Source organism: Dendrobates tinctorius, unplaced genomic scaffold (genome assembly GCF_039654945.1).
Source record: "Dendrobates tinctorius isolate UK_male_01 unplaced genomic scaffold, ASM3965494v1 ptg000126l, whole genome shotgun sequence".
Taxonomy (NCBI): domain Eukaryota; kingdom Metazoa; phylum Chordata; class Amphibia; order Anura; family Dendrobatidae; genus Dendrobates; species Dendrobates tinctorius.
The window spans coordinates 10980165-11124343 of record NW_027361794.1 but is presented as its reverse complement, the minus strand read 5'-3'; the positions used below and the strand labels follow the sequence as shown (position 1 = coordinate 11124343).

General features: G+C 45.1%; 2 protein-coding genes and 1 pseudogene across 3 annotated transcripts; all 3 read right to left on the bottom strand.

Moving 5' to 3' along the window:
* Positions 1 to 40941: 40941 nt before the first annotated feature.
* LOC141047279 (uncharacterized) lies at positions 40942 to 85520 on the bottom strand. Its single transcript, XM_073542307.1, has 8 exons — positions 85363 to 85520; positions 85038 to 85110; positions 61457 to 61606; positions 61148 to 61327; positions 60940 to 61063; positions 60763 to 60860; positions 60476 to 60566; positions 40942 to 42919 (listed from the first exon to the last, which is right to left on the bottom strand). The coding sequence occupies exons 3-8, from the start codon at positions 61535 to 61537 to the stop codon at positions 41142 to 41144; spliced, it is 2352 nt and encodes a 783-aa protein (XP_073398408.1). The 5' UTR covers positions 61538 to 61606; positions 85038 to 85110; positions 85363 to 85520; the 3' UTR covers positions 40942 to 41141.
* LOC141047331 (uncharacterized) lies at positions 49559 to 60469 on the bottom strand. Of its 2 annotated transcripts, XM_073542393.1 has the most exons (6): positions 57866 to 60469; positions 57705 to 57791; positions 51927 to 52122; positions 51277 to 51438; positions 51059 to 51157; positions 49559 to 50661 (listed from the first exon to the last, which is right to left on the bottom strand). In XM_073542393.1, exons 4-6 carry the CDS (start codon positions 51387 to 51389, stop codon positions 49674 to 49676), a joined length of 1200 nt encoding a protein of 399 aa, XP_073398494.1. In that variant the 5' UTR covers positions 51390 to 51438; positions 51927 to 52122; positions 57705 to 57791; positions 57866 to 60469; the 3' UTR covers positions 49559 to 49673. The 2 variants fall into 2 exon arrangements, with proteins under 2 accessions (XP_073398494.1, XP_073398495.1); XM_073542394.1 differs by lacking the exons at positions 51927 to 52122; positions 57705 to 57791; positions 57866 to 60469 and having other exon boundaries at positions 51277 to 51914.
* A 19668-nt stretch (positions 85521 to 105188) lies between the features above and the next one.
* Positions 105189 to 105720, bottom strand: LOC141047163 (dehydrodolichyl diphosphate synthase complex subunit Nus1-like; annotated as a pseudogene).
* Between the last annotated feature and the right edge of the window lie 38459 nt (positions 105721 to 144179).

Below are 144179 nucleotides of genomic sequence, written 5' to 3'. Positions count from 1 at the left end.
CCTGTACACCGACACTTTATACAGAGCTCCTGTGTATAATGTCACCAGTGATCACTGTATTACCTGTACACTGACAGTAAATACAGAGTTCCTGTATACAATGGCACTTAGTATTGTGGTTTTTTTTATTAATGATCAGTATTGTAATATTCAGTCACTATGTGGTGGTAATATGTGGTCTGGTTATGGTGTGGCGCTATTTGTTCCTTGTATGTGGCATTATTTGGTCACTATGTGGTGGTAATATGTGGTCTGGCCAAGGTGTGGCGGTATTTGCTCCTTCTATGTGGTATTAGTCCCTATGTGGTGGTAATATGTAGTCTGGCCATGGTGCGGCAGTATTTGTTCCTTGTATGTGGTATTATTCAGTCACTATTTTGTGGTAATATGTGGTCTGGCCATGGTGCGGTGGTATTTGTTCCTTGTATATGGTATTATTCGGTCACTATGTGGTGGTAATATGTGGTCTGGCCAAGGTGTGGCGGTATTTGTTCTTTGTATGTGATATTATTCGGTCACTATCTGCTGGTAATATGTGGTCTGGTCATTGATGTGACGATATTTGTCCCTTGTATGTGGTATTAATGGTTGTTTAAACAAAATGTAAACATATGTGACTCATTCCATTAAAGAAAAATACATAAATATATATATTTTTTTAATAGTTTAGAGTAGGGCCCAGCCGAAAGAGTCTACCGTGTCGTGGTATCAGCTTAAAAATTATTTTGGCCAGAACAGAAGCTGCTGGTTATGAATGTGATCTGGTGTTTGATGGGAACTGTTAATATCTGATCGGTGAGGATGTGGTGGAGAAGTTGAGTTATTCCAAGAGTGGGCGGTGGGATGGTGGAGGCGGAGCTGGTGTGGAACCTGGGCAAAGTCTCAAGGGAACTCAAAAATGTTGCCAGTATGGGACCCCGAAATTCCTAGTGGAAGCCCTGGTCTGTCTCATAAGCTGCAGACCGCAGCTTCCTGAGACTTCAGTGTGCTCATGCAGGCAGCGTGATTACATTATTGTCTCATGCCGCTCTGCGAACCGGAAGAGAACATGGAGGCTGCAGTGTTGGGAATCAGGACGAGGTGAGTATAAACTTCTTTATTTTTAATATGGAGAACTGGGGCCATCCTTCTATATATATGGGAGAACTGGGGTCTATTATACTATATATATGGGGATAACTGGGGCCGTCTTACTATAATATATATATAGGGAGAACTGGGACCGTCATACTATATATATGTGAGGAGAACTGGGACCATCATACTAGATATGTGGGGGGAACTAGGGCCATCATACTATATATATGGGCAACTGGGGCCATCGCACTATATTTATAGTGGGAACTGGGACCAGTAAAACTCTGTTCTGCTCCCATATTTCTGGAGTAAGCTCCATTCTGATCCATATCTTTGGAGTAAGCTCTGTTCTGCTCCCAAATCTTTGGAGTAAGCTCTGTTCTGTTCCCATATCTCTGGAGTAAGCAATGTTCTGCTCCCATATCTCTGGAGTAAGCTCGGTTCTGCTCCCATAGCTCTGGAGTAAGCTCGTTTCTGCTCCCGTATCTCTGGAGTAAGCTCTGTTCAGCTCCCATATCTCTGGAGTAAGCTCCGTTCTGCTCCCAAATGTTTGGAGTAAGCTCTGTTCTGCTCCCATATCTCTGGAGTAAGCTCTGTTCTGCTCCCATATCTCTGGAGTAAGCTCGGTTCTGCTCCCATATCTCTGGAGTAAGATCGTTTCTGCTCCCGTATCTCTGGAGTAAGCTCTGTTCTGCTCCCATATCTCTGGAGTAAGCTTGGTTCTGCTCCCATATCTCTGGAGTAAGCTTGGTTCTACTCCCATATCTATGGAGTAAGCTCCGTTCTGCTCCCATATCTCTGGAGTAAGCTCCGTTCTGCTCCCATATCTCTGGAGTAAGCTCCGTTCTGTTCCCATATCTCTGGAGTAAGCTCTGTTCTGCTCCTATATCTCTGGAGTAAGCTCTGTTCTGCTCCCATATTTCTGTAGTAAGCTCGGTTCTGCTCCCATATCTATGCAGCTAGCTCCGATCTGTTCCCATAGCTACATACCAGCCAGCCTATTTTTAAAGCCTGTTATCTCTGCTGCTTTAATTGAATGGCCAGAGATAAGCAGGGAAAAAGAGGGCCACCGCAACTCAAGGGCCACTGCCTTGTGATTGCCCCCCAGGCTGAAACGTGCCAGCCAGCCCCTGGATATTGCCCCCCAACATAAAAATAAAAGCCCTCACCTATTGGATGCACCAATTCTGGCACTTTGCCTGGCTCTTCCCACTTGTTCTGTCGTGGTTGCAAGTGGGGTTCACATTTGTGGGGTTGATATCTCCTTTATATTGTCAGATGACATGAAGCCCACGGCTTTGTAATTGAGAGGCTTCTAAAAGACACCTATCCATCAAGGGTAACAGTAGAAAATGGACCCCAAAATTTGTTGTGCATTTTCTCCTGAATATGAAGGAACAGTATATACTCGTGTATAAGCCGACCACCCTAAATTTGCCACAAAAAACTGGGAAAACTTATTGACTTGCGTATAAGCCTAGGGTGTAAAATGCAGCAGCTACTGGTAAATTTCAAAAATAAAAATAGATACCAATAAAAGTAAAATTAATTGAGACATCAGTAGGTTAAATGATTTTGAATATCCATATTGAACCAGGAGCCCCATATAATGCCCCATACTGTCCAAGATGGCCCCATAAGATGCTCCATACAAAATACACCCCATATAATGCTGCACAAAGGTTAATAATGCCCCATATGCTGCCCCATAAAGGTTATGACCCCATAAGATATTCCATATATTATGCTCCCATAAAATGCTCCATAGATTATGCCCCCATAAAATGCTCCATAGATTATGGCCCATATGCTGCTCCATAAAATGCTCCATAGATTATGCCCCCATAAGATGCTCCATAGTTTATGCCCCCATATGCTGCTCCATAGATTATGCCCCCATATGCTGCTCTATAGATTGCACCCCCATATGCTGCTCCATATATTATGCCCCCATATGCTGCTCCATATTTATGCCCCCATATGCTGCTCCGTAGACTATGCCCCATATGCTGCTCCATAGATTATTCCCTCATATGCTGCTCCATAGATTACGCCCCATATGCTACTCCATAGATTACGCCCCATATGCTGCTCCATAGATTATGCCCCCATATGCTGCTCCATAGGTTATGCCCCCATATGCTGTTCCATAGATTATGCCCCCATATGCTGCTCCATAGATTATGCCCCCATATGCTGTTCCATAGATTACACCCCCATATGCTGCTCCATAATTATGCCCCATATGCTGCTCCATAATTATGCCCCCATATGCTGCTCCATAGATTATTCCCCATATGCTGCTCCATAGTTTACGCGCCCATATGCTGCTCCATAATTATGCCCCAATATGCTGCTCCATAGATTGTGCCCCCATATGCTGCTCCATAGATTATGCCCCCATATGCTGCTCCGTAGACTACGCCCCATATGCTGCTCCATAGATTACACCCCATATGCTACTCCATAGATTACGCCCCATATGCTGCTCAATAGATTATGCCCCCATATGCTGTTCCATAGATTACGTCCCCATATTCTGCTCCATAATTATGCCCCATATGCTGCTCCATAATTATGCCCCATATGCTGCTCCATAATTATGCCCCCATATGCTGCTCCATAGATTATTCCCCATATGCTGCTCCATAGTTTAAGCGCCCATGTGCTGCTCCATAATTATGCCCCCATATGCTGCTCCATAATTATGCCCCCATATGCTGCTCCATAGATTATGCCCCCATATGCTGCTCCGTAGACTACGCCCCATATGCTGCTCCATAGATTACACCCCATATGCTACTCCATAGATTACGCCCCATATGCTGCTCAATAGATTATGCCCCCATATGCTGTTCCATAGATTACGTCCCCATATTCTGCTCCATAATTATGCCCCATATGCTGCTCCATAATTATGTCCCATATGCTGCTCCATAATTATGCCCCCATATGCTGCTCCATAGATTATTCCCCATATGCTGCTCCATAGTTTAAGCGCCCATGTGCTGCTCCATAATTATGCCCCCATATGCTGCTCCATAATTATGCCCCCATATGCTGCTCCATAGATTATGCCCCCATATGCTGCTCCATAGATTGCACCCCCATATGCTGCTCCATAGATTATGCCCCCATATGCTGTTCCATATATTACGCCCCCATATGCTGCTCCATAATTATGCCCCATATGCTGCTCCATAATTATGCCCCCATATGCTGCACCATAGATTATTCCCCATATGCTGCTCCATAGTTTACGCACCCATATGCTGCTCCATAATTATGCCCCCATATGCTTCTCCATAATTATGCCCCCATATGCTGCTCCATAGATTGCACCCCCATATGCTGCTCCATAGATTATGCCCCCATATGCTGTTCCATATATTACGCCCCCATATGCTGCTCCATAATTATGCCCCATATGCTGCTCCATAATTATGCCCCATATGCTGCACCATAGATTATTCCCCATATGCTGCTCCATAGTTTACGCACCCATATGCTGCTCCATAATTATTCCCCCATATGCTGCTCCATAATTATGCCCCCATATGCTGCTCCATAGATTATGCCCCATATGCTGCTCCATAGATTGCACCCCCATATGCTGCTCCATAATTATGCCCCCATATGCTGCTCCATAGATTACGCCCCCATATGCTGCTCCACAGTTATGCCCCCATATATTGCTGCTCCATAATTATGGCCCCACATATTGCTGCTGCTGTAAATAAAATAAAAAAAGACATACCTCTTGTCGCTGGGGGCCCGGTGCCGGTGTCCTGAGCAGGCGGTGACAGATTCTGATGTCACCGCTGTCTCAGGACCCTGGCACTGGCGATATTTATCGATCCCCGCTCCATGGCTGAGCGTCGCTCTGTCCTCTCCTCCGCATCCTGTCAGTGACGTTCAGGCTGAGGGCGCGGCGCGCACTAACTACGTCACCGCGCCCTCTGACATGAACATCACAGACAGAGGACGTGGAGAGGACAGAGCAGCGCGCAGCGATGGACCCGGGACAGGTGAATATGGCTATGCTAACCCACCTCCTGGCGCGGTCTCTGCAGCCCCTCTTCTCTCAGTCTCAGGCTTCTTCCTTCAGTGGTCACGTGGTACAGCTCATTAAAGTCATAAATATGCGCATATTCATGACTTTAATGAGCGGTACCATGTGACCGCTGAAGGAAGGAGCCTGAGACTGGGAGAAGCAGGGGGGCTGCAGAGACTGCTCCAGGAGGGGGTAAGTATGACCTGACACCCCCGCCGCCGCCGACCCCCTGGTATATGAATCGCGTATAAGCCGAGAGGGGGACTTTCAGCAAGTATATACGGTACCTTATTTGGGGGGGATATCTATTGTTTGAATGCATGGCAGGGCTCAGAAGGGAAGGAATACCATTTGACTTTTTGAATGGAAAATTTTATGGCATAATTAGTGGATGTCATGTTGCATTTAGAGAGCCCCCAATGTGCCTAAACAGTGGAAACCCTCCACAAATAACCCCATTTTGGAAATCTCAACCCTCAAGGATTATATCCAGGGGTATAGTGAACATTTTGAACCTGTCACTAACCGCTACGCCAATCAAAAAGATCTAACAGCGGGATATTTCCCGCGCATGCACACTAAAGAAGGTCAGACGCTCGTCGGCGCCATGTTTAGTGTGGCATATTCCATTAATGTTATTGTACATGTGTAGCATCCAGCTACTGCATTTATGCATAGCTGGAACTTTGTTACCATAGCATCTGGCAATGTTAATATGAGGGCACTCAAAATACAAGTAGATAAGCGCTCATTTAGGAAAGAGTTTTTACAAAAAAGCATGTTATGCTACAAGTTAAGTGCCATATTACTTTATTTGCCAAAGCCAGATTATATTTGGGCATTATAAGTAGGGGGTGGTGGTCATCTCACCATTACCCTGGTAATACGGACAGACCCCATTCAAGTGGTTACTTCCGATGACCATAGGTCTCAACGAGGGACAAGAACACCACTCTGGGTATTTCTGCCCTTACCTCAGAGGCCATATAGGTAATATAAGGTTATAAAACGCCCATCTTCACTCCAATCAAGCCCTTCGCCATGATTCCAGCAATATATAGCTCTGGGAAAAATTAAGAGACCACCACATCAAATCCCTGTCAGGGGCAGCCCATTCTCCAGACCTGAACCCCATTGAAAACCTCTGGAATGTAATAAAGAGGAAGATTTATAGTCACAAGGCATCAAACAAAGAAGAACTGCTTAAATTTTTGCGTCAGAAGCAGCATGAAAGACTGGTGGAAAGCAGGCCAAGACGCATGAAAGCTGTGATTAAAGGGAACCTGTCACCCCTCCTGGCGTTTTTAACTAAAAGAGCCACCTTGTGCATCACTAATGCTGTATTCTGTCAAGGTGGCTCTTCTATTTGGCGTCCTTTCCACCCCTGAAAGAATCGTTTTTATAATTTGTCTGTCATACCTGTAGCTTGTCCGGGGTGCAGGGCTTTCCCCTCGAACACAGACGCCTCACATCCATCAGTCATTTCCTCCTTTCTTGTGGGCACCGCCTCCTCAGCATTAATTTATTTTCCTGGCGCCTGCGCTGTAATCTTTTTTCGTGGGCATGCGCAGTTAACGCTGCCCATCCACTGACATCAAATGATGTCTTCCTTATCGCGCCTGCGTGGACGCGCGGCCCGAGATCCCGCCCCGCAGTCTCTTCTTATTTATTCACACTGCGGGGCTGGGAATCTTGGGCATGCGCAGTAGTTCTCTGCGGTTCTCCCTCAAATTCCACAGCAATTAGTGATGAGCTGAAGATTCCTATGATGCTGCACAGTAGGAAAGAGGCGGAGGGATTTGAGAGAGAGCTGTAGAGAACTACTGCACATGCCCAAGATTCCCAGCCCCGCAGTGTGAATAAATCAGAGGAGACTGCGGGGCGGGATCTCGAGACGCGCGTCCATGCAGGCGCGATAAGGAAGACATCATGTGATGTCAGTGGACGGGCAGCGCTAACTGCACATGCCCAAGAAAAAAGATTACAGCGCAGGCGCCAGGAAAATAAATTAATGCTGAGGAGGTGGGGGTGACAGGTTCCCTTTAAAAATTATGGTTGTTCCACAAAATATTGATTTCTGAACTCTTCCTGAGTTAAAACATTAGTATTGTTGTTTCTAAATGATTATGAACTTGTTTTCTTTGTATTACACAAAACCGAAAAAACCTAAGGTCATTAAGGGGATAAGCTGTACTGACATACAATAATGTTTAAAAAAAAAATACTAAAAAGAAAGAAAAGATACACACTCTTGCTTGGGAGGTGCAGACTGAACGTGGAATAAATCCACTGACCGTGATCCAGAGGATAAACAGTCGCACTCAGAGTCTTATATGATATGCAGAAGAGGGTTTATTTAAATAAAAAAATAAAGAAAATCGTTTCAACGCAGTGGAAAATTGCAAGATATTCCATAAGGTAACGTTTCGACCATATCCCAGGTCTTTGTCAAACCTTATTGGAGAAAATGAAAATGTATAAATAAAACATAACAAAAATATTTGCAAGAAGAAATAATATACAGTGGGGAAAAAAAGTATTTAGTCAGTCAGCAATAGTGCAAGTTCCACCACTTAAAAAGATGAGAGGCGTCTGTAATTTACATCATAGGTAGACCTCAACTATGGGAGACAAACTGAGAAAAAAAAATCCAGAAAATCACATTGTCTGTTTTTTTTTTCATTTTATTAGCATATTATGGTGGAAAATAAGTATTTGGTCAGAAACAAAATTTCATCTCAATACTTTGTGATATATCCTTTGTTGGCAATGACAGAGGTCAAACGTTTTCTGTAAGTCTTCACAAGGTTGCCACACACTGTTGTTGGTATGTTGGCCCATTCCTCCATGCAGATCTCCTCTAGAGCAGTGATGTTTTTGGCTTTTCGCTTGGCAACACGGACTTTCAACTCCCTCCAAAGGTTTTCTATAGGGTTGAGATCTGGAGACTGGCTAGGTCACTCCAGGACCTTGAAATGCTTCTTACGAAGCCACTCCTTCGTTGCCCTGGCGGTGTGCTTTGGATCATTGTCATGTTGAAAGACCCAGCCACGTTTCATCTTCAATGCCCTTGCTGATGGAAGGAGGTTTGCACTCAAAATCTCACGATACATGGCCCCATTCATTCTTTCATGTACCCGGATCAGTCGTCCTGGCCCCTTTGCAGAGAAACAGCCCCAAAGCATGATGTTTCCACCACCATGCTTTACAGTAGGTATGGTGTTTGATGGATGCAACTCAGTATTCTTTTTCCTCCAAACACGACAAGTTGTGTTTCTACCAAACAGTTCCAGTTTGGTTTCATCAGACCATAGGACATTCTCCCAAACCTCCTCTGGATCATCCAAATGCTCTCTAGCAAACTTCAGACGGGCCCGGACATGTACAGGCTTAAGCAGTGGGACACGTCTGGCACTGCAGGATCTGAGTCCAAGGTGGCGTAGTGTGTTACTTATGGTAGGCCTTGTTACATTGGTCCCAGCTCTCTGCAGTTCATTCACTAGGTCCCCCCGTGTGGTTATGGGATTTTTGCTCACCGTTCTTGTGATCATTCTGACCCCACGGGGTGGGATTTTGCGTGGAGCACCAGATCGAGGGAGATTATCAGTGGTCTTGTATGTCTTCCATTTTCTAATTATTGCTCCCACAGTTGATTTCTTCACTCCAAGCTGGTTGGCTATTGCAGATTCAGTCTTCCCAGCCTGGTGCAGGGCTACAATTTTGTTTCTGGTGTCCTTTGACAGCTCTTTGGTCTTCACCATAGTGGAGTTTGGAGTCAGACTGTTTGAGGGTGTGCACAGGTGTCTTTTTATACTGATAACAAGTTTAAACAGGTGGCATTACTACAGGTAATGAGTGGAGGAAAGAGGAGACTCTTAAAGAAGAAGTTACAGGTCTGTGAGAGCCAGAAATCTTGATTGCTTGTTTCTGACCAAATACTTATTTTCCACCATAATATGCAAATAAAATGAAAAAAAAACAGACAATGTGATTTTCTGGATTTTTTTTTCTGTTTGTCTCCCATAGTTGAGGTCTACCTATGATGTAAATTACAGACGCCTCTCATCTTTTTAAGTGGTGGAACTTGCACTATTGCTGACTGACTAAATACTTTTTTTCCCCACTGTACAAGAAAATATCAAAAGAATATATATATGCAGTATATATATATATATATATATAAACATACAGTATATACACACATACACCTATATACAAATTATACAGACTTGGTAAGCACAATGAGGATCCCATATAGATAAATACATTGACTCAAGGCAATTTTTTGTAGTATGTAAAGAATTCATGACATTATGGCAACAAATGGGATGGAGAGTGTATTGAGACATAAGTGAGACCAGTGTCCCAAAAGGTACCGGTAAAGGGGTGGTGGAACAGCATTGAGGGCAAAAGTGAGCGAACACAAAAAAGCGGCAAGTACTCACCTTATATTAGAGATTCAAGGAAGGGTAGGTAAGTGTAGAATTGGTAGATACTGAAATCCCATTGTGGGCTGCAAGGAAGTAAAGTCATAACCTGGTTAGAGAGCAGTTAAATGATATAAAAGGTGGAGAGCGCTTGGTGTACTAACCTTATTTAGTGCTACATCAGGTAGTCCAGTCAAAATACGAAAAAAAAATCTTTTACCCTGAACAAATTCCAAGAAAGCGTTTTATTGTTTTTTTTTGTAGTATTACATGTAGGGAAAAACATACTAAAAGTTTACCAAGATAGGGTTACCACAAAGGGTCCAAATGTGACGTCAAAGAATATGGCCGCCAAAGCTGTAAAATGTTAAATGCGACTCGCCTTTCAGTGTCTATCATATTTCTTTTACAATTACTACTATTATATTTATTTTTTAACGATTTATTTATCTTCTTTTACAGAGCTGAGAATGATGGAAAGTCAAGAAACTTGCCCCCTATGCAGCCATGAAGTAGAAGATGACGGAGAAAGAGTGGTGATTGGTGCGAAAGGAGCTGAAGGGATCAATAAAGCCAGTATTGAGAGGGGCGTTAGCACTGTGGTAGCTGCTGGAGCAGTGGTGCACAAGAGATGTCGTATGAACTGCATAAACAAGAAGCAAATAGACTTGCATAAGAAAGCTACTTCCGTTCATCGTTCACCTACCAAGAGAGGTACACGGGTGTCTAATGGATCCTATGATAGCACGACGCAGTGTTTGTTCTGTGGACATGAAGTGGTGAAGACAAGATCTAGTAATGATTTCGATGACTATAGCTTTGTTAAAACGGATGGATTTGTAAGGTCCATCTTGTCACATTGCAAACAGCGTAATGATGACTGGGCAATCACCATTCAAGGGAGAATCGCGTACTTTGGGAAGTACTTACATGCTGCAGACTGTCTGTATCATCGTTCATGTGACATTAACTTTCGGACAAATTACGGAATTCCTATGCGTCATGGTGGTGGATTTACTACAAAGAAACCATGGAAGGTGGGGAGGCCGATGAACATGGACCAAGAACAAGCGTTCTTGAGAATGTGTGCATTTCTCGAGGACAACGATGAAGAGCAACTGACTGTCACAGATCTTGCAAAGAAAATGACGGAGTATCTTGTAGAAGGAGACAGTGCTGCCTATAGTAATAAATGGCTGAGGTATAGGCTGGAGGAGAGGTATGGCAATTCGCTATTCATAGCAGAGTGTGAAGGGTTGCCTAACATTGTAACGTTCCGTGAAAAGACAAGAATAATCCTGAGCGACTATTTCTGTAGTCAGGAAACGGATGAAGAAGCCCAGAAGAGAGCCAGCATAGAGACTGCGGCCAAACTAATCAAGAGCGATATCAAGTCTAAGATCCCATCTTCAACCGATGAATATCCGCAGACTTCTTCGCTTGAATGTTAGTCTGCCTTAGATTATCTCCCCAGAATTTGCTTTGCTTGCTTGAAACCCTCTTCGTTGGAAAGGACATTCACAGGAAGGTCGCAAGCATTGGACAATCAGTTGTTCAGGCTGTACGTCCCAGGGCTGTAGTAGCTCCATTGCAGCTTGGGTTAGCAGTCCAGCTCCATCATCATTTCTGGTCTCGATTTCTTGTAGACAGTCTCTCAGCCATGGGATATTGTTCATCATATTCGGAAGTTCAGAGATTCGAGGAAAACGCTGCCGCTTCTGTTGGCCAGGATGTACTCGGTGGTTCCATAGACAGCTTGGATACGGCACTGCTGTTCGCTGCGGACAACGTCGATCATAATATCATCACATTAGATGGGAAGGGGACTTTCCACGGCATGAGGATGGTAGCTACTGTGACTCCAGGAAAGAAGGTCAGTCGCACTGTTCTCAGACGGAAGACTGCGGACTTGGAGATAGTTGAACAAAGCAGAGTTGATGTAAGGGAATACAGTTTCGCAAAACACACTCGCCGAAGCATAAAATTCAAGCCCTTGCCATTTCTCGATGCCATTGACCATCGTGTTGATGTATTGTCGGAGATGTCTTTACGCTTCAAACAACCTGCACCGAGCTGGAATGGAATGATGAACATGCTACATAAAGACTGTGATCATCCGGGGTCGTCTTCGGTAATCTTCCTGCCCATCATTGACATGTATTCCGGAGACAAGTCATGTATCTTCTCTACTCTTGAGTATCTGCGCAACCTTGCTGATAAACACCGATCCGCTGCAGTTGTTACATTCGATCAGCCACTCTACTGGAAAGCATCAGAAATCAAACACGAGGTGCCTGAAGACAGCCCAGTTCGAGATGTTTTAGTGCTCGGGAGCTTCCACACATTGATGAATCTTATGGGTGCCATAGGAATGTTGATGGATGGGAGTGGAATCAAAGAGATCTTGGGAACAATTTACGGTGACAATGCTGTGCAACACATCATGACTGGAAAGGCAGTTCAGCGTGCAGTTCGTGGCCATCTCCTCCTTGATCAGTGTTTTACTCAGCAAGTTGCAGACAAAGTACTTTGCAACCATCCCGGTTTTGCAGACCTGTTGCAAGAACTTGAGCAGTTGTATGCTCGGACACTGACGGGCGAGTGACTTGAATTCGGTCATCACTTCTACCTGCCTTAGTGAAATTGTCCACCTCTTGTCCAGCAAAAGAAACGGATTATCCGCTCACTCTCGCACCAGTAAACTATGGCTGAATTACCAACAGATGGTTGGAATTGCAAAGGAGCTTATCAAGGCCGATCATACAGGATCCTGGCTGATGCACCTTCATGCTGTAGCCGAAAGTTTGCCCATTCTTGCAGCTGCTGGGCATGGGAACTATGTGAAGGCTGCTTACCTTTACCTCCAGTCTATGACCACTCTGGAAGATGATATGCCATCAGTCTTCCATAGATTTATGAATGGCTTGCATGTTGTAAGGCGGACTGATCAGTACTGGCAGGCCTGGGTTGCGACCTAGTCATCGAGCAAGCTCTGATGCGCTCCCTAAAAACTGCAGGAGGACTCACCAGAGGAAGTGGAATGTCCGAAAATCAGAGGGCCTTGTGGACTCTGTCTGTGCCAGTGTCCTCTTCCTACAGTGATGCAATGCAGGGTTTCACTCGCCAGAGCTTTGTCACCAGTGAACAACACAAGTAGGCAAGAACGTCAAGGACGAGAAGAGATCGTGAAGACCTGGAGAAAATTGCAGATAAACTTGAGACCTTTTCACCTTTCTCTGATGAAGTGTCTCTTCGCAACATTATCACCGGTGTCAATACAAATAAGGATGTGAATGTCTATAACCTGTTCACCATTGGCAGAGAAATAGTGTCAACAATGGAGGGTCAATCACTGTTTTCAGTTAAGTACAAGCAGTCAATGAAAGCCAAGACCCTGGCATCCAGTGAGGCTATTGACATTGCTAAGGACAAAACAATAGACCCTGCTCTTTTGTTCCAAAGGTTTCTTGTGGTGTCTCAAACTACTGATCTTTCCCTTGATGAGGTGATGGCCTATGAACTTTCACAATACCCACCATCCCTCTTTGAGGCAAAACAACTATTACGCAAACCAAACAAAGCACAACTGATGGCTGCTATAAAAGAACAGAGTTCAGATAACGCAGTACTCAAGGATGTACCAGAAGTGGAACATAATGTTCTTGACGAAGGTTCTCTTCTCCATCGACTGAAGGGGTCAGAAGGAAAGACATATTGTTCAATCGCTGAAGACTATGCATCTTTCACACTAAAGCACTATGGTAAGGCTACGATAGTATTTGATGGTTACATTGGAGGACCAAACACTAAGCACATTACCCATCAGCGACGGCGCAAAAAACGAACAAGTAACAAAGTGAACATTGCTGAAGGAACGAAATTTGTCGGGAAAAAGGAGGACTTCCTTTCGAACAGTCTCTTATCAATCTCGTTTCACAGCGCATGAATGACAGAGGTTGCCACGTAATACAATCAGAGGGGGATGCAGATGTGGAGATTGTTAAGGCAGCAGTGTCAATGTCATCCAACAAAAGTACTAGTCTCATTGGCGAAGATACAGATCTTTTGGTGTTGTTACTTCATCACGCGTCAACCAGCGATGGCAACAAGCTTTATTTCTACTCGGATAAAGGGAGTCCTGCAACAGTATACGACATTAAGGTTATGAAGAAGTTCCTGGGAAACCATGTCTGCAGCAGTCTTCTGCTCCTTCATGTATTCACAGGTTGCGATACCACTTCCGCGGTTTTAGGAATCGGAAAAAAACTCGGTCTACACAAGGTTTTGAAGGGAGACTCGGTCTTAAATAGCTGTGCTAAAATCTTTTCCACACCTAACAAAAACAGAGCTGAGATTGAAGACGCTGGGTGTAAAGCCATGGTGGCATTGTTCGGGGGCAAACCTGGAGACAATCTGTCTGCAATGAGGTATTCTACTCTCTGCAAAAAAGTTGGTTCAGCCAAAATCTTTGTTACACCTGAACAACTGCCACCGACCTCCTCTGCAATGAAGTATCATGCCCTTCGGAGTTACCTCCAAGTAATGCTTTGGATGGACAGTGGTGAGGCCATGGACACTACTGAATGGGGATGGGAATTGCAGAACAACAGACTAGTTCCAGTGATGATGGATACTTCACCCACGCCAGAAACACTTCTGAAAATAATTCACTGCAATTGCTCTTGTGGTTGTAGTACACTTCGGTGCACTTGAAAAAGACACAGACTTACCTGTTCACGGGTATGCGGACCATGTCAAGAAGGGCATTGTGACAATATGAGTGAGGAAGCAGTGTCTGATGATGAAAATAGTGACTATTGACCTGACACGCTTATTCAGTGATGAAGTAGGTCTTAAAATGCACTGTGTATTAATTCTATAATTTCTAGAAATGTACATATATGTCATGACGTCATTGATGACGTCATGACCTCGCCTGTCCATGTAGTTAGTATAAAACTTTGTATAAAAATTGTTATATGAAAATATATAGTATACAAAATGCAAACTCTTCTGTAACCTAAAGCTACAGCTTTGAAATAGGGAAATATTCATTATTTTTAGTGCGATCATATGACATCATAGTTAGGACCTTTGTGGTGATCAATGTTTGGAAAACTTTTAATATGTTGTTCCCCACATATAATAGTAATAAAAAAAATCATAAAACGCTTTCTTGGAATTTGTTCCGGGTCAAACCGTATTTTGACTGGACTAAGGGGACCGCGGTGAGCTGAAGACTCTCACCAAGGTGCCTTTATATACATATGTGGGCCGGAAATGAGGGGAATCAGAGGGAGGCTTGGATGTCAGTGCGCTGGGTGCGCATGCGCAGTGGTAACTAAGCGGGGAAGAGGTCAGACGCCTAGCATTTAGGGAAGAATGGCACCTGCACAGTATGTGACAACTGTTATAACAGGGAGAGCATTAAGATGAGCGCTGTCATTGGCGCTAATGTGAAAAGCGGTCTTCAAGTGAAAGAGCTGTGTGAGAGAAAGTGTAACTAAGTGGAGGTTATAAGAGTGAACTGTATGGAGTGTATCTTAGATAAAAAATAGGAAGCAGAATAACTGGAGATGGAGATAGGATATGATAGCCAGATTATGGTAAAGAAAAATTTTGTTGAAAAATGATGGAAAATGGAAATGAATGAAATAAAATGATGATAATGAGATGAAAAATGAAATAAAATTAAAATAAAAATGAAAATAAGCCAAGTACTAAAGAATGAGATGATGAAGGGGGGCCTGGCAGCTGAAGGAGCTGGATGTGTCCTACAGAGCTCTGCATCCCAGAGATTCAAATCCCTGCAATCCACTGTTTTTTTGGGAGCCATCCAGTATAAATTCCACCTCAGAGTACTGCACTAAGAAGGAGAGGATTCTTCTAAGCCATTTAGGACACTAAAAGAGACTTTATACAGCTTTCTCTGGATGAGGCCTACTCAAGGCCTAAAGCCTCGTTCTTGCCTGTGAGGCCATTGGAGGGGTCTGGAGCCTCTCCACCAGGGATCAATCGTTCCTGTAATCAGGACCCACCAATGACGTCCCTGCGGTGCGGTAGGGGGTGCTGGGGCGGCTGGCTGCAGCCTGAGGCGACCAGGAAACACAGATCCAAGGTAATGCGGCTGCGGGGAGCCCTGGGGATGGATCAGGGCTGAATGGAGAGCTGCCTAGCATTTCCCCGGGTGCACCACTGCCCTATGGAGTGCAGGATAGTCGGCGCGGATTGGCGGAGAGCTCCAGTGTGCTCAAAGCTCCTGTGACCAACATGAGTGTCTATAAGGGGTGTGGTGTAATGACCACTGTGTCCACTAGGGGGCACTGTGTGGGTGTCCCAGGACAGGCGTATAAGCATTTCCAGTGTCCTGATAGGAGTAGGATGCTGAATGATCGCAATGTATCTCAAAGTGGGTGGCCTTGGGATGAAGGCTTGATTATGTGCTGATCAGCAGAGCTGATCTTACGTGCCAATGTGTTAGGGAGAGCTACCTAAAAATCCACCCAGGGGTGTGTCTAGAATGCCACAGTAAAGAATGTATGAATGTTTGTAGGACCTGTGATGAGGTCATAGCCATGTGACCCGGTGGGTGTGGCTATGGACCATATAAGGTGGCCAGGGTAGGTTACATGAGTGAATGCTTGGACCCGGTTGGTCCATATGGAAGGTCTCGCCAGACTGACTGTGCTAGGAAGATCAGTCTGCCTTCCTGCCTGACAGCATGTGTGTGAAGTGTCTGTGAGTAATGGCGACGTGTGCCTGATAGTTCCCTGGAGGGAATGAACGTCTGCACTGAGAAGCAGCCATGAGGTAAACCCAGACAGGGGATATAACTCTGAGGCTAGAGAGCCTGTGTACTGGACATTGCACAACCTGTGTGACCACAGGATAAGCAGAGTAAAGCTCTGTCATGGACGCTATGCTGTTTATATGATCTTTCTGTTGCTGTTCCTGGTTTATGATGCCTAATAAACTGCATGGACTGTTGGAGTTATGTTAAGAAACCTGTGCCGGATGTGATTTATTGGCTGCCAAGCGAGTATCCCCTACCTGAATGACAGCGCTACCTTACAGGGGACAAAGTGATAATTGTAAGGATCAAAGTTCCTAATCTGTGATGATAATACCAGCAACCGGCTTTGGAAAATGATATTCCCCTCCCTCCAGTAGAGGAAAGTGCACTACATTAAAGAGCTTATATTTCTCTGCTGCCTTAGCATTGTATGAGACTTTGCTGCTTTTCAACAGATGTCTGTCCCCCTCTTGTGGCCAGCAAGAATATCTACAACCTCACAAATCTAATTCCTACAAAGGTTCGTTTCTGCCTAACGGAACTGTAAACAGACCACTCTAATTATGTGGCTTCTGGGTTGTGCCCCGACCATGTGAGCATTTCTTAGATGGTGTCATTGGCCCTTTGTTAACTTCATGTAAATATCTACATCTTACTCTACTTGCAAATATGATCTGTGACCTGCTTAAAATTGAAAACGTCTAATATTTGGCATTTAAAATGTTTTTTATAAGGACCGATACCTTTTACGCAGCGGGCAGAAACAGCGCCAGCCCTCGGGAGGTCCCGCCAATACGATCTCTTCTGAAATGACATCACTCGGGGACGTTGCGATGCCTTCACCTGGCAACTCAGACTTGCAAATAAATATTTCCTGTATAGTTTAAAAGCATTATAGTTAAAATTTTGTCAGAAATCAAATCTACTATTGAAGATTCATTGAACTCAGCCTTAAAGGGATTGCAAGACAAACAAGATGAACAATCCGAAAGTATCTCTGAAATGGAAAAAAGACTGTCGATTCTCGAAGATGATACCAATAGTGACCAAAATAAGCTCATGGTGCTTGCTAAAGAAAACACCCTGCTTTGGGATAGAGTTGATGATCTGGAAAATCGTTCACGACGAAATAATCTGCGCCTGGTGGGATTGTCAGAATCTTTCCTACCTAAAGATTTACAGTCTATCTGCGAAATTGATCTTCCCAAGGCCCTCCATCTTTCTACGGGACGAAGGGTGGAGAGGGCCCACAGGGTAGGACCTATGACACCCTCGACTACAACTGAGGGAAAAGCACCGTAACGCCCACGTCAGACAGTCATGAGCTTTTTGGATTATAATGACAAGATTGAAATATTGCAAGCTTACCAGAGGCACAACCAACCTTTAATGATCCATGGTCACAGGACTCTCTTCTTTGATGATTTTTCAGCTGAAGTCACAAGGAGACACAAGGCTTTTAGCCATATCTGCACGAAACTGTATCAGGAAGGCATCAGATTTCAGCTTAAATACCCTGCAACCTTGTTGATCAGAGAAGGCTCAGGAGTATCTCATACCTTTGTTTCTCCTGTTAAAGCAGAAACTTTCACTAGATAACTTCTCAAGTCGAAAAACACCCCCGAGAACAACCATTCTCCGAGCGACTCCGAAGCTCGACGGTCACTATGGACCTCGGAGGACAACAGAGCAAGTGGAGCTCCGTGACTATGCAATTTTCATTTCCTAATTGATATGATTCTCTTGATTCTAGTTAACCCTATTATGATATAGCAGAGGGCAAGAGGGACCGTTGTCTCACAGGGTCAGGTAGAAGTGAGGTGTTGAATGTTTTCCATTTCTCCAGGGGGTGAGTGCTACTTTTTCCCTCGCCGCTTGGAAGAAATGCTGGTGGTGAGACTGTATTCTATTTTCACACGACGATTGATTACGATCTTTTATTTAATGTCTTTGCCACTGCAGTTAATGTTGTTGCTTGTTGAAATTCACTCTGTTGTTCATTTAATTCCCACTGTCCCTTCCCTTTCCTTGCCTCTACTTTCTCCGGCCTCAATCTGTGTAAGTTACAGGCTTGATTCACAGACCTATATATCATATTTTTATTATGAGAATAATCTGTTGGAATGTTAAATGCCTGCGCTCCCCGCAAAAACGGATTATGGTCCTGAGACATCTAAAACGACTTAAGCCTGATATATCTCTCTTACAGGAAACACACTTGGCTGAGACTGACTTTATTAGGATGCGTAGGCTGTGGGTAGGGAGTGTATATGGGTCCTCATTCATCGATCTGTAAGAAGGTTGGAGTGTTGACTCTTATGAGTAAAGACTTTACTCATCACCTCATCTCTCACCAAACTGACGAGGAGGGAAGATTATCGCATTTGACTTTGTCGAAGCAAATGGGTGACGTTTCGATTTTTAATGTATATAGCCCAAATGACAGTAATAAAGCCTTCTTTAACTATTTGGAGAATACAATTAATACAGACCAGAATCTTAACAAAATAATCGGGGGCGACTTTAATTCGGTGTTATCTACCTTAGAAGACAGAAAGCATGTGACTCCAACTAGAAGCTCGGAGACATCACGGGATAGGGTTTTGGCCCCTCTCTTGATGCAGTGTTCTCTAAAAGACGCATGGAGGTTCTTACATCCGAATGGCAGCGAGTACACTTTCTTTGATCACGATAAAAACTCATGGTCCGAGATCGATTACTTCCTAATTTCTCTCCCTCTGATTCCCAAATGAATAGACGCAACAATAGGGGACTTGATTATTTCGAACCACTCCCCTGTTCTGCTAGAACTGAGAGAAACCTATCAGAAAGGCACTGACTTCCTCTGGAGATTCCCCAATTTCTTATATGCAGACGACTCGTTTGCCTTTTCCCTTAACCCCTTACTGCCATGTGACGTACTATCCCGTCCATGTGCCCTGGGACTTAATTCCAAGGGACGGGATAGTTCGTTACAGCGATCAGCAGCGCCCACGTGGTGAGCGCCGCTGATTGTGGCCGGGTGTCAGCTGGTTATCACAGCTGACACCCGGCACAATGTGTCAGGGGTGGTCACGGACCGCCCCCGACACGTTATCCCCTTGCACACCGCGATCAAACACGATCGCGGTGTACCGGGGGTTAAAGGGAAGCATCGGCAGGGAGGGGGCTCCCTCTGTGCTTCCCTGAGCCCCCCACAGCAGCGCAAAGTGCAGCACTGCTGCGGGGGGCTCCATACCTGCAGGTACCCGAATCCAAGATGGCGACGGGGACCTTCGGGGGCCTGCAGGGAGCTGGCTTCCTCATGCCTGCAAAGCGCAGGCAAGGAGGAAGCCTGTGAAGTGCCTGTGACAGATCGCTGATCTGTCACAGTGATCTGTGATGTGACAGATCAGCGATCTGTCACAGGACAGTGATGTCCCCCCTGGGACAATGTAATAAAGTTAAAAAAAAAAGTGTAAATATAATTTTAAAAAAATCGCTAAATAAATTTAAAAAAAATCCCTAATAAATTCATTTTTTGGAAATAAAAAAAAAACAATAAAAGTACACATATTTGGTATCGCCACGTCCGTAACGACGTCCGTAACGACCCGCCCTATAAAACTGTCCCATTAGTTAACCGCTTTAGCGAACCCCTTAAAAAATAAAAATAAAAAACGAAGCAAAAAATGATTTATTATCATACCGCCGAACAAAAAGTGCAATAACGCGCGATCAAAAAGACGCATATAAATATCCATGGTACCGCTGAAAACGTCATCTTGTCCCGCAAAAAACGAGCCACCATTCAGCATCATCAGCGAAAAAGTATAAAAGTTATAGCTCGCAGAATAAAGCGATGCAGAAATAATTATTTTTTATATAAAATTGTTTTCATTGCATAAAAGCACCAAAGCATAAAAAAAGGCATAAATGAGGTATCGCTGTAACCGTACTGACCCGAAGAATAAAACCGCTTTATCAATTTTACCGCAGGCGGAACGGTGTAAACGCACCCCCCAAAAGAAATTCATGAAACGCTGGTTTTTGTTCATTCTGCATCCCAAAAATCGGAATAAAAAGCGATCAAAAAATGTCACGTACCCGAAAATGGTAACAATAAAAAATAAGACCTCACATGACTCAGTGGGTCAAAATATGGAAAAATTATAGCTCTCAATATGTGGTGATGCAAAAACTATTTTTACAATAAAAAGCGTCTTTTAGCGTATGACAGCTGCCAAAAATAAAAACTGCCATAAATAGTAAATCAAACCCCCTGTTATCACCCCCTTAGTTAGGGAAAAATAATAAAATTAATAGAAAATGTATTTATTTCCATTTTCCCGTTAGGGTTAGGGCTAGGGTTAGGGCTGAGATTAGGGTTAGGGGTGTGTTGGGGTTTGGGTTGGAGTTAGAATTGGGGGTTTCCACTGTTTGGGCACATCAGGTGCTCTCCAAATGCAACATGGCGTCTCATCTCAATTCCAGCCAATTCTGCGTTGAAAAAATGGTGCTCCTTCCCTTCCAAGCTCTGCCAAGCGCCTAAACAGTGTTTTACCCCCACATATAGGGTATCAGCCTACTCAGGACAAATTGAAAAACAACTTTTGGGGTCCAATTTCTCCTGTTACCCTTAGAAAAATAAAAAATTGGGGGCAAAAATTTGATTTTTGTGGACAAAAATGTTTTTTTTATTTTCACGCCCAGGCGTTATACACTTCTGTGAAGCACTTGGGGGTTCAAAGTGCTCACCACACATCTAGATAAGTTCCGTGGGGGGGTCTAGTTTCCAAAATGGGGTCACTTGTGGGGAGTTTCTATAGTTTAGGTACATCAGGGGCTCTCCAAATGCACATGACACCCGCAAACCATTCCATCAAAGTCTGCATACCAAAACGTCACTACTTCCCTTCCGAGCCCCGACATGTGCCCATACAGTAGTTTTCTCCCACATATAGGGTATCAGCGTACTAAGGACAAATTGGACAACAACTTTTGGGGTCCAATTTCTCCTGTTACCCTTGGGAAAATAAAAAAATTGGGGACTAAATGATCATGTTTGTGGAAAAAATACGATTTTTTTATTTTCATGCCCGGACATTATAAACTTCTGTGAAGCCCTTGGGGGTTCAAAGTGCTCTCCACACATCTAGATAAGATCCTTAGGGGGTCTAGTTTCCAAATTGGTGTCATTTGTGGGGGTTTCCACTGTTTAGGTACATCAGGGGCTCTCCAAAGGCAACATGACACCCGCAGACCATTCCATCAAAGTCTGCATTCCAAAACGTCACTACTTCCCTTCCGAACCCTGACGTGTGTCCATACAGTAGTTTTCTTCCACACATGGGGTATCAGCGTACTCAGGACAAATTGGACAACAACTCTTGGGGTCCAATTTCTCCTGGTACCCTTGGGAAAATAAAAAAATTGGTGACTAAAAGATCATGTTTGTGGGAAAAAATAAGATTTTTTTATTTTCACGCCCGGGCGTTATAAACTTCTGTGAAGCACGGGGGGGTTCAAAGTGCTCATCACACATCTAGATAAGTTCCTTGGGGGGTCTAGTTTCCAAAATGGTGTCATTTGTTGGGGGTTTTCACTGTTTTGGTACGTCAGGGGCTTTCCAAACGCGACATGGTGTCCGATCTCAATTCCAGCCAAAAACGTCAAATGGCGCTGCTTCCCTTCCGAGCTCTACCATGCGCCCGAATAGTGGTTTACCGCCACATGTGGGGTATCAGCGTACTCAGGACAAATTGCACAATAACTTTTAGGGTCCTGTTACCCTTTGAAAAATAAGAATTGAGGGTGAAAAGATCATTTTTGTGGAAAAAATGATTTTTTAATTGTACGGCTGTACGTTATAAACTTCTGTGAAGCCCTTCTGGGTTCAAAGTTCTCACCACATATCTAGATAAGTTCCTTGGGGGGGTCTAGTTTCCAAAATGGGGTCACTTGTGGGGGGTTTCAACTGTTTAGGTACATCAGGGGCTCTCCAAACGTGACATGGCGTCCAATCTGAATTCCAGCCAATTTTGCATTGAAAAAGTCAAACAATGCTCCTTACCTTCTGAGCTCTGCCATGCGCCGAAACAGTGGTTACCCCCACATATCAGGTATCAGCATACTCAGGACAAATTGCACAATAACTTTTGCAGTCCAATTTCTCCTGTTACCCTTGGTAAAATAAAAAAAATTGAACCTGAAGTATTTTTTTTGTGAAAAAAAGTTAAATGTTCATTTTTTTTTTTTAAATATTCAAAAAATTCCTGTGGCGCTCCTGAATAGTTAATACACTTCTTGAATGTGGTTTTGAGCACCTTAAGGGGTGCAGTTTTTATAATGGTGTCACTTTTGGGTATTTTCTATCATATAGACCCCTCAAAGTGGCTTTAAATGTGATGTGGTCCGTAAAAATGGTGTTGCAAAAATGAGAAATTGCTGGTCAACTTTTAACCCTTATAACTTCCTAACAAAAAAAATGTTGGTTCCAAAATTGTGCTGATGTAAAGTAAACATGTGGGAAATATTACTTATTAAGTTTTTTGTGTGCTGTATCTCTGTGATTTAAGGGCATAAAAATTCAAAGTTGGATAATTGCGAAATTTTAAAAATTTTCGCCAAATTTCCGTTTTCACCAATAAAAGCAATTTATTTGAATGAAATTTTACCACTATCATGAAGTACAATATGTCTCGAGAAAACAATGTCAGAATCACCAGGATCCATGGAAGCGTTTCAGAGTTATTACCTCATAAAGGGACAGTGGTCAGAATAGTAAAAATTGGCCCGATCATGAACGTGCAAACCACCCTTGGGGGTTAAGGGGTTAAGATGTGGTGGCAGGAATTTTTAACTGATAATGCACTGCATCAAAATGACCCCTCACTCCTGTGGAAAACAGAGGGAAAATTATGGCTTATGTGATCTCTCTGAAAACAAGCACTATACAGAGTAATGGGGAGTTGACAGAGGAATTCAGAAAGGCCTACACTTACTTCCCTACAGATTCCTCCCCTGCTAACAAAGAATGCTGGCTGCAAAAACAGGCAGATTTTAACCTCCAGGCACAAAGGAGAAGTTGTTTTTGACACAGAGGGAGGTATATTTATTTAGATACGGGAACAAGGCTGGCAGAATCCTGGCTAACCTGGCAAGGGGTGTCAGACCTCAGCAAGGGATTTATCAACTTAGGGACCCCTCGGGATTAATTTTGTCAGATCCCCTGACAATAAACAAAATCTTGGTAACATATTATGGGGGACTATACAATTAACCTACCACCCCGAGAATGACCCACCAGACCTTACTAGATGAGACGATCATGCTAACATTCACAGAAGAACATAACTCTTTTTTAAAGAAACCAATTACTAAGGAAGAGATACTTTCGGCCATAAAAAATTCCAGGCGGGTACTCTGCTGAGTTTTTTAAACTTTTGTCCCCTGAAGTTACACCAATACTGACACAGCTAGCCAATAGAGGTCTTGAGGGGGACCCCTTATTTCCTTCAGCTAATAGGGCTTATATCAAGTTGATCTTAAAGCCAGTAAAGGACCCCACTTTGCCATCCTCTTATAGACCTATATCGTTAATTAATACGGATATCAAGTTAATTTCCAAAATAATGGTGGACAGATTGGCCATGATCCTTCCAGACATTATCTCTCAGTCCCAGGCAGGATTTGTAAAAGGTAGATCGGCAACTTTAAATGTACGCAAGGTCCTACTTGCACAAGGTATATTCTAGCAAGACCTGTCCTGATGGAAACGACGCTCCGGCACTGGTTACCATAGACGCGGAAAATGAGTTTGATAACGTAAAGTGGGAATGATTGTTTAAAGTCTGGAACAAAATGTTTTTATCAGGTCCCTTCCTCGATTATTGACGCACTTTATATCACTCCCCTAGTGCACAGGTTTATACCCCAGGCTTTCTCTCAGGCCCCTTCTCTCTAAAAAAAAGGCACCAGACAAGGATGTCCGCTTTCCCCACTTTTGTGTAATATAGCAATCGAGCCATTGGTCCACACCCTATCTAAGCCGTCTATTTTTGAGGGTATACGGATCAATAAAAAGGTGTTACAGTCAGCCTTTTTTGCGGACGATGTTATTCTGTTTATGGCTAATCCTAAGGATCATTTATCAAAAGTATTGACCTTGCTGGGGGAATTTGGTGTATACTCGGGTTTTAAGATCAATATAGACAAATGCGAGCTCCTGCCGCTAACTAAGAAGGGGGAAAATGTGTTACGGAGAATCCCTTTGGGAGGCATTTCTGTTACTTCATCTTATATCACCTATCTAGGTATCAAAATTAGTAGAACTCCTTCGTCTTTATACGATCTAAATTATCCTCCCCTACTAACCAAAATTTCAAACCAATTGAAAGCGAGGCAAAATCTTCCAATTTCATTTATGGGAAGGGCTCATCTTAAGATGATCAGTATGGCTGAACTGATGTACCCTCTCCAAACATTGCCCCTCTTGCTCAAACACTCTGTTAGCTTTCTAAATAGCCGATTTAGTCAGTTTATATGGAATCACAAACGTCCCAGAATTGGTATTTTGAAATTGATGGCCTCAAAAGAGGATGGAGGAATAAACTTCCCTAGTATTAGGAATTATAACTTAGCTTGTTATATGTGATACATTATTGACTGGCGGCGCAACAGACATTCATATACAGACACTTCACTAGCATGCTGATTTTGCCCACCCCCTAAATTTGTTGGCTATTTTACATGCGCGCCTCACCTCCCTACCCCATTGTTTAAGACAATCAGTTTTATTCCGGGGTACTATCTCAACCTGGAAAGCGGTGAGGAAAAAGTATAGCCTCTCTTTTAGAATATTCAAGTATTTACCTTTGTGGGCAAATCCCGAATTCCCTCAGGGTATAGAAAATAAATTGTTTATTGCCTGGCGACAAAAGGAGATTGTTAACGTCTCACATCTTCTCCACCCAACGGAAGCTAGATGGTTAACATGCTCTGAAGTGCTTGAGAAGTATCATCTGCCGCTGTCTCACTCCCTTCAGTATGAGCAAATCAAACTTTCAGTTATGTCTAATCTGCAAGATGTTACATTCGAATCGAGCCACAATATGCTTGATGATCTGCTCCACTACCCTACTGGGACCCTCTCTATCTCCACAATATACTACATAGTGAAACCACATTTATTAGATGCTCATCCAGATACTTTTTATAAATATTGGAGACAATAACTGAAGGATGTTGAAACTCCCTCCTTGATTAGAAAAGGATGGTCTCTTTTCCAGAAACACATAATTAATGAGAATTGGAGATACAGGAAAGATGTATATCTTTGTACCGTGTTAGCCAGTAGATAGAAAAATATTCAGGATTGAGAGTCCTCAGTAGTTGATACCTTTTAATGGCTAACTGAAAAGATGGTAACACATTGCAAGCTTTCGAGACTACTCAGGTCTTTTCATCAGGCTAGACTTAGAGTTGAGCGACTTTTGGTTTTTTAGGGTCGCGTTTCGTTTCGTGAAACCCGACTTTTCCAAAAGTCGGGTCGAGCAAGATCGTCCGATTATAGGGAAAAGTCGGGGTCGTCCCGAAACACGAAACCCAATGTAGGTCAATGGGGAATAAAAGTCGGCAGTGAGAGGAGGACAGGAAACACACCAACAGTGCCCATTTGAATGCCAAAAGCATCAATTCTTCTTACTTAAGCTTGTCAACCTTAATTAACTTCATAATACAAGTTATGCACTGAAAAATGGGGGTTATTTGGCTACAGACTGTGGGGGGGAGGGCTGGCTCCAGGTTTTCATGTGCCCTGGGCGAAAGAGCGCCCCTTTAACACATACCACAACTCATCATGCTCCGATACGGCAGAGAAATAGCGGTATAGTACAATGAAAAATACCTCACTTTTTACATCTCATGACGAGGCCCATCTATTTCTCCATACAGAATCATTGGTCCCATATAATGTTTGAAACAGTATATGATGAGCTCCACATAATGCTACAGTATATGTTGGTCCCCATGGATGAAGCTCTACTGTCTTATGGGCCCAAATAATGCTCCAAACATAATGGGCCCCATTTCTAATGCTCTAGTGTATAATGGGCCCTGTAAATGCTGCTCCAGTGTCTGATGTCCACCTTTGGAATGTTCCAGTGTATGGTGGGCCCCATCTATCATTCTCAGACGGTGTTAGGCCCAGTATGGATTGCACGTGATTGCACAAAGGTTAGAAAGGGTACCGTATCCCCAGATAACATGTATGGATAGCGTACACATTCAAAATATATGTCTCAGGAGGCAGGCTCAGACGGTGTTAGGCCCAGTATGGATTGCACGTGATTGCACAAAGGTTAGAAAGGGTACCGTATCCCCGGATAACATGTATGGATAGCGTACACATTCAAAATATATGTCTCAGGAGGCAGGCTCAGACGGTGTTAGGCCCAGTATGGATTGCACGTGATTGCACAAAGGTTAGAAAGGGTACCATATCCACAGATAACATGTATGGATAGCGTACACATTCAAAATATATGTCTCAGGAGGCAGGCTCAGACGGTGTTAGGCCCAGTATGGATTGCACGTGATTGCACAAAGGTTAGAAAGGGTACCGTATCCCCGGATAACATGTATGGATAGCGTACACATTCAAAATATATGTCTCAGGAGGCAGGCTCAGACGGTGTTAGGCCTAGTATGGATTGCACGTGATTGCACAAAGGTTAGAAAGGGTACCGTATCCCCGGATAACATGTATGGATAGCGTACACATTCAAAATATATGTCTCAGGAGGCAGGCTCAGACGGTGTTAGGCCCAGTATGGATTGCACGTGATTGCACAAAGGTTAGAAAGGGTACCGTATCCCCAGATAACATGTATGGATAGCGTACACATTCAAAATATATGTCTATACATCAGGAGGCAGGCTCAGTCAGTGTTAGGCCCAGTATGGATTGCACGTGATTGCACAAAGGTTAGAAAGGGTACCGTATCCCCGGATAACATGTATGGATAGCGTACACATTCAAAATATATGTCTCAGGAGGCAGGCTCAGACGGTGTTAGGCCCAGTATGGATTGCACGTGATTGCACAAAGGTTAGAAAGGGTACCGTATCCCCAGATAACATGTATGGATAGCGTACACATTCAAAATATATGTCTCAGGAGGCAGGCTCAGACGGTGTTAGGCCCAGTATGGATTGCACGTGATTGCACAAAGGTTAGAAAGGGTACCGTATCCCCGGATAACATGTATGGATAGCGTACACATTCAAAATATATGTCTCAGGAGGCAGGCTCAGACGGTGTTAGGCCCAGTATGGATTGCACGTGATTGCACAAAGGTTAGAAAGGGTACCGTTTCCCCGGATAACATGTATGGATAGCGTACACATTCAAAATATATGTCTCAGGAGGCAGGCTCAGACGGTGTTAGGCCCAGTATGGATTGCACGTGATTGCACAAAGGTTAGAAAGGGTACCGTATCCCCGGATAACATGTATGGATAGCGTACACATTCAAAATATATGTCTCAGGAGGCAGGCTCAGATGGTGTTAGGCCCAGTATGGATTGCACGTGATTGCACAAAGGTTAGAAAGGGTACCGTATCCCCGGATAACATGTATGGATAGCGTACACATTCAAAATATATGTCTATACATCAGGAGGCAGGCTCAGACGGTGTCAGGCACAGTATGGATTTGACGGCCCAGATTACACAGCGGAGGAGCAGGGAGAGGTAAAGATTGCAAATGCTGGGGCCCTGCCCAAGCAAGGGGGGCCCACTCGTGGGCGTCGGTACTGGCACTGGGCCCCTCATAGTACAGCGGTGTGTCTGACGGCGGGTGTGCACCACCACCGTCAGAGACACTTGATTGCACTATGAGGGACCCTGTGCCAGTGCCCGCGCTCAAGAGTCGGCCTACCCACCTGTCCAGGGCAACGGCACTCGCACGGTGTCGTGCGCTAGGTGGTGACCCCGGCCATGGGGGGGCAGGCAGCACAGTTAGGGAGTTTTAGAAAGTGGCATATGTTGATGTTGGACATTCAGCTGATGCAAAAGGCGAAATAGGTGAAGTACCAGGAAGAGGTGGACCAAAGCAAGCCATTTTTCTGTCACCCTATGTGTCATCAGGGGAAGGTGGGACAAAATCCTTGGAAACCCATGCGTGGTTCATTTTAATGAAGGTTAGATCATCCACATTTTGGGTTGACAGACGGGTCCTTTTTTCTGTCAGGATTGATCCAGCTGCACTGAAGACTCTTTCCGATAGCACACTTGCAGCTGGGCAAGCGAGCTCCTGTAAGGCATATTGGGCCAATTCAGGCCAGGTGTCCAGTTTAGCGGCCCAATAGTCAAAGGGGAATGACCTGTGTGGGAGAACATCGATATGGGAGGAAAAGTAGTTTGTAACTATAGTTGACAACTGCTGTCTCCTGTCACTTTCCATCGATGCAGTATTACCAGTTGTGTGAGCGGTATTTGAAAAATCAGTCCACAACATTGTCATGAAACCCCTGTCTCCAACGCCACTTCTGCTGTGTGCACCACGAACACCTCTGCCAAGCTGCCCCCGGCCCGTACGGCTCATGTGAGAACCATCACCGCTGCTGTGTGCTGGGAATGCCTCAAGCAACCGATTTACCAGAGTTGCTTGTTTATTAGCCAATATTAGGTCAAGGTTCTCCTGTGGCATGATGTTTTGTAATTTGCCTTTATAGCGTGGATCCAGGATGCTGGCCAACCAGTAGTCGTCATCGTTCATCATTTTGGCAATGCGGGGGTCCCATTTTAGGATCCGCAAGGCATAATCTGACATGTGGGCCAATGTTCCCGGTGTCAATGATGCACTGCGAGTGCTGGGTGGAGGAGCACTTTCTGGCAAATCCACATCCCTCCAGTCACGCACAAACCCTGTACCAGACCTTGCCACGCCAACATTTTCACTTGCCCCACGAGATGCATCCTCCTCCCCTAAGTAATCATCCCCATCATCATCCTCCTCCTCCTCTTCTTCCTCCACCTCGTCCAGGAGAGTTCCCTGAGCAGACAATGGCTGAATGTCATCAAGGATTCCCTCCTCCTCTTCCTCCTCATCAACATTGGCTGCAGACGTCTGCTCCTTAAGGTGCGTCAAAGTTTGCATGAGCAGACGCATAAGTGGGATGCTCATGCTTAGGATGGCGTCGTCTGCGCTTACCAGCCGTGTGCATTCCTCAAAACACTGAAGGACTTTACAAAGGTCTTTCAGCTTCGACCACTGCACACCTGTCAACTCCATGTCTGCTCTCAAAGTGCCTGGCCGTGTATCCTCCCACAAATGCATTATGGCCTGCCTCTGCTCGCACAGCCGCTCCACCATGTGCAGGGTGGAGTTCCACCTTGTTGCAATGTCGATAATGAGGCGGTGGGTGGGAAGGTGGAGCAATCGCTGCAGCTTCTGCATACGAACGGAGTGTACAGGCGACCGGCGGATGTGCGCGCACAGTCTTCGCACCTTCTGGAGCAGGGCTGTTAACTCCGGATAATTTTTGAGGAAGCACTGCACCACCAGGTTCAAGGTGTGAGCCAAGCAAGGTATGTGGCTGAGTTTTGAAAGGGCTATGGCTGCCACAAAATTACGGCCGTTATCACTAACTACCTTGCCTGCCTCAAGATGTACACTGCCCAGCCATGACTCAGTTTGTCGCTTCAAGTACTAGGCCAGCACCTCGGCGGTGTGTCTGTCGCCCAAACACATCATCTGCAACACAGCCTTCTGACGCTTTCCACTAGCTGCTCGATAGGGGGACACATCGTGTGCAACAGTGGCAGCTGCAGATGGAGTGCTCGTACGACTGCGCTCTGTGGACGAGCTTTCGCTTCTGGAGGAGGAGGAGGGTCGAACGCCTACAGCCAACTGTTTCCTATACCGTGGGCTAGGCAGCACTGTCCCCTGTGGACCCTGCATCCACCACATTAACCCAGTGCGCAGTGATGGACACGTAACGGCCCTGGCCATGCCGACTGGACCATGCATCAGTTGTGAGGTGCACCTTTCCGCTCACTGACTGCTTGAGTGCATGGACAATGCGGTCTTTCACATGATGGTGGAGGGCTGGGATGGCTTTGCGAGAGAAGAAGTGGCGACTAGGTAGGTCATAGCGTGGTACTGCATAGGCCATGAGTTCGCGGAAAGCTGTGCTTTCCACCAACCGAAAGGGCATCATCTCAAACGAGATTAGTTTGGCAATGTGGGCGTTCAAACCCAGTGTATGCGGATGAGAGACTGAGTACTTTCTTGACCTACTCATAGTGTCTGGGAGGGTGAGCTGGACTTGAGAGCTGCATATGGTGGAAGTAGCGGTGGACAGGGCCGACTGAGAGAGGGTTGATGATGGTGATGGAGTTGGTGTTCTTTCTGATGGCCTAGAATCAGTCTTTCGTTGATATAACAGTGGGATTCCCTGACTGCTGTGGTCTTGCAACGACACCTCAACATTTGCTGCTGTGCTAACCGGTGGGCTTACAGTGGGGGAAACAATGTAGCGTTGCTGACTACCTTCGTTGTGATCAGTTGCACATGTGGCACTTGAGGTTTGGTGTTGTGTCCACGCTTGCAAGTGCATGCTGGTTAAATGTCTAAGCATGCAACTGGTATTCAAATTTTTCAGATTTTTCCCTCGGCTAAAGGTCTTTGCGCACTTCTTACAGATAACCTTGGCCTGATCATGAGGATTTTGTTCAAAAAAGTGCCACACTGCACTCTTCCTACTTTGGCAGACATTTTGCGGCCTAGCACGCTGTGATCTTTTGACCCTCTGGACAAGCTGTCCAGCAACTCTTTTGATGTTTGGAACCTGTCTTTGGAGTGCTCTGGGCCTGCCAGATAACAGCTATTGCGATGTCGATGTCTGCTGTGGATGCTCCTCATCTGAGCTATTGGAAGCAGCACCCTCTTCCCCCAATGGATGCCAATCTGGGTCAACAACTGGGTCATCCATCACCTCCTCTTCTATGTCATGTGCACCTTCCTCTGTGTCACCGTGTATGGTGGTATAGTGTGCGGGAAGGGGCACCTGAGTCTCATCAGGGTCAGAATCTGGCTCTGTACACTGCGAGGACAATGTAGTGCTCTGAGTGAATGTACCAGCAGAATCATCCATCAGCGGCTGTGCATCAGTGCACTCCATATCAGATTCATCTTGGCCTGGGTAATTCACCATTTCACTTGATAATCCAGGCATGGTATGTGAAAACAGCTCCATGGAGTAATCAGTAGTATGGCCTGCATCATCCTTCAATCTTGGTTGGGGTGAAGGACACAAGGAAAGGTGTGGTTCATTAACATGAGCCTCCAATGACGACTCAGTGCTTTTACTTTTTACAACTGAAGAAGAGGAGGCGATAGAGCTGGAGGCTGAGTCAGCAATGTAAGACAAAACTTTTTCCTGATGCTCTGGCTTTAAAAGCGGTTTGCCAACTCCTAGAAAACTAAGCGTTCGAGGCCTTATGTAGCCAGACGATGACGCAGGGTCAGCACCTCCTGCATTCGGTCCTATTTTGCTCTTGCCACTACCATCAGATCCACCACCAACACCATCATTACCAGCTGCCAACCCCCGCCCAATTCCACGGCCTCTTCCACCAGCCTTCCTCATTTTTGGTAGAAATGTAGACAAAATCCAACAAACTATATAGTAATGTAAAACAAGGTACAAGGTGTCTGTAGGACAGGGGAGATTTTGAATTTCTGCACACACTTGTGGACACTGGACACTTATGGATTGTGTGAGGCCCACTGATATCTGAGCGCTATGTGACAGGCTCGATGGCACAGCTGTGACCAAAGTGACTAGAGGATAAGGGAGATTTTGAATCTCTGCACACACTTTTGGACACTGGATGGACACTTTTGGATTGTGTGAGGCCCACTGATATGAGCGCTATGTGACAGGCTCGATGGCACAGCTGTGACCAAAGTGACTAGAGGATAAGGGAGATTTTGAATCTCTGCACACACTTTTGGACACTGGACACTTTTGGATTGTGTGAGGCCCACTGATATCTGAGCGCTATGTGACAGGCTCGATGGCACAGCTGTGACCAAAGTGACTAGAGGATAAGGGAGATTTTGAATCTCTGCACACACTTTTGGACACTGGACACTTTTGGATTGTGTGAGGCCCAATGAATATCTGAGCGCTATGTGACAGGCTCGATGGCACAGCTGTGACAAAAGTGACTAGAGGATAAGGGAGATTTTGAATCTCTGCACATACTTTTGGACACTGGATGGACACTTTTGGATTGTGTGAGGCCCACTGATATCTGAGCGCTATGTGACAGGCTCGATGGCACAGCTGTGACCAAAGTGACTAGAGGATAAGGGAGATTTTGAATCTCTGCACACACTTTTGGACACTGGACACTTTTGGATTGTGTGAGGCCCACTGATATCTGAGCGCTATGTGACAGGCTCGATGGCACAGCTGTGACCAAAGTGACTAGAGGATAAGGGAGATTTTGAATCTCTGCACACACTTTTGGACACTGGATGGACACTTTTGGATTGTGTGAGGCCCACTGATATCTGAGCGCTATGTGACAGGCTCGATGGCACAGCTGTGACCAAAGTGACTAGAGGATAAGGGAGATTTTGAATCTCTGCACACACTTTTGGACACTGGATGGACACTTTTGGATTGTGTGAGGCCCACTGATATCTGAGCGCTATGTGACAGGCTCGATGGCACAGCTGTGACCAAAGTGACTAGAGGATAAGGGAGATTTTGAATCTCTGCACACACTTTTGGACACTGGATGGACACTTTTGGATTGTGTGTGGCCCACTGATATCTGAGCGCTATGTGACAGGCTTGATGGCACAGCTGTGACCAAAGTGACTAGAGGATAAGGGAGATTTTGAATCTCTGCACACACTTTTGGACACTGGATGGACACTTTTGGATTGTGTGAGGCCCACTGATATCTGAGCGCTATGTTACAGGCTCGATGGCACAGCTGTGACCAAAGTGACTAGAGGATAAGGGAGATTTTGAATCTCTGCACACACTTTTGGACACTGGATGGACACTTTTGGATTGTGTGAGGCCCACTGATATCTGAGCGCTATGTGACAGGCTCGATGGCACAGCTGTGACCAAAGTGACTAGAGGATAAGGGAGATTTTGAATCTCTGCACACACTTTTGGACACTGGACACTTTTGGATTGTGTGAGGCCCAATGAATATCTGAGCACTATGTGACAGGCTCGATGGCACAGCTGTGACAAAAGTGACTAGAGGATAAGGGAGATTGGATTGCTTTTAAAAAAGCAGTTTGCGGAGCAGTGGGTAAACAGCAATGCAGGAATGTCAGGAAGCCTTAGAAGGCAGCCCAACAACCAACACCACTGATACACCACTATATAGCCTCCCCTTGCACTGCACACACAGTGACTGGTGTGTTGTGCAGGCCAAATTGCTAGCAGCAGAAGCAGTTTTTTTATCTTCTCAGCAGGACAAAAAAAAAAATTGGGATTGCTTTTAAAAAGGCAGTTTGCGGAGCAGTGGGTAAACAGCAATGCAGGAATGTCAGGAAGCCTTAGAAGGCAACCCAACAGCCAACACCACTGATACACCACTATATAGCCTCCCCTTGCACTGCACACACAGTGACTGGTGTGTTGTGCAGGCCAAATCGCTAGCAGCAGAAGCAGTTTTTTTGTCTTCTTCCCTGCCTAACGCTCTCCCTACAGAATCAGCAGCAACCTCTCCCTATACTAAGATCGGCAGAAGTAAGATGGCGGTCGGCGTGCACGCCCTTTTATACCCCCTGTGACGCCCACCAAAGCAAGCCAATCACTTGCATGCCCTTCTGAAAGATGGTGGTGACCCGTGCCTATGTCATCACGTTGCCCACAGTGTCCGTGGATCCTGATTGGCTGAAAAAGAGCGCAAAACAAACTTTTGAAACGCGACTTTGGCGCGTAAGTCGCCGACCTCGTGGCCGACCTCATCCTAGGGTCGGGTTTCGTTTCATGAAACTCGACTTTGCCAAAAGTCGGCGACTTTCGAATTTTTTCGACTCGTTTCGCTCAACTCTAGCTAGACTAATACAAAATCTGAAGTCACATATTTATGCACAATACAGCCTAGAAAAAATGCAATAGATAAGACAAGTGACGTGAAGCAGAACTATCAATATGGGAGAGGGATAAACATAAATATAAACATTGGACCAGTTCATAGATAAGGAGTCCGGATGTTTTATGGTCCTCTGATTGGGGTCTAGTTCTGTGTTGTGATGCCCCCACGAGGTTTTAAAAGGAAATTCCTTAGTTGATGTAAAAAGACATAAATCCATGCGACACATTCATTCCAGCACTGAGAGTGTCAAAGTTCGTCATAAATTTGTAATTGGAGAGAAACTAAATTTAAAATCATGCTCAGAGCAATTTACGATTTTAACATCCATAAACCAGAAGCTAGACCTGACAGACTTACAGCCTGCCCTAGATGTCAGGGACCTAGCTCTGATATATTGCATGGACTGTGGTCCTGTAGTAACATAGTCCCATTTTGGGACTTAGTTTCTGGATTGCTCGGCAACTTATGGAGCGACGTAAAGACACTGTCTCTGTCAATGGCGATTTTACATATTTGTGGGAATTTGGGAGAGGAGGGTCAATACTAATACACACTATACTGATTTTAGCTAAAAGGTTGATTCTTAAGCACTGGCTCGATCCATCTACCCCACAGTTGTCAGAATTGGTAGCCCAATTACATCATTACATGGCGGTTGAACAAGGAGATGCACTTACAAATAAAGAGGCACAAGCAGGCAAAATTCTCAAGAAATGGAGTCAGTTTATTGGAAAATTTTGTAGCAATGATAAGAGGCGGAAAATAATCAATCCTTTTTCCTCCACTAGATGGTATCTAATGGAAAAACTGAAGAATAATCTAGGTCCACTTCAGTTACCAGAGGAATGTTCTTGATGTGATTGGGGTTGAATGTTTTACTGATTGGAGGAGAGCCAAGTTAGACCGCCGGTTTGGACGTGTGAGGCGACCTGATAGAGAGAGGATCCCCTTTTCTTTTTTTCGCTTTCCTGTCCCCTTCCTTATAGTAACATAGTAAGGCCGAAAAAAGACATTAGTCCATCCAGTTCAGCCTATAAAATTCTGTCAGAATAAATCCCCAGATCTACGTCCTTCTAAAGAACCTAACAATAACTGTAAGATACAATACTGTTACGCTCCAGGAAGACATCCAGGCCTCTCTTGAACCCTACGACTGAGTTCGCCATCACCATCTCCTCAGGCAAGGAATTCCAGATTCTCACTGCCCTAACTGTAAAGAATCCTCTTCCATGTTGGTGGAAAAACCTTTTCTCCTCCAGACGCAGAGAATGTCCCCTTGTGACCATCACCTTCCTTGGTATAAACAGATCCTCGGAGAGATATTTGTATTGTCCCCTTATATACTTATACATGGTTATTAGATCGCCCCTCAGTCGTCTTTTTTCTTATCCTCTTTGTTTTGTTGTTTGCTTTTGTATTATCGATAGTATTGTTAGCTATCTAACATTATCAAAGTTATCTTCGCTACTTCTGGAAAGTAGCATTCTCAGTCTAAGACTTCCACCTACATGTGCTGTGATAGTAATAGTTATGATGTCTATTTGTCATGATTGATGCTACCTATGCTAATATTTTGTTATTTTTGAAAACTTTCAATAAAAATTTATATATTAAAAAAAGAATGAGATGATTAAATGATAAGAAAAGTTTGAGGGCTTAGTTGTCTGCCTCTTTGATTATACACATGTGTGGAGTCCCTCTGCTGATTAGGAATGTTTATAATCATTTTGTGAACTGTTTTGTTTCATGTCTCTGAGGAAGAACCTGGTGTAAGGTTCGAAACGCGTCAGGCGTGGGGGGTCTGTTTTCCCCTTTATGGTTTTATCATGAAATTATGTGAATAAAACTTATCGTGGATTTTATCAAGTCTCCAGTGCCGGATCTTCCTTCTCTCTTCATGATTGATGCTACCTATGCTAATAATTTGTTATTTTTGAAAACTTTCAATAAAAATTTATATATTAAAAAAAGAATGAGATGATTAAATGATAAGAAAAAAGTAAATGAAATAAAACAAAAGTAAATGAAAAAATATACAGAAAATTTTGAAGAAAAGTAAATGAAAAAAATGAAAACATTGAAAAAAAATTTATATAGAGAATAAATGAATAATGAAAAAAATAGAAAAATGAGAAAATAAAAGAAAAAGAAACCCAGCAAAATAAAAATAAAAAATATAAGACAATAACAAATAAAATAAAAAATTAATTACATTAATGGAACACTAAACACGGCGTTGCCGAGCATCTGACCTTCTTTAGTGCGCATGTGTGGGAAATATCTTTTAGATCTGTTAGATCTTTTTGATTGGCTTAGCGACTAGTGACAGGAAGATTATGCGCAGTACATGCTCCGTCATATCCCAAACACGCCGACTATGATGTGTATTCAAAGAAAATAGCGATTATGGCAATGCACACCTGGATGAGTGATATTAATGCGATGCACATGATATCGGTTTTGCAGTCACTTTGCACTTTATAGCACAGGCACTTTTGTGATATAGACAGCATGTATGATATGAAAATATTTATTTGTAAAATGATCTTTTATGATTACTACGTTAATTGTACCTCATTACCATGCACCTATTTATATGTTTGTATCCACATGTTTCTTCACTGCTTGAAAAAGGCTTCTGAAGCCGAAACGTTGCACCACGCCATGTGGCCCTAATAAAGTCCACTCTTATGTTTTTGCTACACATTCACTCCTACACTGAGTGTGTCAAAGGTTGTCATGAGTTTATACTCCCAGATCCTTCTGTCCCAATGAAATGTGAAGTTACCTTTTTAATACAACATAACATAGTAACAAGTAATTTCATGTCATGGTGCTGTGATCAGGGTTACAAAAATGTTTTGCCACTGGTAGACCCATTCTTTTTTCTCTTATTATGTAAAGGTGAGAATTCATCCTTGTTCTAAGCTTTTGCCCTGTCTCCCCCACATACTGACCCCCAGTTGGACATTTGTTACAAATAATTAAGTATACCTCACTTACATATCTTACACCACACTTAATTATTTGTGGAGCTACAATATTTGACATTTGCCTGAATTTTTATATCTACATATGATTTACACAAATTATATTTTCTTGTCTTAACTGTATACTATTTAACATTATAATCTGTGTATTTTTGTAATTATTTGTATGTATACATGATTGATTACCACTTCGGTCTTTGTAAATATAGTAACAATTCCCTTTAACCTCTTTCCGACATCAGGCGTAAATGTACGCCGATGTTGGACTCCCTCCCTTTCATGTGGGCTCCGACGCTGAGCCCACATCTTACCCAGTACATGTCAGCTGTTTTGAACAGCTGACATGTGCCCCTAACAGCCTCTGACAGCGGCATTTAATGCGCACCTCCGGCAAGCGCGCTGGAAATCTCGGCCATCGGTGACCCTATCACGTGATCACGAGTCACCGATGGGTTGGCTATGACAACCAGAGGTCTCCAGCAGACCTCTATGGTTGTCGCTACCAGATTGCTATGAGCGCCACCCGCTAGCCGAAACCGCATGGATCAGGGATCATCCCACTGAACTCTCACTCTTCTTTTAACATGGGCAAAACACTACTCAGACAACACATGGTGTGGGTAAAACAGTGTGGCAATGCTTTATGGAACCACAAAACAGGCAGGTAACACATAGAACAGTCCCAGCAAAATACTCAAGATGGTGCACATTACAGAGTCTCACCCTTCCACTGACTCGCTGGGATAATAGTAGCCATGACTTCAGATCTTCCAGGGTCGCTACCCCACCTGTGGCACGCACACAGAGGAGGTAACGACAAGCGTAGGAAGATGACAGTCCATTCAGTCTATACAAGGTACAAGGCCAGTTGATCCGAGGATCACAACCTGGCTTCATCTTCCAGGGTCGACATCATCTTCCAGGGTCGACTACACCACCTGTGGCACACACACAGGGGAGGCAACAAGTGTAGGAAGATGACATTCCATAGAGTCCATATTGAGTACAAGGCCAGTTGATCCGAGAATCACAACCTGGCTTCTCCAAACTTATCTATGGTTAAGCGATGGTCAATGGAGATCTGTATTCTTCCAGCTGAGGCTGAAAATCCCTAGATTGTTTCCTATAGAATAATAGATGTGTGTCTCTTGTAATGGAGCCTTGATGTAAAATGGCTGCTGTCCTGTCTCATGTCCTTTTGGGATGAATGGATGTCTTGGCAGAATCTCTCTTGCTGTTTCTCTCGCTCAGTCTCTTTATACAGAGGCAGGTAACTTATTTTTAGACTTAACAAGTGTCCCTCAGTCAGTATTTACATAAAAGATAAGAATGGAGACAAGACCAAGTAGCATTACTTGATTATGTAAACTATTTGCATAGTTTTTCCCTTTCTGCTTTAGAAGTCAACAAACTGGCGCCGTAATACAATCCATAATTAGCATATCAGCAAACATCACTAGTGATCAAGGATAAGCGCACAATAAAAGTCAATATTACAGGCTTACACAAACAAAAGTCTGTTTTCTTGACCAACCAGAAATCAACACTTAAAATTGAAAGTCAACATACAGATAACATTCTATTATTCTTTGTTTGCTAAAAATAGTCATCTGGTTAATTAAGACACAATGCTGCATGTCTTCACAATGCCAAAAGTAAAAAAAAAGTTTTTAAAAATATATAAAAAAATAAAATTTCAAATTATCCCCTTTTACCCCATTCAAAATTAAACAATAAAAAAATCAAACATACACATATTTGGTATCAACGCGTTCAAAATAGCCCAATCTATCAATATAAAAAACAATTAACCCGATTGCTAAATGGCGCAAATGAGAAAAAAGTCAAAACGCCAGAATCAAGTGTTTTAGGTCACCGCAACATTGCATTAAAATGCAATAATGGGCGATTAAAAGATCGTATCTGCACCAAAATTGTATTCATTGAAAATGTCAGCTCGACACACAAAAAATAAGCCCTCACCCAACCAGAAAACATGAAAAATGGAAACGCTACGGGAATCGGAAAATGGTGCAATTCTTTTATACTTTACCTAATAAAGATGAGTTATTGCTACTGATAAATGTTTGTTTTGGGTGGTTTATTTCCTGTTGGTATTTGGTTTATTCTGCAAAACTCCCATATAATATTCCATCCTTGAACACACGCCGCGCGCATCAAGTTTTTGTACAATTTGTCAATAATATATATAGTTTCTCCCTGTCTGAGTTATTTTTGATGGTTACCAAAATACGATTTACCTGTAATTCATTTTTCACACTCTAGGTATAATAATGACTTCTCTCTGTGGGATTTTTGATGTTTAAAAAGGTTGTCCACTAGTTGGACAACCCCTTCTCATTGCTGATGTTTGGTCCTGTTAAAATAAAAACACTTATACAAACCTCCAATGTCGGCGCCATTTCAGCGGTGGATAAGAATAAACTTTATTAATTCCATATGTAAACTATACCCATAATTCACCCCTTGAAGGTTAGTCAGAAGGTGATTAATAGAAAAAACACATACCCCACGTCTCAGTATATAGGATGAGGTGACGTATACACACTCACTCTCCAAGTCTCTCATTTCTGCAGGTTTCGTCGTCCTCACCAAAGGTGACTCATCAAGAGACAATTTAATATTGACCTATATTCAAGTGAGACTAGAGGAAGAAAACCCTAAAATCATGTATCACTTTATCCGAAACAGTCAGAAAACTAGTCACATATTGGCAGATCCCAGACTTCACACTATATACTTCGTAAGTTTATAATCCACTCCAGTGTCAGGAATAGATATGTGAAAATACAGTATATACCGCTCAGGGAACACTGAAATGCTCCAGACCATAATTTCCATATTCATACTAAATAATGTCACAGATCTCCCAGACATTATGGTTGTACATATCCCTAGTCTTTATGACGATATTTCATTCCCTGACAGACCGCAGCATGGCCATTAGTTAGAAGCTGCTTTGGATCTTTGGAGCAGGGAAGGTTTCCCTGAGTGGTATAAATTGGGCCTTCTGAAAACGGAGTTTAGTCTAGAACTATTTGTCTGCACTACTAACAGCTGTTAAAATACCAAAGTAGGGCAGAAGAAAAAACACAATAATTATACTGTGCTTTCATATACTATCTATTCCTGACACTGGAGTGGCTTATAAACTTATGAAGTATATAATGTGAGGTCTGGGGTCTCCCTATACTTGGCTAGTTTTCTGACTGTTTTAAACATGATACATGATTTTAGGTTTTTTTTTGTCTAGTCTCGCTTGAATAGGTCAATATTAAAAAAAAGTCTACTGATGAGTCGCCTTTGGTGAGGACGAAGAAACCATAGAAATGAGAGACTTGGAGAGTGAGTGTGTATACATCACCTCACCCTATATACTGAAATGTGCAATACATGCTTTTTCTATTAGTCACCTTCTGACTAACTTTCAGGGGGTGAATTATGTGCATAGCTTTACATTTGGAATTAATAAAGTTTAGTTTTATCCTTTTGTCAGCAAACATGAGGAATGAAAAGAGACAACCCCTTTAAGAAGATCCAATTTTGGTTAACACTATTAAAACATTATGAACATAAAAAAGGCTTCATCCCTATGTGAAGTCTCTGATGTTTATTAACAGTTGATTTCCAAGTAAAAAAAATATTTCCCACATTAAGAAAATAAAAAAGGCTTCTCCCCTGTGTGACTGCTCTGATGTCTAACAAGAACCAATTTCCGGTTAAAACATTTCCCACATTCTGAACAGGCAAAAGGCTTCTCTCCTGTGTGAGTTCTCTGGTGCTTAACCAAAACTGATTTCTGCGTAAAACATTTCCCACATTCTGAACAGGAAAAAGGCTTCTCCCCTGTATGAGTTTTCTGGTGGCTATCAAGATTCGATTTCCGGTTAAAACATTTCCCACATTCTGAACAGGAAAAAGGCTTCTCCCCTGTGTGGATTATCTGGTGATTAACACAAACTGATTTATTGTTAAAACATTTCCCACATTCTTTACAGGAAAAAGGCTTCTCCCCTGTGTGAGTTCTCAAGTGGGTAACAAAATGTGATTTATGTGCAAAACATCTCCCACATTCTGAACATGAAAAAGGCTTCTCTCCAGTGTGACTGCTCTGATGTCTAACAAGAGCTGATTTCCAGTTAAAACATTTCCCACATTCTGAACAGGAAAAAGGCTTCTCCCCTGTGTGAGCTCTCTGGTGAGTAACAAGGTCTGATTTCTGGATAAAACATCTCCCACATTCTGAACATAAAAAAGGCTTCTCCCCTGTGTGAATTTTCTGGTGCTTAATACAATCTGATTTATTGGTAAAACATTTCCCACATTCTAAACATGAAAATGGCTTCTCCCCTGTGTGAGTTCTCTGGTGAGTAACAAGGTCTGATTTCTGGATAAAACATCTCCCACATTCTGAACATGAAAAAGGCTTCTCCCCTGTGTGAGTTCTCAGGTGGGTAACAAAATGTGATTTATGTGCAAAACATCTCCCACATTCTGAACATGAAAAAGGCTTCTCTCCTGTGTGACTGATCTGATGTCTAACAAGAGCTGATTTCCAGTTAAAACATTTCCCACATTCTGAACAGGAAAAAGGCTTCTCCCCTGTGTGAGTTCTCTGGTGAGCAACAAGGTCTGATTTCTGGATAAAACATCTCCCACATTCTGAACATAAAAAAGGCTTCTCCCCTGTGTGGATTTTCTGGTGCTTAATACAATCTGATTTATTGTTAAAACATTTCCCACATTCTGAACATGAAAATGGCTTCTCCCCTGTGTGAGTTCTCTGGTGAGTAACAAGGTCTGATTTCTGGATAAAACATCTCCCACATTCTGAACATGAAAAAGGCTTCTCCCCTGTGTGAATTCTCTGGTGCTTAACACAATCTGAATTATTGTTAAAACATTTCCCACATTCTGAACAGGAAAAAGGCTTCACCCCTGTGTGAGTTCTCTGGTGGGTAACAAAATGTGATTTATGTGCAAAACATCTCCCACATTTTGAACATGAAAAAGGCTTCTCTCCTGTGTGACTACTCTGATGTCTAACAAGAGCTGATTTCCAGTTAAAACATTTCCCACATTCTGAACATGAAAAAGGCTTCTCCCATGTGTGAGTTCTATGGTGCTTAACACAATCTGATTTATTGTTAAAATATTTCCCACATTCTGAACATGAAAATGACTTATTTGCTTTAGAAGCAGTTTGTTTTATAATGCCTCTTTTGTGACTTTGATTTTCCTTAGTAGTCGGTAATGAATAAGATGAGACCTGTTTCATAGGATCAGAGGACAGATCTTTGCTGTGAATGGATGATGGTATATCTGGAGTTGCAGCAATCACTTCAGTTGTATCTTGTAGGATCTCACGATCATCAAATTTAAAAACTGAAGATGTCAGCTGTCCCTCTGATCTCCTGGTACAGTCATCTGCTAAGATAAAAAAAAACAATTATTATTTTTTAATAAAATATCCTTGAGTTTAATATTTTTGAACATTTTTACTTAAACTGTCCATAAAAATAGCAAGGTGTAAAAAATATTCACCAAGACAATGATAGTTCACAGTCTAATAGAAAACCTTGTTGGATGAACCAGTAGAGTGTGGTGTTCAACTGTTTGTTCGTTCTGTCTCCCAAATATCGAATAAAGAGAAACCAATCAATGTTATGTAGGTGAAAATAATACCAATTCTCCTCACTCAAAAAACAAGTTCCCACTCAGGTCCATCATCTGACAAAGGGAAAACAGAGGTTCCCACACTATTAGTGGCTCAAAGGCTGTTGAAAAGCAACAGGGTTTCTATAAACCAATCCAGCAAAATCCGCTCTCACTTCTGAGTCTTGCAGTGTGCGCAAACAACATTTAGGATCCCTGTATTTAGCAATATTATAGTGAGAAGAATAAACTTAATTTGTGGCATTTGTCTCCTGGAGCACAATCTGGGCACTATGTGTTGGGTAATAAAATGGCAAACGTGTAATTTTCATAATCCAACATCCACTCTGTGTTAATTTCCGGAAAGTGGCTGTGAAGTAAAAATATTCACTCCTCCTACACACGTGACCAAAATTGTTGGTACCCCTTGTTTATGGACAGAAAAGCCCACTATGGTCACAGAAATAACTTGAATCTGCCAAAATTAATTATAAATAAAATATCTATGAAAATGAAGAAATGAAAGTCAGACATTGCTTTTCAACCATGTTTCCAAAGAATTTTTAAAAACATAAAACTCATGAAATTGGCCTGGAGAGAAATTATGGTACCCTTAAATTAATATTTTGTTGCACAACCTTTTGAGGCAATCACTGCAATGAAACGATTCCTGTAACTGTCAATGAGACTTCTGCTCCTCTCGACAGGTATTTTGGCCCTCTCCTCAAGAGCAAACTGCTCTAGTTGTCTCGTCTTTGAAGGTTGCCTTTTCCAGACGGCATGTTTCAGCTCTTTCCAAAGATGCTCAACAGGATTTAGGTCAGGGTTCATAGAAGGCCATTCTTGGATGTTTTTACCTGTGTGTTTTGGGTCATTCTCATGTTGCAAGACCCATGACCTGCGACTGAGACCAAGCTTTCTGACATTGGGCAGCACATTTCTCTCTAGAATCCCTTGATAGTCTTGAGAATTCATTGAATCCATCACAGATTCTAGACACCCTGTGCCAGATGCAGCAGAGCAGCCCCAGAACATAACAGAGTAAGGCTAGTTTCACACTAGCGCTTTTGAGCGCAGCGACGGCCTGCGCACGGCCGCCACTAAGCCCCGCCTCCGCCGGTAGCTCCGCCTACCGGCGCATGACGCTGCATGCGTCCTGCGTCCCCTATCTTTATCACTGGGGGCGCAGGCCGTGCGCAGTCTGCGTTTGGCGGCGCATGCGTCCTTTTGACGGTGCGCCGACCTGCGCCAAACGCAACCTGCTGCGGCAGGCGCGGCAGGGGGTGGGGCTTAGCGGCGGCCGTGCGCAGGCCGTCGCTGTGCTCAAAAGCGCTAGTGTGAAACTAGCCTATCAGATCCTCCTCCATGTTTCACAGTAAGGACAGTTTTCTTTTCTTGATATGCTTAATTTTTCCATCTGTGAACATAGAGCTGATATGTCTTGCCAAAAGTTCCAGTTTTGTCTCATTTGTCCATAGGACATTCTCCCAGAAGCTTTGTGGCTTGTCAACATGTAGTCTGGCAAGTTCCAGTCTGGCATTTTTATGATTTTTTTTTCAACAATGGTGTCCTTGGTCGTCTCCCATGAAGTCCACTTTGGCTCGTACAATGATGGATGGTGCGATCCGACACTGATGTTCATTGAGCTTGAAGTTCACTTTTAATCTGTTTAGAAGTTTTTCTGGGCTCTTCTGTTACCATTCATATTATCCGTCTCTTTGATTTGTCATCAGTTTTCCTCCTGCGGCCACATCCAGGGAGGTTGGCTACAGCCCCATGGAGCTTAAATTTCCGAATATGAGCAACTTTAGTCACAGGAACATCAAGCTGCTTGGAGATGGTCTTATAACTTTTACCTTTAACATGTTTGCCTATAATTTTGTTTCTAATCTCCTGAGACAACTCTTTCCTTCGCTTCCTCTTGTCCATATTGAGTGTGATACACACCATGTGACCAAACAGCACAGTGAGTATTTGTAGCCCTCTATACAAGCCACTCACTGATTCCAAGATGGTAGACACCTGTGATGCTAATTAGTGGACACACCGCGATTTAACATGTCCGTTTTGTCACATTTTCAGGGGTACCATCATTTCTGTCCAGACCCATTTCATGAGGTTTATTTATTTAAAAATTCTGTGGAAGCATGGTTGAAAAGCAATGTCTGACTTTCATTTGTTCATTTTCATAGATTTTTTATTTATTATTGCTTTTGTCAGATTCAAGTTATTTCTGTCACCATTGTGGGTTTTTCTGTCATTAAACCCTTCACCACGAAGCCTGTTTTCACCTTAATGACGGGGCCAATTTTTACAATTCTTACAGTTTATGAGGTCATAACGCTGAAACGTTTCAATTGATCCTGGCTATTCTGAGACTGTTTTCTCGTGACATATTGTACTTTAGGATAGTGATAAAATTTGCTCGATATGACTTGTGTTTATTTGTGACAAAAAAAACAGAAATTTGGGGAAAATTTTGCAATTTTCAAACTTTTAGTTTTTATGCCCTTAAATTAGAGAGTCATATCACACAAATAGTTAATAAATAACATTTCCCACATGTCTACTTTACATCAGCACAATTTTGGAACCACTTTTTCTTGTTAGGAAGTTGTAAGGATTAAAAGTTGACCAGCGATTTCTCATTTGCAAAACCATTTTTTTTAGGGACCACCTCACACTTGAAGTCACTTTGAGAGGCCTGTATGACAGAAAATGCCCAAAAATAACACCATACTAAAAACTGCACCCCTCAAGGTGCTCAAAACCACATTCAAGAAGTTTAGTAACCCTTCAGGTGCTTCACAGGAATATTTGGAATGTTTAAAAAAATGAACATTTAACTTTTTTCACAAAAAATGTACTTCAGATCCAATTTGTTTTATTTTATTTTACTTAGGGTAACAGGAGAAATTGGACCCCAAAAGTTGTTTTACAATTTGTCCTGATTACGCCGATACCCCATATATGCAGGTAAACCACTGTTTGGGCGCATGGCAGAGTTTTTTTAAATTTTATTATTTTCCCTAACTAAGGGTGGTTTCACATTAGCGCTTTTTAAGCGCACGCACGGCCGGGGGTAGCTCCGCCCCCGAGCCGGCTCTCTGCCCGGCGTGCCCGCCCCTTGCTTGTAGCGCCGCCTCCTAGCGCACAGCGGCGCCTGCGATCGGGGCACCCTATCTTTAGCATAGGGTGCGCAGGCCGTGCGCTAATTGCGCTTTGACCTGCGCTGCGCACTTTTGACGGTGCGCCGTGCGCGCCAAAATCCGAAGTTTGATTTTGGCGCGCACGGCGCACCGTCAAAAGTGCGCAGCGCAGGTCAAAGCGCAACTAGCGCACGGCCTGCGCACGATCTGCGCACCCTATGCTAAAGATAGGGTGCGCCGATCGCAGGCGCCGCTGTGCGCTAGGAGGCGGCGCTACAAGCAAGGGGCGGGCACGCCGGGCAGAGAGCCGGCTCGGGGGCGGAGCTACCCCCGGCCGTGCGTGCGCTTAAAAAGCGCTAATGTGAAACCACCCTAAGGGGGTGATAACGGGGGGGTTTGATTTACTATTTATGGCGGTTTTTATGTTTGGCAGCTGTCGCACGCTAAAAGACGCTTTTTGCACTAAATAGTTTTTGCATCACCACATATTGAGCGCTATAATTTTTCCGTATTTTGCCCACTGAGGCTAGTTTCACACTAGCGTCTTTCTGCGCTGCGTTTGGTGCGCACAAACGCGTGACAAAAACGCATACGTTTGTAAACGTTGATTTTTTTTTATCGCATTATCGTGCTTGGTAAGCCAAAAAAACGCAGCGTTTGTATGCGTTTTCAAGCGTTTTACAGACGTATGCGTTTTTTATGCGCATGGTGTCACAATCACAGGAGGAAAATTCTAGAAAAATTCTTGCACCAGACACCACCAATGAGACAGCAGTGGGCTTGTGTTATGGGAATTCTTCACATTTCCTTTGATTTTCTCTTGACAACATGGATCTGCGCTGGAAGACTTTTTACTTCAACTTGGATCTGGACATCAGGATGGCTCAGGCTTATGCAGTTGCTTGCCATGAACAAAGGGAGAGAGAGAGACAGTGAATACGGCAGCGGCGGCATTTGTGGATACATCCGATTGTTGAACTCCGGGAGAGCCGGGGAGCGTACCACACCCTCTACAGCGAGCTACAGGCAACCCCGGATAAATTTACTGATTACACACGAATGTCCCAACAAAGCTTCATGTATTTGCTTGGTCATGTCCAAGATGCCATCCGAAGACAGGACACACAGCTCCGTCGTGCGATTCCTCCTGAGGAACGGCTCCTGGTCACCTTACGGTACGTAGTATTTAAAAAACAATGCCTGCCTAATTTTATTTGTTCTCTCAGATGTACTATGAATTATTGTTCTGCCATGTACTTAACCAAAGGCTGCAGCATTATTGTTATGCCTTGTAGTAAAGAAAAGGCTGCATATTTATGTTTATGCCTTTTTTTTTTTGTAATTTTATTTTATGGTGTTGTAAAAATACAGATACACAAATATTAATTTTTGCTGTTTCTCTGTTTCCCAGATTCCTGGCTACTGGAGAGACCCTCTCTTCACTGCACTTCCAATACCGGCTTGGAATCTCCACCTTGTCGGGAATAGTTGCGGACACCTGCCAGGCTTTGTGGGACGTTCTCTGTCCCGAATTTCTGCCCCTCCCTACCGTAGAAAAGTGGATTGAAAATGCAGAAAGATTCTGGACAGTCTGCAATTTCCCCATCTGTTTGGGTGCGGTGGATGGGAAACACATCCGGATTATAAAACCAAAAAGAACTGGATCAGCGTACTATAATTACAAAAAGTACTTCTCTACAGTTCTCATGGCCATTTCTGATGCAGATTGTAAGTTTGTTGCAGTGGACATTGGTGTATTTTTAGCATGGGAATGACTCCAAGGCTTTTAAGAACTCGGACATGGGCCGGAGGTTGTATGGCAACCAGTTCAATTTCCCCATGCCACGGCCTCTTCCCAACACCGAAGGTCCGCCACTGCCCTTTGTAATGGTTGGGGATGAGGCATTCCAGATGTGCCAAAACCTCCTCAAACCCTACTCCAGCCGGGACTTGGACCACAACAAAAGAACTTTTAATTACAGGCAGACCAGGGCAAGAAGAACTGTAGAGTGTGCCTTTGGTATAATTGTCTCTAGATGGCGCATTCTAACCACAGCCATTGATTTGAAATTTGAAACAAGGGATGAGGTGGTGAAGGCCTGTGTGGTTCTACACAATTTTGTTATGGTTAGAGAGCACCCAAACTTTGAACTTGATGATGCCGCTCCTAACCCCTTGCCTGAATTTAATCAGCACGCTCTCAGGTCATCCGTTGAAGCTGGCCAAATGAGGGACCAATTGGCGGCCTACTTCAACTCAGATCTAGGACGGGTGGCCTGGCAAGACCAAATGGTCTAACAAAGTTTACTTTTGTGTTTATGTTAATAAAAAAAATTTGTTGATACCTGTACCAAGTGCCCTCTGTCTTTATACACTCCAATACAATAATCAACTGGCCAGGTGTACGATTGAATTCATGATGCTGTGTTTTGTGCATCCTTCATTTAATAGTACTCAAGACCAGGTGACTATACATACACACAACTTGTATGATCTTTATTATCTTTACACTTTGAGTTCAGTGTGATGCGACGGTGGGGATAATACAACTAATATTTGTGTCACATGTCATGAGTTACAATTATTCATTTTGGAATGCAGGAGCATCCCTAACTATTTATGAGACCTAAAAACACTGACTATCCATATTAGTTGTATTAGCATCACTGTGGCCAGTTTAGAACTCAAGACTGTATACATAATAAAGTTGATACAACTTCTACAATACCCAGGACTGGTGTAATGCTGAAGTGAGGATGGCAAACTAACGCATCCACACTTCAGAAGCTTATCACACATTGTCAGGAGAATACACATAAGAGGTTTACTGCAGCAGCGCTACAGTCTGAAGCGACGCTGCTGGTTACAACTCGTGTATTCATCTGCCCAGGTGTGATCATTATGATACAAGGCCAGGGTACTGGACATAAGGCGGGTATTTTCCACATCATCTGCTCAGTTTATCCACACTCACTGAATAGAGGATGAGTTTAATTACAAGGTCTAGCTATAATAACCTTGGATTGTATCCAAAAAAGTTAAATGATGTTAAAAAACACCATAGTGAAGTTGCTGTTTTGGATACAAATAAAGGTAACAATAGATAGGTGTTGCACTCAACACCATCCTCTATTCAGTCTGTGATTTATTACCTGACTGAAGAGACTGATGTGGAAAATACAAGTCATATATATTTCTGGTTTTGACTACACATATCTCCAAGATTGACACGCATAAACGTGTCATTAATGGAGCTATGTGATGACAAAAAAGAAAAATGTACGGCGCAGTGTGTGTTAGCGGTGAAAGACACATTAAACCAAACTTTTTTTGAACAATAAAAATTGCACATTTATTTTTTTTTTTTAACTAAAAAAAGGTTATTTTTCTTTTGAAGGACGTTTGGGGGAAGAGTGGGATACTTTGGGGGTGTGGAGAGACGAGAAATGGCTGGAAATTGAGGAAGGGGTTCTAGGTGAAGGGGCTACTAAAGTACTGGGGGAAGGGAGATCAGGCATGGAACTGGAGGCTGGTTGAGAAACGTTGGAAGGAGAGGGGGGACTGACTAACAAAGTCTTTTGTTTCTTCTTCTTTGGGGCAGGAGTCACCTGCCTGTACCGACTACCACCTTGTGACCGCCTTACAGTTGTTGACCGCCTCAAGATGTTGGACCGTGTCTGTGAAGAATAAAATATGGAATGTGGGTCTCCCCTGGGCTGCTCGATGGAGGCGCTGGCGGTGCTCCTTGCAGGAGAACTTGTGGTGTCGGTGCTAATTGAAGGTGAATTGTGCGCAGTACTTCTGGTGGGAGAATAGGTGGCGGTGCTCCTATCAAGCGAAGCGGTGGCGGTGCTCCTGTGATGAGGAGTGGTGGCGGTGCTCCGTGTAGGCGAAGCGGTGGCGGTGCTCCTCTGAAGAGGAGCGGTGGCGGTGCTCCTCTGAAGAGGGGTAGTGGAGGTGCTACGATGAGGAGAAGAGGTGGCGGTGCTCCTCTGATGATGAGTGGTGGAGGTGCTCCTGGAATGATGACGAGTTGTGGCTGTGATCCCATGCTGATGATGCAAAGTGGCGGTGCTCTGATCTGGAGATGATGTAGTCTCTGTGGTCCAAACAGGAGAAGAGGTGGCGGTGGCCCAAGCAGATTTTGCGCTGGAGGTGCGCCAAGATCTGGAAACGATGGCAGTACTGGTGCTCCAGACAGGAGCAGCGCTTGACATGGTGGTGGCAGGGGTGGAGTGTCCAGCAGCACTCGGCATTGGTGTGGTGTAGTGGTGTCCGGCTTGGCTAGGAATGCAGGTGGCCGGGCAGTGGTGGCACAGGTGGGAATGACACCACTGACTGCTGCATGTACTGATTCTGCTGCATAGCCTGCAAGAAAGCAGTGTTGCAGGCGTGTAATACATTCAGCTGTTGCTAAGTACTAAGGTGATCCGCCATGCCCCGTTCAATTTTACTAAAGAAATGGTGCGCTGGTCTGTTGAGGCCGGCCTCCAGCCGTTCAAGGCGCTGGTCGGAAGAGTGGATGAGGTGTTCCATGTGGTTAAAATCACGCTCCATTAGTGAAAAACCACTTTCCACTCTTTCGGTCAGCGTCTTGAGGCTGACATGAAAGGCTTCGCTCAAGTGCATGAACTCGGGCATGACATTCCTGTCCGAGGCCCTCTGCCGCTGGCAGGTAGTGCCCGAATAACCAGTGGCAGAGACCTGGGACAGGGGAACACCTGACTGACCAGCTTCCTGGTCACCAGCTGTCCGTGTTGCTGACCTGCAAGCTGTTTCCTGGCTGTCGGATGGCTGGGACGGGTCCGAGGTCGATCGATGAAGGACCGCTCCTGGGACAGGTTGCAGGGTGCTGCTCCAGGTGCTGATGAAACAAAACTTAGAAATTAGTATCATGCATTTACAAGAAGGATCATCTGTGGAAGATAAAATCACCGATTATGTTCAATGAAAACCCCCCCCCAAAAAAAAAGGAAATTATACTTGCGCTCTGGTGGCAAGGACCGGTCGTAGGAATTCCAAAGCACGATGATATCGGTACTTGGTTCTGCTCCTTGCCGATGAGCCACTGCGAACCTGTCCCTCAGCACGAACATCAGTGTTGAAACGGTCCTTCATCGAGCGCCAACGTGTGCGGACTGTTCACTGTTGAAAAAATAATAAAATAAACATTATACAATGCACAGCTGGCAACATCTTTTATAATCACGCACACCTGATTTCCCTCGTCAAACAGTCAATGCGGCATCCAAAAATAATTCAATACACAATGCATTGACTGTTGAACCTGAGGACACTGGTGTGTTGACTGCAAGACTATATCTTGCAGTAAACACACAAGTATCATCAGGTGCAAGAGATACAGCATGAACAATACAACATTACAATTCACAATGCATTGACTGATGAACCTGAGGACACTTGTGTGTTCACTACAAGAATATATCTTGCAGTAAACACACAAGTATCATCAGGTGCAAGAGATAAAGCATGAACAATACAACATTACACTTCACAATGCATTCAATCTTGATCCTGAGGACACTGTTATGGTCCCTGATAGAATCAGGAAACAAAACAGTATCCTCAGGACAAAGACTCAATGCGGCATCACAGAACAGTGAAATACTTACTAAACGCCTTCTTTAAAGCTGCAGAGGCGCTGTCCCAGCCCTCCATCAACACAGCGGCCATTTCATTCCAGAGCTGCCGGGTCACCACTATGTCCTTGTACTGCTGGTCACGGCTGTCCCACAATGGGACACGCTCCTGGACAAGGATGATCAGTTGCTCGTTGTCAATGTACAGGTCTTCATCCCATTGTGGAACCTAGAAAAGAAATACATTATAATCGTGGAAATTGTGGAGAATGGTATAGAGAAAAAAAAAAAACAGAACATGAAAACAGGTCATAAAAACAGGAATAGAAAACAGGAATGGAAAAAGCCGGATTACTTACCGGTAATGCTCTTTTAATGAGTCCACGACAGCACCCACTTGGAGAGAGGGATCCGCCCATAGGAACAGGAAACCTACAGAGATAAAAGAGGGTGGTCCGCCTCCCCCCCTCAGTTGGATTTCAGAGCACCAGGAGGACCGCCAATTATTAGGCCATTATATTATCCAATATTCTAAATTTATTAACTTTACAACTAAGAAGGTGTATATACATTATGTTAACTTCTAGGGAGGGTTAGTGAACGGGTGCTGTCGTGGACTCATTAAAAGAGCATTACCGGTAAGTAATCCGGCTTTTTACTCTTCGCCACGACAGCACCCACTTGGAGAGACTTTCAGAGACCTTCACCTGGGAGGGACCACCGTGCTGAGGACCGCTCTACCAAAGGCTAGGTCAGATGAGCATGATAAATCAAGCCTATAGTGATTATAAGAGGTAGAGGGTGTAGGCCAGGTTGCCGCCTTACATATAGACTCGATTGCGACGTCTCCCCTCTCTGCCCAAGAGGAAGCCATAGCTCTGGCGGAATGTGCTCTGATACCCTCCGGAGGATTTTCATTGTTCTCGGAGTATGCCAGCCCAATCGCGTCTCTGATCCACCGAGACAAAGTACCCCTTGTGACTTCATATCCCTTCTTTTGGCCCTGGAAGGAAACAAATAGAGCCCTACTCTTCCTACAGCTGCTAGACCTCTCGATGTATTGTAATACAGCTCTTCTAACGTCTAGTGTATGGAACTTTTCTTCCTCTGGAGTAGAAGGGTTTCTAAAAAATGAAGGGAGGTGAATCTCTTGTGATCTATGAAACTTCCCTGCTACTTTTGGTAGGTACGAGGGATCTGGTTTTAATATTAGCTGATGCTGGAATGTCAACAGAAAAGGGGGTTCTATTGAAAGCGCTTGTATGTCGCTAACTATTCTGGCTGAGGTTAGTGCAAATAACAGTACTGTTTTGAAGGATAGGTGTTTAAGGGATACTGAATCTAAAGGTTCAAAAGGAGGACGTGTTAGAGCCTCCAGAACCAGGTTAAAGTCCCAAGGAGGAACTCTAGATATGTGCACCGGCTCGCTCCGCTCACAGGCCGAGATGAATCTGCCTATCCATCTATTGCCTGCTACGTTATAACTATAGAGGGCCCCTAGAGCCGACACCTGGACCTTTAGTGTGTTAACGGATAGCCCTAATTCTTTTCCTTTCTGTAGGAACTCTAGGATCGCTGTAATCGGAATTTCTCCAGAATCAGGGCCTGTGTGGGACTCTAGGAATTTTCTCCATACTCTGGTGTAAATTTTTGTCGTTGCCAATTTTCGACTTTGTAGGAGTGTATTGACTAATCCCTCCGAGAATCCTCTTGATCTCAACATTTCCCTTTTTAAGTTCCAGGCCGTCAAGTGGAGATTGTCCACTTGAGGATGGAAGAATGGCCCCTGTGAGAGGAGCCTGGGGGTTGAAGGAAGCACCCACGGGTCTGTCACTGACATTGCTTGCAGGCACGAAAACCATGGCCTCCTGGGCCAGAATGGCGCTATTAAGATTACTCGTGCTTCGTCTGCTCTGATTTTCCTGATCACCTGCGGTAGTAGTATGATTGGTGGAAAAGCATATGCCAGTTTGAATTGCCACGGGGCCTGGAGGGCATCCAGAATTTCCGGATTGTCTGTCATATTTAGAGAGGCGAACCTTCGCACCTGCCTGTTTTCTCTGGTGGCGAAGAGATCTATTTGGGGAAGACCCCAAAGTGACACAATGCGTGTGAATATCCCCCGGCTTAGACACCACTCTCCTTGCCGCAGTGTATGGCGGCTTAGAAAATCTGCCTCCAAATTGTCTCTTCCCCTTATGTGGAGGGCCGAGAGAGATAAAAAATGTTTTTCGGCTAGGGATAAAATCCTTCTTGCGGAAGACATTAAGGTGACTGATTGAGTTCCGCCTTGTCTGTTCAGATATGCGACTACTGTGGTGTTGTCCGAAAGGATTCTCACGTTTTCCCCTTGTAACTGTGGAAGAAAACGACAAAGCATGATAGACTGCTTTTAGTTCTTTTAAATTTGACGAATCCTTATCTTCGCCTATACCCCATAGGCCTTGGGCAAAAATATTCCCCATATGGGCTCCCCATCCTGTGGGGCTAGCGTCCGTGATAATTATACGGGAGGGTGTTATAACCCAAGGTACTCCTCCCGCTAGGTTATCGTCCTTTAGCCACCATGCGAGGGAGGTTAGGACCTCCTGGGATAGTGTGATTTTCTTTGTCAGATTCCCCCGGTCACGGGACTCCTCTAAGAGAATTTGGTGTTGAAGCTCCCTCGTGTGGAACTGGGCCCACCGAACTGCCGGGATGCAGGCAGTAAGGGATCCCAGGAGGGACATTGCTTCCCTTAAAAATATGTGTGTCCGATCTATTGCTATCCTAACCTTTTTAATTGCTGAAATTTTTACCTGTGACAGCAGACATTTTTGGTATACGGAGTCTAGCTCGAGACCCAGGAAGGACTGAACAGACTGCGGCTCGATTCTGGACTTCTTGAAGTTTATTATCCACCCTAGGGCCTGTAGGGAGAAGATTGTATCAGCAACTCGCTCATTACATTGCCCAATTGAATTCCCTACTATCAAAAAATCATCCAGATAGGGTATTATTAGTGTGTCCTTCTGGCGTAAAAAAGCCATCACTTCCAGCATCACCTTTGTAAATACTCGTGGTGCGATGGAAATGCCGAATGGCATGGCTGTGAACTGGAGATGCTGTATCTTGCCATCGAGGAGGACCGCCACTCTGGGGTATCTGATATCTGCAATGGATGGGAATATGATAATAAGCATCCTTCAGATCCAAGCCTGCCATCATACAATTGGGGAAGAGGAGCCGTGGATCTTATGGATTCTATTTTAAATTTATGATTTATTATAAATGAATTTAATTTCTTCAAGTTGATTATCGTCCGGAATGATCCGTCTGGTTTAGATATCAGAAAGAGAGGGGAGTAAAATCCTCTCCCTTCCTGCCCTTTAGGCACATGGACCAAAACTTTTTTGTCCAGTGGGTTCCAAATCTCAGCCTCCAGGGCCTGCTGTTGGATTGGTGAGCTGAAGGATGTTATGATTAACGAATTACGGGGTACATGATGGAATTCTATCTTTAACCCTTCTTTAATAATGCTCAGGACCCAAGGGCTAGCCGTAATTTTCTCCTATTCTTGAAAAAAATATTTTAGTCTCCCTCCTACTGGAGGGACTGGCTCCTCAGTTCCTGTCCCTGCGGAAGGAGGATCCCCTAAACATGGCACCTTTGCCCTTTCTTTCCTTTGTGGCCCAGCGGTTTTGATTTTCTGTTGGTCTTCCCCGGCCAAATGGTCTTCTCCTAAACGCCCTCCTATAAAATGGGAGAGGAGGGTTAGGGAATCCTTTCTTTTGCCTTCGTAAGGATTTCATCTAAGGCTTTCCCAAATAAGAACTCACCCTCGCAAGGAATGGTACACAGCTTTGCTTTGGACTGGGTGTCACCTCTCCAGCTTTTAAGCCAAAGGCTACGTCTGGCGTTATTAGCCAACCCTGCTGTTCTGGCTGCCATGCGTAAGGAATCGTCAGAAGCATCCGCTATATATGCTGCTGCACCGCGGATTAGTGGTATGGCGGCTCGTAGATTGTCTCTGGAGATCTTCTGGTCTATTTGCTGGTCTAGTTGATCGATCCAGACCAGCATAGAACGAGCTGTGCATGTACTAGCTATTGCCGGTTTAAACGTGCCGGTAGCTGCCTCCCATACCCTCTTCAATGAGGCGTCAGCTTTGCGGTCAAGAGGGTCTTTTAGGACCCCTGTGTCCTCCACTGGTAAGATCGTTTGCTTTGAGGCGGAGGCTACTGCCGCGTCTACCTTCGGGACCTTAATCCATGTCGACAACTCTTCGTCGCTAAAGGGGTACCTTCTCTTTGAGGTTGAGGGAAGATACCCTCTCTGGTCCTGTCTCTCCCATTCCTTCTTAACCAGAGCTTTTATCGCTGGGATAACCGGAAAAACTCTCCTCTTTCTGTCTGTGAGACCCGCAAACATAATTTCTTGAGTCCTTTGCGGCTCCTTTGTGTCTGTGCATCCCATTGTATTCCTCACGGATTTAACTAAATTGTCCATATGATCTAAAGGAAAACCGCAACGGCCCTCCATATCTGAGGATGCTGAAGTGGATGCATTGGAACTATCTGAGGCTACTTCGCCCTCATCGGTGTCTACGGCCCCTGCTGGCTTAGTAGTTTCGATATTAGTAGGCCTGCTAGACTGGTTTAAGGCCTGTAGTTCTTCCCTAATTATGGCCCTTATATCTGCGGCTGATGTTGATGCTTGTTTTGCTGTTTCGTTAATGCATCTTTTGCATAGCCTTTTTGTGTAAGAGTCCGGTAGCGGACGTGTACACAGGGCACATTCTTTATTTTTTGATTTTTCCTTCCTCTTAGTCTGAGATAGAGACATCATGACGGAGGGGAGAGGGAGAGAGAGAGAGAGAGATTTTTTATCAGCTTGATAGGCAGAGCGTCGTCCACTCACCCAGAGAAGCTGTAGGTACCGGCTCAGGAGGCTGAGAAGGAGGCTTGTTGGCGTGGCTTCTGTGGCTACGATCCGAGGAACCTCGTCTTGCGTGGTCCTTGGCTGCTGCTGCATCGCCTGCCTGGGGATGCGTGTCCTGCCTTGGTGAAGACATGATTGCACGCCGTATCTCTTTGCCCCAGGCCTTTTGTAAGCCCCTTCATACCTGGTACCTCCCCCTCCAGGTGCGCCTATTTGCAGCTCATTAGTATGCGCTTCAGCGCTGCCTCTAGCCGCCCGCGCTCTGCAGGTTAAACCGTTTTTTTTGGTTTTTTTTCTCTTTCCCCTCTGGAGGGGGCGGGGAGCGCCTCTACGCTTGCGGTGCCGCCCAGCCGCGCGCGCTGTGAGCCGAGGAACCTCCGGTAACCCGGAAGTTCCTCCTTACCACTTCCTGCCGCGCTGCCTGCGCGTCCTCCTGGACGCTGAAGCCCTTAGGAACGCCGGAGGTTGCCGTTTCTCCGGTTCCTGCGCCCCCACATGGACCGGAATGGATCCTCCCGCCGGTGTCATGTCACTATCAGAAGAACACTCGGTCGGCGCCACCTGGTACCGGTGTTTCTGCTCCGTCCATCCATACCAGCCGAGGAGGGAGCCGGATTCCAGCACTCCCCCGTCGCTGCCTCTGGACCGGAACCCCTGCCGTTCTCGCAGACACTGCACAGGCGGTTCCTTGGCCCAGGTAAGACTGTAGCGTATCCTGCGGTTCCCCTTAGGAACAGGAAACCAACTGAAGGGGAGAGGCGGACCGCCCTCTTTTATCTCTGTAGGTTTCCTGTTCCTATGGGCGGATCCCTCTCTCCAAGTGGGTGCTGTCGTGGCGAAGAGTAAAACATAATTTAAAAGAAAAGGTAACTTTAAATAATGGATACTTACATTGCGTCTCCTCCCCGCCGGGCCTTGTCTACGCTGCTCCGGCTCACTTGGCTGGTCCGGCTCACTTGGCTGGTCCGATGCGGAGGTCTGTAAAAAGGAACAGAAATAATTACCCATTTCTAGAGGCCGGTATACTTACACAAAGGCAACAAAATACTCACCTCATGCTCTGCTTCTGCCTATTCTTCCCTGGAAGGACTGTATTGGGATCCAGAAGACATGCTGAAAAAAAAAAAAAAAAATGATTAGTACATTATATTTTAAACGACAGGCTCATATAAATTGATTTTAGAATACTCACATTATAGCTGCTGTGTTCTCCAAAGTAGTGGATTGTCTCTGGCTGGGTGGGTGTTGTCTTGTCTTTTTTGTCTTGCAGTCTGTCTGGAGAGTAATGATCTGGCACTACAGACCCCTTCTTTATTCTACCCTCCTCCAAAACAATGTTGCTTGTTTAGGGGGTGTATTAAACAAGTGTCTAGACACTGTTTACTCTGAAATCGCGCGCGCTCAAAAAGCGCTGACATGCACACTTCACAGCGCACGTCAGCGACACCATAGACTATAATACAAATTTTTTGCGCATTTCGTGCGCTGACGCGCGCATGCGATTTTTTAATGACGTTGGGCGGAACAAAAAATGCAACATGTAGCGTCTGGCGCGTCTGGTTGCACACCTGGAAAATGCACAGCGCACGCAAACGCTGAGGCCCGCATGCAATCGCTGGACACTGCACCTGCCATTTTAAAGGTAGGGGACAATTGCGTGTGCGACCGATAGCGCGCAATGCGCTGCGCGATAAAACGCAAGTGTGAAACCAGCCTGAGTCATGTGAGGTCTTGTTTTTTGCAAGACAAGTTGACGTTTTCAGTGGTACCATTTTTATTTACATCCGTCTTTTTGATCGCGCATTATTCTACTTTTTGTTCGTCGGTATGATGATAAAACATTGTTTTTGACTTGTTTTTTTATTTATTTTTTTACGGTGTTCACTGAAGGGGTAAACTAGTGGGACAGTTTTATAGAGCGGGTCGTTACGGACGCGGCGATACCAAATATGTGTCCTTTTTTTAATTATTTTTTACATAAATAAATTGATTTATTGGAAAAAAAATATTTTTTTTCTTTATTTTTAAAAATATTTTTACACATTATCTTTTTTTAACCTTTATAATATTGTCCCAGTATGGGACATCACTATATTATGTCAGATCGCTGATCTGACACTTTGCATAGCACTGTGTCAGATCAGCGATCTGACAGGCAGGGAAGGAGGCATGTCAGCACCTGTTCTCAGCAGGCACTCGCAAGCCACCTCACTGAAGGACCCTGCGTTCATCTTGGAGCCGGGGGTCTCCATGGAGACCACAGGAACAACGCGATGGCATCGTGTTGTTCCGGTGGGAGAGCGCAGGAGCCCCCCCTGCGCGAATCCTCTCTATGCCGCTGTCAGTACTGACAGCACCTGGCATCAGAGGGGTTAAATGCGCACGATCGGTGCTAGCACCGATCGTGAGCATTGCTGTGGGGTGTCAGCTGTCACATACAGCTGACACCCGCACGGGATTGGCGCGGTGCTCAGCGTGAGACTGTGCGATCATGCCACCGTACTACTACTGCTATTTACTATGATCCAGATCTCCCTTTGCTGTTTGCACACGCACTTTATATATATTTTCTATTTATTTCCACATTTTGTTTTTTTAATTGCATATTTTGCTGTGCATGTATTTTTCCAGCAATTTCTCAGTATTTTTCCCTGCGTGCCTCCTTGTTCTTTTTAATTGAGTGTAACATTTTTATTCATAACTTTTTCCATTGCTGTACCTGATAAATTCAATAAACTATTGTGGTTTTATACTATAATTTATTGGACTCTCTGGTCGGTTCTCTCTGCGGTTTTTCTGTGTTCTTTTCTTGCTCCTTCAATCCCGACTGTCCCTTTGTCACTACTTTTGTCCGTCTTCTTGGTCGCAGGGTTATTTTTCATTTACTTCATAATTTTCAATTTTATATTGTATTGATTTCCCTGCCACCTCGTAGCTTTCCCTTTGTCATTATTTTATATAGGCATGAATACATGTATATTACAGCCATCAGCCACGCACAGCTTAGAGATATATCATGGCACAGGTGGAATGGTTTTATGTAGATTATCACAATCCTCCTTGAAATCAGTTAGTTTTGATACAAATTGAAAAGTCAGGATAAAGAAAAACTCTGTTGTTATTATATAGAAATTCACACTTGGCCTCACTGCACATGTAATGTTAGTGATCATAAAAGAGAAGTTTGGCCAGAAAGACTGGACCTGGGTCTTGTAGGGACCATATGAGACATTCAGCAGCACAGAAGGGAGAGAAGGTAGATTCATCCAATAAGATATCAGGGATCTAGGAAGCCAACAGCATCATTACCCTCCGCTTTCTCTTACAGACCCATCAGAATACGTTTCTTGAAGTGGTTTTCTAACTTGTCAGCACATTCTACATGCACTGTCATGTGGCTTTGTAGTTTACAGATCTGGGCAGGCAACGGTCAGCGTCTTCTAATCTCAAGAGGATACGTGGATCCTCCTGGTTGTACTTCTATAGAAAATGGCTTTAAATGCCCAAGGTCATTAGAACAGTTTTGGGATGAGGAGAATGTTGTGGTCTTGAGGTCAAATGATGATCACACAATTGTGATATGGCCGGACTACACCACCGATAAGGCAGCCGGTGACTGAGAAGAATCTGTGACTTCTCTGCATTTAGTGGTCACTTCTCACCTGGGTAGTCATATGTAGGAATCTCCTCTTTACACCGCTCATCACCCCTCACATATGTCTCTGTAGTATTAATATGGGTCAGATCTTCACCCTGAAACAAATATTGTAAAAGTCAGACAGATGGAGAAGTCACATCTATGATCAGCTCTAATCCTGCCATCTCCACCGTTCTCATTACACAAGTATAAAACATATAATACTGGTGGATAAAACAAGACTGAGCACAAGACCTTCACAGCCGTCTACACATCACAGGGGAGATCTCATGACACCTTCTCTCCATCTACCTGATGATCCTGAGGAACATTGGGATCTTCTTGTTTACAGTCCTGTGGAAGAAGAGGATGGGGACATCTCTCTGGTGTTGTCTTCTTACTGGATAGATCTGGAGGAAACACATACAGGGACTGAATTCATTCTTTACATACAGATAATTATAGGCCGTGTGTATTTAGTCCTATTACCTGGTGATGTGAGGGGCTGGGGAACCTCCATCATGACGGCCTTGTACAGATCTTTGTGTCCTTCTAAATACTCCCACTCCTCCATGGAGAAATAGACTGCGACATCCTGACACCTTATAGGAACCTGACACATACAATGATACAGTCATTTCCCCCAATCCCTTCATAGCGTTACTGTATAATGTCCCAGCATTCCCAGCAGTGTCACCTCTCCAGTCAGCAGCTCCATCATCTTGTAGATGAGGTCTAGGATCTTCTGATCATTGATGTCCTCATCGATCAGGGTGTGAGGTGGAGGCCCTGTGATTGGGCTCAGGGGTCTTCCCCATTCCTCAGACACAGGGTCCTGACAGCGCTCACTAGAGGTCTTCTTCACTACTGTGTAATCCTGGTTATGGAGAGACACATTAATAAATCTCACTACAGACATTCCCAGAGTCCTCACCTCTCCAGTTCTGTCCATCTGTTATTCCCATAGATAAGAATGATGTAATGTGACGTCATCAGAATCTCTCACCTCTCCAGTAAGCCGGAAGAGGATCTCTAGGGTGAGGTGTAATATCCTCTCCGCCATCTTGTCTCTGTCCATATCCATCATTGATGGGTAAATCAGGAAAATTCTCTTATGTAGAAGATCTTCACTGAGAGGATCCGATATTGTAGAGACCTGAATGAGAAGATGAGCAGATGTAACATCATAAAAATCCTGTGTAATAATACAATTACTGGAGATAATAAGGGAAACATATGAGGAGTTTTATTATTTTACAGTATTTAGTTTCCTTATTTCCATCTACTAATAAAACCTATATATTTAGGCCACAGACAACAAGCAGTTTCTCCCTCGGAGTCGGCAGCTGAATACGTTCCTCATAGACTCATCTCCCATAACGCTAATTCTCGTCTCATTACCGACACTGGAATCGGCATTAGCAATACTGCAGGAGATATTCATTACACGGGACAGGAGAAATAACTACTTCATGATGAGGACGACATCTTCATCTTCTACTACGGCTCTAGAAACATATTTGTCCAGAGTCCGTCACTGACTCCATCCCCACCGGCCGTCTATATGAAGGTTTCCCGTCTTCCCCGCACTGTAATCTTCTATCACGTTAGATCTCAGGTCTGAGTCACACACAGAAGTTTGAGGCTTTTATAAAAGATTTTTTGTTTCCACAAACACAATGGACAGAAATTATCTGATCCCAAACTCTCCATGTACAGTGATTTATGGGGTTTATTTCTGGCCTTAGGCTTTCCTATATTGCAGTAAAAACACCAGAAAAAAAAACACAAATATTAAAATGTTTCTAAAGAAAATTGGCTCCAACAATTCTCGTAAAAAGAAAAAAAAACATGGAAAAAGCAGAAGACACATTTTATTTTTTCACACAATAAACAATTGCTTTAAAAAAAATTAACCCTTTTGATAAACCCATAGATGTACATCGCAGGGACGGCACAGGAGCGGCTACAACAAAATCCCTGGCAGTTTAACCACTTGCTGCTGTGAAAAGCAAACATGGCATCTCAGAAGGTGTGACCTTAACTGCAGGCCCCCCGGATCCAATATGGCCACGAGGGTCTTCAGGGGCCTGCAGGGAGGCGGCTTCCTCAGTGCCTGCAGAGAGCAGGGACGAGAAAGCCTGCATCAGCGCCTGTCAGATCGCTGACTGGACACAGCGCTGTGTGAACTGTCAGATCAGCGACAATTAAAAAAATAAAAAATATTCCCTAATAAATTCATTTTTTGGAAATAAAAAAACAAAACAATAAAAGTACACATATTTAGTATCGGCGCATCTGTAAGGACCCGCCCTTAGTTAACCCCTTTAGCGAACCCCTTAAAAAATAAAAAACAAAGCAAAAACAATGCTTATCATACCACCGAACCAAAAGTGCAATAACGCACGATCTAAAAGATGCATATAAATATCCATGGTATCGCTGAAAACGTCATCTTGTCCTGCAAAAAACGAGCCGCCACACAGCATCATCAGCGAAAAAATAAAAAAGTTATAGCTCGCAGAATAAAGCAATGCAAAAATAATTATTTTTTATATAAAATTGTTTTCATTGCATAAAAGCGCTAAAACATAAAAAAAGACATAAATGAGGTATCGCTGTAACCGTACTGACCCGAACAATAAAACCGCACGCGGAACGGTGTAAACGCACCCCCCAAAAAAAAAAAAATTCATGAAATTCAGGTTTTTGTTCATTTTTCATCCCAAAAATCGGAATAAAAAGCGATCAAAAGATGTCACGTGCCCGAAAATCGTACCAATAAAAACGTCACCTCGTCCCGCAAAAAATAAGACCTCACATGACTCGGTGGGTCAAAATCTGGAAAAATTATAGCTCTCAATATCTGGTGATGCAAAAACTATTTTTACAATAAAAAGCATCTTTTAGCGTGTGACAGCTGCCAAACATAAAAACCGCCATAAATAGTAAATCAAACCCCCCGTTATCACCCCCTTAGTTAGGGAAAAATAATGAAATAAAAAAAATGTATTTATTTCCATTTTCCCATTAGGGTTAGGGCTAGGGCTCAGATTAGGGTTAAGGGTGTGTTGGAGTTAGGGTTGGAGTTAGAATTGGGGGTTTCCACTGTTTGGGCACATCAGGGGATCTCCAAATGCAACATGGCATCTGATCTCAATTCTAGCCAATTCTGCATTGAAAAAGTCTAACGGTGCTCCTTCCCTTCCATGCTCTGCCATGCGCCCAAACAGTGGTTTACTCCCACATATAGGGTATCAGCCTACTCAAGACAAATTGCACAACAACTTTTGGGGTCCAATTTCTCCTGTTACCCTTAGGAAAATAAAAAATTGGGGGCAAAAAGATCATTTTTGTGGAAAAAAAATATGATTTTTTTATTTTCACGCCCGGGCGTTATAAACTTCTGTGAAGCACTTGGGGGTTCAAAGTGCTCACCACACATCTAGATAAGTTCCATGGGGGTCTAGTTTCCAAAATGGGGTCACTTCTGGGGGGGTTTCAACAATTTAGGCACATCAGGGGCTCTCCAAACGCGACATGACACCCACAGACAATTCCATCAAAGTCTGCATTCCAAAACGTCACTACTTTCCTTTCGATCCCCGTCGTGTGTCCATACAGTAGGTTTCTCCCACATAGGCACATCAGGGGCTCTCCGAACGTGACATGGCGTCCGATCTCAATTCCAGCCATAAAAGTCAAATGGCGCTGCTTCCCTTCTGAGCTCTGCCATGCTCTCAAATAGTCGTTTACACCCACATATGGGGTATCAGCGTACTCAGGACAAATTGCACAATAACTTTTAGGGTCCTGTTACCCTTGGGAAAATAAAAATTGAAGATGAAAAAATCATTTTTGTGGGAAAAAAATATGATTTTTTAATTGTACGGCTGTACGTTATAAACTTCTGTGAAGCCCTTGGGGGTTCAAAGTTCTCACCACATATCTAGATAAGTTCCTTGGTGGGTCTAGATTCCGAAATGGGGTCACTTGTGGGGGGTTTCCACTGTTTAGGTACATCAGGGGCTCTCCAAACGCGACATGGCGTCCGATCTGAATTCCAGCCAATTTTGCATTGAAAAAGTCAAACGGCGCTCCTTCCCTTCTGAGCTCTGCCATGCGCCGAAACAGTGGTTCCCCCCCACATATCAGGTATCAGCGTACTCAAGACAAACTGCACAATAACATTTGCAGTCCAATTTCTCCTGTTGCCCTTGGTAAAATAAAAAAAAATGGACCTGAAGTAATTTTTTTGTGAAAAAAGTTGAATGTTCATTTTTTTTTAAACATATAAAAAAAATTCCTGTGAAGCTCCTGCGAAATGCCCACGTAAGCATTTTTTAAATGTTTTTGAAGCGTTTGTCCCGGTCAAAATGCTTCAAAAACGCATAGAAGCATCCCATTCATTTTAAATGACTTCTGCACTTTTTGTGCACATTGATGCGTTTTTTTCCATGCAAAAAACGCTTAGCGGTAAAAAAAAAGAAGGCAGCATGCTCATTAATTTTGCGGAAAAATCTGCGCTTTTAGCTATTTTCTATAAGTCAGAAGATGCGCAGAAAAAAACACATCAAAAACGCGCAGTTTTCCCGCAGAAAACGTGCAAAAAACGCACGGAAATAAAACATGCGTTTTCTGGGAAGGAGTCCGGTTTCGAAGCAGAAATTTTCTACATTCGTGGGCACATAGCCTGAATGTGGTTTTGAGCACCTAGAGGGCTGCAGTTTTAGAATGGTGTCACTTTTGGGTATTTTCTATCATATAGACCCCTCAAAGTAACTTCAAATGTGATGTGGTCCGTAAAAATAAAATGGTGTTGTAAAAATGAATAATCGCTGGTCAACTTTTAACCCTTATAACTTCCTAACCAAAAAAAATTTGGTTCTAAAATTGTGCTGATGTAAAGTAAACGTGGGGAATGTGATTTATTAAGTTTTTTGTGTGCCGTATCTCTGTGATTTAAGGGCGTAAAAATTCAAAGTTGGAAAATTGTAACATTTTCAAAATTTTCGCCAAATTTCCTTTTTTTCACAAATAAGCGCAAGTTATATGAATGACATTTTACCACTAACATGAAGTACAATATGTCACGAGAAAACACTGTCAGAATCACCAGGATCCATGGAAGCGTTCCAGAGTTATGACCTCATAAAGGGACAGTGGTCAGAATTGTAAAAATTGGGCCGGTCATGAACGTGCAAACCACCCTTGGGGGTAAAGGGGTTAATGTCCCCACACACATTACACTAAAGTAACATGAAATTACTGATTTCGGGGGTTTGGCCGACAATATAATGTATTTGGGGGCCTCCCGACAGATGATGTCAGGGTAGAGAAGGATCTGGCATCCTGAATTTCAGAGGATAATCCGTTTGCTCCTCCTGTAGATAATCCTCCGCTAGAGGAGTCTGGAGGCGACTCTCATACAGACCACAGGAAAGCTGGAATATTTGTGTGTATGGGGGAGTCGGGAGAGATAGCCGTCTGCCAAATGACCGTTCAGCCAACACTTATCTCATGTGTATGGAGCCGTTAGTATTACACTGACAGGCAGGGATGATACACGGCACTACAGTAGTACAGTGCATCACCGGACAATCAGAGGCTTGTATGTTGTATGATCGCACTAATAAGAGGGTTTTAAAAAAAAGGTTTAAAACATTTTTTAATGCGGAAAAAAAAAAAATCACAGTTTTAACAACCAAAAATTTCCATCACTACAGGGAAAGCAGAGACACTGCACAATGTTAGGGATGTCACATCCATGACAACTTTATTATACTCTATTATCCTACACACAGTGGAGTAGATAGAAATCACAGATCCCACAGCAATAGCTGGAATTGGGCCTACATCATGAGGAAAAAATACATATATATGTGTGGGTGTGTAATATTACCTATGTGCCCCCATATATTAGCAATGTCATCTATAGGTGCTTCTCACAAAATTAGATCATCAAAAGTTAATTTCAGTTCTTCAATACAAAAAGTGAAATTCATGTATTATATAAAGTCCTTACAGAGTGATCTATTTAACCTCTTCTCGACCTTTGACGCCACGTAGGCGTCATGAAAGTCGGTGCCAATCTGACCCATGACACCTATGTGGCGTCATGAATTGATAACTCCCCTGCGGGTCGGGTGACCGAGGTCACCGAAAGGTCACCTGACCAGCACATACAGGACCCTTTGTGCTTCACCCCAGGGGGGAGGCTCTGCCCCCCCCCCACCGTGGCTAGGATCGCTCTGATTGACTTGAAAGTGAAACAGCCAATCAGAGCCATAGTAATATTTCATCAATGAAATTTGATGAAATATTACAATCCAGCCATGGCCGATGCTGAAATAGCATCAGGCATGGCTGGAGACACCGATCCGACGCCCCCCCAGCGACTGACGGGGGCAATCGGCCCCTACCACCGAGTGACTGGGGCGATATGTTGCCGCCATCATCATCATCTGCTACCCCTTCACTCCACTCCCCCCGCCTTCCGATCACCCCCCCAGTACCCTCCGAGTGCCGCTGTGGCTCCCGATGTCCCACCGCCATCCTCCAAAATGGCGGGCGCATGCTCAGTGCGCCCGTCGAATCTGTCAAACGGGAGATTCCATTAATTCATTTTGATCACTCTGATAGATCCTATCAGAGTGATCAAAATAAAAAATAGTAAATCACCCCCATAGGTAAGGACAAATAATAAAATAAAATATTTTAATTTTTATTTTTCTATTAGGGTTAGAATTAGGGCTAGATTAGGATTAGAACTAGGGTTAGAATTAGGGTTGGAATTAGGATTAGGGTTGGAATTAGGGTTAAGATTAGGATGTGTTGGGGTTAGGGGTGTGTTGGGGTTAGGATTAAGGTTAGGTTTGGAATTAGGGGTGTGTTGGGGTTAGGGTTGGAGTTAGAATTGAGGGGTATTCACTGTTTAGGCACATCAGGGGGTCTTCAAACGCGACATGGCGACACCATTTATTCCAGTCAATTTTGCTTTCAAAAAGTCAAACGGTCCTCCCTCCCTTCCAAGCCCCGACGTGTGCCCAAACAGTGGTTTACCCCAACAACATATGGGGTATCAGCATACTAAGGAAAAATTGCACAACAACTTTGTTGGTCTAATTTTTCCTGTTAAAAAATTGGGGGGGAGGGGGTTAAAAAATGATTTTTGTTGAAAAAAAAATGATTTTTTATTTTCACGGCTCTGCGTTATAAACTTCTGTGAAGCACTTGGGGGTTCAAAGTGCTCACCACACATCTACATAAGTTCCTTGGGGGGTCTAGTTTCCAAAATGGGGTCACTTGTGGGGAGTTTCTACTGTTTAGGCGCAATAGGGGCTCTGCAAACGTTACATGATGCCCGCAGACCATTCCATCAAGTCGACATTTCAAAACGTCACTACTTCCCTTCCGAGCCCTGACATGTGCCCAAACAGTGGTCCCCCCACATATGGGGTACCAGCGTACTCAGGACAAACTGGACAACAACTTTTGGTGTCCAATTTATCCTGTTACCCTTGTGAAAATAAAAAATAGCGGGCTAAAAATCTTTTTTTGAGGAAAAAAAATGATTTTTTTTATTTCACGGCTCTGCGTTATAAACTTCAGTGAAGCACTTGGGGGATCAAAGTGTTCACCACACATCTAGATAAGTTCCTTAAGGGGTCTAGTTTGCAAAATGGGGTCACTTGTGGGGGAGCTCCAATGTTTAGGCACACAGGAGCTCTCCAAACGCGACATGGTGTCCGCTAACGATTGGAGCTAATATTACATTCACAAGTCAAATGGTGCTCCTTCCCTTCCGGGCCCTGCCATGCGCCCAAACAGTGGTTTATGAACACTTAAGAGGTATTGTTGTACTCAGGAGAAATTGCCCAGCAAATTGTAGGATACATTTTATCCTATTGCCCATGTTAAAATGAAAAAACTGAGGCTAAAAACAAATTTTTGTGAAAAAAAAAGTACTTTTTTTTACGGATCAATTTGTGAAGCACCTGGGGGTTCAAAGTGCTTATTAAGCATCTAGATAACTTCCTTGGGGGGTCTAGTTTCCAAAATGGGGTCACTTGTTGGGTAGCTCCAATGTTTAGGCACACAGGGGCTCTCCAAACCTGACATGGCAACCGCTAAATATTCCAGGATATTTTCCATTCAAAAAGTCAAATGGCGCTCCTTCCTTTCTGAGCCCTGCCGTGCGTCCAAACAGTGGTTTATGACCATATATGAGGTATAGGGGTACTCAGGAGAAATTGCCCAACAAATTTTAGGATCCACTTTTTCCTAACACCCATGTGAAAATCTAAAAATTGATGCTAAAAGAAAATTTTTGTTGGAAAAATTAAAATGTCCATTTTTTCCTTCCACGTTTCTTTAGTTCCTGTGAAGCACCTGAAGGGTTAATAATTTTCTTGAATGTAGTTTTGAGTAGCTTGAGGGGTGCAGGTTTTAGAATGGTGTCACTTTTGGGTATTTTCTGCTATATAGACCCCTCAAAGTGACTTCAAATGTGAGGTGGTCCCTAAAACAATGGTTTTGTAAATTTTGTTGTAAAAATGAGAAATCGCTGGTCACTTTTTAACCCTTTTAACTTCCTAATAAAAAAATTTGGCTCCAAAATTGTGCTGATGTAAAGTAGACATGTGGGAAATGTTATTTACTAACTATTTTGTGTCACTTAACTCTCTGGTTTAACAGGAAAATTCAAAATTTGAAAATTGCAGAATTTTCGCCAAATTTCCGTTTTATTCACAAATAAACGCAAAAATTGACGACCTAAATTTACCACTAACATGAAGCCCAATATGTCACGAAAAAACATTCTCAGAATCGCAAGGATCCGTTGAAGTGTTCCTGAGTTATTACCTCATAAAGGGACACTGGTCAGAATTGCAAAAAAATGGTCTGGTCATTAAGATCGAAATAGGCTGGGTCATGAAGGGGTTACAGTGTTTATTTCTGATAGGCTATGGGCCCACGTAGCGTTTTAAAACGCACAGTGAAAACCGGACTCCTTCCCAGAAATCACGCGTTTTTTTCCGCGCGATTTCACCGTGATTTTACCGCGATTTTCTCAAGCACTTTCCAAGTGATTTGAAACATCGCTTGGAAAGTGATTCGTCAAACATAGTGTTTGACAAGTGTGACCAGCTTTTTACTATTGAGGCTGCCTATGCCGCATCAACAGTAATATATAAAATGATAAAAAAATAAAAAATTGGGGTATATTTACCTTCCGACGTCCCGTGCAGTCTCAGCGACGCTCCCGTTCCCAGTAATGCCTTGCGAGACCTGTGATGACGTTGGTCTCGCGTTACTATAGCGATCTCGCGAGACCGCTAGAGTCACGCGAGACTATGTCATCACAGGACCTTGCCGCAAGGCATTACTGGGAACGCTTAGGCCGGGAATGCGGCGCGGGACGCCGGAAGGTAAAATATACCCCGATTTTTTATTCTTTTTTTTACAGGGGTTATGGTGCCCAGGGCCTGGAGGACAGTCTCCTCTCCTCCACACCGTGGGTACCAACCGCACATGAGACGCTTAACTTCCCGCATGGTGGGCATAGCCACATGCGGGAAGTAAGCGATTCTCATGCATTCCTGTGGGTGCGGAATCGCGGCAATTCTTTGCGATTCCGCACAAAAGAATGATCATGCTGCGATTTTTTCCGCGATGCGATTCCGCCGCGGAAAAAAGCGCAGCATTAGCACAGCATGTGCGGAATTCCATAGGAATGCATGGGGTGCGTCTTGTACAAGATTTTTAAACGTTTTCGCAGCCTTTTCGTGCCGAAAATCGAGGCAAAAACACTTAAAAATCGCATCGTGGGCACACAGCCTTAGTGTTGAGGATTATGGCTTAAAGCCAAAGAAAACCCAAAAGTCATTATCTCAGTAAATTAGAATAATTAAAAAACTCCTGCAAAGGCTTCCTAAATGTTTAAAAAGGTCCCTTAATGCCCCATCACACACAGCGAGATCGCCAGCGAGATCGCTGATTATGTGACGCCACAGCAATCTCGCTGTGCGTGACATGTATCAGAGACCGGCCCCCTTCCGGGTAGCGATGATCGCGCTCGAACGTCCTGGGCCGTTTTTTGATCGTTGTTCTCCTGCTAGCCAACACTCATTGCTGCATGTGGCAGCGGGAGACCATCAATCAGTGACGCTGGGAGCTGATTTCCAATGTAAACAGCGGGTATCTAAGAGCTGCAAGGCTCTTAGATACCCGCTGTTTTCCCTGGAAACCAGCTTGCTTGCTGGTCCCGATCGCTGGTGGGTCTGTCTATGTGACAGCTCACCAGCGATCAGCTAACTATGTCCCAGCGATCCCATTCACGTTGGATCGTTGGTGGGATCGCTGGGACATTGAAGAGTGTAACGGGGCCTTTAGTCTGTTTCAGAAGGTTCCACAATCATGGGGAAGACTGCTGACTTGACAGATGTCCAGAAAGCAGTCATTGATACACTCCACAAGGAGGGCAAGCCACAAAAGGTCATTGCTAAAGAAGCTGGCTGTTCACAAAGTGCTCTAGCCAAGCATATTAATGGAAAGTTGAGTTGAAGGAAAAAGTGTAGTAGAAAAAGGTGCACAAGCAACTGGGATAACCGCAGCCTTGAAAGGATTGTTAAGAAAAGGCCATTCAAAAATTTGGGGGAGAGTCACAAGGAGTGGATTGCTGCTGGAGTCACTGCTTCAAGAGCCACCACACAAAGATGTAACCAGGACATGTCGCATTCCTTGTGTCAAGCCACGCATGACTAAGACGTCAGAGGTGTTTTACCTGCACCAAGGAGAAAAAGAACTGGACTGTTGCACAGTGGTCCAAGGTGTTGTTTTCAGAAAATTTTGCATTTCATTTGGAAATCAAGGTCTTAAGAGACTAGAGGAAGAGTGGAGAGGCCACAATCCAAGCTGCTTGAGGTCTAGTGTGAAGTCTCCACAATCTGTGATGGTTTGGGGAGCCATGTCATCTGCTGCTGTAGATCCACTGTGCTTTATAAAGACCAAATTCAGCACAGGCGCTCTACCTGGAAATTTTAGAGCACTTCATGCTTCCATCTGCCGACAAGCTTAAGATGGCAATTTCGTTCTCCAGGAGGACTTGGCACCTGTCCACACTACCAAAAGTACCAATACCTGGTTTACAAACAACAGTATCACTGTGCTTGATTGGCCAGCAAACTCGCCTGACCTTAACCCAATGGAGAATCTATGAGGTATTGTCATGAGGAAGATGAGAGACACCAGACACAACAATGCAGACGAGCTGAAGGCTGCTATCAAAGCAACCTGGGCTTCCATAATACCACAGCAATGGCCATGCCACGCCGCATTGATCTAGTAATTGATGCCAAAGGAGCCCCGACCAAGTATTGAGTGCATTTACTGAACATACATGTCAGATCTTAAAATCATTCTTCGAGCTGGTATTATAAAGTATTCTAATTTACTGAGATAATGACTTTGGGTTTTCATTGGCTTAAAGCCATAATCATCAACATTAACAGAAATAAACACTTGAAATACATCACTCTGTATGTAATGACTATAATATACGAGTTTCATTCTGTGTATTAAAAGACTGAAATAAATTAACTTTGTGATGATATTCTAATTTTGTGAGAAGCACCTATAGGTGACATTACTAATATATGGTCTCAAACAAAAAGCAGCACTCTGTAACGCTAAAACATTAAATATGAGAATTGCATTACTGCACTAGATAAATGAAAAATTGAGAATGCTTATCGCATAAATTGGCCAACTCATGTGTACCCGGCAGCTACGATAAGGCGATTCTTGTTGCCAGGACCTAATGCCAATCCTCTCTTAGACTGAAGTCTAAATCTCAAATTTCATATTTCATGTTTTAGCGTTACAGAGTGCTGCTTTTTGTTTGAATGTATACGAGTTGGCAACTCTAGGTAGGCACCTGTTCAGACCTAATTTATATTTGGATGTGACGGTCAGTCTTTTGTTATTTGTATGCATTAGGCCTCTTTCACACATCAGTTTTTTGCCGTCAGGCGCGATCCGGCTTTTTTTTGTAAAACCGGATCCGGCAAAATGCAATGCCGGATCCAGTTTTTCCCCATTGACTTGCATTAGCGCCGGATGGCATTGCGTTTCATCCGTTTTTTGCCGGATCCGGCTACTTTGTCTCATTCCGGCATCTGGAAAAAACGGCTACTGTAACGTTTTTTGTCTCCGGCGAAAAAGCCGGAAGCGCCGGATCCGGCGCTTCCAGCTTTTTGCTACAATGAAAGTCTATGGGCGCCGGAATGCGCCGGATCCAGAAAAAGACGGATCCAGCCACCGGATCCGTTTTTTTAAGTCTGCGCATGCTCAGATCCAATTGGCCAGCCCCCAGAAACAGATATAACCTGCTAGACGGATCCAGCAAAAAAACGGATCCGTTTCTACAGTTCTCCAAAATTTATGCCGGATCCGTTTTTTCTAAAAATAGCCGGATCCTGCCTGACGCAAAAAAACTGATGTGTGAAAGTAGCCTTAGCCTTCTGACTTAGCACTCCGCCCCTTAGCCTCAGGCGTTTTTAATTGCAGCAGGATCCTACCTCTCAATAGAGATATAGACTTCAGTCTAAGGGTACTGTTACACCTAGCGATGCACCAGCGATCCCGACCAGCGATATTACGCGGTCAGGATCGCTGGTGCATCGCTAGGTGGTCGCTAGTGAACTGCCACACAGGCAGATCTCACCAGCGACATAGCAGGGGACGGGGGTCGCTACTTACCTGTAAGACGCGGCGATCCTGCGTCCTCCCGCCCGGCTCCACGCGAAGCTCGTCGTCACAGCAGGAAGCGCCGCAAGACGCTGACGACGAGAAACGGTCCAGCAGCTTCTCGCGCGATCAGCGGGGGAGCCGGTCACAGGTAAGTATCACATGCAGCGATATCGCTAGCAATATCGCTGCAACGTCACAAAATCGGTGACTTTACAGCGATATTGCTAGCGATATCGCAGTGTGTAACGGGGGCTTTAGAGAGGGTTCACATTATGCTCCCACAGAGATTTAGACTTCCATAGTCTCACTTCTACACAACGTCCTCACCAATCTGATATTAACAGTTCCCAGCAGACACCAGATCACATACATAGCCAGCAGCTTTTGTTTTGGCCATAAGAATTTTTAAGCCACCACCATGACAAGGTAGACTCTTTTGGCTGAGACCTACTCTACTCTAACCTATTAAACATTTCTTAAAATATCCAATACTCTTTTTAGGTATATTTTTCTTTTCTTTTAAGGGAATGAGTCACATATGTTTTAGGATGACCATTAATACCACATACAAGGGACAAAAACTGTCACACCACGACCAGACCATATATTACCACCACATTATGACCAAATAATACCACATACAAGGAACAAATACCTCCATACCGTGACCAGATCATATATTATCACATATTGACCAAATAATACCACATACAGGGAGAAATACCGCGACATCATAACCAGATCACATACTACCACCACATAGTGATTGAACACTGCAATACTGATCAATAATAAAAAAAAAAACCACAATGCTAATGCCATTATACACAGGAGCTCTGTATATAATGTCAGTGTACAGGTAATATAGTGATCACCAGTGACATTATACACAGGAGCTCTGTATATAATGTCAGTGTACAGGTAATACAGTGATCACCAGTGACATTATACACAGGAGCTCTGTATATAATGTCAGTGTACAGGTAATACAGTGATCACCGGTGACATTATACACAGGAGCTCTGTATATAATGTCAGTGTACAGCTAATACAGTGATCACTGGTGACATTATACACAGGAGCTCTGTATATAATGTCAGTGTACAGGTAATACATTAATCACCAGTGACATTATACACAGGAGCTCTATATATACTGTATAGCGTACAGGTAATAGTGATCACCAGTGACATTATACACAGGAGCTCTGTATATAGTGTCAGTGTACAGGTAATACAGTGATCACCAGTGACATTATACACAGGAGCTCTGTATATAATGTCAGTGTACAGGTAATACAGTGATCACCGGTGACATTATACACAGGAGCTCTGTATATAATGTCAGTGTACAGCTAATACAGTGATCACAGGTGACATTATACACAGGAGCTCTGTATATAATGTCAGTGTACAGGTAATACAGTGATCACCAGTGACATTATACACAGGAGCTCTATATATACTGTATAGCGTACAGGTAATAGTGATCACCAGTGACATTATACACAGGAGCTCTGTATATAATGTCAGTGTACAGGTAATACAGTGATCACCAGTGACATTATACACAGGAGCTCTATATATACTGTATAGTGTACAGGTAATACGGTGATCACCAGTGACATTATACACAGGAGCTCTGTATATAGTGTCAGTGTACAGGTAATACAGTGATCACCAGTGACATTATACACAGGAGCTCTGTATATAGTGTCAGTGTACAGGTAATACAGTGATCACCGGTGACATTATACACAGGAACTCTGTATATAATGTCAGTGTACAGGCAATACAGTGATCACCGGTGACATTATACACAGGAGCTCTGTATATAATGTCAGTGTACAGGCAATACAGTGATCACCAGTGACATTATACACAGGAGCTCTGTATATAGTGTCAGTGTACAGGCAATACAGTGATCACCAGTGACATTATATACAGGTGATCACTGTATTGCCTATTATTATATAGTCAAACAGTACAGAATTAACACATCACTAATGAAGCCACAGCGAAACGCACGTCGGAGCACCTGCACTTTGGTTACACATCCACCATGGGTAAGCATCGCATGAGGTCCTTTGGGAATTAGTGATATGTTAATTCTGTACTGTTTGACTATTGTTTAATGGGCACACTATGCGGGTCACTACATTTACTTAGTCACTGTGACTTGTTATCATCAGGGCTGTGGAGTCGATAAGCCACAGTTGCGACTCCGACTCCTTCATAAATGGCCAATTCATAACAACAAATTTACTGTTGTAAAATATTAAACATCGTGCTTATTCAGTTTCTCACCATCATATAAGTAATCAGACCACTTAGAGCAAAAACTACATTTATTATAATACAATTAGAATATAGCAAATAACTTTTATAAACTTTTCTAAACTGTAAGTAAATATGCAATAAACACTTATGCAGTTAATAAGAAGAAATCTATAAATTTGTCCTCAGAAAAAGTATTGCCTCTGTCAGATCCTCCTTCATGGATGCCCTCAAATCTGATCTAATTATTTTGAGAGCAGAGAACAACCTCTCTACACTAACTTGTTTTGGTGGCAAAGCAGTAACCACTCGGGCAACATCTCTGACAATGTCAGGATACAGAGGAATCGCTTGTTGCACTGTTATTTTTGATGAACGGTCAAATTTCTCAATTTCTTTTAGTGCACATGAAAAATTCTGCTGAAATGTACTGGCTGTGTTCCTTGATGGGGATGACTCTTCTTCTATGCGGGAACGCTTTGCACGGTCCTTGTGATCCAAATATTTTTCGAAATTAAATTCTTCATCAGTTGATGATGAGGGTGAAGATGTGGCAGGACGACCAAATTCTTCTTGTTCCTCCTGACTGTTCTGCAACCCTTTCATCCTTACTGCTATTTCAAACAGAGCTTCTTTTCCTTTACTTAGCTGTTGATCATCTAGAAGAATCCGATGCATTGGGTCTACATAAACAGTTGACAAAAGAATGTTATTTTGTAATAGTAGCTCCTCTCTCCGTTTCATTGATGTAGCAATGCCACTTGCAATTAACCCTACTCTTTGGGACAGGCGAAACATCAGGTTCTTCCACTCCTTTAAGAAAATACCTGGAGTTAAGTCCTCTGCTTGTAATTTTTTAGTCACTGTAAATGGGTGCTCTAGCAATTTTTCCAGCTCAGTCACCTGATTCCACTGACTTTCATTTAGCGTCAGTTGAGGGTTAGCCATATCTACAAGAAAGGTTTTCAGTTCAACCAAGCGCTGAATCATTAAGTAAGTACTGCCCCATCGTGTGGCTTGATCAATAATTGCCCCTTTTCCAGCACGTCTCTTCAAAATTGAGTCAACTTTAGGGGTTCTGGCAACAGTAGCCAATTTTCTCACCTTGCCAATCAGGGCAGCAGCATGTCCTTCTTGCAGACTGTCTCTTATAGCCAGCTGTAGCGTATGCACAACACAGCGCATGTGATGAATGAAAGAACATATTGACACAGTTTCAACAAGATCATCTAAACTATTATGTTGCTGTTCATCTGAAGCAACTTCAGTTTGCTCCTCAGTTACAATACTGTGTTCCTCTATTTCAAACATTTCTGTGTCTGTGGACCCAGAATGTTCTTCTAGCTGCTGGTCACCATCATTACTCTCATTCATTAGCTTAATAGTACTTATCATATTTGAAGCATTGTCAGTTACGACAGAAAGAACTTGCTCTTTTTTAAGTTCATAGTCTTGCAGAACCTTTTCCACCAAGACCTGGAGAAACTCACTGGTGTGATGAGCTTTGGTGTCTTTTACTGCCAATATCTTTGTAACTATTTCATTTTTGTCACAAACAAATCGGACATTGATGGCAAAATAGTTCACTCTGACGTGTGCAGGCATCCATTTTAAGAAACAGAAAGCGTCCCTTGAGAGTTTTTTTAAGTTCTTCCTTTTGTTTAAAAGCTTCTTCGATTACTAATTTTCTAATACTCTCTCTCTCCAGAGAAACACCAAGCTTGCGGGCCATTTCCCCATTCAGACACATAAAAGCTGGTCGTGAAAATAATGAAATAGGTACACTATCCTTTACAACAAGCTCTATGATCTGTTTTTTAAATGTATCTACTGTCATTGTCACAGTAACTTTGTCACTGACAAAATATCTTGCAACTGATGGCTGCAAATTTCTCTGCTCCTTTGTTTGGCTGGAAGAGCTGGGCACTGGTTCATTGGTTTGGATGCAGTCTTTCTCATCCACTGCTTTCAGTACTTCTGGATGAAAGCGCTGTAAATGTCTCTTTAGATTAGAAGCTCTGGTAGGAGCATTTTTATCTTTGCCTGAATATGCACTCATCTTGGCTTCACAGCATTTGTTTTCGTCTGGATCATTTGTCATACACTGACAGACATAATGTTTTCTATCTTGAGTGATGGTGAAATGTTCAAATACAGCTGATTTAATGTGATGCTTCTTTGACATTCTCAGGTTTTTAATTCTGCATTCACAATCCAAATGACAATTGTTTTTCCTAAAAACAATTGTACAAAATTATTGCCAGGTCGTACAACTGATAAAGTGGTCAGTAATACTGTTATTATTCCTCATGTACTCACAGTTAACTGATGCAAAGTTTGTTGAAAGGATAATACTTCTTACAGTCTTCCTCTTCTGAGTAGCAGGCAGCTGTGAGATGCTTGGAAGACGCACACCTAGTATGATCTAGTCTAGAGGAGGAGCTTTACTACTAAGAATTTGCAACACATTTTCACTTTCAGTTTCATACATTGTAAGTAGGGGGGTTGGGGCAGCATGAGGTTAACCAAGTATAAGATTAGATAAGGGCAGTGGAGAACAGTGACACACAAGAAGTAAGAAATGTCTCTATCTCCAGCAGAACTGCTTATCACTGTTGTTCATAGTTTGATAGAAAATATATATTTGAGTAACATTTATAAAATTCATATGAAAGTTCTATTATGAAATATTAATACATTTTTTTTAAAGCTGGAGTCGGAGTCGGTACATTTCTACCGACTCCGACCAAAACTAACTCCGACTCCACAGCCCTGGTTATCATCCTATCCTTTGCTTACATGGACACACGTTATGTAAATATATCATTGCTATTTATAATGAATTGCACTATGCACTTTTGTTATAATCTCCATAATTTCATTGGTCCATTGGGATGGTGCTAACCATTGCTTATATGGTTATGAAGCTGCCCGCCTGTTCTTGATTGTACTGTATACATTTTTACTACTTGTGAATTGTTGTTTGTACTCGTGTAATTTTGAATAAAGACATTGATTTTTCTATATCGGTCTTTAATTATACGTAATTAAGTATTACTGATTTTTTGGACTCAAAAATGACTCTCTGGTAGTCCTTTTATGCATGATTTAACATCTGAATACAGACGTGCACCCACCATTAATATATAATTACCGTAGTTATTATACAATCCACCTTTCCAAATATAAATTATAATCCACCACTGCGCCCCACCAACTATAGACATTTTCCCCATCTAATAAATATATACATTAATTAGCCCCTGTTAGGAGTGGCGGAAGGCACTAAAAAAAATAAATAATTAAAGTGCCTTCGCCACTCGGGGTCCACCATGCGGTGGATGACAAAGCCGCTGCTGGGAGAGGCAGAGCACTACAGTGGTAATATGCACAGGGTTCTAACTCACCCAGGTGCAAAAAGGCAAGCTCTGTTAAATGACACAGAGCTGCAGGGAAAAATAATATCAAAGTATCGCTGAGCCTGTTAACTGCAGAGGATCTCAGCGGCACACGTGCGGGAGCCAGAAACCGGAGTAGTTAAATACAGTCACTACAACCGAGCGGACTTACCGTGTACACTTGTGCTCGGCATCGCAACTGCGCACGCCTGGACAGGCTGCAACCGCAAATATCGCAAGCGCGATGCAGGACGCTAAGCTGCTGGAAAGATGGAGCTTGTGCGTGCTGGCGCAGGAGCTGACAGAATAACACTCACACACACAGACGTAATAACCGAGGGAAGGGGATATTTAATGAGTCAGTCACCAGTCCAAGCATCCGTCACCATACACACAGCAGCAGTATAAAAATACTAGCGCATGGCATAGCGGCCATGCGCACTTTTTATAGCGTACGGGACCTGCCGGAAATCTCCAGAGCCCTGAGCTAAGCCAATGAAATCAGGAGCAGGACCTGAGCACCTGACTCCTGAACTCCAATGGGAGCTCGTCCCGTGGGCATGCTTAGAAGAAGGGAAAAAGGTCTTAGCATCTGGAGACAAATGTGAGAACCTGGATTCCCGCATAGGCAGCATAGAACCCAGATTCCTAACACCCTGCACTCTTTCCCCAATTTATTACCAGTCACTGCATCCTCAGTGCCCCCCACTATGTGCCCCCCACTATGTTCCTCCCGCTCCCCCGATTCATTATATTTACATGCCCCTTCTTCCCCAATTCATTGTCATGTCTTCTCTCTCTCCCACCCTCTATTCATTATCAACTGCTCTCCCCCACATTCAATACATTATTTACTCCCACCACCCTCAAAATTAAAGATTTGCTCTCCCCATCCCCCACCTTCAATTCAACTGATCACTTCATCATTTGCAGTCCCCCTCACTTCATCATTTGCAGTCCCCCATTCTTCCCCCACTTCATCATGTAAGTCCCCTTTTTGTTCATGTGCAGTCCCCTTCCCCTCACTTCATCATTTGCAGCCCCCAATCCATCATTTGCAAATTGCAGCCCCTTTATCATTGGCAGCACTCCCCTCCATCATTGGCAGCACTCCCCTCCATCATTGGCAGCACTCCCCTCCATCATTGGCAGCACTCCCCTCCATCATTGGCAGCACTCCCCTCCATCATTGGCAGCACTCCCCTCCATCATTGGCAGCACTCCCCTCCATCATTGGCAGCACTCCCCTCCATCATTGGCAGCACTCCCCTCCATCATTGGCAGCACTCCCCTCCATCATTGGCAGCACTCCCCTCCATCATTGGCAGCACTCCCCTCCATCATTGGCAGCACTCCCCTCCATCATTGGCAGCACTCCCCTCCATCATTGGCAGCACTCCCCTCCATCATTGGCAGCACTCCCCTCATCATTGGCACCACCCCCTCATCATTGGCACCACCCCCTCCATTATTTGCAGCCCCCATTTATCATTTGAAGCACCCCCTACATAATTTGCAGCACCCCCTCCTTCATTGGCAGCACGCCCACCATCACTGAAGCACCCCTGCCATCATTTACAGCACCCTCCATCATATGCAGCACCCTTCCATCATTTGCAGCCCGCTTTACCATTTGCAGCCCCCTTCCATCATTTGCAGCCCCCCTACATTATTGGTAGCCAACTTTACCATTTGCAGTCCCGCTACATCATGTGCACCCCCCTTTATCATTTTCAGCACCCCCCATCATGTGCAGCCCCCTATAACATTTTCAGCATCCCCTCCATCATGTTCAGCACACATTTATCATTTCCAGCCCCCTCCATCATTCGCAACCCCTTTATCATTTGCAGCACCCCCCTCCATCATTTGCAGTCCAGCTCCATCATGTGCAGCCCCCTTATCATTTTCAGCACCCCCTCCATAATTTGCAGCCCCCTTTATCATTTGCAACCCCCCTCCCTCATTGGCAGCAACCCCTCCCTCATTTGCATGACGGGGGTCCCCTCACTCCCCCCTCAATCCTGGTATGCATAGTCCCCTCACCCCCCTATCCTGATATGCATGGTCCTCTCACCCCCCTATCCTGGTATGCATGGTCCTCTCACCCCCCTATCCTGGTATGCATGGTCCTCTCACCCCCTATCCTGATATGCATGGTCCCCTCATTCCCCAATCCTGATATGCATGGTCCCCTCATTCCCCAATCCTGGTATGCATGCTACCCCTCACCCCCTTATGCATGGTCCCCTCACCCCCTATCTTGGTATGCATGGGCCCCTCACCCCCTATCCTGGTATGCATGGTCCCCTCACCCCCCTATCCTGGTATGCATGGTCCCCTCACCCCCCTATCCTGGTATGCATGGTCCCCTCACCCCCTATCCTGATATGCATGGTCCCCTCACCCCCCCTTTCCTGGTATGCATGGTCCTCTCACCCCCCTTTCCTGTTATGCATGGTCCCCTCACCCCCCTTTCCTGGTATGCATGGTCCCTGAACCCCCCCTATCCTGGTATGCATGGTCCTCTCACCCCAAAATCCTGGAATGCATGCTACCCCTCACCCCCCAATCCTGGTATGCATGGTCCTCTCACCCCCCCTATCCTGATATGTATGGTCCCCTTCACCCCTATTAAGCTGCAAAAAACAAAAACAGCCCCCTCCATCATTTGCAGCCCCTTTATAATTTGCAGCACCTCATCCATCATTTGTAGCCCCCTTTATCATTTGCAGTCCCGCTCCATCATGTGCAGCCCCCCTTAACATTTTCAGCACCCTTACCCCCCTATCCTGGTATGCACGGTCCCCTCACTTCCTATCCTGGTATACATGCTACCTCTTACCCCCTTATGCATGGTCCCCTCACCCCCCTATCCTGGTATGCATGGTCCTCTCACCCCCCTCTCCTGGTATGCATGGTCCCCTCACCCCCCTATCATGGTATGCATGGTCCTCTCACCCCCCTATCCTGGTATGCGTGGTCCCCTCACCCCCCTATCCTGGTATGCGTGGTCCCCTCACCCCCCCTATCCTGGTATGCGTGGTCCTCTCACCCCCCTATTCTCGCATACGTGGTCCCCTCACCCCCCTATCCTGGTATGCGTGGTCCTCTCACCCCCTTATCCTCGCACACATGGTCCCCTCACCCCCCTATCCTGGTATGCGTGGTCCCCTCACCCCCCTATCCTGGTATGCGTGGTCCCCTCACCCCCCTATCCTGGTATGCGTGGTCCCCTCACCCCCCTATCCTGGTATGCATGGTCCTCTCACCCCCTATCCTAGTATACATGGTCTCCTCACCCCTTATCCTGGTATGTATGGTCCCCTCACCCCCCAATCCTGGTATGCATGGTCCTCTCACCCCCTATCCTAGTATACATGGTCTCCTCACCCCTTATCCTGGTATGTATGGTCCCCTCACCCCCCAATCCTGGTATGCATGGCATCCTCACCCCCCTTTCCTGGTATGCATGGCATCCTCACCCCCCTTTCCTGGTATGCGTGGTCCCCTCACCCCCCCCTTTCCTGGTATGCATGCTACCTCTCACCCCCCAATCCTGGTATGCATGGTCCCCTCACCCCCCTTTCCTGGTATGCATGCTACCTCTCACCCCCCTATCCTGATGTGTATGGACCCCATCACCCCTATTAAACTGCACACATACAAAAAAAAAAAATTCTACTCATCTCTCTTCCTTGTGCTCCAGCGCTGTCATGTTCTGCAGGAGGCTGGGGGAGGAGTACGCACATGCCCATACCACGCTGTCCGGCTCCATATTGCTAAAGACACACTGCAAATGTGTCTTCAGTAAAATGGTGCTGGATAGCGCTATGCGCATGCACGATTCCGACACTGCGCACTCCTGCCCCGGTCTCCGGTGAGAAGCGTCGCGGCAACGCTCCTCCTGGTCAGGTATGTAATCCCCTGCCCCACCGGCCAATGAGCGGTACCACGCGGGATTTGAATTCCCCACCAAGCCTCAGCCGGCGGGCGACTCAGCCAATGAGCGGAGCCACGTGGCTTGGCGAGGGATTAAAATCCTGCGTGGCAACGCTCATTGAATCCCGGCCGCCATATCGGAATACCCATAACTTGGGTGTTCCAATATGGCGGTGCCATTTTTGTCACAGCTTTCGGCCGCCGTGGATTGTGGGAAAGCGACACAATCGCTGGAAGCTGTGACAGAATACCGCTAGCAGCTGATTGGTCGCCAGCCTTGGCGGCTGAGCCAATGAGCGGCCCGGGATTCAAATCCCCACCAAAGACATGCGGCACCGCTCATTGGCAGCTCAGCCAATGAGCGGTGCAGGATTCAAATCCCCCACCCCGCTGGCTGAGCCAATGAGCGGTGCCACGCGGGATTTGAATCCCCTGCCAAAGCCGCGGAGCCAGGGGTGACTCAGCCAATGAGCGGTGCCGCGCACCTTGGCGGGGGATTTGAATCCCAGGCGGCTCAGCCAATGAGCGTGCAGCAGCTACGGCGGGGGTTTTGAATCCCGCATGGCACTGCTCATCGGCTCAGCCAATGAGCGGTGCACGCACGGCTTGGCGGGGGATATGAATCCCGGCCGCCATATCGGAATACCCATAACTTAGATGTTCCAATATGGCGGTCGGCATACTTCCGGTCGTGGTGCATTGTGGAAGCGACACAAGCGCCGGAAGTGTCTGACAGAGTTTACTGGTAATTATAGATTACATTAGAGACTTTAGTGAGGGCAGTTTCAGTAGAGTATAAAGAGCGAAAACCAGATTGAAGAGGGTCGAGAAGAGAGTTATCAGAGAGACAGCGGATAAGACGGGTGTGAACCAGGCATTTCAGGAGTTTAGAGATGAAGGGAAGAATAGAGACAGGTCTATAGTTAGCGGCACAGTTTGGTCATGTGTAGCCTCCCTCCATCTTGTGCAGCACCCCCTTCCATCATGTGCAGCACCCCCTTCCATCAAGTGCAGCACCCCCTTCCATCAAGTGCAGCACCCCCTTCCATCAAGTGCAGCACCCCCTTCCATCAAGTGCAGCACCCCCTTCCATCAAGTGCAGCACCCCCTTCCATCAAGTGCAGCACCCCCTTCCATCAAGTGCAGCACCCCCTTCCATCATTTGCAGCACCCCCTTCCATCATTTGCAGCACCCCCTTCCATCATGTGCAGCACCCCCTTCCATCATGTGCAGCACCCCCTTCCATCATGTGCAGCACCCCCTCCATCATGTGCAGCACCCCCTCCCATCATGTGCAGCACCCCCTTCCATCATGTGCAGCACCCCCTTCCATCATGTGCAGCACCCCCTTCCATCATGTGCAGCACCCCCTTCCATCATGTGCAGCACCCCCTTCCATCATGTGCAGCACCCCCTTCCATCATGTGCAGCACCCCCTTCCATCATGTGCAGCACCCCCTTCCATCATGTGCAGCACCCCCTTCCATCATGTGCAGCACCCCCTTCCATCATGTGCAGCACCCCCTTCCATCATGTGCAGCACCCCCTTCCATCATGTGCAGCACCCCCTTCCATCATGTGCAGCACCCCCTTCCATCATGTGCAGCACCCCCTTCCATCATGTGCAGCACCCCCTTCCATCATGTGCAGCACCCCCTCCCATCATGTGCAGCACCCCCTTCCATCATGTGCAGCACCCCCTCCCATCATGTGCAGCACCCCCTCCATCATGTGCAGCACCCCCTTCCATCATGTGCAGCACCCCCTTCCATCATTTGCAGCACCCCCTTCCATCATGTGCAGCACCCCTTCCATCATGTGCAGCACCGCCTCCATCATGTGCAGCATCCCCTCCATCATGTGCAGCACCCCCTCCATCATGTGCAGCACCGCCTCCATCATGTGCAGCACCCCCTCCATCATGTGCAGCACCCCCTTCCGTCATGTGCAGCACCCCCTTCCGTCATGTGCAGCACCCCTACATCATGTGCAGCACCCCCTCCATCATGTGCAGCACCCCCTCCATCATGTGCAGCACCCCCTCCATCATGTGCAGCACCCCCTCCATCATGTGCAGCACCCCCTCCATCATGTGCAGCACCCCCTTCCGTCATGTGCAGCACCCCCTTCCGTCATGTGCAGCACCCCTACATCATGTGCAGCACTCCCTCCCCCCATTTATTTCATTTTACAAAGAAAAAAAATTGTTTTTCATACCTCAGAAGCGATCCCCAGCAGGTGCAGCTCCTCTTCTGCAGTGAGGGCAGTAATGCCCTGATGGCGGCCCTGCCTGCAGGTGAATAGGTGAATATTATCATGTGGGAGAAGAAGGGAGAATTATTACAGTGGCCGGGACAAAGGGGAGGACATTACTGTCTGGAGGAAAACGCAGCCAGTGCACAGACACAGCCAGGAGTCCCAGGTGTGAATAAGGCCTATAGTGAGTGTGATAACACTGTGTGTACAGCGCTGCGGAGTATGGAGGCGATATAGGAGGAGGGAGAAATAACCCCATAGAGGATGAGAAGGACTCGGTACAGACCTCCACCTGCAGAGCCGCAACCGGGACACGAGGAAGAAGCCACAGGGGAGAGAGGAGCTGCCGGCCGGAGGGGCCTGGGAGGAGATGACGTCACCGGAAGGGGCGGGGCCTCTGTCCTCTGCCGCCCGATGGCAGGAAGCAGCTGTGTCTGGGTCGGAGGAGATGGTGATTCCCTGAGCTCCTCATCTCAGCCGCTCCGCTGTAGAGTGCTCAGCACTGAGGACAGTAGATCGGAGGTGACTCCCGGAGCTTCTCATACAGACTCCATTCCAGTCTCCTCTTCCGGCTTTATAATTCCTTTTTTTTGTGGAATTTCTCCGGGTTATAATGGTGCAGACATCACCGGTCAGACAGTAAGAGGTTAATGGCGCAGACATCACTGGCCAGACAGGAAGGGGTCAATGGTGCAGACATCACCGGTCAGACAGGAAGGGGTTAATGGTGCAGACATTGCAAGTCAGACGGGAAGGGGTTAATGGCGCAGACCACCGGTCAGACGGGAAGGGGTTAATGGCGCGGTGATGACTGCACCATTAACCCCTTCCCAAATGACCGGTGAGGTCTGCGCCATCACTGGTCAGACGGCGCAACCGACAGTCACCATAACAGAGCGCCACCGACAGTCATCATAACAGAGCTCCACCGACAGTCACCATAACAGAGCGCCACCGACAGTCACCATAACAGAGCGCCACCGACAGTCATCATAACAGAGCTCCACCGACAGTCACCATAACAAAGCGCCACCGACAGTCACCATAACAGAGCGCCACCGACAGTCACCATAACAAAGCGCCACCGACAGTCACCATAACAGAGCGCCACCGACAGTCATCATAACAGAGCTCCACCGACAGTCACCATAACAGAGCTCCACCGACAGTCACCATAACAGAGCGCCACTGACAGTCACCATAACAGAGCGCCACTGACAGTCATAACAGAGCTCCACCGACAGTCACCATAACAGAGCGCCACCGACAGTCATAACAGAGCGCCTCTGACAGTCACCATAACAGAGCTCCACCGACAGTCACCATAACAGAGCGCCACCGACAGTCACCATAACAGAACGCCACCGACAGTCATAACAGAGCGCCTCCGACAGTCACCATAACAGAGCGCCACCGACAGTCACCATAACAGAGCGCCACCGACAGTCACCATAACAGAGCGTCACCGACAGTCATCATAACAGAGCGTCACCGACAGTCATCATAACAGAACACAACCGACAGTCACCATAACAGAGCTCCACCGACAGTCACCATAACAGAACACAACCGACAGTCACCATAACAGAGCGCCACCGACAGTCACCATAACAGAGCGCCACCGACAGTCATCATAACAGAGCGCCACCGACAGTCATCATAACAGAGCACAACTGACAGTCACCATAACAGAGCTCCACCGACAGTCACCATAACAGAGCACCACCGACAGTCACCATAACAGAGCGCCACCGACAGTCATAACAGAGCGCCACCGACAGTCACCATAACAGAGCACAACCGACAGTCATCATAACAGAGCGCCACCGACAGTCACCATAACAGAGCGCCACCGACAGTCACCATAACAGAGCGCCACCGACAGTCACCATAACAGAGCGCCACCGACAGTCATAACAGAGCGCCACTGACAGTCACCATAACAGAGCGCCACCGACAGTCACCATAACAGAGCGCCACCGACAGTCACCATAACAGAGCTCCACCGACAGTCACCATAACAGAGCGCCACCGACAGTCATCATAACAGAGCACAACTGACAGTCACCATAACAGAGCTCCACCGACAGTCACCATAACAGAGCGCCACCGACAGTCATCATAACGGCACAACTGACAGTCACCATAACAGAGCTCCACCGACAGTCACCATAACAGAGCGCCACCGACAGTCATCATAGAGCACAACTGACAGTCACCATAACAGAGCGCCACCGACAGTCACCATAACAGAGCGCCACCGACAGTCACCATAACAGAACGCCACCGACAGTCATAACAGAGCGCCTCCGACAGTCACCATAACAGAGCGCCACCGACAGTCACCATAACAGAGCGCCACCGACAGTCACCATAACAGAGCGTCACCGACAGTCATCATAACAGAGCACAACTGACAGTCACCATAACAGAGCTCCACCGACAGTCACCATAACAGAGCACCACCGACAGTCACCATAACAGAGCGCCACCGACAGTCATAACAGAGCGCCTCTGACAGTCACCATAACAGAGCACAACCGACAGTCATCATAACAGAGCGCCACCGACAGTCACCATAACAGAGCGCCACCGACAGTCACCATAACAGAGCGCCACCGACAGTCACCATAACAGAGCGCCACCGACAGTCATAACAGAGCGCCACTGACAGTCACCATAACAGAGCGCCACCGACAGTCACCATAACAGAGCGCCACCGACAGTCACCATAACAGAGCTCCACCGACAGTCACCATAACAGAGCGCCACCGACAGTCATCATAACAGAGCACAACTGACAGTCACCATAACAGAGCTCCACCGACAGTCACCATAACAGAGCGCCACCGACAGTCATCATAACAGGGCACAACTGACAGTCACCATAACAGAGCTCCACCGACAGTCACCATAACAGAGCGCCACCGACAGTCATCATAGAGCACAACTGACAGTCACCATAACAGAGCTCCACCGACAGTCACCATAACAGAGCTCCACCGACAGTCACCATAACAAAGCACCACCGACAGTCACCATAACAGAGCACCACCGACAGTCACCATAACAGAGCGCCACCGACAGTCATCATAACAGAGCACAACTGACAGTCACCATAACAGAGCACCACCGACAGTCACCATAACAGAGCGCCACCGACAGTCATAACAGAGCGCCTCCGACAGTCACCATAACAGCGCCACCGACAGTCACCATAACAGAGCGCCACCGACAGTCATAACAGAGCGCCTCTGACAGTCACCATAACAGAGCGCCACCGACAGTCACCATAACAGAGCGCCACCGACAGTCACCATAACAGAGCGCCACCGACAGTCATAACAGAGCGCCACCGACAGTCACCATAACAGCGCCACCGACAGTCATCATAACAGAGCGCCACCGACAGTCACCATAACAGAGCGCCACCGACAGTCATCATAACAGGGCACAACTGACAGTCACCATAACAGAGCTCCACCGACAGTCACCATAACAGAGCGCCACCGACAGTCATCATAACAGAGCACAACTGACAGTCACCATAACAGCTCCACCGACAGTCACCATAACAGAGCGCCACCGACAGTCATAACAGAGCGCCACCGACAGTCACCATAACAGCGCCACCGACAGTCATCATAACAGAGCGCCACCGACAGTCACCATAACAGAGCGCCACCGACAGTCACCATAACAGAGCGCCACCGACAGTCATCATAACAGGGCACAACTGACAGTCACCATAACAGAGCTCCACCGACAGTCACCATAACAGAGCGCCACCGACAGTCATCATAACAGAGCACAACTGACAGTCACCATAACAGAGCTCCACCGACAGTCACCATAACAGAGCGCCACCGACAGTCATAACAGAGCGCCACCGACAGTCACCATAACAGCGCCACCGACAGTCATCATAACAGAGCGCCACCGACAGTCACCATAACAGAGCGCCACCGACAGTCACCATAACAGAGCGCCACCGACAGTCATCATAACAGGGCACAACTGACAGTCACCATAACAGAGCTCCACCGACAGTCACCATAACAGAGCGCCACCGACAGTCATCATAACAGAGCACAACTGACAGTCACCATAACAGAGCTCCACCGACAGTCACCATAACAGAGCGCCACCGACAGTCATCATAAAAGAGCACAACCGACAGTCACCATAACAGCGCAACCGACAGTCACCATAACAAAGCGCCACCGACAGTCATCATAACAGAGCGCCACCGACAGTCACCATAACAAAGCGCCACTGACAGTCATCATAACAGAGCACAACCGACAGTCACCATAACAAAGCGCCACTGACAGTCATCATAACAGAGCGCCACCGACAGTCACCATAACAGCGTCACCGACAGTCATCATAACAAAGCGCCACTGACAGTCATAACAGAGCATCACCGACAGTCACCATAACAGAGCTCCACCGACAGTCACCATAACAGAGCGCCACCGACAGTCATAACAGAGCGCCTCCGACAGTCACCATAACAGAGCGCCACCGACAGTCACCATAACAGAGCGCAACCGACAGTCACCATAACAAAGCGCCACCGACAGTCATCATTACAGAGCGCCACCGACAGTCACCATAACAAAGCGCCACTGACAGTCATCATAACAGAGCACAACCGACAGTCACCATAACAAAGCGCCACTGACAGTCATAACAGAGCGCCACCGACAGTCACCATAACAGAGCGCCACCGACAGTCATCATAACAAAGTGCCACTGACAGTCATAACAGAGCGTCACCGACAGTCACCATAACAGAGCTCCACCGACAGTCACCATAACAGAGCGCCACCGACAGTCATAACAGAGCGCCTCCGACAGTCACCATAACAGAGCGCCACCGACAGTCACCATAACAGAGCGCCACCGACAGTCATAACAGAGCGCCACCGACAGTCACCATAACAGAGCGCCACCGACAGTCATCATAACAGAGCGCCACCGACAGTCATCATAACAGAGCGCCACCGACAGTCACCATAACAGAGCGCCACCGACAGTCACCATAACAGAGCTCCACCGACAGTCACCATAACAGAACGCAACCGACAGTCACCATAACAGAGCGCCACCGACAGTCACCATAACAGAGCGCCACCGACAGTCATCATAACAGAGCACAACTGACAGTCACCATAACAGAGCTCCACCGACAGTCACCATAACAGAGCTCCACCGACAGTCACCATAACAAAGCACCACCGACAGTCACCATAACAGAGCACCACCGACAGTCACCATAACAGAGCGCCACCGACAGTCATCATAACAGAGCTCCACCGACAGTCACCATAACAAAGCGCCACTGACAGTCATAACAGAGCGCCACCGACAGTCACCATAACAAAGCGCCACTGACAGTCATCATAACAGAGCACAACCGACAGTCACCATAACAAAGCGCCACTGACAGTCACCATAACAGAGCGCCACCGACAGTCATCATAAAAGAGCACAACCGACAGTCACCATAACAGAGCGCAACCGACAGTCACCATAACAGAGCGCAACCGACAGTCACCATAACAAAGCGCCACCGACAGTCATCATAACAGAGCGCCACCGACAGTCACCATAACAAAGCGCCACTGACAGTCATCATAACAGAGCACAACCGACAGTCACCATAACAAAGCGCCACTGACAGTCATCATAACAGAGCACAACCGACAGTCACCATAACAAAGCGCCACTGACAGTCACCATAACAGAGCGCCACCGACAGTCATCATAAAAGAGCACAACCGACAGTCACCATAACAGAGCGCAACCGACAGTCACCATAACAGAGCGCAACCGACAGTCACCATAACAAAGCGCCACCGACAGTCATCATAACAGAGCGCCACTGACAGTCACCATAACAAAGCGCCACTGACAGTCATCATAACAGAGCACAACCGACAGTCACCATAACAATGCGCCACTGACAGTCATCATAACAGAGCGCCACCGACAGTCACCATAACAGAGCGCCACCGACAGTCATCATAACAAAGCGCCACTGACAGTCATAACAGAGCGTCACCGACAGTCACCATAACAGAGCTCCACCGACAGTCACCATAACAGAGCGCCACCGACAGTCATAACAGAGCGCCTCCGACAGTCACCATAACAGAGCGCCACCGACAGTCACCATAACAGAGCGCCACCGACAGTCATAACAGAGCGCCACCGACAGTCACCATAACAGAGCGCCACCGACGGTCATCATAACAGAGCGCCACCGACAGTCATCATAACAGCGCCACCGACAGTCACCATAACAGAGCGCCACCGACAGTCATCATAACAGAGCGCCACCGACAGTCACCATAACAGAGCTCCACCGACAGTCACCATAACAGAACACAACCGACAGTCACCATAACAGAGCGCCACCGACAGTCACCATAACAGAGCGCCACCAACAGTCACCATAACAGAGCGCCACCGACAGTCACCATAACAGAGCGCCACCGACAGTCACCATAACAGAGCGCCACCGACAATCATTGTTAAATATTAATAATCCGTTAATTTCTTATAAGACTCAGTTCTGTACATTGCTTTAGCTTACACGACATAGGCTATTTTTAAGCTTGGCTCATGGTAGAAAGACAGCTCCATATATGTAGAGACCACGTGCTTTAGGAGACGTATATAATTCATGGCTAACTGTAGAGGTCGCTCTTCCCTCACCATCATGAAAGACAGACACGAAGATGTCATCTGTTCTGGGCCATGACATGACATAACAGCTGGTATATTACTTGACGGCGATGTGAGAAGCCGAACTGAGAGACAGCAGCCATTTGCTATTCAGGATCTCGGAGAGAAGAAGAATACATGCTGCTTTGCTATGAACAATGGACAATCTCTCTTTCACTTATTTTTATTCACCTGTTTTTCTGTAATAACCTTTCTTTGATGGAAGAATCCAAATAAACCACTATATTTTTATCTGGTAACTAGTCCTGAGTATTTTACAGGATATGCATTATTTTACATTGGAGAGCCAGCCAGATCTGCATTTTTGTACTTTTTTGCGAATTTCCCTCCACTTGCCCAAAAGGGGGATTGGACTTTGCTAACGTCAAATCATATGTGCAAGTTATCGGGAATTCCACTACTTACAAGAATCATACAGAACCTAGAAGTAAGAATTACCAGATAGATTGAGAAGTACTACAAGTGCCAAAAGTACCAGACGTAAGCCAGACGTGTGAAGACAACAGGAACCCAGCGTTGTCCATCAAAGGAACAAGCTGAGACATTTCAAGGTAAGATAAAATGGATGTCATTAATTGTCTTGCTAAGCAGAGTAAATTGAAATTTAAGTCTGTAGACAATTCTAATTCAGAAGTTTTATGGTTAAGTTTATATGCCGAGTGTGAACTCGAGAATCAAAGGTTAGATTCTAAGTTTTTCAATAGAGAAAGAGAGAGATTAAAAAATATTCTACAGATGGTAGATATATTTCATAGATCTGTGTGAGAGAAATCCAAAAATGATTGTTGTGATGTTCTCGAGATTGGCTGTAAAGTTAGGGAGATTGACTGTAATCAAGTGTCTGTAGCAGCCATTGAAGGTGACCTTGCAGACGTGGAACAAGATGGAGAAGTAGGAGGAGACTTCAGAACTGACGTAGAGGACGTACAAGGGAAAGACGTACCACTAAAAATAGAAGACTCACAGGCCCAAATCCGAAGTAGCGTGAGGAAGAATTTGATAAAAATATGCCAAATAATTCCTGCATATGACAGCAAAATGCATGTTTGTAGAAACTCTGAGGTTTTTGAAAGTTGTGTTGACAAATTTGATTTATCGAACGAGGAGAAGAATCAGTTATTCAAAATGTGGATCCCTGTAAACTTTTCCAGGAGGTTATCTTTAAAGTTATCTGGTGAAACACATGAGAATTTAACTGATAAAGACAGATTAAAAATTCTCATTTTTTGTTCATCAAATGAAAATCATCCAGATATTGATATTCTTCAAAAATTAAGGATTGGTCGGAAGGAATGTATTTTTACGTTCATGTCCATATATGAACGTTTGTATAGAATGCTGAGTGAGAATGTCAAAACACCGTCCCTCATAAGGAGTTTTGTAAGCAAATTTTGGTTTCTAAATCCTGCATCTCGTGTTATTGCGTCACAAAAAGATTCTTTGTTTGAATGTGCGCAATCCCTTGATTTTGCCAGAAAACACGAGAATCGTGAGAGGAAAGTACATTGTGCTAATTTTGTAAAGACAGGCAGAGTAAAATCTTATCAGAAGCCTGTATTAGCAAAGCCTTCTAAAATGAGTTTTCCCCAAAAGCAAATATATGAAGAACAAAGGAAATCACATGTTTGTTATAAGCCATATGGAATGATGCAAAGAATCACCGAAAAGACACAAATTGAATTAAGAAAAATGATGAGTTCTGATTTTCTTTCTGTAACCAAGATGGCCGAATTTGACAGACAGAAACAGGTGGTGAGAGACATCATGGCCTGTAAACTGAATACTCTGCTCCAAGAATCTATCAGCTTCAAAATGGCAAGAACCTTTCAGGATATTTTTTGCAGAGAAATAAGTATGGGTTTAGGAATTGGCTAGAAAAAGTAATTATATATATATTTTGTGTAACAGTGTTATACAATTAGTGAGTTATATGTAATTATTTTATAGAGTATAATCCTGTAGTTCTATAGTTTGTATATACATATTCATACAGTATATATAGAGTGTTTGTAGAAGTAGAAATAGTAGAACTGTATTTTTTAATGAAAATTAAAATCTACATCAGTAATAATATTTAGAATATGAATATGATATTAACCTTCTCTTTTATGTTTCCTTAGAATTTTCATTTCAAAGCAGGACTTAATCGGGAAAAATTCTCTTATAAGGATTTATGCCTTTATTTACACAGGAAGTTGCAATAATTGCATGATTTCATATATCTAACCCTTAAAAGGAAATAACTAATTGCATTTTTAAATGTGTTCTGGGTGTATGCCTTTTCCGCATGGCTTGAATGACTACCACAGCATATGGAATTTGTACCTTGTTCTAATAATAAGTATACCAGACCAGTATACTATGTCCCTGTTCCTTAGGAAAAGAATTTAAAGGGGGTCTCAACTTTTGCAAAGCAATGGAATTTTTTTTTCCAGGCCTAAATGTCAAGTATAGCTATACATATACATATATTTATGTCATGTGTATTTGGGGAATATTCAAAGAAATATTAAGAGACTAAATTGAAATAGTTTACAATGCATTGATAATTAGGATAATTTGGGTTAAAATACGTGTATTCATCACACCTTCGTATGTGAGGTTTTTGGTTTAAACTTAATATGTGACACAGTCTGAGTGACAGTGACTGAGTGTATGAGCAGCTGCTGAGCGAGTAATGTGATACGTTTGTATGAGGCCTCAGGATTCTGAATGAGAAAAAAAAAACCCAAAAGCTTTTATCTTTAGGAGAAATATGCAGATCAGTTAAATTATTAGAATATTAAGATACATAATGAAATATTATCTATACAACATATATTTCTATATTTCTATAGTAATTATTATTTCTTGATTTAGTTAATTGTGGATAAGTGCAAAGTGCAATCGCACATCAAAATGGTTTATGCAAATTAATTTTTCCAAAGGATAATTTTATGATATTCAAATTAATTTTAATGGTTACACATCTTCAGACAAATAATGGTATAAGCAAGTATAATATTTACACAATTTATAAATTAATTATTTTTAATTTTGGTTTTGATAAATGAATTATTTCATGAAACAATATTTTTTGGTATTAAGGGGGAAAATATGTTTTTTATCCTGACTACATCATCACATTTGATTAATACCTCTTCTTCACACATTTTAATAGGAAAAAATATTAATAAGGTACAATGGTATAAGTATTGGGTATAATAACAAGTATTATAAAGAGTCATTTCTTTACACTAAGAGGAATTACATGCAAAGTTGCATAATTTGAATATTTTGGTAACACAAGTTTATGACAATTATGAAATAATCCAGATCATGGAAATATTAAGGGTGTATGTTACTGAAGACATAACTACTCTGCATCAACATAAAGGCCTTATTCTTATTTTTATTCTTATTTTTCATTATTTTTAATTCTTTCACCAATATTTAGTAAAGTAATATCTACTGAGAATATTGCTTCATTAAATATAGCAATTATATGGTTCTATTACTAAGGAAATGTTTCACTTCTGAGTTATATGCAACAATTCTTTTATTCATTCATTCGCTCACTCATATATTCTTATTTTGGTTCATGGCTTTACATTCCTACATATTATTAGTATAATAAATATATTCCTTATTAATAAAGATGATAACACTGGTTACATAAAACACAGTGACACCTATGGGTTGAAAAAGGTAATTACACCTATGACATAAAAAATGTTCTATCACATGAAAAATACGGATAATAATGTATTATCACTTATTATTGGTTTATTATTTCAAATATTGAAATCCATATACAGTACAAATTCTGATAATAATTATATGGATATTACTGATTGCTATGGTACGCTGTGATATTATAGGATAGGAAAATTACCAGATTTGGTATAGACTAGGGAATGAAGACTTCAAGCAAGATACTGAAATTACGTTAATAAAGACTTTTCATATTAAAATTGATTCTTATCAGTTGCAAGAAGAAGAATGTCGCTATCCAGAAGTCCCAGAAGGTAACAAAGCTATGACTTCTGAGAAATGAACTGTGTTAATTACAAGTGCAGTATCCACCACTGACAGTCACAATTAAAGTGTCTAACCTGACAACCAGAGGACGATGATCCTACGATGCTGATGTGAACTGTGTTATCACGTTCTTATCAAGTTCCAGAAGTTTTCAATCACCTGTAAAGCTTCGATGTAAAGCTGGTGAACAATAAGGTAATTGTCAGGAAGCTACAACCCTGACATATGTCCTGTGCATTAGGACAAGGACTGGTTATGGTGCTATGTTTAGCAAGGAAGAGTCATTTTAACCCTTGCTTTGCTGACCAAAGACATCACACCTGTTCAAAGACCAGTACCGATGGAGGATTCCAGAATATCCAAGGCGAGCCAATGTAAGCCCAGGTTTATAAAGGTGACACTACACAGATATTAAAGCTGTATAGACTTTGTTTTCGTATTAACATTTGAATTTATGGACTTTGATTTGATACACAACACAATTTCTACAATATCTATATGCTAGAGAAAAACTGTGTTTTTAAAAGAACCAAGAAGAAGACAGAAGACATCAAAATGAAGACCAGATGACATCAGATGATGATGACTGGACCTGAGATGCTGCAATTTAGACTTAGGGAAGTATAATTATACATATTTTATATGAATATTGTTCTCGGCTTACCATAACATGAATTCACATCAATTATGTCATTGAGTACTTATAACGGTAATCTGATATTATTATTATTATTATTGATATTAAATTATTTTGTCAAAGAAGAAGAAAAGAAGAAAGAAGATCTTGTTATATTTTGAGGGTTCCAATTAATGTCTGTCTCCCTCAAAAGGGGGAATTGTTAAATATTAATAATCCGTTAATTTCTTATAAGACTCAGTTCTGTACATTGCTTTAGCTTACACGACATAGGCTATTTTTAAGCTTGGCTCATGGTAGAAAGACAGCTCCATATATGTAGAGACCACGTGCTTTAGGAGACGTATATAATTCATGGCTAACTGTAGAGGTCGCTCTTCTTCCCTCACCATCATGAAAGACAGACACGAAGATGTCATCTGTTCTGGGCCATGACATGACATAACAGCTGGTATATTACTTGACGGCGATGTGAGAAGCCGAACTGAGAGACAGCAGCCATTTGCTATTCAGGATCTCGGAGAGAAGAAGAATACATGCTGCTTTGCTATGAACAATGGACAATCTCTCTTTCACTTATTTTTATTCACCTGTTTTTCTGTAATAACCTTTCTTTGATGGAAGAATCCAAATAAACCACTATATTTTTATCTGGTAACTAGTCCTGAGTATTTTACAGGATATGCATTATTTTACAATCATCATAACAGAGCACCACCGACAGTCACCATAACAGAGCGCCACCGACAGTCATCATAACAGAGCGCCACCGACAGTCATCATAACAGAGCACCACCGACAGTCACCATAACAGCGCCACCGACAGTCATCATAACAGAGCACAACTGACAGTCACCATAACAGAGCTCCACCGACAGTCACCATAACAGAGCACCACCGACAGTCACCATAACAGAGCGCCACCGACAGTCATCATAACAGAGCACAACCGACAGTCACCATAACAGAGCGCCACCGACAGTCACCATAACAGAGCTCCACTGACAGTCACCATAACAGAGCGCCACCGACAGTCACCATAACAGAGCGCCACCGACAGTCATAACAGAGCTCCACCGACAGTCACCATAACAGAACTCCACCGACAGTCACCATAACAGAGCACCACCGACAGTCATCATAACAGAGCGCCACCGACAGTCACCATAACAGAGCGCCACCGACAGTCACCATAACAGAACTCCACCGACAGTCACCATAACAGAGCACCACCGACAGTCACCATAACAGAACTCCACCGACAGTCACCATAACAGAGCACCACCGACAGTCATCATAACAGAGCGCCACCGACAGTCACCATAACAGCGCCACCGACAGTCATCATAACAGAGCACAACTGACAGTCACCATAACAGAGCTCCACCGACAGTCACCATAACAGAGCACCACCGACAGTCACCATAACAGAGCGCCACCGACAGTCATCATAACAGAGCACAACCGACAGTCACCATAACAGAGCGCCACCGACAGTCACCATAACAGAGCTCCACTGACAGTCACCATAACAGAGCGCCACCGACAGTCACCATAACAGAGCGCCACCGACAGTCATAACAGAGCTCCACCGACAGTCACCATAACAGAACTCCACCGACAGTCACCATAACAGAGCACCACCGACAGTCATCATAACAGAGCGCCACCGACAGTCACCATAACAGAGCGCCACCGACAGTCACCATAACAGAACTCCACCGACAGTCACCATAACAGAGCGCCACCGACAGTCACCATAACAGAACTCCACCGACAGTCACCATAACAGAGCACCACCAACAGTCATCATAACAGAGCGCCACCGACAGTCACCATAACAGCGCCACTGACAGTCACCATAACAGCGCCACTGACAGTCAGCATAAGATGGCTAGAGGGAGGTACTGCAGAGAGCGCTCCCTCTTAAATATATTCTTTGAAGAACAGATTACACGGCAGCCGACATTCAATAAATGAAAACTAATGAATACCAGTGGAAACATTTCGGCGTGATGAATATAAAAGTACAGTATGCCACAAGCATTCACATTACAGCAAGTTATTGGTGAATAGTCTATATCTTCACATATACAATTTTTTAGGGCCAAGAGAATGATGGATGAGGGCGTCACCGCCTTCTCCGGACCACGCAGGGGCTTGGACATGTTGGGGCAATGGTGCAGCATAAAGTAACCGGCTGTGGAGAGCGTACACAGCTCTGGATGTGTCACCCTGGGGTGTTGGCAGCAAGATGGCAGCTGTTCCCAAGAACCAGGATATTCAGGGATTTTTTTATTTTAATTGAAGCCTATTTTGCACGAAAAAGAAAAAAAAAAAGTGCAGCAACCCTCCAGACCCTGCCGGATCCGCTTTGCCCATAGAGCCCCTTTAATGCCGCACAGTTGGACGGGGCAGCTGGGTGCTATAACAACACTGCTTCCTGGACACAAAAAAATAATAAATAATAAAAATAACAGCACTGACTGATTAATCCTTAATATTAACAGAATCTGCTCCAAAACACATGGGCAACGATGGGTTATGACCCGTGTAAGCTAAGCTGGTGTATAAGGTGCCAAATAAAAAAATAAGTAAAATTCTTTAAAAAAATAGTCAAAACTTTATATAAATAAAAAAATCTACAATGCTTTCTGGCATGTAAATGTAAGGGGGTGAAGCACCGTAGGAGTCAAGGGGGAGTTACCTTCCTGGCAACCATCAAACAGGGCGTTAGGTTCCCCGGGGGATGCTTTAGGGGACTGGACGGTAACCAGGAACAGGAAGAGGTCAGGACTGGGAGCGGGAGAACTGTGCGCGCTTTCAGCAGAGCAGCGCAGAGAGGAGAAGGAGGAGGACGCATACACAGGAGCAGACGGGTGCAGCGGCTGGAGACTGAGAGACCGCGGACACAGGCGGAGTGCAGTGAGCACGTGAGGCCTGTCACTGCACCGCCAGGAAGGCTGTTGACTCCCCTCCTTGAGGAGACCCTGCCCCACAGACAGACCACACACCTTGACAAGACGCTCCTTAGCAGAGAGACCAGAACATATGCTGAGACGCTCCCCTGTGACCAAGGGGCGTTCAATAACGAGACACTGACCTGCAGAGAGAGACTGTGGGAGGCAGAATCCCTGACCCTGGTGGGAGAACACTGCTGTCGTAGCAGAGGCAGGGACCTTGAGCACAGGGGGATAGCGCCATCTTTCTACCCCTTGTGCTCCCGCATAAACCCCCCATACTACAGCTGGACTATTTCAAGGACCCCAGAGACAGAGAACATCAAGCACCGCTGGTGCCTCGGTGCCAACGTTGGGCCAGTGGATCCTTCCAATCAAGACACCCTGAACTGATAAGTTTGCCTCATCAGAGAATAACTTTTTCTACTGTTTTAACCCCGTATATTTCTCCTTCTGTCGAAATTACCCTATCACATTATTTTCTCTGTTGTACGGTATGTTTTACCAGTATTATCCCCTGTAAATAAACCTCCCCTTTTACTGTTAGTCTGCCTGTTCCGTGGTGACCTATATCTCTCCAGCACGTTATTACATAATTTCAGTGCAAATTCTAAGAGGAACTGTTCAAGTTCTCACTGTCGTTAAAGGGAATCTGTCACCTCATTTTTCCGATATAAGATGCGGCGGCCACCACCATCAGGGGCTTATCTACAGCCTGCCGTGGCTCCTTCGCAGGTGTACTTTATCTGCCCTGTTTAGGGCAGAGTAAAGTACTGCAGTGCGCAGGTGCCGGATCTCTCTGACCCTTCCCGACGCCTGCGCACTGCAGTACTCTGCTCTGCCCTCAACAGGGCAAATAAAGTACGCCTGTGCAGGAGCCGCAGCAGAAGTAAGAAGGAGGACGTCATCTCTAGAAGATGGGAGGCACCGGACCGCGACACCCATCGGACCAGACCCCGGGGTGAGTATAATCTAACTCGTAAATACTTCTCACTACAATGGAGGAAATTGTTGACATGATCTTCGATAAGATGCAGGTGTGTTGTGAGTTCATTTTCCCCTTCACTACTGAGGCCCGAGGAACTCCCTCTTCTGGTGAAGAAAGGTAGTGAGCCTGATTGTCAAACACCTGGGGCTGATGATGATGACTGGCTGAGTGGAGTTGATGACTGGATATAAGGCTGCCGACGCCCTTCTGGCCTGCAGGTGATTTCTCTGTGGACTTCTAGGAAACCAGTCTGATTTCTGCTCATCTAAAGCTAAGATTTCTGCTTTGCCTTTTTGCATTAGTGTTTTGTTTTCCTTGCTTTTCTGGATTCTGCCATTCCCTGCTGGGGTTAGCTGAATCTCCTTTTGCCTGTTGCTCTGTCTTCAGAATATTCCTGAGTACTGACATAGCTTTTTTGAAGCCTAGTGTCTTCAGGGCCTTTTTTACTGTCAGTTTGTTGGCTCTTATTTTCATAGGGCTTTTCACGGATTGCAGACAGCAGCCTTCCTGTCCTTTCCTATCTAAGCTAGCGTGGGCCCCATCTTTGCTCAGTCTATCTTTCTGTCTGTGTTTTGTTCTTTCTTCTTGCTTCACCGTCATTATATGTTGGGGGCTGCCTTTTACTTTGGGGTCTGCTCTGGGGCAGTTTAGATTTCCCCTTTCTGTCTTTAGGCTATGTAGTCCTCCGGCTGTGATCGAGGGGCCTAGGGCATCGTAGGAGCCCCCCACGGCTACTGCTAGTTGTGTTGATAGGTTCAGGGGTCTGCAATCCGATAGCTGCCAACTTCTCTGGTTTTCTGGACTTAGCTAGCATTACTATTTTTGCCTCCTACGGTGACTCAATCATAACAGAATCACCCGCCATACCGCAGATTCTAGGGTACTCAATAGCAGGAAAGAATTGTATAAAAAAAAAGTGTGTATATTTTTTTTTGTAGCCAAAAAGGATAGATCATTAAGACCTTGTATTGATTATCGTGCTCTCAACAAAATTACTGTTAAATATCAGTATCCGTTACCCCTGATTTCTGCTCTATTCTCCAGAGTTAAAGGTGCTTGCTGGTTTACCAAGCTTGACCTCAGGGGGGCGTATAATCTTATTCGCATTAAGCATGGGGATGAATGGAAGACGGCGTTTAATACTCCGGAGGGACATTTTGAGTACCTGGTGATGCCTTTTGGGCTCACTAATGCCCCTTCTGTCTTCCAGTGCTTCATGAACGATATTTTCCGAGATTTTGTCGATAAATTTTTGATTATCTATCTGGATGATATTTTGATCTTCTCCAAGGATTGGGATTCTCATGTGGAACATATTCGGACTGTGTTCCGGATCTTGAGGGAGAATTCCCTGTATGTCAAAGGATCTAAATGCCTTTTTGGAGTACAGAGGATTTCTTTTTTGGGATTTATTTTGTCCCCGTCAACTATTGAAATGGACCCGGCCAAGGTACAGGCCATTTACGATTGGGTTCAGCCCACTTCTTTGAAGGCCCTCCAGAAGTTTTTGGGTTTTGCTAATTTTTATCGGAAATTTATAGCAAAATTTTCTAGTGTTGCCAAGCCATTGACTGATTTGACTAAGAAGGGTGCTGATGTGTTAAATTGGTCTCCGGAGGCTGTTTCTTCCTTTCAGGAGCTGAAGCGAAGATTCACCTCCGCCCCGGTTTTGCGGCAACCCGATGTCTCACTTCCGTTCCAGGTAGAGGTGGATGCTTCTGAGATTGGTGCAGGAGCTGTTTTGTCCCAAAAGGATCCTGTAACATCTAAAATGAATCCCTGTGCTTTCTTTTCCCGAAAGTTCTCTCCATCTGAACGTAACTATGATGTGGGGAATCGGGAACTGTTAGCCATGAAATGGGCATTGGAGGAGTGGAGACATTGGTTGGAGGGAGCTAAGCATCAAGTCGTGGTCCTCACTGACCACAAGAATTTGATTTACCTAGAGTCGGCTAAGCGCTTGAACCCTAGACAGGCTAGGTGGGCCTTGTTTTTTACACGTTTTGATTTTGTGGTTTCTTTTCTTCCTGGAACTAAGAATGTCAAGGCTTCTTTGCTGATTCTCCTGTGGTGACCAAGCCTGCTACCATCTTAGGCGAAGGGGTAGTTCTTTCTGCCATCTCGCCCGATTTGAGACGTGCTCTGAAAGAGTTCCAGGAGGACAAACCTGAGCGTTGTCCCAGTGGAAAGTTGTATGTTCCTGACCAGTGGAAGAAGAGAGTGATGTCTGAAGTTCATTGCTCTGCTTTTGCTGGTCATCCAGGTATTTTTGGTACTAGAGATCTGGTGAGTCGGTCTTTTTGGTGGCCCTCCTTGTCTCGTGATGTCAGGAATTTTGTGCAGTCCTGTGGGACGTGCTCCCGGTCTAAATCGTGTTCTCGCTCTAGTGGGTTGTTGATGCCTTTGCCTGTCCCCAAGAGGCCATGGACCCATATTTCAATGGATTTCATCTCTGATATGCCTGTCTCTCAAAGGATGACTGTTATTTGGGTGATTTGTGATAGGTTCTCTTAGATGGTTCATCTTGTACCACTCCCTAAGTTGCCGTCTTCCTCTGAATTGGTGCCCCTGTTTTTACAACAGGTGGTTCGCTTGCACGGGATTCCTGAGAACATTGTATCTGACAGAGGAGTCCAGTTTGTGTCTAGATTTTGGAGAACTTTCTGTTCCAAGCTGGGAATTCAGTTGTCCTTCTCCTCTGCTTTTCACCCTCAGACCAATGGGCAGACAGAGAGAACAAACCAGACCTTGGAGTCATATTTGAGATGTTTTATTTCTGCTGATCAGGATGATTGGGTTTCATTTTTGCCCTTGGCCGAATTTGCTTTAAATAATAGAGCTAGTTCTGCCACTTTGATGTCTCCTTTTTTTTGTAACTTCGGGTTTCATCCTCGATTTTTCTTCAGGGCAGGTGGAGCCGTCTGCCTGCCCAGGGGTTGACACTGTGGTGGAGAGAATGCACCAGATCTGGGACCAAGTGGTGGATAAGTTATCTCTCTCCCAGGAAAAGGCCCAGCGGTTTTCCAACCGACATAGGACCATTGGTCCCCAATTTAAGGTTGGTGATATGGTGTGGTTATCATCAAAAAATATTGCTATGAAGGTGGCTTCTCCTAAGTTTAAGCCTAGATTTATTGGACCTTACAAGATTTTGGAAATTATTAATCCGGTCTCTTTTCGTTTGGCTCTTCCTGTCACATTTAAAATCCATAATGTGTTCCATAAATCTTTGTTGAAGAGGTTTGTTGAACCTGTTGTTCCTGGGGTTGCACCTCCAGACCCTGTATTGGTTGAAGGTAACATGGAATATGAGGTAGAGAAAGTACTGGATTCCCGTCTGGCTAGACGGAGACTCCAGTATTTGGTTAAGTGGAAGGGTTATGGTCAGGAGGATAATTCCTGGGTCTCTGCCTCTGATATTCATGCCAAAAGATTGGTGCGTGCCTTTCATCGGGCTCACCCTGATCGCCCTGGTGGCGTGGTTGAGGGTTCGGTGACCCCTCCTCAAGGGGGAGGTACTGTTGTGAGTTCATTTTCCCCTTCACTACTGAGGCCCGAGGAACTCCCTCTTCTGGTGAAGAAAGGTAGTGAGCCTGATTGTCAAACACCTGGGGCTGATGATGATGACTGGCTGAGTGGAGATGATGACTGGATATAAGGCTGCTGACGCCCTTCTGGCCTGCGGGTGATTTCTCTGTGGACTTCTAGGAAACCAGTCTGATTCCTGCTCATCTAAAGCTAAGATTTCTGCTTTGCCTTTTTGCATTAGTGTTTTGTTTTCCTTGCTTTTCTGGATTCTGCCATTCCCTGCTGGGGTTAGCTGAATCTCCTTTTGCCTGTTGCTCTGTCTTCAGAATATTCCTGAGTACTGACATAGCTTTTTTGAAGCCTAGCGTCTTCAGGGCCTTTTTTACTGTCAGTTTGTTGGCTCTTATTTTCATAGGGCTTTTCACGGATTGCAGACAGCAGCCTTCCTGTCCTTTCCTATCTAAGCTAGCGTGGGCCCCATCTTTGCTCAGTCTATCTTTCTGTCTATGTTTTGTTCTTTCTTCTTGCTTCACCGTCATTATATGTTGGGGGCTGCCTTTTACTTTGGGGTCTGCTCTGGGGCAGTTTAGATTTCCCCTTTCTGTCTTTAGGCTATGTAGTCCTCCGGCTGTGATCGAGGGGCCTAGGGCATCGTAGGAGCCCCCCACGGCTACTGCTAGTTGTGTTGATAGGTTCAGGGGTCTGCAATCCGATAGCTGCCAACTTCTCTGGTTTTCTGGACTTAGCTAGCATTACTATTTTTGCCTCCTACGGTGACTCAATCATAACACAGGTGGTGCTGTCGGGGCCTCCTGTAGTGAATAGGCAACCTTGTATATTCCAAATATCTGGTGGTGAACATCCGCAATGCTGTCCATCCCTTGGAAGGAGCTGGACGGACTGATGACTTAGGTAGACACGGTAGAAAGAGGTTGTAATATTGCACTCGATATTGGTCTTATCAATGGCAAGTCAGGTAGACACTAAAGAAAACTAAAAGGAACTGTAGGCTATGAGACTGTCCATGACCCTGTCATGTTTACTTATCCGCTTCCAGAAGAGCTGAAGACACTTTATACAGACATGATTAAACCCAGGTCTATGGTAGAAGCCCATATCTGGGGTAGGACCTGTGAGGCAGCCGGACTGAGTCACCGATCGCTTGTAAACAGGCGTATTGAGGCCCTTTTGGAGGAAGCCTAAACCAACTGAAAGGTTAGTAGTCACTTGCCAAGCCGCTGCGGATAGCCTGCGTAGCAACGGAGAGCACAGATAAAGTCTTCATACAGAATACTCACATGGGATGGTAGAGAGATCATTTCTGAAAGTCTTGTAGGCCATGGCAGGAAACCTAATGTGCTACTGATAGAGCCAAATTTTAATATTAGATCAGGGTCTGGAAAGTTGTGTGTACTTCTTTAAAGGTGATCAAAGGCATCTACATCCAAGTCTGCCGGTGGCTTCTGTTTGTCTGCTACAAGTTGACAAAAATTCTGAGCAGCCTTTACAATGTCTGGCTTCCTGTCCTCTGGAGACAGCACTTTTAACCCAGGCAAATGGCGAAAAGCTTTTCTCAGCGCTGCCATTCGCATATTCAAGTGGATACTTGGAGTAGGCCTCCTTCTGCTGCTTTAATGCTTCATCCATAAGTCTGGAGCAGTTTTGCTTGTAGATCCCTTGCGGGTCATAGATGCTAACATAGGAGATGCCCAGCGCCATACACCACAGCAAGAGAGTGCAACCGACAGTCACCATAACAGAACGCCTCCGACAGTCACCATAACAGAGTGCCTCCAACAGTCACCATAACAGAGCGCAACCGACAGTCACCATAACAGAGCGCCTCTGACAGTCACCATAACAGAGCACAACCGACGGTCACCATAAGAGAGCACCTCTGACAGTCACCATAACAGAGCGCAACCGACAGTCCTCATAACAGAGCACAACCTACAGTCATCATGAAAGAGTGCAAGCAACAGTCCCCTTATAGAGCGCCACCGACAGTCATCATACAAGAGTGCAACCAGGGTTAGACTGGGACACCGGTGAAATGCCTGGTGGATCCCAGAGAGGAGGAAGAAGAAAAAAAAAAAAGGTCTGCGTGCCCTTAAAAAATGCAGGAGGCAGAGGCACGCGCGGGCGCATGTACGCAGTCCAGACCCATCGCAACGACCAGGGTCAGTGGCACCACCCGGCGAACCCAGGTAAGCGCTGGGGCCATGGGTGAACTTGGGGTGGGACACACGCCATGGGGACTGTGAGTCTGGTGAGCCTGGTAATACTGTATGGAGTAGCATGGGGCCCATAATACTATATGGAGGAGCATGCGGCCCATAATACTTTATGGAGAAGCATTACATGGAGCCCATGATGTACTGTATGGAGGAGCATTATATGCAGTCCGTGATGTACTGTATGGAAGAGCATTATACTGTATACGATTTGTGATATACTGTATGGAGGAGTATTACATGAAGCCCGTGATCTACTATATGGAGGAGCATTATATGAGGACCGTGATATACTGTATGAATGAGCATTATATGATTATATGTGGCCCATAATTCTGTATGGTGAACTATGTGGTTGACCATAATACTGTACGGTGGACTATGTGGTTGCCCATAATACTGCATGAAGGAATATGTGGTTGCCCATAATAATATATGGTGGACTATGAGGTGCCCATAATATTGTATGGTGGACTATGTGGTGCCCAAAATAATGTATAGAAGACTATGAGGTGCCTATAATACTGTATGGTGGACTATGTGGTGCCCATAATACTGTTTAGAGGACTATGAGGTGCCAATAATACTGTATGGCGGACTATGTTGTGCCCATAATACTGTATAGAGGACTATGAGGTGCTCATAATACTGTATGGTGGACTATGTGGTTGCCCATAATACTGTTTGGAGGACTATGTGGTGACCATAATGCTGTTTGGAGCACTATGTGGTGCCCATAATACTGTGTGGTGTTAGGGGCTGGCGGAACGCACCAAATAATAAAGATGGTAATATGATTTGAGGTGCGTGCAGAGGTGACAAACTGCATCTAAGCAATGAGACGAGATATAAAGTATGAGAAAGCCGGACACCAGCGTGGTAACCACTGACCCGGTGCATGCAGGAACAGACTCCGTTACTCCAGACCAGCCAGCGTGTAGGCGAGACCTGTTAACTGCTCTGTGAAGCACCGTTCAGAGCGGGTGCAATGTCTGCCCTGATGGTGACCACCAATTAGCCTAACAACCGTGCTGATAAGCGCATGTAACAGAGCGCGGCGCTGCTCTGGCAGACACTGCGGTAGCAGCGGTACGTAAGGCCTGGACTGGCCGGCGCCCCAAGGTGCTGAAGAACGGTAAGAGACTAGACTGTGGCGCTAAGCAGTGCTAGAACTATGGTGCTAACTCTGATCCCTGGACCCTAATTCATACGTATCATAGGAGGGGGAATCATAATGAGTCAGTCACCAGTCTAATACATCCGTCATCTCACACACACTAAGCAATATAGCATCAAAGTCTATCATAGTGCATGGCGGGGCGGCCATGCGAACCTTTTATAGCCGCGTCCTTCCTGCACCTTCCTGACCTTCCTGATGGCCCAATCCGGGATGGAGAAGGACCTGAGCATGTGACCTTTGATCTCCAATGAGATATCATCCCACGAGCATGCTCAGTGGACCGAAAGGAGGACTTAGTCCCTGAAGTAGCTTGCTGCTGACCAGCATGCGTTGCTATAGCTAGACCAGAGGTGGCAGCAGCAACTAAACCTACAGAGCTGGTGTGAGCAGAGAGCCTGGATCGATGAGTCTGCTGTGCAGCCTCTGCAGCCGGAGAGGAATGGGAGACTGCCGAATGCAAGGCTCGGGATTCCTGCTGTGCAGCATCAGAAACCCGACGCCTAACATATGGAGGACTATGTGGTGCCCATACATTGTACTATACCTGTATTTTTTACCTGTGTACCAGGAATCGTAGCATGGGTTAAAGGGGCCTACTGATACTCTTTCGCCGAGGTTCACGAAAACATGGAGTCAACCCTGGCGACGACGCACATCAAGATGAATGCCGGCTGCAGCTATGACAAGGTGCTCTTCTCTGTGACAGGCCATGCGTCAACATCACATAGCAGTTACATTAAATGACTCCTGCAGCCTTTGATAGGCTGGCAGCCTTTCAATGTTAATTCTATGTGACGTCAGCACGCGGCCTGTCACAAGCAAAGCACCCTCTCACAGCTGCAGTCAGCAGCCATTTTAACTACCACGCCAAATATGAAGCCACAAGATGATGCCGGGAAGCACAAGAAGGTGAGAAGAATCCCCCTGTAATTGGGCAAGGTAGTGGCCATAGGAGCAGACATAGGGGCGGAGGGAGGGGACATTATTAAAGTGGACATAAGGGTCTATGATGGGGACATTGAATAAAGGGACCCAGGATGGGGGCATTATTACTGGAAGGGGCCCTGGATGGGGGCATTATTACTGGAAGGGGCCCAGGATGGGGACCTTTTCAAAGTGGACATTGGGGTCCAGGATGGGCACATTAAATAAAGGGGCCCAGGATCTGGCACCTAATTAAATAAAGGGGTGGCTTACAAATACTGATGCAAAATACTGATCAAACACTGAGCCTGTGAATGTGGCCAAAGGATAAGTGACAAGTTATAGATTGGTGAGAGTCCGACTGCTGGGCCCTGCACCGATCTGCAGAATGTGAACTCTTATCCTCACATGTACGACTCGACAACTGATCTATTCATTCCGTAAGGGGCTGGCTTCACTTGGCTTTTTCTGGAAGCCCCCAAAGGGGATGAATGAAGCTGCGGTCAGACATCCCATCCACTGCTCCATTTTAAAATGGGGATAAAAGTGTCCTGTCATGGATAAAGGTTCCCTATTCTTCCGATCGGTGTGGTTTCCAATGGTCGGATTCCTCCGATCATTAAGTTATCACCTACTTAATCTGTGGATAGTACCCTTTAATGTAAACTACCGTAATTGTACATCCAAGTTATGGTGGCGCACAATAGATGTGCAGCAGCCGCCTGTGTTTCACAGTCGACGCTCCACTATATCAGGGATAATGGCTAATTTATTTGCATATAGCTGTAGGGTGGGCCCCTAGGGTCAATTCCCCCATGGGCCCCAGACACCCCAGTCCGACCCTGAGCGCAACCGACAGTCATCATAATAGACAACACAGTGGTGATATAAGTAATTACAGATATGTCTGGAGTCACCGGAGAACATTTCTGGTGTAATTTTCGCCACTTTTGTGATATAGATTCTGATGATTCTGTTGGCTGCGCTCTGTCACTGGCCGAGACTTGTGCACATGCAGGAAAACCTGTGTTCTATCCAAACTAACCAATAAGAGCCCTAATGTGTTATATTACGAAAAGCGATAATCAAAAAATAAGTTTATTAATTAAAAAAATGCACAAATTGGCTGCTGCTTTCTCCATCTATTTGTTAAAGGGGATATCCGTGACTTTATGAAAAACAAAAAATGTGCCTACGCAGCGACAGTCAGGTAATTGTAGCTTACCTGCCTGTTGTGCCTGGCGCCATTCTCCCCCGGCACAGAGCGGTCACAGATCGCTTCTGCCGGGGACTCAGAAGCCTCTGCTGACATCACGCTGACATAGGTTACTTTTACGCTCCGCTATGTTGAAGTTATTCTGATTGACAGCCGGATTCCCGCTGCGTAACTGGGAACGAGCCAGAAGTCACACCCTGTCGCGTCAGCAGAGACAGCAGAATCGCCAGCAGGAGCGGTCTGTGACTGCTTTGTGCAGGGGCAGAACGACACTGGGCACAACAGGCAGGTAAGTAGCAACTACATGCTTCTTAGTTCTTAGGCACGTTTTTTGTTTTTCAATAAAGTTTGGAATATCCCCTTTAAGACTGGCATTCAAAATGCTGTTCTTCATGAATTGGGGCTGTAATCTTGTGTAACTGTCTGCCAAGAAATAATGAAACGCCATACAGCAACGCCACTCTAGCTGCATACTACAGGGATGACTAGATCGGTGTTCTTGCACTGAAGCCCATGATTTTTGTGCACACAGTTGTAACGAATGGAAGCGGAGGCAGAGATGGTGAAGTTCACATTCCTTTTTTTATTTTTAAAGTGGAACCTCGGGACCACGGTCCGGGGGGCTCCGAAGGGGGCGTAACTAGTGAGCCCCGGGTACCCGTAGTAAAGTCCCTCAGACAGGACTAGAATGGAATACCCGGAGGACACAGGTGCTACCTCTAGTTAGACCCCCGGACATGTGGCAGCTGTCCCAGTGGGACCAAAAGGGATAACAGGAATAATAGCAGAGTCCGTAATGAGATGGGTCCTGGATCCGGGTAGTTGGTAGATAGCAAGCTCCAGAAACCTTGCCACAGTCCTCGGACTTGGATGGCTATTGGTGGAACGGGATGGCGTTTGCACAGATGATTGCTGAGATAGCCAGGGTTATCAGGATACAGATATTCTGTGGAGACATATAGCATTAGAGAAGGCACAGAGACTGCAAACGCAGTGCAGACAGGTTAGCAACAGAACCGGATGTAGCAATGATTGATACTCGTTGCTCCAGCGCTCTCCCTATGGAGGAGAGGAAAGAAATAGCAGCCAGTGGGCTGCCACTGGATAATTACCCATTTTGAAAAATGCACGCTGTCCTTTTAAGAAGCCAGGGGAGCGCGTGCGCGTGCCCTAATAGCTTTAGCTGAAGACCTGCCGACGAGACGCCCGGAGGTGGGGGAAGGGGAGAGAACTGAATGCTGAGAAGCAGCATGAGACACACAGGGAGCTGGCTGCTGCACAGGGACAGCGTGCAAGGCACGAGGTGAGTGTCCTGAACGGGGAGCAATGGCAGACCGGGGCACAGAGCCAGGACAGGGACCAGGTGTCAGGAACGGCGGAAACCACTAAAATAAATAATAAAGTGCGTTCGCCGCTCGGGGTCCACCGTGCAGTAGGTGTTAAACCGCTGCTAGATAATTGCAGACGCACTCTGTGGCGGTATATTGCACGCGGGTTAGACGTCACCCGGTGTGCGCTGGGCGCACTCTGTTAGCTTCACAGAGACGCTTAAGGAATTAACATAAATGCTGAGCCTGTTGGATTCACAGGTCTCAGATAAGTGCACGCACAATATATGGTCACAGGAGGTGAGCCCTAGGCAGAGGGTCAGAGACCGTCTAGACCTACCGTGCGTACAGCGTCGCAACTGCGGACGCCAAGAGGTGCTGCAGACTGCAGCGTGACGACAGACACTGTCGCTAATCGACAATGCCCGGTAGCAGGCGCACTGTTGGATGCTAGCACTGTGGAGGATGCTGTTGTTGCTTGCAGCTTGCCACTGGCTGGTGCTGACTCTAAGCTAAGTCCCTATACACACTCGTAATATCAGAGGAAGGGGATCTTAATGAGTCATTCGCAGGTTCATGCATCCATCATCATTCACACAGTAGCAACTAGAGACTATACTAGCGCATGGCCGAGCGGCCATGCAGACCTTTTATAGCCGTGCGCTTCCGGGACCTTCCAGAACTCTGAGATGGAGAAATCAGATCTGGGATAGGACCTGAGCACGTGACTCCCGATCTCCAATGGGAGATCGTCTCGTGAGCATGCCCAGTAGAGTGATGGAGGGACAGCCTCTGGAGCGATTTGCTGCTGAACAGCCTGCTTTGCTATTGCTGACCCACAGAGCAGGACTGGGCAGAGGGTCTGGGACGCCGGAATTGCTGAGCAATCTCCTCTACAGTCGATAGATAATGGCAGACCGCAGAATGTGAGACTCTGGATTCCTGTTGAGCCACTGCAGGAACCCGATGCCTAACACCGGGTGTAACAGTATTCCCCTCTTTACGCCCCCTCTTTTTCAAGCCTGTGTGTAATCTTTTAAGAAGAAGAGGAGCCTGGATGTTCTCTCTAGGCTCCCAAGATCTCTCCTCAGGACCAAAGCCCTTCCAGTCCACCAGGTAATAGGTCTTACCCCTTACTTTCTTAACAGCCAGGATATGTTTTACTTCAAAAACATCATCCTCTGAGACAGGATCAGGAGTGGTCCCCAGGTACTTAAAGAAGGAGCTCAAAACTACTGGTTTGAGGAGGGAAACATGAAAGGAGTTAGGTACACGTAAAGAAGTAGGCAACTTCAGCTTATAAGAGACTGGATTGATTTGTCTCAAGACTTCAAATGGTCCAATGAACCGGGGACCCAATTTGCAGGATGGCAAGTTCAGATGGATATACTTGGAGGAGAGCCATACCTTGTCTCCAGGGCAAAAGGTAGGCGCATCCAAATGTCTCTTGTCCGCATGCCTTTTCATACGTTGGAAGGCTTTCTCCAGAGCAGTTTTGATGTCCTTCCAAACCTTAGAAAAATCTTTAGAGAAAGTATCGGCAGCCGGAACGCCAGATGATCCAGAGATGGGAAGAGGTATTCCGGGTTGCAGTCCAAAGACAATCTGAAAGGGAGGCTTTCCAGAGGATTCACTTACTTGGTTGTTGTAGGAAAATTCAGCCCAGGACAGTACATCTACCCAGTCGTCATGATGCGCGTTGACAAAATGACGCAGGAATCCAGCCAGGATTTGATTAGTCCTCTCCACTTGTCCATTTCGATTGGGGATGGTATGCCGAGGAAAAATCCAATTCTATCTCTACCAGTTTACAAACTGCTCTCCAGAATTTTGAGGTAAACTGGACTCCTCTGTCGGACACGATGTGGAGAGGGAAACCATGGAGACGGAAGATGTGCCAGATGAACAGATCCGTCAGTTCGGGAGCAGTTGGAAGACTGGGTAGCGGAATGAAGTGAGCCATCTTAGAAAAGCGGTCCACCACTACCCACAAAACAGAATAACCAGATGAGATTGGAAGATCTGTGATGAAGTCCATCGAGATGTGCTACCAAGGGGCAGATGGAATTGGTAGAGGCTGAAGCCTACCTGCAGGTAGACGTTTGACAGTCTTGCTACGGGCACAGGAAGGACAGGCTGCGATGTACTGCTGGATATCCTTAGCCATAGCAGGCCACCAGTAGTAACGGGTGAAGAGTTGCAGAGTCTTCCTCTGACTGGCGTGACCAGCCAACTTGGAAGAGTGACCCAACCGAAGGACACGAGTACGTTCAGGAGCAGCCACGAGAGTTTTCACAGGAGGTAGCCGGGTAAGATTAGCAGAAGCAACAGCGACTAACCTTGAGGGTTCAATGATGTGCTGAGGTTCTTCCTCTTGATCAGAAGGCAAAAAGGCTCTGGAAAGTGCATCTGCCTTGACATTTTTGTCAGCTGGACGAAAATGAAGAACAAAATTAAACTGAGCAAAAAACAATGCCCAGCCGGCTTGATGGGGATTCAACCTCTGTGCGGTTTGGAGGTAAGCAAGATTTTTGTCATAGGTGTATATGACACCTGATGAAGAGCTCCTTCAAGAAGATGCCTCCACTCCTGCAGAGCCAATTTGATAGCCAACAATTCCCGATCTCCAATGGAATAATTCCTCTCTGCAGAAGAAAAAACCTTGGAAAAAAACGCATGAGTTCATTCGTCCAGTGGACGATTTCTGGGTAAGTACTGCTCCTGCACCTACGGTGGAAGCATCGACCTCAAGAAAAAATTGTTCATTAGAGTTAGAACGATGGATAACAGGTGCGACAGCAAAGGCCTTTTTGAGAGAAACAAAAGCCTCCTCTGCCTCAGGAGGCCAATCCTTGGGATTTGTACCTTTCCAGGTCAGAGCTGAGATGGGCACCACTCAGTTGTAAAAGTTAGGAATGAATTGTCTATAGTAATTGACGAAGCCCAGGAATCGCTGTATGACCTTCAGCCCCGACAGACGAGGCCACTAGAGTACAGCTGATAACTTCTCTGGATCCATTTTCAACCCTGTGGAGGAAACAATGTAACTGAGGAAAGGCAAAGAGAATTGTTCAAAGAGGCATTTCTGAAACTTGGCATACAGTCTGTTCTCTCTGAGCCTCTGTAAGACTAGGCGTACTTGCCTCCGGTGCGCGGTCAAGTTAGTGGAAAAAATCAGAATGTCATCCAGGTAGACAACAACACAGGTATAGAGCAGATCCCTGAAAATGTCATTGACGAACTCTTGGAAAACAGCAGGTGCATTGCTTAGGCCAAACGGCATTATCAGATACTCGTAGTGACCATCACGGGTGTTGAATACTGTTTTCCATTCGTCTCCTTCCCGGATTCGGATCAAATTGTAGGCACCTCTGAGATCCAGCTTGGTGAAGATTTTGGCCCCTCGGAGGCGGTCGAACAGTTCTGAAATGAGAGGCAAGGGGTACCTGTTTTTTACCGTGATCTGGTTTAGGCCCCGGTAATCATTACAGGGCCGCAAGGATCCATCCTTTTTCTTCATGAAGAAGAATCCTGCTCCTGCCGGTGATGATGATTTTTGGATAAATCCTCTGGCCAAATTCTCCTGGATGTAGTCCGACAAAGCTTGAGTCTGCCTGGGAAAGAGGATAAACTCGTCCACGGGGAGGAGATGTTCCAGGAAGAAGATCTATTGGACAGTCATACGACCTGTGGGGAGGAAATCTCTCAGCCTCCTTTTTCCCGAAGACATCCGAGAAGGACCAGTATGAGGTTGGTAACCCAGGCAGGGTAGCCGGCTGGACAGGAGGACAAACTGGTTCAATCCAGGTTAAGCATCAGTCCATGCAGGAATCTTCCCAACACAGAAATCTGCCTGTTTTCCAGTTAAGGACTGGTTCATGTTTCAGGAACCATGGCAAACCTAAAAGCAAAGGGTGAGACAAACCAGGGTACACATAAAAACGGATTGTTTCAGAATGCATTAGACCTACCTGGAGTTCCACTGGCTCAGTCTGGAACTGGACAGGTTCGGTCAGTGGCTTGCCATCGACAGCGGTCACCCGCAACGGATTAGGAAGAGCCTGGACTGGTAAGCGGTAATGATCCACAAGCGTCTGCTGGATAAAATTCCCGGCGGCTCTGGAATTCAACAGACAGAGTCCAGAAAATGTTATTGCTCCGCAGGGCATGGAGACCGAGACCTGCAACGAAGGAGATAAATATTCTCTACCTAGGGTGGCCTCTTCTACTGAGCCTAGGCACTGGAGTTTGGACAGGAGCGGATCAGGTGTTCGGAACTACCACAATAAAGACAACTTCATTCTTTGTGATGTGCCTCCTGGCGGCGGCTGGCCAAACTTACTCGGTCAACCTTCATAGCTTTGGGAGAAGGAGCTGAGGTAGCCATTTTGGAAGAGCTAGAGTCCGGGTGGTAGGACCTCCTGTCTCGCTTGATCTCCATGGAACGTTCCTGAAAACGCAGGTCAATCCGGGTTGCCAAGGATATCAGATCACCCAAGGTGGTAGGCCTGTCCCGTCCCGCCAGCTCATCCTTGAGTTTTCCAGATAGGCCTTCCAAGAAGGTCACCACCAAGGCATCATTGTTCCAGGATAATTCAGACGAGAGAGTGCAGAACTTAACAGCATACTGAGCCACCGTGAGAGTTCCTTGGCATAAGCGAAGCAAGGCAGAAGCGGTCGACGTGACACGGCCAGGTTCATCGAAGGTCCTGCGAAAAGTCTCTAGGAAAGATTGAAGATCATTAACCAGTGGGTCTCCTCTCTCCCATAACGGGTTTAACCAGGCGAAAGCTTCTCCTGCTAGATGTGACATAATGAAGCCCACTTTGGCACGGTCAGAAGCGAACATATGCCCCAAGATTTCGAAGTGCAGGGTGCACTGATTGAGAAAACCCTGACACTGAGTGGGATCACCATGGAAGCGGGTAGGAGCCGCCAGGCAAGGGCCCTTGCTTGCCGTGAAGGCAGGTACCTGGGTGCTGGAAGACGATTCGAGAGAAGCCGAGGTCAGCAGAGAATCCATGTGGGTGGACAGGTTACGTAATAAGTTGTGATATTGTCCTGTTGATCTCTTAAATAGGTCACCTCTTGGCACAGTTCCATAGGTGGAGGTCTCTGGGGTCCAGCGGATTCCATGGCTGGAGCAATCTGTAACAAATGGAAGCGGAGGCAGAGATGGCGAAGTTCACATTCGTTTTTTATTTTTAAAGTGGAACCTCTGGACCACGGTCCGGGGGGCTCCGAAGGGGGCGTTACTAGTGAGCCCCGGGTACCCCTAGTAAAGTCCCTCAGACAGGACCAGAATAGAATACCCGGAGGACACAGGTGCTACCTCCAGTTAGACCCCGGACACGTGGCAGCTGTCCCAGCGGGACCAAAAGTGATATCAGGAATAATAGCAGAGTCCGCAGTGAGATGGGTCCTGGATCCGGGTAGTTGGTAGATAGCTGGCTCCAGAAACCTTGTCATAGTCCTCGGACTTGGATGGCTGTTGGCGGTACCGGATGGCATTTGCACAGATGATTGCCGAGATAGCCAGGGTTATCAGGATACAGATATTCTGTGGAGACATATAGCATGAGAGAAGGCACAGAGACTGCAAACGCAGTGCAGACAGGTTAGCAACAGAACCGGATGTAACAATGATTGATACTCGTTGCTCCGGCGCTCTCCCTATGGAGGAGAGGCCAGAAATAGCAGCTAGTGCGCTGCCAATTGGATTATTACCCATTTTGAAAAATGCACGCTGTCCCTTTAATAAGCCAGGGGCAGCACACGCGTGCCCTAATAGCTTTAGCTGAAGACCTCCCGACGGGACGCCAGGAGGTGAGGGAAGGGGAGAGAACTGAATGCTGAGAAGCAGCATGGGACACACATGGAGCTGGCTGCTGCACAGGGACAGCGTGCAAGGCACGAGGTGAGTGCCCTGAACAGGGTGCAGCGGCAGTCTGGGGCGCAGAGCCAAGACAGGGATCAGGTGTAACAGTACTGTCTATAAGGACGTCCTCTGTACAGCAACTACATTAACTGGACTACAGTGGACCTGTATGGGGTTTTTTTTCAATATAAAGTGGTGAATGAGGGAAAGTGTTGGGGAATTTTAATTTTTTTTTAAATTAGTAGTTAGTGAAGGTGTCCGATAGACGCATTTTCCATTACTAACTCCGGGCGTGTACGCCAATGGACATTATACATCCGACAACCCCAAAAAACATTATCCAGATTGCCACCACACCAGGGCAGTCGGAAACAGCCGAGGCAAATCTCCATCTCATCTTATGTGTCACTTCAGAGGACGCTGCAGGCTACTATTTTTAGGCTGTTAAGGGACTTATAACCAGGGACCTTTGGTAGTTGTCAAAAATTGAGGGGACCCCACGTCGTTTTCTTTTAATTATTTATTTGGTTAATAGCTGTAAAATCTGTCTATCATCTATCTATCATCTTTTTACATCTTTAACACTTAAAAATAATTCTTTGAGAGCATTAAATTCTTGTTCTGTATGTGTTTTTCACACACCCATTGACTTGTATGGGTCAGTGAGATCCGTGCTGCCGGAAAAAACGTACATGGCCTCGTGTGAAAACATGGATGTGAAGATCAACATACTGTAGATTTTGCATGTGAATGTGTCTCCAGTACATATGAAAGTGGACACCACACATACGTGGAAACACTGATTTGTGAAGGGGGCATAAAGGATACTAACTCTGTAAAGGGACTCTGTCACCAAAGAAGGACTGTTCAAACCAAGTACGGGCACGCGGGTGCACCCTTGTTGGGCCTAACAGTTCAGTGCGCCTTTCCATCTACTTGCTTTCCTTCCATCTCCATCTTTCTTTGGTCTATAAATCCAGATCTGCCAATCCAAATGCAGAGTGTGGAGATAGATGGAAGACAAGTAGATGGGAAGATGCAGTGAACTACTTGTTCATGCTAAGCCAAAGTGCACACGTTGAGTATTTGTGTAGAAATTTCTACAAAGTTTCTGCATCTCTTTTTTGCGCTAAATAAAGACATTAAAAAAAGTTTTGGGATGCAATTTTTTTGTTCAATGCCACCTTTTTCATTCTGATGCAGTAGCTTCAGAATAATGGGATTAGGGCTTGGTGTCAGCAGCTGACATTGACACCTAGCCTTGGTTTAGTAATGAAAATGTGTCAGCCCGACACCCTAATTACTAAGTTGGTAACTAAGCACAAATACGCACATTGTCACCAGCCTACATAGGAACCTCAGTTTACAAAAAGAAATTAGAGTATAAGAAATCCACAAAAAATAGTAAAAATAGAATATATTTTATTAATCTACAAGATAAAAATCACCCTGTGCAAATACACACAAAATACGGTCATAATTATTCAGAATAAAATGATCTTACCCATGGCTGCTGTGTACGCCGCACGTGTAGCCCCCTACGGCGTTTCGCGTAGGCTTCGTCGGGGGGCTGTGATCATTTTATTATCATAGCCTGTGTTGTGGCTGTTTGTTTCCATGTATATATGTGCCACTGAGCTAGACTAGACACTATTTTCTATATGGCCACACACTAAGGGTTATGTTTTTCTGTTCTATATTGAAGCACTGTCACTTTATTGCCTGGCTGCATTGTACTGCTGCAGGTGTTTTTCTGCACCTGTTCCCCCATTGTGATGAAATTCTGAATAATTATGACCGTATTTTGTGTGTATTTGTACAAGGTGATTTTTATCTTGTAGATTAATAAAATATATTCTATTTTTACTACTTTTTGTGGATTTCTTATACTCTAATTTCTTTTTGTAAACAGAGCATTTTGAGAGTAATTCCATTGCTAGTGCAGGTGAAGATGTTGTCATTTTAGGTCAGGGCCATCTTCCTTAATTATGCAGATTGTCTGTAGTTTTTTGTTTGCTACATAGGAACCTCAATAGAATGAACTTACATAGGCTATAACAATAAAGCAACAAGGAAGCATGGATATTGGCCCCCTCCCAGACTAAAAAACATCAGCTCTCAGCTACCCCAGAAATGGCGCATCACTAAGATGTACCAAATCTGGCTCTTTGCCTCAGTCTTCCCACTTGCCCTTTAGCGTTGGCAAGTGAGGTGATTGTTGGGGGGTTGTTGTCACCTTTGTATTGTCAGGTGACATCAAGCCCCAAGGTTATTAATGGAGGGCCATCTAAAAGACACCCCCATTACTAACCCCATCTTGATATTGTATAAAAAACATACACCCAGAATTAAGTCCTTTAGTTAAAATAATGACACAGACTCCTTTATTGAATCTAAATTAAATTATACTAGCCGAACGCCTAATCCACTGACGGTCATTACCTCTCACATATGTCTCTGTAGTAGTAATATGAATCAGATCTTCACACTGAAACAAATACAGTAAAAGTCACAGACATGTGGAGAAGACACATCTATGATCAGCTCTAATCCTTCCACCTCCACCGTTCTCATTATACACGTATGAAACATATAATACTGGTGGATAAAATAAGACTGAGCACAAGACTAGAGATGAGTGTGACTCCCCCCCAGAGGCCGTGGGGTACTCGGTGCCGGTCCCGTTGATTTCAATGGGAGATGTCACAGTGGCAGTGACCCGGTCCGTGGCCTCAGGCGGTCAATGTAAAAGGTGTAGAGTGATGGGGATAAAGTTGTTGAGATGATTCGTGACACCACCTGTGGTTTCTGGTCAGCTTGACCAGCGCTGCAGGTTTGCTTCTCTGGGACAGATGGTGTGGTGCAGCAATGATATTGAAGCTCCCCACAGGTGGAACTGTAGTCCCAGGGCAGATTAGATGAGGTTGACAAGTGGGGAGATGGTGTAAAGAAGTAGATGTAGCAGAGCTGGGTGTAAGGCGCAAAAATAAGTGGAGGACACAAGGGCATGTAGTTCCAAGGCTTTACTCACAGTCTTGTGCACACAGATGCCCGCTTCAGTGCCGTGTCCTCCAGGTCAGGAGCTCAGCCAACTCCCAGGCAAGGTAAAGTACATCTTTCCAGCACTCCTCCAACATGTGACTTCTCTGAACGTCTCCACACTAGCGCCTAATCTGAAGTACTTGTAGTTGCGTATTAAACTCAAGTTCCTCCTTCTTGATGTTACTTAGAACTCTACTTGTATGGCAGACAGCTGTAGCCTGCTTCGGGGACTCCTTGCTATCATGTCCCGGCTCACCCACGCTGCTGTTGTGCCCCCAAGTCTTAGATGGGAATAAAGTGGTGACGACTTCTATTCCTCCGGTTTCTGCTGCAGGAACATCAGTATCCATACAACCTTGGGAAACAGACCACGGCCATGCGCTTCAAACTTGAGGAAGGGCTCTGCTCTGACCCTAGTCCTTAGTTCTCTTCTCCTTAAGTTCCGCACTAATCTTTCTTCCCTCTGAAGAATCAGGCTTTCTATGGCTCTTTCCTGTGCCAGCAGCTCCAGGTCAGAGGAGTCTGCTGCAGCACTTCCTTCACTCCATCCCTCTCAGGGGATCTTTTCTCACAGACTGACCTTTTCCTAATATTCTCCAGCTCTCTTGTGCAGTTTAAGCTCCACCCACCTCCCAGCACTCTTTGTGTTACAAGCAGGGAGCCACCAAGGTTGCTCTGCTACACTACTGGTGTGTGTGTGGGATGTGAGTGTTGGAGTGTGGTCAGGTGTCTCCACCTTACCTGGATAGTGGGGTACCACACCTCAGGAGGAGGTGCAGTACCTCTGTGGTGACTGAACCCTCAGGGGCGCCACAAGTGAACCTTTCAAGGTTCGGTTTGGCTATGTTCGCCGAACTTCCTGATGTTCAACGAACATGTTTGACAAACATAGCCGAACACCATTCAATTCAATGGGAGGCAAAACCAAACGCGTAGATAACACCTTCATGGGGACCCAGAAGCTGCTAAAACAGCTTAAATTAGGGACGGACACAAGGCAAAGTGGCAACAATTGACTCTTCAACCCTCAGCTGTCAGCTTCAGCAAGGCTGAATATCAAGAATAGAGGGGTTCCACAGTTTTTGAAATTATTTAAATAAATAAATTTAAAAAAAACGGTGTGGGGTCTCCCCAATTTTGACAACTAGTCAAGCTAAATTTGACGACTGGGAACTGGTATTCTCAGGCTGGTAAGAGGCCATGGATATTGCCCCCCTGCATGAAAATAGAAGCCCACACCAATTGGATGCACCAATTCTGGCACTTTGCCTGGCTCTTCCCACTTGTCCTGTCGTGGTGGCAAGTGGGGTTCACATTTGTGGGATTGATATCTCCTTTATATTGTCAGATGACATGAAGCCCATGGCTTAGGTTGGTTTCACATTTGCGTTTTTTTGCACTGCAAAAAAATGCATATGTGCGCATGCGTTTTTTCCCCTATATTTAACATGGGTGCGCATACGTGCGCATTGGCATGCGCACGTATGCGTTTTTCGTGCACTGCGTTTTTTTGTGGTGTGCGATTTTATTTTCCAGACGCTACATGTTGCATTTTTTGGTCCACCCAACCGCTTTAAAAAAACGCATGCTCACGTTTTGCGCAAAAAATGACCATTATGGCCTATGGATGCGCATACGTGCGCATTGGCATGCGCATGTATGCGGTTTTTTTGCGCATGCATTTTTTTTGGTTCCACTGGTTAGACAAGTTATAAAATTCCCAACCCAAAAAAAAAATGTCTATATAAAGGAGGTGTCTGCCAACACTGTACCACAACTGTAGTGACAGACTGGAGAGCAGAAATTTAGCTAAAAATGAACCCATCTTCAATCCCAGCTTCAGCGTCAAGAATGTGAGTATTATTTCATCTAATAATGTATGCCTGTCCTTTTAAATCGTATATGTACTAAAGAAATTTATTATTTTTACATGCAGTATGTCTTCGGAATCAGAATATTCCCCATCCCGGCAGGAACTGGCGCAAGCAGACCGTGAGGTGATTATTTTCGTGCATCTGGTAAGTATATCTGCTGCTTCTCCAAATCTCTTACGTTTTGTTTTTTTTCAGACAACGTCATCTTCTGCGGACGTGACTACTGAGGGCGAACAGCAGGAGCAGCCAAGCCAAGTCCCGGTGGTGATACGGAATGTATCAAATGATTTGTAATGATCTTTATTTTTTATCTTCTATATTTCATCTTTTCTGGATTTTTTTTGTAACTTTCTATTCACTCAAAATTTGAATATTCTAATGAATGAGTTTTGTCTAGGTTCCACAACGGGGTGAAGACATATACCTGGATAATGAGCAGCTTATCAGCCTGGTCCAGGAGCGTGCCCCATTGTGGGACAGCCGTGACCGACTGTACAAGGACAATGTGGTGACCCGGCAGCTATGGAATGAGGTAGCCGCAGAGTTGATGGATGGCTGGGACAGCGTCACTGCATCCTCCAAAAAGGCGTTTAGTAAGTATTTCCCTGCTCTGTTATGCTGCAGTGACTATTGTCCTTGATGGCACTGTTGGGTTTCGTGCTGGATATATTCTAGCAGGAAACCCAACAGTGTCATCGGGCTCAACAGTGACTGCTTTGGGTATTGTATTGCTGTATTGTGCCGCAGTGACTATTGTCCTTGATGGCACCTTTGGGTTTAGTGATAGCATATGTCGTGCATCAAACGCAATTGTTACATGTTGTTGGTTTGTTTTTCCAACAGTGGACAAACTCCGAACACGTTGGCGCTCGATCAAGGACCGCTTCAACAGTGATGTTCGTGCTGAGGGCCAGGTTCGCAGTGGATCTGCGTCAAGGACAAAAACAAGATACCGATACTATCACACGTTGCAGTTCCTAAGACCTGTCCTTGCCACTAGATCGTAAGTATTATAATTTTTTGTTTTCTATTTTTATTAATCTGTGTTTTTCTAATCCACAGCTGATGCTTCTTGTAAAGGCATGATAGTAATGATTTTCCTTTCTTCCACAGCACCTGGAGCAGCACCCTGCAACCTGGCCCTGGAGCGGTCCTTCATCGGACGTCCTCTGACCCGTCCCAGCCATCCGACAGCCAGGAAGCACCTTGCAGGTCAGCCACACAGACAGCTGGTGACCAGGAAGCTGGTCCATCAGGTGTTCCCCTGTCCCAGGTCTCTGCCACTGGTTATGCGGGCACTACCCGCCAGCGGCAGAGGGCCTTTGACAGGAATGTCTTGCCCGAGTTTATGCACTTGAGCGAGTCCTTTAATGCCAGCCTCAAGTCGCTGTCCGACAGAGTGGAAAGCGGTTTTTCACTCATGGATCGTGGTTTTAACCACATGGAACACCGCTTCCATTCTGTCGAACAGTGCCTTGACCGTCTGGAGGCCGACCTCAACAGACCAGCGCACCATTTTTTTTAGTAAGATTGAAAAGGGCATGGCGGAACACCTTAGTCTTGAGCAACAGCTGAATGTGCTGCAGGCCTGCAACAATGCTTTCTTGCAGGCTATGCAGCATAATCGGTACAGCAGCAGTCAGTGGTGTCATTTCCACCTGTGCCACCATTGACTCGCTTCACCTCACTACTGACTTGTGCTGCATACCACTGCATGGACACCTCTATTCAAAGCCAGGGCACCCACCGTTACACCACCACAAGTCTGAGTGCAGCTGGTCAGTTCACCAACACCACCATGGCAAGCGCTGCTCCTGTCTGGAGCACCACCGCCACCCCATGCATGCTTGGAGCACAGCCACCACTCCGCAAACGTGGAACAGCCCTGCTGCTACAACAACATGCAGTAGCCCTGCCACCACCACTCCGCAAACCTGGACCATCACTGCCACCACCAGTTCTCCTGCAAGGACGAGCACTGCCACCGCCACCACAGAGCATCAGCAGCAGCCACAGCATCAGCAGCAGCCACAGCAGCAGCAGCAGCCACCGCAGCAGCAGCAGCCACAGCTGCAGACGGGGGACCCTGTTGTGAGCTCATCTGTTCATTCACCTTTTGTGTCCGAGGATCTCCCTCTTCTGGTGAAGGAAGGTAGTGAGGCTGATTTGGATGAAAGAAACCAAACACCTGATCAGGTGGATTGTGACTGGGTAGCGGGAACTTCAGACTGGATATAAGGCAGCCGACGCCCTTCTGAGTGGCTGGTGATTTCTCTGCTGGATTCTTTGAGACCAGTCTGATTCCTGCTTCCCAAAGATAAGTTTTTGCTCTGCTATTGAACTTATTAGTTTTGGTTTTGTTTTCCTTGTTTTCTGAATTCAGCCATCCCCGGCTGGGGGTGTGCTGGATTCTTTTTCCTTGATCAGTGTTCTCTTTTGCTCTGCTTTCAGAATATTCTGAGTGCTGATATAGGGTTTGAAGTCTAGTGACTTCAGGGTCCTTTTTGCTTATCAGTTGTGTTGGTAATATTTTTAGCAGGGTTTTCTCGGATTGCAGACAGCAGCTTTTCTGTCCTGTCCTTTTTAGTTAGCTTGGGCCCCATCGTTTGCTCAACCTATCTTTCTATCTGTGTAAGTGTTTTCATCTTGCTTCACTGTCATTATATGTTGGGGGCTGCCTATTGCTTTGGGGTCTGCTCTGGGGCAGTCAGTTTTTCCCTTCTCTCTCTTTAGGCTTATGTAGATCTCCGGCTATGACGAGGTGTCTAGGATCACCGTAGGAACACTCCACGGCTACTGCTAGTTGTGTGGTAGGATTAGGGGTCTGCAATCCGCTAGTTTCCAACCTCTCTGATTTTCTGGGCTGAGCTTGTGTTTTGTTTTTTCCTCCTCGGTGACTCAATTATAACAGGACCCACATTCAATATTTGCCCCAAGTTCAAGGCGCCATCAATCAAGGCGGGCATTGGGACCAAGTAGGTCCAGGCAGACAAGTTTACGGAGACAAGTACTTAGGACCAATGTCCCTGAACCTCTTTCCTCTCCTCCAAGTGTTTCTAGTTCAATTCCCATAACTGGACTCCCTTCCCCCACAAGTTTTGTTGCCCCTTCCCCTAGAACACCTTCTTCAACTGTAAGTTCTGCATCTTCCCTGCACACCCCCAACTTGCAACCATCTGCCCCCAAACGCAGAAAAAAATAAAGTTTTTTTAATTTTTCTGGTTAAAAATAAATTTAAAATTTCTGGTTCACATAACAAAGTTTGATTAATGTTTTTGGCGCCGCTCACACACACTGCGCCGTACACACAATGCGACTTAAACTTTGCAAGGTGTCATAAAAAGTGTTTGGAGGATTGGCTGTATTTACCATCCTCATTTCACTTACTGTGATTCTAGGCAAGGGGGATTAGTGATATACCTTGCAATTAACAGCATACTCTTGTGTGTTGAATCCACTGATGGGTAAAATACACGTCATATGTTAATGTGTTAAATACCAAGGCCTTGTATAATAACTAGCGTTTTACCGACTAGGATCTGGTTTCCTGAAACACAAACTGGTAAACTTGGGCAAAAAAAAGGCGAGTTTCTTTGCATTGTGGTTTGGTTTTGAACGAATCTCCTACTTGTTTTCCACTAGTTGGACAAGTTTCATTTGAAACAAATTTGGTTTTATGAAACCCGATCCTACCAAAGTCGCTCAAATGTCATAATCATAACTATTTATCAATCATGGCCTGGTTAATACACATATCATATTTAACCTGCAGCTTTGCTTACGTACCAATGTATTTAACGCAGACTAGCGATGCTGCATTTTAACTCATATGTGTATTTACCTGCGCAGGTTTGAGAACATCGTGAATTCACAGGTATACATGGGAAGTTTTTTATTTTATTGGAGTGTAAAAAACATAGTGCACTCGGTACTGGTATCAAACCAGGTTTTTTATTAACATACACAAACGAAAACATTCTTACACCATTTCATCTTGCCAGTGCACTCGTCCTAATCAGAGATAAAGTAGGCCGCAAATTGGTCCCTCATTTGGCCAACTTCAACGGATGACCTGAGAGGGTGCTGAGTGAATTCAGGCAATGGATTAGGAGCAGCATCATCGAGTTCAAAGGTCGGGTGCTCTTTAGCCATCACAAAATGATGTAGAACCACACACGCCTTCACCACCTCATCGACTGTTTCAAGTTTAAGATTAATGGCTGTGCCGAGAATTCGCCATCTGGAGACAAGAATCCCAAAAGCACACTCGACAGTTCTTCTGGCCCTGATCAGCCTGTAATTAAATTTTTTTTGGTGTGGTCCAAGTCCCGGCTGGAGTAGGGTTTCAGTAAGTTTGCGCACATTTGAAAAGCCTCATCCCCAACCATTACAAAGGGCAGTGGCGGAGCTTCGGTGTGAGGAAGAGGCCGTGGCATAGGTAAATTAAATTGGTTGCCATACAACCTCCGGCCCATGTCTGAGTTTTTAAAAGCCTGTGAGTCATTACCACGGCCAAATGCTCCAATGTCCACTGCTACAAACATACATCCGGCATCCGCAATGGCCATGAATACTATTGAAAAGTACTTTTTGTAATTATAGTACTCAGATCCAGTTCTTTTGGGTTTGATGATCCGTATGTGTTTACCATCAACAGCTCCCAAACAGTTGGGGAAATTGCAGACTGTCCAGAATTTGTCAGCAATTTCCATTCACTTTTCAGTGGTGGGCAGGGGCATAAATTCTGGACAAAGAACATTTCAGAGAGCCCGGTAGGTGTCCGCAACAATTCCAGACAAGGTAGAGATTGCAATACGGTACTGGAATTGTAGTGAAGATAGGGTTTCTCCAGTCACCAGGAATCTGTGAAACAGAGAAAGAAGTAAAATTAATATTTCTCTATATGGTTTTGTAAAACAATAAAATAAAATATTAGTACATTCACGAAAAATAATTAGCCAAGGTTTTGAATGGTACATGTAAAAAAAAAAAAACCATCAGACCCCACCCCTTGGTTTTTAAATATTACGTACCGTAATGTCACCAGTAGCCGATCCTCAGGAGGAATCGCACGACGGAGCTGTGTGTCCTGTCTCCGGATGGATTCTTGGACACGAGCAAGCAAATCCCTGAAGCTTTCTTGGGACATCCGGATATAATCTGTAAATTTCTCCGGGTTTGCCTGTAGCTCACTGTAGAGGGTGTGGTACGCCCCACGGCTCTCATGGAGTTCAACAATCGGATGTATCCACATACGCCGCCGCTGCCGTCTTCGCTGTCTCTCTCTCTCTTCCTTTATTCATGGCAAGCAACTGCATAAGCCTGAGCCATTGCGATGTCCAAATCCAAGTTGAAGTGAAAACTCTTCCAGCGCAGATCCATGTTGACATGAGAACAATCAAGCAAATGTGAAAAATACTGTAGACAGGGTCTATATATTAACATACCACACCGCCACTGACGTCCCATTGGTCGTGTGTGTTGCCAGATTGTTATGGGGGGTTTTTTGGGTGAGGACAAACAATGTGGAAAAAAACGCAAACGCACTAAAAACGCATACAAAAGCATAAAAACGCTGCGTTTTTTTCCTGCATGCGCATAAAAATGCTTGAAAAAACGCAGCATTTGTATGCGTTTTTTCCATGCGTTTTTTTGCGCAAAAAACGCGTTGCAAAAAAAAAGCAAGTGTGAAAGTAGCCTTAGTAATTGAGAGGCTTCTATAAGACACCTATCCATCAAGGGTAACAGTAGAAAATGGACCCCAAAATTTGTTGTGCATTTTCTCCTGAATATGTAGGTACCTTATTTGTGGGGGATATCTACTGTTTGAGTGCACGGCAGGGCTCAGAAGGGAAGGGGCACCATTTGACTTTTTGAATGGAAAATTTTCTGGAATAATTAGTGGATGTCATGTTGCATTTGAGCCCCCAATGTGCCTAAACAGTGGAAACCCCCCACAAATAACCCCATTTTGGAAATCTCAACCCTCAAGGATTCTATCCAGGGGTATAGTGAGCATTTTGAACCTACAAGTATGGCACAAAATTTGATATCATTAGGTAGTCATATTGAATAATGCGTCATTAGTGGATACTTGAGCACTCGATGCAAACTCAAGTAGCAAACATTTGCGCTCAACACTAGCCATCGTATTGCCATTTTTTTACTTTTGAAAGAGCCTCAATTCTAAACCCAACCCCAACCCTAACATGATCCTAACCCTAACACAACCTAACTCAACCCTAACACTAGCTGCAAAGAATGGAAAAATAAAAAATATTTTATATTTTTTATCTAACTAAGGGGATGAGAAAAGGGGGAATTGATTTACTATTTTGATCACTGTCCATAGGGTCTATCACAGTGAGTAGTGAACATGCAAATCCCCTAAATTAAATTAAACTATTTAATTCAATCAATGTTAAAAAACACCTTCCCAGTGAATCACCGGCAAATGCCAAAATGAAAAACCTAATCTAGAATGCTGCACAGCCCTATAATAAGACCTAACTGATACCTGCCTTACCGTGGAGGTTGGCACCCTAAAAGTACGATATTGGCGCCCCCACTCAACGAGGACTATCCCTCACTTCCCTGCCTGTCCCTGATGTATCAGGAGGGAAAACAATGTCCATATAGTGCAGGAATAAAAAAAATCAAAGTGCCCTAGGACTAGTGCAGAATCCCAGACAAATGTACCAATATAATACACCAATTAAAAATACATTAAATCCACATCATGATACCTTGTGACCCAAAATATGCTTACAAGGCATAATAACAGACAATCCCACTTCTGGGGGATACAATTAGATAATCTATGTAAAAGATAAATAATCACTTATCATGTCTGTGGAGAACCCAGACGCGTTTCCCCGCCGTGGCGGTTCATCAGGAGGTATAGCTGATACAGGACATAATCGCGCTGATAACTAGAGCGCTTGACATGTGCATAGACCCTTCTACAAAATCTACCACCCTATTAAGAGACGCTGGCTCAGATATTTCACCCTCCGTCCCCCAAAAAGCAGTATAGAGAATATCATATATTGCAGTACAGCTCCGGAACAGATACTTGAAACCAAAGCATATTGGAGCAAAAGAAATACTTATAAAATAATAAATACAGATCAGTAATAAACATTGCCATAAGATAAATAAATTTTGCCATACAATGTAGTCTACGCCATACCAGCATAATCCAATATACCAGAAGTATAAAAACCCCATCAACTAGAGGAACATATTTAGCCAATCAGAGAGATTCTTCATATAAATCAGGCATATGACATGTATTCATTCATCCCATCTAGAGAGACGGACTGTAACATAAAAATCCACTCGCATTCCCGTCTCAAAATCAGATTATCCAGATTACCTCCCCTTGTCCTTGGTTTGATCAATTCAATCATATTGAAGGTGATGTCGCACTTACGGCCCTGATGCACCCCATTCATGTGTCTGGCGACTGGGGTATCCCGTTTGTTCCTGATATCCCCCAGGTGTTCTCCCACCCTCATACTCATTTCCCTAGTGGTCTTACCCACATAATCCAAAGGACAAGTACATGTGGCTTTATAAACCAGACCCGTTGATCTACAGTTTCCAAAATCCCTAATACAGAAGGTTTTTCCATTATGCGAGCTCGTAAAGATTTTACATTGTAACATATTTTTACATCTAGAGCAATCTCCACATCTAAAAAAGCCTAAGGGCTTTCGATCCAGTCATGTACCCACCCCCCTTGGTCTTTGATAGAGGCTATGAACAAGCCGATCTCCTATGGATCTCCCCTTTCTGTAGGTGATACTAGGTTTTGGAGGAACAAGACCCCTCAAGTTAGGATCGGCCAATAAAATACCCCAATGCTTTTTGAGGACATGGTAAACCCTCTCCGATTGGCCATCATAGGTCCCAATAAGTCTAACCATATTATCATCAGATGGATTCTCCTTCTTTTGTAGAAGGAGAGAGGGTCTATCTGCTATAAATGCTTCAGGTTGTGGTCCATCCACAATACGTGGGGGATAGCCTCTCATCCTGAATCTACCATACAGATCATTAGCTTGTCTCCTAAAAGTACTCAACTCCGAGCAGTTCCTCCGAATCCTAAGAAACTGTCCCTTAGGTATTCCCTTCCTCAAAGGTTCTGGATGATGGCTTGTCCATCTCAATAGACTGTTCGCTGCGCTTGGTTTTCTATAGGTACATGTGCTGATCCCTCCATCAGCCTATCACAGTGAGAAAAAGGAACCAATAGGAAAAATGTCCTATTGTTGCCGGGTAAGTGCCAGCAGATCTCAGTGGGCGCAGTATGCATGCGCCCAATATTTTTATTTTTCAGGAAGATGACACCAGGCCGCGGGACAGATCAAGAGGGCCCGGGGATTGCAGAGGAACTGGGGTGTCTCGGGGGGCAGGATTTCTCTCTCCTCTGACAGGTAAATCATGCCAAAGAGAGGAATCATTGAAACAGCAGGCACACTTTTTTTTGTGATCGCCATTATTCACGGAATAATTCATTATTCATCAGAAAATCCAGCCTTGATCATGTTTAGCGATGAGCGAATATGTTCGGAAAACAGTCACCAAACATAAGTTCGGCATGAATATGGTTCATTCGGATTCATAGATTGTAAGCTTGCGAGCAGGGTCCTCACTTCTCTCTGTATCTGTTGATGTATATTTGGTATGCTGTAATGTCTATTGTTGGTACAAGTCCCCCCTAAAATGTAAAGTGCTGCGGAATATGTTGGTGCTACAAAAATAAAATTATTATTGTCATTAATGATCGGTAACACAAGCATTTTTGTTATAATCGGAAAAAGTCGGTAACATTTGGTAAAAGATAGGATAAAAGCCGGTAATTCATGTGCCGCGTTCAGTAAAATCACAGCGCGACAGGATAGAATACATATAGATAGGTATTGTTAGAAAAAAGTTGGAACAGCACATGCAATCAAGTGGGTGCGCAGGCCTCCCGGGAACTAATCCATATACTTGTGAAATATACAGGAATTAAAAAATGGGAAGCAGCACTCCAGGTTTAGCAAAAATATAAGAGTGGACTTTATTAGGGCCACATGGCGTGGTCCAACGTTTCGGCTTCAAAAGCCTTTTTCAAGCAGTGAAGAAACAAGTGGATACAAACATATAAATAGGTGCATGGTAATGAGGTACAATTAACATAATAATAAAAGATCATTCTACAAATGAATATTTTCACATTTTCATATAATACATGCTGTCTAGTCATATCACAAAAGTGCCTGTGCTATAAAGTGCAAAGTGACTGCATAACTGATATCATGTGCATCGCATTAATATCTTATCACTCACCCCGGTGTGCATTGCCATCATCGCTATTTTCTTTGAATACACCCCATAGTCGGCGTGTTTGGGATGTGACTGCGCATAATCTTCCTGTCACTAGCCGCTAAGCCAATCAAAAAGATCTAACAGTGGGATATTTCCCGCGCATGCGCACTAAAGAAGGTTAGACTCCTGTCGGCGCCATGTTTAGTGTGGCATATTCCATTAATGTTATTGTGCATGTGTAGCTTCCTGCTACTGCGTTTATGCATAGCTGGAACTTCGTTACCATAGCATCTGGCAATGTTAATATGAGGGCACTCAAAATACAAGTAGATAAACGCTCATTTAGGAAAGAGTTTTAAAAAAAAAAACATGTTATGTTACAAGTTAAGTGCCATATTACTATATTTGCCAAAGCCAGATTATATTTGGGCATTATAAGTAGGGGGTGGTGGCCAATTCACCATTACCCTGGTAATACGGACAGACCCCATTCAAGTGGTTACTTCCGATGACCATTGGTCTCAACGGGAGACAAGAACACCCCTCTGGGTATTTCTGCCCTTATCTCAGAGGCCATATAGGTAATATAAGGTTATAAAACGCCCATCTTCACTCCAATCCAGCCCTTCGCCATGATTCCAGCAATATACAGCTCTGGGAAAAATTAAGAGACCACCACGTCGAATCCCTGTCATGGGCAGCCCATTCTCCAGACCTGAACCCCACTGAAAACCTCTGGAATGTAATCAGGAGGAAGATGGATAGTCATAAGCCATCAAACAAAGAAGAACTGCCTAAATGTTTGTGCCAGGAGTGGCATAAGGTCATCCAGAAGCAGTGTGAAAGACTAGTGGAAAGCATGCCAAGACGCATGAAAGCTGTGATTAAAAATCATGGTTACTCCACAAAATATTGATTTCAAAACTCTTCCTGAGTTAAAACATTAGTATTTTTGTTTCTAAATGATTATTAACTTGCTTTATTTGCATTATTTGAGGTCTGCAAGCACTGCAGTTTTTTGTTATTTTGACCATTTCTCATTTTCTGAAAATAAATACAAAATTTATTGCTTAGAAAATCAGAGACATGTTGTCAGTAGTTTATAGACTAAAAGAACAATTTACATTTTACTCAAAAATTTAGCTATAAAGAGAAAAGTCAAACAAACTGAACATTTTAAAGTGGTCTCTTAAAGGGAATCTGTCACCACTTTTTTGAGATATCATATAATGATATCATTCAATTGTGTGTCACATAAGGATTCTCAGTACTTTTGCTTCCCCCTGACCCCGCACCTTTCATGCATAAATATCTTGTTTATATCGGTTCAGATGTATGTAAACTGCCGCTGTCCGGTCCGCTGGGCGGGGCTTATTCACCTGCTCCCCCTCCCTGTCTTGCTCTACGCATTTCTTCTAGTGTAGAGCAAGACATGGAAGGGGGGAGCAGTTGAATCTGTCACCCCAATTTTGCCCCATAAGCTGGGGCCACTGCCATCAGGGGCTTATCTACAGCATTCTGTAATGCTGTAGATATGCCCCGAATGAAACCTGAAAAATAAGAAAAACACGTTAGATTATACTCACCAGGGGGGCGGGTGCGGTGGGTGTCGTGGTCCGGTCCGGCGCCTCCCATCTTCATATGATGATGTCCTCCTCCTTGCTTCTCCCTCGGCTCCTGCGCAGACGTACTTTCTCTGCCCTCTTGGGGGGCAGAGTAAAGTACTGCAGTGCGCAGGCGCCGGGAAAGGTCAGAGAGGTCCGGTGCCTGCGCACTGCAATACTCTGATCTGCCCTCAATAGGGCAGAGAAAGTACGTCTGCGCAGGAGCAGAGGGAGAAGCAAGGAGGAGGACGACATCGTATGAAGATGGGAAGCGCCGGACGGGGTGGCGACACCCATCGGACCGGGCGAGCGCTGGGGTGAGTATAATCTAACTTTTTTTCTTCTCTTTCAGGTTACATTGGAGGCTTATCTACAGCATTACAGAAAGCTGTAGATAAGCCCCTGATGGTGATGGCCGCAGCTTATAGGGCTAAAATGGGGTGACAGATCTCCATTAAGTGCCTACAGTTTTTTTATGATATAAACTTAAGTTAGATACAGTTTACATCTGCATTAATTTCATATGCAAAGCTATGGAAATGTATATTTGAAGTTTTCTAGTTTTTATTGCCACCCCATTTCCCTTTCCTTTCCTTAACCCTCTCCTAATTGTACCCCCTCCCCCTTTTCTTAAAACCTTACATTTTCCTCCTCACTCCTCCCCTTATTAAAACTTGCAAATCAATAAACACAGATAAATATAAATGGCCAAAAAAATGCAGTGTGTGTATGTGGCAGAATTGTACTGCTGGTCTGTATCTTTAGTTCTTTCAAAACTTTGTTTTGTGAAGTTATTTTACACCAAAAAAATAATACTTAGGTAACTGAAGGGGTACTTGTCTGCCATGTGCACAAACTATATTTTTTGGCAACACTTCCATGGCGTAACAAATGTGTTAGATCATATTTTACCCTGTGTACTATATTCAAGAATATCTCTCCAGATGGCTCACATTAGTTGGTCTTAGGCTTAACTACCGTATATACTTGAGTATAAACCGACCCTAGTATAAGCCGAGACCCCTAAATTTGCCACAAAAAACTGGGAAAACTTATTGGCACAAGTATAAGCTGAGGGTGGTGCTGCACAAGGGTTAATGGTGGCCCAAAAAAGATGCTCCATAGATAAATACGGCCCATATATGGCTGCTGCAATAAAAAAAAAATATATATATAGCATACTCACCTCTCATTGCTGGGGGCCAGGTGCTGGTGTCCTGTTCAGGCAGGGATACCGGCGTGCTATGTGGGCCAGGTGCCGGTGTTGCCACTGGCTCAGGCCCCCAACACTGGCGACATTCACCTGTCCCCATTCCATCACTGCACGTCGCTCTGTCTCCTGGGCGCGCACTGACTTCTTTATCGCGCCCTATGACCTGAACGTCACAGTCAGAGGACGTGGAGGACAGAGCAGCGCACGGTGGTGGAATTGGGACAGCTGAATATTGGACTGCTACCTGTCCTCCCCCATCATACTCACCCCCTCCTGGCGCACGGTCTCTGCAGCCCCCCTGCTTCTTCCATGGTTTCGGCGCGGCAGTTCTTCCAGGTTTCAGCGGTCACGTGGTCCCACTCATTAAAGTCATGAATATGCGCATATTCATGACTTTAATGAGCGGTACCACGTGACCTCTGAACGCAGTTAGAGCTGCCACGCTGAGACCATGGAAGAAGCAGGGGGCTGCAGAGACCGCGCCAGGAGGGGGTGAGTATGATCTCTGAAACCCGCGCTCCCCCTCCCCGGCCAACCCCCGGTATATGACTCAAGCATTAGCCGAGAGGGGGACTTTCAGCCTTAAAATGGGCTGAAAATCTCGGCTTATACTCGAGTATATACGGTATGTTTGAATATTTTGATTCGTGTTAATTGACTGATGTAATGTTTGCAATGAGAGTGTCTCAGACATTGTTCAAAGCAAAGTTTGTGAATAGTACAATTTTTAACATGTAAGGATCATCATGTGCTGCCTGCTATTCTTAATCCAACATACACAACATATTCAAACATAGTAGCCCCTTGGCGAGTTGGCTTTTCACATTTATTGCTGGCCACACCACTATTTGTGTGTGACCGTGGTAAATCAAATGTTTAGACTTCATTAATAACATCAGACAAAATTTTCACACAAGGCCAGCCCTTACATATGGCTACTGGTCATTGTTAATTGTGGGAATATTTGTGTTCAACACAGCCAAAGTCCTGTAGGCTATGTTTGTCCACACGGTTTAGAAAAATGCTCATGGTGACCAATCATTACATTTTTGGATCACATCATGGCTCAAAGTGGTCACACACTTCTTAGGCTACTTTCACATTTGCGGTTAAATCTGCAGCGCATCATCCGCAAACGCACGAAAAAACGCATGCAAACGCAGTGTTTTTTTAATCCGTATCAGCTTACGCTTGTGGTAAAAAAAATGCAGCGTTTGCATGCATTTTGCACGCGTTTGTGCTTTTTATGCGCATGCGTGCTACAGGTGAAAAATTTTCCAGGAGAAAAACAGACACCACCAATGGGACACCAATGGGCGTGTGTCATGGGATTTCTTTATATAGACCCTTGTACAGATGAAATCTTCAGATTTTACTCCTGTATCCTGCGTCACGATGGATCTTCCTATGGAGCGTTTTTATTTCAACCTGGATTTGGATATAAAGCTGTTTGTTGCCTTTGCGTTTGCTTGTGAGCAACAAAGAAACAGAGAAAGACGGAGAAGACGGAATTGGCATTTTTGGAAACACCCCATTATTGAAGTCCGGGAGAGTTGTGGAACCTACCACACCCTATACAGCGAGCTCCATGCCAACCCAGAGAAATTTGTGGAATATACCAGGATGTCTCAAGAGACCTTCCGGGATTTGCTTGGTCATGCCCAATTAGCCATCAGGAGACAGGAAACCCAGCTCCATAGAGCGATTCCTGCTGAGGAACTTCTCTTGGTCACATTAAGGTACGTAATATTTCAAAACAAACACCTGTCATAATTATTATTGTTCTGCCATGTATTAATTGTCTTTTCCTTTATGTGTTTTGCAAGACCCCATCATAAATATTATTGTTTTTAATTTTTTTCTTTCTCCGTTTGGCAGATTCCTGGCTACCGGAGAGAGCTTATCGTCGCTCCATTTTCAGTACAGGCTAGGAATTTCCACCGTCTGGAATAGTTGCGGACACCTGCCGGGCCTTGTGGAACGTTCTCTGGGATGAATTTATCCCCCTACCCACCATGGAAATGTGGCTGGAAATTTCAGAAAATTTCTGGTGAGTGTGTAACATCCCCAGCAGTGGATGTAAAACACATTCGGATTACCAAACCCGCTGGAACTGGATCCGAGTACTTCAACTACAAGAAATATTTTTCTGTAGTGCTCATGGCGATTGCAGATGCTGACTGTTGCTTTGTCGCCATGGACATTGGAGCTTTTGGCCGTGGCAATGACTCCCAGGCATTTATAAACTCGGACATGGGCCAACGGTTGTATGGCAACAATTTTAATTTCCCCCTGCCATGAACTTTTCCCAACACTGAAGGCCCTCCAATGCCATTTGTTATGGTTGGGGATGAGGCCTTTCAGATGTGTGAACACCTACTGAAACTATATTCCAGTTGGGACTTGAACCACACAAAAAGGATTTTAAATTACTGACTGACCAGGGCACAAAGAACAGTTGAGCGTACCTTTGGGATTCTTGTCTCCAAATGGTGCATTCTAGGAACAGTCATTAATCTAAAAATGGAGACAGTCGATGAGGTGGTCAAAGCCTGTGTGGTTCTGCATAACTACATAATGACTAAAGAGTGACCCAACATTGAACTTGATGAACCTGTTTCAAACCCATTGCCAGATTACCATCATCACCCTCTGCGGACAACAGTTGAAGTTGCAGAAATGAGGGACCAATTTTCTGCCTACTTTGTTTCTGGTATCGGACATGTGGCATGGCAAGATGAGATGGTTTAATAAAATGTTCTGTTGTGTTTGTGTATGTACCTGTAATGTTAAAATGTTCCTGTAATGTTTGGTGTAAATAAAAAACCTGCATTGCTACCTGTACCAAGTGCCCTCTGTCTTTATAAATCCACTCAAATCCACTTATGATGTCAGTGCTATGGTAGGTGACGTCTGATTCAATCCAGCGTCTCTTAAGTCTGCAGTATCTATTGGACGCAGTTTGAAGAGACGATGGAGATAATGCAAGGCATATCTATACTCACCAAGCCAGGTGTCAGAAATAGTTAATTCAGGATGCTGGGTTTTGTGCATCCTGAATTCACTATTTCTGACACCTAGCCACGTGAGTATAGATATGCCTTGTATTACCTCCATTGTCTCTTCAGTTTGCGTCCAATAGATTACACAGACTGAAAAGATGCTGGAGAAAATACAAGTCATATTTGTGTTTGTGACAACTCATAGCTCCATGACAGACACAAGAAGCAAAGCTGCAGTGTTCAAGTTGTGTCAGTCCTGGAGCTATGAGGTGGCAAAAACACAAAGTGTATGACGCAGTGTGTGTAGTCAGCGCACGGTGTGTGTTGCTGGCAGTGAAATACACAAAGAACCAAAAAGAAAATTAGCAAGCACTGATAGCGCCTCAAAAAAACACAAATTTATTAAAAAAAAAAATTAAAAAAAAAAGACCTGCAGCAACTTGAGGGGGAAAAGTGAGGGAACTGGGGTGTGTGGAGCTGAGACGACTGACTGGGCAGAGAAGACGAAGGGGTTGCAGGGGAACGGGTGACAAAACTAGTGGGGTCAAGGAGGTCAGGGATGAGAGTGGAGGCATGGGACGGGACAGACACACTGGAAGGGAGAGACAAAATGGACAACACAGACACATTGGGAAGTGAGGGAGGAGGGAGTGCGAGAGTCTATTGTCTTTTTTTTCTTCCTGTCCCTGTCCTGTGTTCTGCGGTGGTGTCTTCTGGCGGCATGGTGCTGGTGGACGGCCTGGCAGGATCCTGGTGCTGCTGCTGCTGCGGCTTGGTGCTGGTGGACAGGGTCCAGTTGCTGCTGCATGCTGTTGGTGGTGGATGTCCTTCCAGGGTCCAGTTGCTGCGGCATGTTGGTGGTGGTGGAGGTCCAAGCAGGAGCAGCACTCGGGATGGTGGTGGAGGTGGACTGTGTAGCAGCACTCGGCATGGTGGTGGCACTGTAGTGGTGTCTGGCAGGGCTTGGAATGGTGGTGCCCATGCAGTGGTATGCAGAACTCGGTATTGAGGTGAAGCGTGTCAGTGGTGGCACAGGTGGAAATGCCACCACTGACTGCTGCAAGTACTGAGTCTGCTGCATAGCCTGCATGTAAGCAGCATTGCAGGCCTGCATCACATTGAGCTGGAGATCAGGAGTAAGGTGTTCCGACATGCCCTGTTCTATTTGATTAAAAAAATTATGTGCTGGTCTCTGGAGGTTGGCTTCCAGACGGTCAAGGCGTCGGTTGACATCCTGGAAAAGTGTATTAATATGGTTGAAACCACTTTCCAGTCTGTCTCCCAGTGCCTTGAGGCCATTCTGGAAGATCGAGCTCAAGTGAATGTCCTGTCTGAGGCCTTCTGCCGCTGGTGGGAAGACCACGAAAAACCAGTGGCAGAGGCCTGGGACCGGGGAACACCTGATGGACCAGCTTCCTGGTGTCCAGTCTGTGTTGCCAGCCCACTTGCTGCTCGCTCGTGGATGGCTGGGACGGGTCCGTGGCTGTTTGATGAAGGACCGCTCCAGATCCAGGTTTGAGGGTGCTGCTCCAGGTTCTGTGAAAAGAAAAACATTGCTACCAAAAGTTTACAATAGTGAAAGCGCCAACTCTTGTGAAATAGAAAAATACAGATTAGGGAATACTAAGAATTTTTTTTTTTTTTTTTGTGAAAAATTTTTTTGGGGTGAGATTTCATGTATAATGTAAACTCATGTACTAATTTTGTCTTTTTCCCACAATGTTTGCACGTTTCTTACGGATGTTCATTATTGTTTTTAATTGATTTTATGTATTTCATTTCATTATGGCAACAGCTGTGGAATGAGGAGCATAATAATGACGGAAGTTTTTCTTCCCTCGTCACCTCCTTCCATGAACTGACCCGTAAAAGCGCTCCTAGGGGCAAAATGGTCATCGTCAGACCTTGCTCTCTCCTTTGCTCACTCCCCCGGCCATAATGTTTTAACATTGCCAATAAAGTAAGGAATCTTTCTGAAGATCGGAGAGTGCTATCTATTTACTTTTTTGTGGATTTCCACTGTTTTTCAAGATTAAGCATCCGAGATCATGAGGAATATTTGGCAACATGGTGTGATACCGACAGTGTGGAAATATAGCAGTACTGGCGGTACCGTCCGCCTTTCTTTTCTTGGTTCAGTTAAACACATGTCCATGCGTACATCATGTTAAAGATAGGTATGCATGACGCATGCGGATGGATGCGAACAAAACGCTGCAGACGCAAATGTGAAACCGGTCTTAGTCTTAATCGCAAGGGCAAAACTATTTTACTCATACGTTTGTTTTGACCAGGTATTATGATCATAAAAGCTAACTTTGGAAATCTAACATAGCCAATCCTATTGTGTTGTTAATTAATCTTTTTGTATTTGCGTAAATGTGACTTTGTTGTTGTTTTTACACTTTCCCAACAGTTGATTTGGTTAAACGGTGAAGGCGCTCAGCGAGGGACCAGTTTAGGCTGGAATTTAATTCCCCTTCCTCCACGTCAGGTGCTTCAAAAAAGTGTCAATATGTCTACTACAGAAACTTAGCCTTTCTCCGGCCAATCATGGAGCTCGATCCGTAAGTGTAACTCGGTATGTTTTTGCTAACATATTAACATAACAACACTGTATTTTACCACATTTCCATATCTCAAACATTTGTAACCTTCATGAAAATCTGTGATCAATACTTACACTATCTTTCATAAATACATTTGTGTTTTAACGCATACACACGTGTATATGTGAAACTACCAAAAAGCAACATGTTCTATACATAGGTTCATATTTTATCACAAAGTAGTCACTTTTAAGTAGTTTTGTGTTGTCATAATTTTGTAAAAATAAAAAGTTTATGGGACAATGTTTTTTCTCCTAGGACTAATGACAATTGCCAACAACAGCAAGATCAGTGCCATGTACCTCTGCATCTGAGACTGAAGCTCCAGCTGACCCGACTCCACCAACACAGCCTGAACAAGTGTCTGATGCTGCTGAACCCTCCACTGATGCTAGTCAGGGAAACACACAAACAACAGCCCAAACACCCCAAGCAGCAGCCCCAGCACCACAGGCATCATCAACATCCAATCTACCTCGGTATCTTGCACACACTCTCTGAGATAGATGAACCAGGCGACATGAAGACACACGTATAGAGTTGAGCGAAACGGGTCAAAAAATTCAAAAGTCGCCGACTTTCGCCAGTCGGGTTTCATGAAACGAAACCCGACCTTAGCGTGAGGTCAGCCACGAGGTCGGCGACTTTAGCGCCAAAGTCGCATTTCAAAAGATGCTTTAGCACCCTTTTTCAGCCAATCAGGAAGAACGGACACTGTGGGCAACGTGATGACATAGCGGTCACCACCATCTTGGAGAAGGGCATGCAAGTGATTGGCTTGCTTTGTGTGGCGTCACAGGGGGTATAAAAGGGCTTGCACGCCGACCGCCATGTTATTCATGCTGATCTCAGAATAGTTGGGAGAGCGTTAGGAAAGCAAAAAGAAAAAAAAAACTGCTTCTGCTGCTAGCGCTTTTCACTGTAGCTACTGTGCAGTGAAAGGTGAAGATTTTTGCTTTTGTGCAGCAGCGCTGGTGGTGATTAGCCTGCCTTTTAAGGCTAGCTGCATTGCTGTGTGCACACTGCTGTTCAAACTGCTTTTCTAAAAGCAATCCAAATTGTATTGTTTTGTCCTGGTGAGGTAGTGAGCGTTCATTTTTTCACACACCGTACAGCGGTGTACGCTCCTCACACAGGAGCTATCTAAGTGTGTGACTCTGTAAGGAAAAGCCGAGGAGTTTGTCCATTCTTACAGACCTACACCTTATAGTTTTGTCCGTTTTTCAAACAGTTTAGTATATTTGCTGTTTGATTACATTCAAAGCTAGAGAGAGACAGCGTGTGTCAGTCTGTATACAAAAACACAGAGCTTGACAATTTTACATACACCGTACAGCGGTGTACGTGCATGCTCCTCTCTCAGTACCGTGTAATGGCTGTTATCACGGCCAAATTGAAGCTAAGTGTGTGACTCTGTAAAGAAAAGCCGAGGAGTTTGTCCGTTCTTACAGACCTACACTCTAGGGAGATTCCAATTCTGCCCAATTCTATATACACCTTGTAGTTTGTCACACACTAGACAATTTCTGCTGGTCACATTGCGGTGTTATAGACACAGGGCCTGACAGAATCCAACTGTGTCCTGAAGTGTAGAGAGATTCCAATTCTCCACAGTCCTCTATCCACCTTTCTTACAACATCCAGAATCTGCCTGTCACATTGCGGTGTAAAATAAACAGGGCCTGACAGAATCCAACTGTGTCCTGAAGTCTACAGAGATTCCAATTCTCCACAGTCCTCTATCCACCTTTATTACACCATCCAGAATCTGCCTGTCACATTGCGGTGTAAAATAAACAGGGCCTGACAGAATCCAACTGTGAACTGAAGTCCACAGAGATTCCAATTCTCCCCACTACTATATACACCTTGTACCTTGTTTTACAGTACCATATAGTTGGTTTTTTGGGTACATTTTCCCCAAAAATGAGAAAGTGTGGTGGAAGAGTCCGTGGAAGTGGACGGGTGTTGGCAGCTGGTAATGATGGTGTTGGTGGTGGATCTGCTGGTAGTGGCAAAATAGCACCTAATGCAGTCTCGAAGGCTCCCTTTTCTAGGAGTAGGTAAACCGCTTTTAAACCCTGAGCTTCAAGAACAAGTTTTGGCTTACATTGCTGACTCAGCTTCCAGCTCTATCGCCTTATCGTCTGAAGTTTTAAAAAATAAAAGCACTGAGTCATCATTGGAGGCTCATGTTCATGAACCACACCTTTCCTTGTGTCCTTCACCCCAACCAAAATTGAAGGATGCTGCAGGCCACACTACAGATTACTTCATGGAGCTGTTTTCACATACCATGCCTGGGTTATCAAGTCAAATCGTGAATTACCCAGGCAAAGATGAATCTGACATGGAGTGTTGTCATGATTCAGGACGGCGTTTCGCTTTGGCCCGTCCTGGTCTGATTGGGGGTTAATTGTTCCGCCTCTCCCTGGCAGATGGCGGCTATTTAATGCTCACTGGACCTAGGTCCGGTGTCAGTTATACTCCTGCCCTCGGCTGAGTTAGTTGACCTTGTGGGTACGTGTGCCTTGTGCCTGATATCTTGCTTGCTTTTTTGGTTTTGATCCGGTTCTGTCCCTGTTACGAGTTCTGCCTGTCCCTCTTGTACTGCGCTACCTCTCGTGTATGACTCTCTGCTTGTGACCCGACTTCTCTCTGCTCGTCCCCTTGGTACCGTGTCGCCCTCTTGAGTATGACCTTTGGCTTTGTCTGACCTCCCGTCTGTTTACCCCTCCTGTACCTCGCTGTTCGTACTGTGAATGACCTCCGTTTTGCCCTACTGAGTTTTCTGTCTTCCCCGAAAGCAGGACGCTAATCCCCACCCCCTGGCAGTCACATGGCCGTAGGTCCCGTGCCGGCTTGTTAAACTTCATCACTAAGGTCCTGTGCACCTATACTTTCTAGCTATCCTGGTCCCCAGGGGTCCCTACAGTGCGGGTGAGTCCCTGCTCAGTGGAGGCTGTACGTCGGCGCTGTCAGGATCCCGATAAGTGTACTGATGCACAGCCACTGATAGATGATTCTGCTGGTACATTCACTCAGAGCACTACATTGTCCTCGCAGTGTACTGAAACAGAATCTGACCCAGATGAAACTCAGGTGCCCCTTCCCGCATACTATACCACCATACACGGTGACACAGAGGAAGGTGCACATGACATTGAAGAGGAGGTGATGGATGACCCTGTTGTTGACCCAGATTGGCATCTATTGGGGGTAGAGGGTGCCGCTGCCAATAGCTCAGAAGAGGAGGAGGAGCATCCGCAGCAGGCATCGACATCGCAACACCTGTTATCTGGCAGGCCTGAAGCAGTCCGAAAACGGGTTACAAAAACCAAAAGAGTTGCAGGACAGCTTGGCCAGACGGCCAAAATAGCATAGCGTGCAAGGCCTCAAAATGTCTTCCATAGTAGGAAGAGTGCAGTGTGGCACTTTTTTTAACAAAATCCTAATGATCAGGCAAAGGTTATCTGTAAGAATTGCGCAAAGACCGTTAGCCGAGGGAAAAATCTGAGAAATTTGAATACCAGTTGCATGCTACGACATTTAACCACCATGCACTTGCAAGCGTGGACGGACTACCAAAACTCACGTACCACATGTGCTACTGCTCACAAAGAAGGTAGTCAGCTGTTTCCCCCACTGTAAGTCCACCGGTTAGCACACCACCAGCAGCAAATGTTGAGTTGTCGTCGCAATGGCAAATCAGTCAGGGAATCACACTGTTATTGCAACGAAAGACTGAATCTAGGCCATCAGAAAGAACACCAACTCCATCACCTTCATCAACCCTCTCTCAGTCCGCCATGTCCACCGCTAGTTCCACCATATGCAGCTCTCAAGTCCAGCTCACACTACCAGAGACTATGAGTAGGACAAGAAAGCACTCATCCTCTCATCTGTGTACACTGGGTTTGAACGCCCACAATGCCAAACTAATCTCGTTAGAGATGATGTCCTATCGGTTGGTTGAAAGCGCAGCTTTCCGCGAACTCATGGCCTACGCAGTACCACGCTATGACCTACCCAGTCTCCACTTCTTTTCTCGCAAAGCCATCCCAGCCCTCCACCTTCATGTGAAAGACCACATTGTCCATGCACTCAAACAATCAGTGAGTGGAAAGGTGCACCTCACAACTGATGCATGGTCCAGTAGGCCAGGGCCGTTACGTGTCCATCACTGCGCACTGGGTTAACGTGGTGGATGCAGGGTCCACAGGGGACAGCTGTGATGGCACAGTGCTGCCTAGCCCACGGTATAGGAAACAGTTGGCTGTAGGCGTTCGACCCTCCTCCTCCTCCAGAAGCGAAAGCTCGTCTACAGAGCGCAGTCGCACGTGCACTGCATCTGTAGCTGACAGTGGTGCACACGATGTGTCCCACTATCAATCAGCTAGTGGAAAGCGTCAGCAGGCTGTGTTGCAGATGATGTGTTTGTGCGACAGACACACGGTGGAGGTACTGGACGACTACTTTCAGCGACAAACTGAGTCATGGCTGGACAGTCTACATCTTGAGGCAGGCAAGGTAGTTAGTGATAACGGACGGAATTTTGTGGCAGCCATAGCCCTTTCAAAACTCAGACACATACCTTGCGTGGCTCACACCTTGAACCTGGTGGTGCAGTGTTTCCTCACTAATTATCTGGAGTTAACAGGCCTGCTCCATAAGGTTCAAAGACTGTGCTCGCACATCCGCCGGTCGCCGATAAACTCCAGTCGTATGCAGAAGCTGCAGCGATTGCTCCACCTTCCCAAGCACCGCCTAATTATCGACGTTGCAACAACGT

Excerpts from the sequence above, each read along its gene's own strand:
- LOC141047279 (XM_073542307.1), bottom strand. The coding sequence starts at position 61,537 with ATGATGGATATGGACAGAGACAAGATGGCGGAGAGGATATTACACCTC. Across the intron at positions 60,567-60,762 it reads ATGTTCCTCAGGATCATCAG|GGTGAAGATCTGACCCATAT; the intron begins GTAGATGGAGAG and ends TATTTGTTTCAG. Across the intron at positions 42,920-60,475 it reads TCCTACATATGACTACCCAG|CAGATGACTGTACCAGGAGA; the intron begins GTGAGAAGTGAC and ends TTTTTATCTTAG.
- LOC141047331 (XM_073542393.1), bottom strand. The coding sequence starts at position 51,389 with ATGTTCGTGCTGAGGGACAGGTTCGCAGTGGCTCATCGGCAAGGAGCA. Across the intron at positions 51,158-51,276 it reads TCCTTGCCACCAGAGCGCAA|CACCTGGAGCAGCACCCTGC; the intron begins GTATAATTTCCT and ends TTGTTTCATCAG. Across the intron at positions 50,662-51,058 it reads AGCCAGGAAACAGCTTGCAG|GCTATGCAGCAGAATCAGTA; the intron begins GTCAGCAACACG and ends GCTTTCTTGCAG.